Source organism: Microplitis demolitor, chromosome 1 (genome assembly GCF_026212275.2).
Source record: "Microplitis demolitor isolate Queensland-Clemson2020A chromosome 1, iyMicDemo2.1a, whole genome shotgun sequence".
Classification (NCBI taxonomy): domain Eukaryota; kingdom Metazoa; phylum Arthropoda; class Insecta; order Hymenoptera; family Braconidae; genus Microplitis; species Microplitis demolitor.
Genome location: NC_068545.1, coordinates 10,249,230 through 10,393,408, shown reverse-complemented (window position 1 = coordinate 10,393,408; position 144,179 = coordinate 10,249,230). Strand labels below are relative to the sequence as shown.

At 31.6% G+C, this 144,179-nt stretch overlaps 2 protein-coding genes and 3 long non-coding RNA genes across 15 annotated transcripts; 1 reads left to right on the top strand and 4 right to left on the bottom strand.

Annotated features, from left to right (window-relative positions):
• Positions 1–91: 91 nt before the first annotated feature.
• On the top strand, positions 92–2,795 carry LOC128667744 (uncharacterized). Its single transcript, XR_008403674.1, has 3 exons — positions 92–1,931; positions 2,431–2,606; positions 2,713–2,795. It is a non-coding gene; the product is annotated as an uncharacterized LOC128667744 (long non-coding RNA).
• Positions 2,796–30,345: 27,550 nt separating this feature from the next.
• Positions 30,346–32,570, bottom strand: LOC128668200 (uncharacterized; the record flags this gene model as incomplete). The annotated part of the gene is made up of 1 exon (XM_053740552.1): positions 30,346–32,570. A coding segment is annotated over one exon (807 nt), but the record flags the coding sequence as incomplete, so codon positions are not given.
• LOC103575415 (S-adenosylmethionine decarboxylase proenzyme) lies at positions 32,482–120,001 on the bottom strand. Of its 11 annotated transcripts, none has more exons than XM_053743189.1 (7): positions 112,751–113,186; positions 111,466–112,167; positions 110,633–110,719; positions 61,718–61,844; positions 56,296–56,398; positions 55,942–56,225; positions 32,482–32,891 (listed from the first exon to the last, which is right to left on the bottom strand). In XM_053743189.1, the coding sequence occupies exons 2-7, from the start codon at positions 111,591–111,593 to the stop codon at positions 32,589–32,591; spliced, it is 1,032 nt and encodes a 343-aa protein (XP_053599164.1). In that variant the 5' UTR covers positions 111,594–112,167; positions 112,751–113,186; the 3' UTR covers positions 32,482–32,588. The 11 variants fall into 11 exon arrangements, with proteins under 11 accessions (XP_053599164.1, XP_053599176.1, XP_053599178.1 ...); XM_053743201.1 differs by having other exon boundaries at positions 111,466–111,916; XM_053743203.1 differs by having other exon boundaries at positions 111,466–111,848.
• LOC128669045 (uncharacterized) lies at positions 63,473–64,540 on the bottom strand. Its single transcript, XR_008404597.1, has 3 exons — positions 64,366–64,540; positions 63,660–63,833; positions 63,473–63,554 (listed from the first exon to the last, which is right to left on the bottom strand). It is a non-coding gene; the product is annotated as an uncharacterized LOC128669045 (long non-coding RNA).
• Positions 120,002–121,061: 1,060 nt separating the features above from the next.
• LOC106693632 (uncharacterized) lies at positions 121,062–122,573 on the bottom strand. The gene is made up of 2 exons (XR_008403574.1): positions 122,404–122,573; positions 121,062–122,336 (listed from the first exon to the last, which is right to left on the bottom strand). It is a non-coding gene; the product is annotated as an uncharacterized LOC106693632 (long non-coding RNA).
• Between the last annotated feature and the right edge of the window lie 21,606 nt (positions 122,574–144,179).

Genomic DNA, 144,179 nt, shown 5'->3' with positions numbered 1-144,179 from the left:
CAATAGGAAAATTCGTTATATGCAGCAAAGCTGCCACGTCGACACCAAGCTTCTCGACGATTCAACGACGCTACCATTATTCATTCTACAACTATCTGTCTAACCGCTTCGCTCAGAGTTTCTACAACGTGTCTTTGCTACGTGCAACCTCGTGCTTGAACCGCTTCGCTTATTAACTTGTGTGAAACTAAATCAAATCGCTACGCTAAATTATCCTCAATTCTTAGTCAGTAAATCAAGGCTGCTATTTATTGAGAATAAATAAATTATTCTTGTGATAATAAGTTAATTGTTAATTAATTATTATTGAAGTAACCGCTACTGACCACGTGTCAATTTTTATACGTGAATAAAATATCTGAGTTGCATTCGCTATCGCGTATAAATTTATCTAGTTGCATTCGCTATTGTATATATTTCTCATAATTTTAAGGTGTAAATCAGTGTAAATAAATCTATAATTTAATTTATAATAAAATCTGTGTAATTTTTAATTGTTTAACAAAACTCGCCTAAACCAGATCCATTAGTTTTATTCGCTCATTTTACATTTTGGTCCTTCGAGCCGGATCTGGCGAAATTTAAACAATTAAAAAATTATTTTAAATTAAAAATAAAAAAAAATTGTGAGAAAAAAAAAAGTGTAGTGTCAGTTCTGTGTCGTGAAAATCGCTAAGTGCCGTGGGCATTGCTGAGCACTGCTAGAGTGCTGCCCAGGGTGATCTATTTTACACACCGGTGTAAAAAGACTTTTAAAATAGAAAAGATCGAAAACTTAGCGTCGGTTTCACGTCATCGCGTCCATTTTGTGTGCCACGTATTAACAAGATGGCCGCCGAAGCTCAAATCGCTTTTCAAATGCAACGCATCGACACGATGCGCAATATGTCCAACCGCTTGACTGACGCTGTACTCGCTACCCAAGGTGCCGCCGCCATTGATGCTGAACTCGCCATCCTGACGGAGTTGTGGAACCGCTTCAATTCGACTCACAAGAGGCTAACCGAAGGACGATTGTTCAGCATTACCGCTTATGCTTTAACTGTTTGGGACGCCATCGCTACGCTGACTGCAGGACTAAGCAGAAGTGCCGCCATTGTGATCAGCCACATCACACGTCGACTCATCTTGACGATGGTGCTGCCGCTAAACCAGCACAGGACGCTCCTGTAGCTGACCCAGGTAACAAATAGTTCCAATTTTTAAAATTTAGTTCCTGATTATGTTCAGTAAAATAAGTGTATTGAGGCAGAAATCAATGTCAGGGATCAAAATCAAGATTTAAATAAGTTTTGACTCATGTAAGAAACAATAAAATATGAAATATTCGATAAAAATATTAAAAACTACGTTTTATCGATTTTTTTGTTGATAATATGATTTAAACTAAAAACCAAGTTCGATGACATTATATGATCAAAAGAAACCATAAAAAAGATGAGTTGGTATGATATCAGGCACATTTTAGTACGTTATATTATGATTTATCCGGAAAAAATAACATAAAATGTTATTTTTTAAGCTATTGCATAGCTTCTATCGCGGGCCTTGAGCGCGGGGACCGAATCCAGAAATTCCGTAACGAAAAAACCTCACGCTCCACACTCCGACGGGCACGGAGGTGTGGCTTGAAGGCCGTGCATCGTCTAACGTCATTTCAGTTCGGCAGTCTTCGACACGGCGTTGTGTGCGTGCGATTAGACGTATTGTACGACTCTACGAAACTCGCACGAATCGAGACGAGCTGCTCCGAAATCGGACGAATACATAAGCAGCTGTTTATGAGAAAGTATATAGGTGTATAGGTATTTATGTACAACAGTGAATAGCTGTACTTGAAAAATTTGTGTATAAAGTGTTTTGAATATTAATGAACAAAGTGCATTTATTATTAATGAAGAAAGTCACGAAAAAATAGTAAAAGATAATGAGTGAGTACTCTATATACATACATTTTATTATTATCACAAATGCAGTATTAATTTTGAATTGAAAATATAATACTGCTATAAAGATAACCTAAGTTTTTAATATTAAAATGGGCGATACTAAAAGTAGCCCTCTTTTATACACACAAACACACACACGCGTATAGTTTAAATTCTCAATTTAGATTCTCAATATGTATATATATATATATATATATATAAATTCATTCTTCATTATGTATATAACAGAAACCATCAAACTAAGCACGTGTACTATTCCGTACCTTTGTTTTTGGTGTATAGATAATGCACATGAATGCCGCGCAGAAAAAGTATATATGATATTATATCTATATAAATGTACATCGCGCGAAATTCGATAATCACTTCTTAATATTGTTATTTTTTTATAAATGAATAATTTTGTTTTGGTGTGTCATTACACTATTTATACCTAATTATTTATACCTATCATTTATACCTAGATATTTTCGTTTTATAGAGAAGAAAAGCGTAAAGAGCTACAAAGAAAAAAACTAATGCACGTCAAAGGGCATATTATCAGCGTCAGAAAGATTTGAAGAAAAATGAAGAAATAATAAAAACAGTAACAAAATCAAATGCTGAACGTCAAAGGAAATTTCGTCAACATAATGCAGAAAAATCTTACATGGATATGTAATTTGATTTAATAATAATATTTTTTATTTATTTATTTAAAAACAAATTGTAATATATGCTTCAATATTATTTAATTTAACGATTTCATCTTTTTTTTTTACAGAAAAAGACGAAAATTGTGCAGTGATGAAGTTTCAATGATAAATATTCTTGAATAACCAACAGCTACTGTAAGATAATAAAACCCACATGTATTGTAAAATAATAAAAATATTTTAAACAATATTAACTTTTTATTTATTTAGTAAAAGAAAAATTTGTTTTCTTATCGGTCACCACGCTTAAAAAGTGTAACTTGAATTAATATCAAAGAAAAAGAAATACTGCATAAATAAAATAAATAAATAATTATAATTGCATAAGTTGATACAAAATGCTATGCAATAGCATTACCGCGGCAGTCCCCGAGTGCCACACGTCTTTTTTTTAACATTTCAACCCTGATATCTTTTGAACTAATCAATCGATTTTGATAGTTGACATGGCAATCGGCGCGTTTTATTGAATTCTAGAGCTGATTAAAATTGGAAATCGATCGCGTCAGTCGTTTCGAAAATATTTAGAAAAAACCGTTTTTCACCATTTCTTTCTCCCGCGATAACTCTCGAACGAATTATCCAATTTTGATGTTTGAGGTGACAATCGACGCGTTTTATTGAATACTAGAGCTGATTAGATTTTGAAGTCAATCGTATAAGTCGTTTTTGAGAAATCAATAAAAAACTAAAAAAAAAATTTTTTTTTTCGTAATTCGCAAATATTTTTGAGTCTATTCGATCAAATAATCTGAAATTTTCAGGAAAGTTGATGGCCAACAAGCTCTTTCGATTGCCACCTCAACCGTCCAAATCGATTGATTAGTTCAAAAGTTACAAAGAATTTACATACACACACACACACACACACACACATACATACACACACTCGGACATCATTCTGAAAATAGTCAGAATAGCTTCCTAGGACCTCAAAACGTCAACATCTGATGAAAATTCGATTTTCGAAAATCGGGGCGAAAACAACAACTTCCCGAAATTTTTGAAAATCGTCGATTTTTTTAGCGGGAAGTTAAAAAAAAAATTATGTTGGGAGCTTATTACACTAGAAGCAATAATTGAAAGAAAAAGAACACAGATCCATTAAATATAGGGTAAACTTCAATTAATAATTAACAATACACTAAAAGAGTACAACCAGTATGTACGAAGGATGCACTAGAAGTATATAGCAAGAAGAAAAAAGGAAGTAAGTAAATGCAAAGAATATGAGTAATCGTGCATGCGCAGTATTAACTATATTAAGTGTGTCTTGTTACGGTCCCACTAGCAAATTATAATTATCCGAATAAATGCAAAGAAAACTTTTGGTATTTGGGCAGCCCTATACAACAATGGCATATAAACGCCGTATAAATACGGAGTAAACATTGTATGACTACCGTGTAACTATTGTTTGAATGAGATATAGCAACCGTATAAATATGGTAGAACCAATGTGTAAGTACAGCATAAAAACCATATAAATGGAGTATAATCATCGTACAAATACAGTATAGAGAGAGCGGAAATACGGTATAACCACATCTTGATTAAAAATACTCATTGAAAAGTATTGAAAAAGGAAAGAATTGAATCCTTTTGGATACTTTTTATTTCCCAAGATTTTCATCTGGACATAAATTTAATACCTTTCAATCATATTGAATCCAAAAATAATATAAGAATTTCTAAACTTTCAAGGAATTGAAAAAGATTCAAAAGAATTGATATTTTCAATCTTTCTCAATACCAAAATAGTTCCATATTTCGGGTTAAGACTTGGATTGAAAAAGATTCAAATGAATTGACAGTTTTCAATCTTCCTCAATCTTTGTCAATACCAAAATAGTTCCATATTTCGTGTTAAGAGTGGGATTGAAAAAGATTCAAATGAATTGAAATTTTCAATCTTTCTGAATACTTTTCAATAACAAAATAATTTCACAATTCTGGTCACGTGTGGGATTGAAAAAGATTCAAATGAATTAACATTTTTGAACCTTTTTGAATCCTTCTCAATACCAAAATAGTTCGATATTCCGGATTGAGTGTAGAATTGAAAATAATTAATATGAATGGAAATTTTTGAATCTTTCTGAATCCTTCTCAATACCTAAATAGTTCGATATTTCAGATCAAGTGTAGAATTGAAAAGAATGAAAATGAATTGATATTTTTGAATTTTTCTGAATCTTTTTCAATACCAAAATAATTCCGTATTGGAAGGTATTAAAATGATGAAATATTGAATTCCTTTTAATATTTTTGAATTCCATTTTTAGAATTACAAAGTATTCAAATAATCAAAATTTCAATTCCCTTCAATACTTTCCAAAACCTCCGTGTGGATTGAAAAGAATTGAAATAATTTTCAATCCTGTTTCAATGAATATTTTCCATCAGGGCAGTATAAATAAGGTATAGTCCTTATGTAAATTTGGTATCAACACAATATATTTACGATATTAATACGGTAATAAAATTTCACAAACATACCGCATTTATACCATGGGTATACCGTAATAATAGTTATACCCAAAAAATACTCGGAAAATACCGTAGAAATGTCGTTATGGCAATTCCGCGAGGGTGAATAATGTATTATCGAGTTCATCGATTACTTTCCCTCGCGGTTTTGAGAATGCCGTAAAAATGCCGTATATTTTCGGCATTTATGCACATGCCGTAAATTTACCGTAATAATTTGGTATTAATATGGTTATATTGGCCAGTTTTTTTCCTGTAGTAATGCCATATACTTTCTGTACTTATGCTGTAGAGTTACCAGATTACTACAGTAATATTACCATAAAAATGCTGAACTTTTACTGAAAAAATGCTGCGAAAAAACTATAACAATACCGAACATTTACCAAAAAAATGCTGTAAAAAAACTGTAAAAATACCGAACTTTTACCAATAAAATGCTGTATAAATACTATTATACGATAATGTTACAATAATGAAATCGTTGTTTTTGTGATAATAATACTGTCAGTATCCTGCAATTTTGCCAGATTTACGCTGATGAAATAGAAAATTGTAAAAAATATGGTTTTATTTTTTGTTTGCTTCTGCATTTAACATCATCGAAAATGTGCAAAATGTAATATTTTTTATTTTATTTTATTGGTTCACACAATTCTTACTCGAACAAAAAAATGTAAGTGAAAATAACTATCTGTGAAAATTGATGTTTTCAATTTTCTAAAGTTTGTTTGTATTCATCTAAATACAATTACTAACATCTTTCAAGTAAGTGATTTGGCACAATGGCTACCAGATCAGACTTTGAATAATTAGGTCTCGGGATCGAGTCCACGAATAGACGGGAGTTTTTTTTTTTTTTTTTTTTTTTTTTTTTTTTTTTTTTTTTTTTCATGACAGTTATTGCATATAACTTTATAAGGTTATATAATTATATAAAATTAGATATAACTACATAAAATTTTATACAATTATATATAAATTTTTTTCTGGGTAGAACGGTTAGATGCTGCAAAAATGCCGAAAATATACTATAAATATGCTGTATAATTATGGTTTTAATGCTGTGAAAATACCGTATTTTTTCTAATTTATTGCCGTAAATATTCTGAATTTATTTCGTAAATTTTTGGTAATAATACGGCAAAAAAACTGGCCAAAATAACTCGAGTAATACCATATTTATGCGATATTTATACCGTACAATTCCGGTATTATTTCGGTATTTTCAAAACCGCGAGGGATGTGAACCTATAAAAAGTTAGTATTATTTAACGAAATATTTAAAAACCTGTAATGAAATAATTTAGTTACAAGTGCATATGAAAGGGGTTAAAACTGAAGAGATATAAGTAACAAAAGAAAATTCTGTCAAGAGAAGTGGATTTGATCTGATAAAATTGTTTTCTCAAAAACATATATTCCAAAAGAAATTATTGGGTCACTTACATCCCTTCAGTTCTAACTCAATGTAAATAACTATACAAAAGAATCCTTACCTTGTTTTCATGAGTATCTTTGTAACCAACTCGAGGTAATGCCAGCTCCTCAGCATTTCTTTCTTTGCTAGTTTTGATAAAATTTTTAACTACATCTTTGCATGGAATAAAACAAAGTATTATTTTGAGAAATACTAAAAAAAAATCTGGTAACTAGCTGACCTTGCGGGCCAACACCAAAACTTCCCGCTGTTTACGAGTTCAAAGTACTCGAAAACATTATTATTGACGTTGTTAAGACATGCCGGAACTCCTTCAACTTGAAAACATTATCGTTGAGATTTTCAAGTGAATCTAACACGACATTATCGTTAAATACATTGGTATTTTCAAGCTCTTCAATTTCGAAAAAAGTTATACTTCTCATTAAGATTTAAAAATTCGATAAATCAAAAATATTTAATAAACAAACGTTTTTTCAAGTTTGATTCATAATTATGCTTGATTAAATTATATATTTGAAAGAAAATTATTTTAAGCAATTAAGATAGAGTGAGAAATGCATTTTATATCAGATTTGAGTGTTAATAAATAAATTAGATGAGAAAAATGCAAACAACGGCAATTTTTCAATTTTATTGTTGATAATATGCAAACTAATATATAAACTGCAATAATCTATCTGGCGATCGAAAGAGACTATAAAGTAAAGAGTTGGTGTAATTTTTGAAATAACTAGTAATTTTCATTATGACTTGTCTGCAAAAAATGAGCTAAATTGTTATTTTTTCAATTTTCCGTCATAGATATCTGTTGAACAAATCATTCGATTTTGATGGCTAAGAGGCATTCAACGTTGCTTAGAGTTTTAGAGTTGATTATAATTCGAATTGATCCTACTGAATCAACGATCAAAATCGGTTAATCCGTTTTGAAGTAATATATAATATTTACATATGTACGCACGTACATAAATACATATATACATACATACACTCGGGCATTATTTTGAAATTAGTCAGAACAGCTTATATGGGACCTTAAATCGTCGAGGTCGGTTAAAAGCTAGGTTTTTTGAAATCAGACCGAAACTGATAACTTCTCTATTTTTTAACTTCCCGCTAAGAAAATGATTAATTTTTAAAAATTCGGGAAGTTATTGTTTCATCCCGATTTTTGAAAATCGAGTTTCCATCAAATGTCGACGTTTTGAGGTTCGTAGGAAGCTATTCTGACCGTTTTCAGAAGGATGTCCGAGTGTCTGTAGGTACGCGCGCGCGCGTACGTGTGTGTGTGTGTGTGTGTGTATATATAGATGTAAACTCTTAATATCTTTTTAATGAAGTGACCGATTAAAATGTTTGAGGTGGCAATCAAAAGAGTTTATTGGGCGTCAACTTTTCTGCAAATTTCAAATCGATCGATCAAATAGACTTTAAGATATGGAAGAAAAACAAAGAAAAAAATTTTTTTTTTCAGTTTTTTCAAATTTTTCAGAAATGACTTGATCGATCAATTCCAAAATCTAATCAACACAGGAATTCAATAAAACGCGTCGATTGCCGCCTAATCCATCTTAAGACGCATTACATAAGACGCATTTTCATTTGTTTCTCTATTCGCACTCAACTGGATAAACGGTACTATCTCTGTTGCACTTGTACATTAAATAGGAACTTTGTCCAAGTATTTCTCGTAAACAAATGGAAGTTATCAAAAAATTCAAGTGCACATCGCTAGTTCATAGAGTAAAGCATCGGGTCTGTGTCTTTATTTTTCGTTTAGAGCTTTTATTTCAGAGAAAAGCTGGGACAAAATTATCTGAAAACCGTTCTTAATCGGTTTATTCGTTCGAGAGAAATCGATCGAGAAAGAAATGGTGAAAAACGGTTTTCTTCGATTATCTTCGAAGCGACTCATCCAATCGATTCTAAAATTTGATCAGCTCTAGAACTCAGTAAAACGCGTTGATTGTCGCCTTAACCACCTCAATCAGTTAATTTGTTCGTAAGATATCGTTGGAGAAAGAAATGCTAAAAGACGGTTTTTTCCGAAAATAATGGCATACAATAGTATTTTCGAGCTCGAAGAGCTCGAAAATGCATTCACAACAATGTTTTTGAGCTCAAGGAGCTCGAAAACAGTGAGAAGTTTTGGGGCTGGCCCGCAGAGTCAACCGATAGACAGATTTTTTTTTCAATTGTCTTAGCAAGAAGTTAAAAATTAGCGACTTTCCCACCTTGTTTACAGCGCTGTAAATCACAAAATTTTACTCAAGTATGTGACTCTCACCATAAGCACCCGAGGAAAAAAAATATATGAGTCATTATTAGGGTGCGTCATTTTGGAGCAACATTTTTTTTTTAAGTGCATGTGGAAAAAATCATAGTTCAACACAAAAAAAAATTTTTCGCGCAAAAAAATATTCTATATCGATTACAGACCTAGCTCATTGAAAAATTCGATATCCCGTGTTATTTAAATAACACAGGAAATTTTTTTTTAGGTTTAAGTATTTTTTACTCGTCAACGAATTAATAGATCGAATAGAGTAATATATCTTTTTGTAGAAAATTGAACGCTCTACAAAAAAGATTTCTTATTATTTCTTGATAAGTCCATTTGTTCAAAAGATATTAGAGCTCGAAATAAAGTTGGAGATGTTTTTACTTTTCCGGCGAAACTATCAGACTTATCACAAAATATTATGGGGTTCTTTTTGTTGACGATTTTATTCTCTACAAATTATTAACAGTAAAGTTTTTTAAAACTCCGCATTGTTTTTCAGTTATTTTCATTTTAATGTCGAGCTCTTGAAATCGATCAGAACCACTTATTCAAGAGCTGGACATTGAAATGAAAATAACTCAAAAACAATGCGGAGTTTGGAAAAACTTTACTGATAATAATTTGTAGAGAATAAAATCATCAACAAAAAGAACCCCATAACATTTTGTGATAAGTCTGATAGTTTCGCCGGAAAAGTAAAAACATCTTCAACTTTACTTCGAGCTCTAATAACTTTTGAACAGATTATAACGTTCTCTTCTATTTCGCGCGTCCCACGGCGGAGTGTAGTTGGCGCTCAATAGCCGTTATGGCTCTCCGTTGATCGAAAACAGAAAATAAAATAAACCCAGAACCAAATATCCCACCTGGAGATGTCCTGAATCTCCCTGGACTGGCTGCTCCGCTCAGGCTGGGTTAGAAATCCTAATTGGGCGCCAGTTCGTGTGCCCCACGAACAAAATCAACTCAAAATAACACAACGGAGAAAATGAAAATGAAAATAAAATAAAATGACAGGATAGCGATTTCAGATTTTAGGAATTAGGATAGCAAGAAAGATAGCAGTAATTAAAATAATAAAATTAAATAAATACCGGGTCGATGACCATTTGCTTTAATTATCCATCAATTAATTAAAATAATCAGTCAATATATAGCGCATACTCACATAAATAATGTTCAAAAATAATAATAAATCACTTACAAAAGAAAATAATAGTAATAGTATGCGCATATAAACTTAATTCAAATAATAATACTATTGCATAAACAATAAACGTATTGTAAAACATATAGCTATTAATAATCAACAGTCTCATTCACACGTGAACATAAACAAATGTAAATTAAGAAACAATAGATAAATAATCTTGGATAAGAATTTGAAGTATTTCCCAATACCACTTCCCAGTAAATTCCAATGGTGAATTTACGGTATTTCAAAATAATTTTGTTTTGAACGCAAATAATAAAATAATTATTTGATGAATCAACTCAAAAATAAATATAATAATAATTCAAATTAACCATACTTAATAACTCAAATTAATAATACTTAATACGCAAATTGATAATAATTCATAATCAATATTCAAATAAATAATAATTAATAATTCAAGTTAGGAATAATCAATACGCTAACTAATACTAACTCGTAAGCAACATTCCGTTGAATAATAATTAACAAATCAAATCAATGATAATTCATAAATAATACTCAAATACTGAATAATTTCACTGACTGTACTCGTATTTACTGAGTATAACATTCACGCATTCCATCATATGCTTATGACAAGTTAACAATACTCAGAATTTACTATCTCTCTCTCTAGCGCTTAGGCTATATACAAATGATCACCAACTCGGGAACCAAAGTTACACGCCAATGTATTAGCCAAAAAGTACTTACAGTTACGTATTATTCAACTCCCTTGGTTGCACGCTAATACGGTAAATGTATTTTCCTTTATGTGAGTTATCTAAATGCTAAACTAATGCCAATGGGTTTATATTATCTACACAAAATACCAAATGGCGACAAATTTATAATGAGTTTAATGTAACAGAGCACACACGCTACTCTTACAGAGACTATCCCACGTCTGACCATGGCAGCACGTGAATCTCACGCCGGCACCTAGGCCGACGCCATTTTGTCGTATATCTCACTTTGACCAATAGAGATACATAACCGTCGCATGTTATTTCTTTACAGTACCACCAACGTACCTCATAACGGTGGTCGTGTAATTTATCAAGTTCCCGACGCTAAATGACCAATTGTACTTTCCCTAATTAATTCTTAATATTATTTACTGCTAAACCAACCAATGATTTATTCATAAAACTAGTAGATTTATTTATAATAAATAAATCTACGGATGCCAACTGTTGCGTTGACGCGCATGCGCCAACCAATTCAAAATAATCGTAAACACACAAATGAAATGCGCAACTATTCTCCCCAGCGCTACAAAATCCAAATATATGCTTAACTTACTCAGTAAAATCTCCTGATTTAAACACAATTCACACCTAAGAAATCAATGAAGTATTATTAATACAATAATTAAATAAAATCTTATAAATGAACAAATAATAATCATAATACAATGTTGGATGAGACGTGTGAGCAGCGTGTGCTGCCCTCTGTTGCTCACCGACCTGATGCGAGACTGCCGCGATATTAAAATATCGTGACAAGATGGATTTATCAAAAAATGATAAGAGATCTTTTTTGTAGAGCGTTCAATTTTCTACAAAAAGATATATTACTCTATTCGATCTATTAATTCATTGACGAGTAAAAAATACTTAAACCTAAAAAAAAATTTCCTGTGTTATTTAAATAACACGGGATATCGAATTTTTCACTGAGCTAGGTCTGTAATCGACATATAATATTTTTTTGCGCGAAAAATTTTTTAAGTATCACCAAAATAACATCACCAAATTCAGATACTACATCAGATGGCTATATTTGCGTTCAACCCAACATTGTTGAAATCCAGTGAAATTAATATCTATTGAAGAATACGAATATTTTTGTACCTAGTTATAATAATGTAAAATAAATATCTGTTTTAATACTTATAAAAAAATTATATTATTCTGAGCTTACTTTTTGTCAATAAAACATTTTCAATGCATTATTAACTTTTGATAATTAGTAACGAAAATAAATGAAATTATGTTAGGTGTTCTTATATAAGCCCACATGAGTGATGAAAAGTTCGTGTCACTGATTATCATACACAGAGAAAAATATCAAGTAAATATGCCTATGCAGCACAGTAATAATTATATTACTCTACAGTTTGTGTATGAGAGCGACAGAACATAAACTATAGAGTAATGTAAATATTACTGTGTTGCATAGGCATATTCACTTGACATTTTTTTCCGTGTAGAAAGTTTTTGTAAAATCAAAAATTATTATCTCATATAATCCGATAAATTACCAACAACACCTCATCAAACTCATTTTTGCAGTAATTAGGTTCGGTGAGAATGGAAATTATTTTCTAATAAAATCCAATTATTACCGATTAAATTATTTTCTCATGCATTCTCATACAAACGGGAAAATGATAAATTTTATTATTTTCTCATAGGATCCAATTATTAGCGACAGGATCATTTTCTCATATGTTCTTATTAAAACAGAAATTTCGTAAATTTTATTATTTTCTCATAGATTCCAGTTGTTAATGACGAAATCATTTCCTGATACATTCCCATCCAAACAATAATTTTGTAAATTTTATTATTTTCTTATAGAATCCCATCATTACTGATGAAATTGTTTTCTCATATGTTCTTATTGAGACGGAATTCTTATAGATTCCTATAAATCTCGTGAATATTTTATCTCATCCAACCTTATAAAAACTCATTTTTCATAAACATTTTTATTTTCCGATAAATTCTTATAAAGAATTACCCGGGTAAAAACTAAGCAATCTATCGCAAATCTACCAAAGATCTACCACAAATCTTTCACTCACAGATCTGCAGTAGATCTGCGGTAAGTCTGCTTGGGGAGACAATATTTTGCAATGTTAAAAAATACATCACAGACTCCTGAAAGATCTTTTAAAGATCTGTAAATGATAGATGCGTAGTAGATCTTTCGTAAATAAATTGTAGACCATTTATATTTACTACGCGGTATGAACGAAATAGTAGTGGCTAATTTATTGGATAGTACTCAGTACCATCTGAAGAAAAAACACTTTTAAATGGCAGTGAGTACAGTAGTACTGACTACACTCTAGATTACTCTCAGTGCTATACTGATTACTCAGCGTTTAATAATGAATATAAATGTAAATTTCGAAAAGAAAGGCTCAAATGACCGCAGAAAAAAAGTGGCTGACTTTTTTTATTCGATCGAAAGTTACTTTTGTACACGTAAAAAAATGATGGAGTTAAATTTACCACACTTAACTAGTAATAATTAAACTACAATTTCTGGTCATCAGACTGACAAACGTAAACGACAGCGCCACCTTAATCTTTTTTACCCTCCTGTGTGGTTTTACTAGCTCCACAATTGTAGTTAAAATTACTACATCTTTAAATATGTGAATTATAATCTTTAAAATTACGTGCTTGTATTTTAAGTCAACAATCATTAAATACTCAATGAAATTATTTTAGTAATATAATAATCTATTTGTCATAAAGATGAGCTCGAAAAAATTGTTGTGGATACATTTTCGAGCTCTTCGAGCTCGAAAATACTTTAGTGTGCCGTTGTGTTAAAAAAAAAAAACGTTTTTTACCACTTTTTCTCCAACGATATCTCTCCAACGAATTGACCAATTGAGACGGTTGAGGTGGCAATCGACGCATTTTATTAGGTTCTAGAGCTGATCAGATTTTGAAATTGATTTATATAGTCGTTTTTGAGAAATTTCAAAAAAACTAAAAAAAAAATTTTATTGTAATTCTTTTGTTAACGGTTTTTCTCGAACCAATGAACCAATTGTCATAGTTGAGGTTGCATTCGACGTGGCTTATAAAGTTTTAGAGCTAATTAGATTTTAGAATCGATCCATCGAGCACATTAAAAGTTATTAAAAAAAAAAACTTTTTTGAAAAAATTTTATTTTTGGAATATCTTCGAACGCACTTGACCGGTCAAGCTCAATTTTTCACGGCTTTTAGATCTTAATAAGCCACATCGAATGACACCTTAATGATCGAAATCGGTTCACCCGTTCAAGAGTTATACCCGGGAAAAAATTTTTTTATAAAATTTTATACAATTTTCAAAAATTTTGTAAGATTTTATAAAATTTTACAGTAAAATTTTATAAAAATTCATACAATTTTATAGAATTTAATAAAATTTTATAAAGTCAGATCTGAGTAAAGAACATAATAAATAAATGTTATTTTATAAAATTGTATAAGATTTTATAAAATTGTATAGAATATTATAAAATTTTATAAGGTTTTACACAATTTTATAAGACTGTACAGCGAAATTTTATAAAATTTTATAACATTTCATAAAATTTTAGAGAATTTGATGTCACTATTGCATCTAGTGTGAGGTAGCATTTTGTAAAATTTGATAAAATTTCACACAATTTTATAAAGTTTATAATAAATTTTTATAAAAATTGTTAGAAATTAAAAGTAAATAGACAAAATTTTCAATGGCCTTAAAAAAAAAAATTTCATTTTTGCGGGCAACATGTAGGGTACCCCCTGAAAAATGTAAAAAAAACAATAAATTCTGAATATTGAATAAGTTTGATTTTATTAAAACTTTCTGTAAGTTTTACATTAAGAAAAATTATATTTTACACAATTATTGGATGCAAAGAAAGATAAAAAAATTTTTAATAGTTTTTATCATAATACAAAAGTCATTAACATTTTTCGACCGATACTAGATTTTTGGGAAAGTTTAACGAAAAAAATTCAAAAAAATAATTAATTCTATTTACAAAAATGATTTTGGAATGGTTTAAATACATTTAAAAAATAAATTTTTTTTTTTATAAAATTTTGGGAGTACCTCGTTTTGCTAACCCCCACCTCCCTTTTCCCTACACATTTATATTTATATATATATATATATATATATATATATATATATATATATATATATATATATATATATATATATATATATATATATATATATATATTACATAATGTGACAATTTCAATTTCAATGTTAAAAAACTTTTATTTTATCAACCATCAATTAAAATTAAATCCTCATTACTCACAAGAAAGTTCAAAAGTTTCGCCATTAATTCAAAAACATAAATCATTAAAAATCAATAAATTTAATTAATTTTAAAATTTTATGTCCATTAAACAATAGATCGTTGAATTATTCAAATCTTTTTTTTATATATAATTATAAATGAAGTTATATATAGTTTAACTTGATCGTGTTTGAAAAACAAGTTATATCTGCAATAATGTGCCAATTATTATATTATTATAAATTAATACTATGAAATATGGTGGATAAGAATTCATGTGTAATCATAAATACAGCCACGAATTGCTCATAACTACAAGTGGTCAATGGACGAGCGGAGCAGACTACAATCCATTCATCACAAAAGTTGAGTAGGATCGAGGAGGGTTTTCTACTGGTCTCAGGAGAATAATTGGCGCTATATTAAATTCACCATTCGGTCACGGTAGCTGGGCATGCGAACCGAACCTTGATCGTTGTAAGTCGTGAATTAACATCAATCGGAAGCACCGGTAGCGTTGTTTATCTTCATTTTATATTAATCCATTTAATTTCATTTTTATTCTAATATTGAATTGAACCACGAGAAACGTGAAGAGTCAAAGAATATTTTACCGCGAAAAGCGAAGAATTTGAATACGTTAGAATTATTTTACCGCGAGAAGCGCGAAGACTTCATATTATTAATCTACGAAGATTTCGAAACGAATAAACATTAAATTAATACAACAAAGCATACTGAATAAATAAATAAATAGATAAACTAAAATCATATTAATTAACCGCGAGAGCGCGTTGTGAATTAAGTGTTCTGTGTTACTGTTGCCAGTCCTGACAACCCACCTTCCTTTATCCCTTATTTTCCCTACCTGTCTAGCCGGTAGGGAAAATAAGAAAATAGTACACAGTAGGAGGTACACAATCTTACGTTTAACGCTCGACGTTTGATTGTGAAATTAGATCAGTCACATCATAAATTGGAAATCGCTTTGGGTTTTATCAATATTGTCTTCAACAATATTGTGTGGGTGCGATTTAAATATAAAATAGAATAAATTGAGCATTCGGTTAACGGTAGCCAGACGTACGAACCGGACCTTGATCAATATAAGTACCATTTTATTCACTACATTTTATACGAATATCGTACCTACGCCCATCACGATCTCCAATCGTGACACATTTATTATTTGTAAAGTGATTTCGTTTTTTAATAAATGCCATAGTTATCAGTTTAACTAAAATATATTAATTAATTATTTTACCGGGTCAACCTTCCTGATAAGTTTAGTATAAGATCTCTTTCTCTCTCTAATTCTTCTACTGAGTCGTCCAGTGAGGGGTTATCCTCGTTCTGAGGTTCCACTGAGCATAGCTAGACAAGGTAGGTAGAACACCTCAAGTTCTACACATGTGTGGGCTCTTGTTTTATCAAGACCACATCCAATTGATAAAATAAAGGCAACACACAAGGCATTACACATTACAGCATCAAAGTTGATAGAATTCAAGAGATTGTGCTACGATCATCTTGTGAATCTTGAGAAGAATGATATTGCTAGATGGTAGTCATCATCTAAGTCTTATGACTGGAGCTATTATAAATGATAAATAGAAGAGAGATCTTATTTCTTATTTTTTACTTTTGATATTCGATAACAATTATTGTAACGGGAAACCAGATAATCAGTTGATTTATATTAACTAATGTATTGTATTGTATTGTACGCTTTAGACTTTATATGTCGTATGATCATTAGAGGCCATTGTCCTATGATCAAATCAATAAATAAATTTCATTATCGAACCCGCCCTTTTGAAGAAATTCTAACGAATATCTATTCCTTTAGATCAATAACCTACTTACGTCTTTCAAATAAGTTACTCTCTTTACTTTGAGTAACTTATGTAGTTATCCTCTTTATTAAGGGAATGCGTCAATATCATTCAATTTCAATATACGTAGTTATTGTAGAGCTTGTTGGCCCTCAACTTTCCTGAAAATTTCAGATCATTTGATCAAGTAGACTTGAAAATATTGGCGAGTTACAAAAAAAAAAAATTTTTTTTTTTAGTTTTTTATTGATTTCTTAGAAACGGATTAAACGATCGATGCCAAAATCTAATCAGCTCTAGAATTCAATAAAGCGCGTCGAATGCCGCCTTAACCATCTCAATCGGTAAATTTATTCGAAAGATATCGTTGGAGAAAGAAATGGTAAGAAACGGGGGGGGGGGGGGGGGGGGGGGTAAGGTATTAAAATTGTTTTTTTTCGGTTTTTTTACATTTTTTAAACTGAACGCATGATATCTCAAGAATATTGAGTCAAAATTTCAAGTCGATTGGAGCAAAATTGACGAAGTCAGTATTTTTATACCTGTCGGTTTTTATACCTACCCGATCCAACCGCTTGTTAATTGGCAGATGTTTCGCTCTCTATACAATACTTAATGTAACGTCCCAGTTTTACCTATAGAAATTTCCAAAAATTTACTTATAGAAATTTCAACGTAAATGCAAACGTGTTCATACCTGTACTGCAAATTTCTTCAGTGTGAGGTAGGCCGATCAAATTCGCTTATGAACGATTTATACCAGATTTTTTAGTGTTCAAAACTTTAAAGCGTTCTCCTGAAAACTAACGTTTTCAAAGTCCGGTGGCCATCATAACTTAAAAACAACTGCACTGATCCTTTCGAAATTTTGAACACTATTTCTGTACATAATTTACGAGGTAACGCTGGAGAGCTTTTTTAAAATTTATTAATAATTCGTATTTTTTGATAACAAAATATGTCAATTTTTCGCTAAAAAATCGTGTTTTCCCTTAAGTGTTCTAAAAAAGTGAAAAATTCAAATTTTGAAAAACCCTCCCAGCAGTACCTGGGAAAAACTATTATCTACTGAAAAAACTTTGAACCCTTGATTTCAGATGATCCAGCACCAAGTTATGATGGCCACCGTAACTCTACTTTTTTCTGAGACACGTCGGAATAATTGCTGCCATTGCCGTATTTTTCAATATTTCTTCTTGAAAATTCCACAAAATATTCTTCGAACACCATACTTTAATGTTCCATTAGTTCAAATAGAGCGATTTTGACCGTGTCGTTACGAAAAATTCTCAAAAAGGTCTTTTTTGTACAAATTAACCTTCCCTTATCCCCCCCCCCCCTTAATTTGCTGTAAAAAATTTAAATAAAAAAACAAAAAAAAAACTTTTTTTTTTGTAATTAAAGAACAAAAAATGATTTATTTCTTATTTGATTTGATTTACTGCAGAAAAAATTCAATAAAATTAACATTTCCGGTTTTTTCATGATTCTAGTGCTTTTTTTCACACTTTTTTGTGTGTGGGTATATTTTTGTAATTGTACCCACACAAAATTCGTGAAAAAAAGGCGCCACGTTTCACGCCTGTTCTGTATCTGGGTATATTTTATTAAAATATTCGATTAATTGAGTTTCTCAGATGTGTTTTGTTGAGTTAATTGTAGTTTATTGAAATATATAATTATGAATAAATCATTTTTTGTGACTCAATGTTGATATTAAATATTTCTTGCTTCTATTTATTTGTTTTGGCAATTAATTTCAAATTTTTGTATAATGTTTTAAAATCATGATATAATTTTTCTACCCGATGAAAAAAGTTTTTGTCGAATTATATATAATTATATATGTTCATGTATATAATCATATATGAAGTTATATATAATCATGCATGATTATATATAATTATAAATGACCCCATACATAATTAGATCTGATCATTCCTGGCTGTTATTAGCCCATATATAAGTCTATATATGATCAGATCTAATTATATATGACTCTATATATAATTAGACATGATAATACTTGGCTGTCAACTCCATTTACTACCATATGTAAGTCTATATATGATCAGATCTAAGTATATATAAGTCTATACATAATTAGATCTGTTTAGACATGACTGATACAAATCCATATACAATTAGATCTGATCAGACACGGCTACTATAAATTCATGTATGCTCGTGCACAAGTTTATTGTAAGGGTCTGCCCTTACTTCCCCGTACCAGGAGGTTCGAACAGCCCTTCGGGAAAACGCTCGTGTGGAGGTCGAGCACCGGGTTCGTAAATGCCTGATGTAGCCGAGTACGCGGCTCGATTTAGGATAGTGAAAAATAGGTTGAAATAATTAAAGAATAAATAAATATAAATAGAGTAAATTTATTGCACTTGATTGTTCCTTAATTAATAATCACTAGTTGGAATTTTAGTTTTAGAAAATAAATTTATGAATTTAATTACTGCAGGGACCAACCAGAGTCCCACTGCGCATGTGCCACACTCTTTCGTTGGGCCTGTTGATTTGCTTGGATGTTAAAATCTTACTTTATTTAATTTTATTATTTTAAATTTATATTTGTAAATTAATATTAGCATAACTTAATTTATATTTATTCGTATAATGACGAGAAATATACGAACGATAAATAAGAGTTGGCATGCACAGCAATTGGATAAATTAATTAAAATATATAAATCAATTTAATAAATATAATAAATAAATGAAATTAAATAAGCAAATTAAATTTATAAAAGACGATAATTAACTTAGGAAAATTCCCTCACGTGTTTGACAAATTTTGTTGAAGTAAAAATTTAACCTCTACTCTGAGGAACTTACGTCGACTTGTCCCAGGTGTTGAGCCATTTCTCGAATCCTCCCTTGGAACAAATTGGAAGGAAAAACAAGACCAAAAACTTTGGTAAAACCAACTTAACAAAGGCGTCTGCCTGACAATAATAAACTTTTGCACCAATAGGTTTACAAAGGAAAACGCTTAGTCCAGTAGGTTGAACGACCGCTCAGCTCAGCTTCTAAGTTATAATTATTTTTCTGGCGTCTGGCGACGAGGTGTGCCTGATCGACCCCTCTGTCATCACTCTGCGGGACTACACCTCCCGCGCGAGGGCGGATGCGCAAAATAAAAATGGCGCGAAATTTAATTTTTGCTGACCTGGCAGTCGAACACCAGGTTACCCCGTCACATTATATATAATTGGATCTGATCAGACATGACCGATATAAAGTTATATGTAGTTATATATGTATATATTACATAATATGACAATTTTTTAATATAAATGTTATTAAATTTTTATTTTGTCAACTATCAAATAAACTTAAATTCCCAATACTTAAAAAATGTTCAAAGGTTTCGGCAGCAATTTAAAAGTATCAATCGATATCGATTTATATACGAATATTTATAAGTTTATAGATAAATAGATTTGATTATATGTATCTATTGAATTCTATTGTAATTTATGTACAAAATCAAATTCATTATTAGGTGCATTATTTACGTATGATGTATCGACTTGATTATTTGAGTTAAGTAATGCCATAAACTTTTCTTTATTGTAAGTTCATAACAGACTAGAGGATCAGAGTACAATCCAGCGATCACTAAAGTTAAGCAGCATCGGCGTAGGTCATTGATTGGATGGGTGACCTCGTAGTAAAGTGGTGGTCAACGAATAGTATTTTTTTTTTTTATTTAAATTTAATCGATATTGATATTGATGAAATCAATAAATCCTAATTAAATTACTTAATTAATAATTTAAAGGTATTCTAAATGAGATTCTAAAAATGACTATATTCATTTATGCATGATCATGTATAAACAGATCTGATTATATATAATTAGACCTGGCCAATTTTTGGATCCAATCATATATAGACGATTATGCATAATTATATATGATTAGACAAAAACTTTTTTCATCGGGTATTTGAACTATTTTGTCTTCTGAGGATATAATATTCTACTTTTTTCATGTAGATATTTTGTTTTGAGGATATTTTGTCGGGAGATCAAGAATCATGGAACCTTGACAGCGGCTCCTTCAAGCATAGAAGTTTACTTTGAGTAAGACCTTGAATTAATGGGACCATTGCACCCTTATTGTATTAACTTTTATAGCTTAATCAATGAGTGTTAAATGAGAAATCTACTTCCAGTTTTTGAATAAATTTTTATGATCTGGGACGAATACAAATATAAAAAGTTGTTTATCAGCAGGTTTTGTGATAAAGACGATAGCAGTCAGTTATGATCTACAACCGTTAACCGTATAATAAAATTCTGTAAATACAAAAACAAACATTTATGATTGCTAGAAAAATGTAAGTGTAGTTCCACATTTGGAAGGGGCTTATAAATATTACGTATTGTGTAGAAAAAAAATAATTTTAAAAAATTTTAATAAATATAAAATTTACTTTATTACAAATAGAATAAGATTAGCTGACAAAAGTAATAATAATAGCCACTCGAGCAGTTGAGCTAGAATAATGATAATTTTTTTAATTTTTGTATATTTTATTTATTAAATATTTTTTATTTTTTAATTCTTAATAATCTTATAGATGTAAGATAAAATATTTTAAATTGTAAAAATGTCGTTCAATAATTTGATTTACCACTTGTTTAATAACATTTTATTCACTTAATCAAAACGTGAAAATAATTTAACGCTTATTTTGTTTACAGAGTAGTTTGCAGAGAATTCAGTTGTCCTTACCATGTACTCTGCACCCTTGCAAAGAAAAGAAAATGTGAGCTAAGTCGTCAAGACACGCCGTTATAAGCGGAAAAAAACTGACTTCGTATTATAGTCATTCCAACTCATCTTTGAGACAAATCTTATTTGAAATTATTAATCGACTATTGACCATTTCAAATATATTACTGAAAGTCGATAAATTTTCAGAGATTAGTCTTCAAATTAATTTGTCTTACATCTTCCTGTCATTTTTGCATGCGTATTATTATTTTTTTCTCTGTGTACTCCACTGTTTTATTCGCTATGAGTGTGACTGCAGCGCCAGACAAAATATGAACTACGGGAGGCTGTCAGAGTATGTTTTTATACGTATGTCAATAGCAAGAAACATAAAAATAAATAAATATTATAAATAATAGTAAAAAAAAAAGTTGTAAAAAATATGTGACAGTTTTATAGTAATTGCAGTTTTGTTTTTTAGCTAAACGGACCATCAATAAGTAAGTATAATGATAAAAAATAAAAAAGATTGCAGTAAGCATTTAGGTTAAGTTGTTTGAAATTCATTTCAAAGTCAATATATGATACTAAGGAAAAAATCAAAATGAAAAATAAATAATTAAATGATAACAAAATAAATACTTTCACGTGTGCTTGCTTACAATTTCAGTAATCATAGCCTCCCGTAACTCCGAAAGTAACCACTGCAAACGCTTCAGTCAATTTGATTTCCCCTACCATGGCTTCGCTCAGAGCGAATACACTACTAGCATTCTTCACGTTTTTCTTTTATTGTTTTAATTATAAAATGACCATTTTAAGATTCCCTGGCAGATCTAAATTACGGTAATTTACCAAATTTTGCCGTCACTTACCGCAACATACGACAGTTTTAAGACAAATTTACCGTGATTTACGGAATTGTACAGTAATATCCGGTAATTTATGGTATTGTACAGGGAATGTCGATAAAATAATTTGCGGCATTTTTTACTAAGAGTACCGTATGTTATCATTTTTACAGTTTTTACAGTGCAATACTTCACTTTATGGTAAAATACCGCAGACTTGCCGCAATTTTACTATAAATTTACGGTAGGACATCGTACTTTTGCTGTAAAATACTGTACGTTCACCGTAAAATACGGCATTTTACCGCAAATTAGTGGCATTTTATTATAAAATATATTATTTCACTGTAAAATACCGCATTTCTTCCGAATTCCGAAAATTACGGTAGTTTCTGTAATTCAGCGTAATTCGGATCCACCAATATAAATATAATGTTCATCGGTTTCAAGTTATGATAGCGAAAAATCGCAAACTATATGTAAATACATTGCATATGTTAAGCTTGGAATGAGTCTTCTGTATAAGTGCTTCGATGACGATGAATCAAGTTGACATTGATTATAACTGTATGGTACGCTTTCGCAAAACAGCTTGTGCAATTATCTTAACCAATAGAAGATATATTTCTTTACATTTGATGTAAAAAGTTGTTGCATGACTAAGTAGCAATTTAACACTCATGTATTGTTTACACTCACCTGTCGATTTTGGATCAATTCACTTTCGTTACCCAAAATCTATTTTTAATTGTAAACTTAGCAGAAACGTATCCTAAGTGTCACTCTCCGATTTCGATAAGACTGAGATATTTTGTTCTGCGTCGAACTCTAAGGGACAGGTATTTTTTTTAGCTGCGGAGAAACATATCTAGGAGGTAAAACCACCTCTCAGAGCTTAGGCTTCAAAGGAGTGTTTTGAAGTTTCGCATACTTGCAGTTTGAATATTCGAATGGGACCAACAACATTATTTTCGGGGTAAAAAATAATCAAAAGTGCCATGAATGTTATAATAAAAAAATAAATACAACAAAAAGTTAAAAGGATTGAAATTCATAAAACTTTTATTTTAAAAAAACTATCTAATGGATTTTAACGAAACAAACGGCAATCAAAAGAGGAAAAAAAGTAGAAGATATATCTTTTTGGGTTTTTCCGAAAACTCAATTTTGAGGAATGAGCAAACCCTAAGTTCATCTACATTGACCAACAAGAAAACATCGATATTTTTATCAGCGTTGGTTTTAATTCGTCGATAATTATTTTTTCATATATTTTTAGCAGCGAGGACATAAAAATAATAATAATAATATTAATTTTTTTATTTTACTTACCTTTTCCCGAGTGGATCTATCGCTGCTATTGTTATGTCTTAAAAAACCAATCGCGTTCTCAAAAAGCTCGGAGATAAGCGAACACTAGGTGACAAATGAGGGCAAATGTAATAATAGCTTGTCTCAAATCCTTAGTGATTATAAGTGGAGGTAACCCGCATAGGTTGGGAAGAACTTGCATCTCACCACTAATCATAAGCAAGCGGTTGACCAGAGCTGAAGTCTGGTACCAAAGGAGATCTATTCCAAGCCCCACTTCGACCAGAGTCTCTCTATTTCCTGAGATGGGAGGATTGTTTAGATTCATGTGAGGTCGGACTCGTGGTGGCTGTTGGTGAGGCACCCACATGCATTTCATGCCTAATGGGTAAGCTAATGTAAGCTTGTGCTCAAATTTCGATTTTATAATATATGGTGGGGTCATAATATACAAATAGGGTTACTGAACGCGAGTGTGCCCGAAAAGGTGAGGTATCGGTCTCCCGTCAAACGGAGGCGGACTTAACAGTCCCGTTACATTAATTTTTTTTTACTTACCTTTTTATTTTTTATTCTACATGGAAGATATGCCAGGGGGTCACCCTCGATTTTGCTGCAGCCAAAATATCTTATTCAGGATAAAACTCTAAAAGACTAGAACGTCAAAAGAGTAGGAAGAAGCAGTAGAGGCTTTGGTGCTAAATATATATATATATATATATATATATATATATATATATATATATATATATATATATATATATATATATATATATATATATATATATATATATATTAGGGTGACCCAAAAAAACCGACGATTTTTTTTCGATCACGTATGAAAATATGTTAGCTTACAATATTTAAAGAAGTCTCTCCAAAAATCAGCTCGATAAAAAATTTTTAAAAGGTCGCTCATGAATTTTGAAAATATCAAAAATGATTATAATTCGGATTTTTTATTTCTAAATTTTTTCTTTCTTGTGGCAGCAATAGTTGGTATTTGTGAAATCATGACTACGCTAAAAATTTAAGCCAAAGTTTATATATTTAACCCTCGCTCAAGAATTTTGAATGTATCCGAGTGCTGTCTTTTGGACGTTGACGAGCGACCCTTGAATATTAATAATAAAGCTTCTCGATTTTTTCACGATCAATTTGCATGAAAACGAATGAAAATATATCCCAAGAAATAGAAAAAATAAGTTATTTACATACTTTTTTATTTTTTAATTCAATTTGTAGGTTTTATCGCTTATTCAAAACTTACGAAATTTTATTGTTTAAGACTGTCCTGTATATTCTTGGTTATGCAAAAGTTATATTTTAGTGAAATGACAATAATTGAATTATAAAAAAACACAATAACTAATTGAAACTATTAGTTACATATTATCAGTTAATATTCAAAATTCTTGAGCGCCGCTTAGATATTTAAATTTTTGGGTAAAATTTCCAGCATGGTCATGATTTCACAAATATAAACTATTGCTGCCACGAGAAAAAAAAATTTAGGCCGTGTTCGCTGGCACATTTTTGTGGCGCAGGCGCCCTTAATTTTAATCTGCGCATGCCCAAAAAAAAGATGGCTATTATTTATTTATTTATTTATTTATTTACTCACAAGGTGTCATATCTGACTTCAAAATTAATCTATAGTATTATTAACTTAAAAATATTAATAAAAATATATTTGCTGAATCGCATTCCGCAAAGAGTATCGGTACAGAAAAATCTGGTATGCAATTTACCCGATTGTATTTTTTCTTGTGTTTATATTGACATTCAAATAAGATATTATTCACTAGACTCGGGATCCAAATAAATTCTCTTTGTTATGATGATGATTATCATGATGATCTATAAATTCTCTTTACGAAATGCAATTCAGCAAACATGTTTTTATTAATATTTTGAAACTAATATTATTATAGGTTAATTTTGTAGTCAGATATGACACATTATGAGTAAACAGACAAACGAGTGGATGTCTATCACACAGATCCCAATGAGGCAAATGTATTGATGATCTAGATCTCGAATGTCCAGATTTCCGATAATACAGATTTACTTTCTTACTTACTTACTGACCTTAAATCTTCTAAAAGAAAATGTTGATTTCAAGAATTTCTAAGAATTCCTATAGAAAGTCTACAGGGAATCAGGGCTTGTTGCTGTCTAAGAAAATCCGTAGAAAATCAAGTCTTGTCACCCTTATAAAAGAAACGATTTAAAACAATGAGAAAAAAAAAATTTTTTTATATTTTTTAATGCTTTTCAGAACTTTGAATACTTTTGAATCACCCTTCTTACAGGCATTTAACATTGCAAATCGTTTCGAATAGTTTCTTTCAATCAGGGCAGTGTGTGAGAAAATCCATAGGAAATTTATAGATCATCATGGTAATCATCATCATAACAAAGAGAATTTATTTGGATCCCGAGTCTATTGAATAATATCCTATTTGGGTTTCAATAGGAACACAAGAAAAAATACAATCGGGTAAATTGCATACCAGATTTTTCTGTACCGATACTCTTTACGGAATGCGATTCAGCAAATATATTTTTATTAATATTTTTAAGCTAATAATACTATAGGTTAATTTTGAAGTCAGATGTGGCACATTGTGAGTAAAAAAATAAATAAATAAATAATAGCCATCTTTTTTTTTGAGCATGCGCAGATTAAAATTAAACGCGCCTGCGCCAAAAAAAAGTGCCAGCGAACACGGCCTTAGAAATAAAAATTCGAATTTCAATCATTTTTGATATTTTCGAAATTCGTGAACGACTTCTTGAAAATTTTTTATCAAGCTGATTTTTGAAGAGACTTCTTAAAACATCGTGAGCCAACAAATTTTCATGCCAGATCAAAAAAAAAAATAGTCGTTTTTTTTTGGACTACCCTAATATACGTACACACACATATATATATATATATATATATATATATATAAACATATTTAACACCAAAACACTTATCTACTGTTTCTTCCAACTTTTTTAGAATTTTATGCAGAATAACATATTTCAGCTGCAGCAAAATCGAGGGTGATCCCTTGGCATATCTTCCATGTAGAATAAAAATTAAAAAGGTAAGTAAAATAAAAAAATTAGTATTATTATTATTTCCTCACTGTTAAAAATGTATAGAAAAATAATTCTTGATGAATTAAAGCCAACACTAATGAAAATATTGATGTTTTCATGTTGGTCAATGTAGATGAATTTAAGTTTTGTTTATCCCCTAAAATTAATTTTTCAGAAAAATTCAAAAAGACGTATCTTCTACTCTCTTAACTCCCTGCTAAGAAAATCGATGATTTTCAAAACATTCGGAGTTATTGTTTTCATCCCGATTTTCGGAAATTGATTTTTCATCAGATGTCGTCGTTTTGAGGTTCTAGGAAGTTATTCTGACTATTTACAGAATGATGTCCGAGTGTCTGTATGTATGTGTGTGCGCGCGCGCGTGTGTATGTGTGTGTATGTATGAACGGTCTATATAACTTTTTAACTAATGAACCGATTTGGATAGTTAAGGTGGCAATCGACAGAGTTTGTTAGCCATCAACTTTTCTGAAAATTTAAAATCGTGTAATCAAGTAGACTCAAAAATATTTACGAATTACGAAAAAAAAAAAAAATTTTTTTGTTTTTTAGTTTTTATAGATTTTTCAGAAATGAGTTAAACGATCGACTTCAAAATCTAATAAGCTCTGGAATTTAATAAATCGCGTCAATTGCTACTTTAACCATCTCAATCTGTTAATATGTTCGAGAGATATCGTTGGAGAAAGAGATGGTAAAAAACGTTTTTTTTTTATTGTCTTTAAAATAACTTAACCTACTCTCTTTAAATGAATCAGTGAAATTTAATTGGTACTCCAGTGAAATCCACTGGTTGAATCAGTGAATTTCACTGATCCAACCACTGATCGTTTGATTCACTGGTTCAACCAGTGGTCTTAGATGATCGCTTAGCTCACTCGTTGAATAAGTGAATTCCACTTAATTTTATTTATTATAAACGTTTATTTAAAAACAAAGTGAACTAAACGAGTCTTAATAACAATTACTTATGATTATTCAGTTAACATTTAATTTTAAAATGTTATTCTGAATTGAGGTTCGCTCTTTAGCTATTTAAGTAACCTCAAATTTATTTATTTTCATACTCTGTAAAAATTTTGTCATATAATTATTGTTATATAAAACTTAGTTGATATATTACATAAAGATAATAAATAAATATTAATAACTTATTGACACGATAAAACACTTAAATACACTCATGTACAGGATGCTGCTGTACCTGCACGCTTACATATTTTTAGTTCACTAGTTGAAATCAGTGAAATTCACTGGTTCAACCAGTGACTAAAAGTTCACTGGTTGAATCAGTGGAATTTCACTGATTCATTTTAAGAGAGAAGCAATTACAAAATCTAATCAGCTCTCGAGATTAATAAAACACGTCGATTGCCGCCTCAACCATTAAAATCGTTTTATTCGTTCGCGAGATATCACACTGATAGAAGGATTTGTTTAGGAGTAATAAATTGATTTATTAAATTTTTCTCAACTGACTTTTTTGGATTTAACAAATATTTAGTAATTATTAACAATATTTATTATAATGAAATAAGTAACTTCTTTATTATTAAGAAATATTTTTAATGCTAACAAAGTCTTATTAACATAAAAGAAATATTTGTTAGCACCAAACAAGGCTTGTTAATATTTAATAAATATTTCTTAGACGAATTTGTCGGTAGAGGGCTACACACGAGCCTGTAGTGGTGTACAAGTATTAAAAAAGCTATATGTGTGTGTCGTTGCGACGTCATATTGTTTACTCCGTTCTAGCTTGCATTGTTGGTTAAACGTAACCTACAACTGAAGCTCTCATATACTTAAATAATATTTATATCAGAAGTGTCTTGTAAATTGTCATCCATATTATAAATATGAAAATATGGAAGCCTTGTTAATTTTATTCAGTTCAATTTTAATCAAATACAAAACCATTAAAAACACATGTACTATCAAACGGATTTTATGTTATTTCTCAGCGTAGTTTAAGAAATTTTAATTTGTTTATTCTAGTTATAGTGTTAATTACTATGAAATTGTATTTTGAAATTAAAAGAACAGAAAATTTTATACGATGGTTGTTTTAGTTATTTTTGTTTATAAATATAAATATTAATGAATGTGTGTAGCTGCATGCAAAAACATATATAGATATATATTCTTGAACTGTGTGATTTTATGAATTAAATTTTAATAAATAAGTTAATAGATAATTTCTTAAATATAAAAAAAAAAATTTGTTCAAATAATAAAAAATATATTAAATATAAAATATTCATTTATTAATTATTAAAAAGTGATTCATTAAATGTTAAAAAGTGATTTATTAAATACTAATAAATCATTTTTTAAATGGAAAGAAATCGCTTATTAAATATTAACAAATCGTTTATTAGATGCTAAGAAATATTTATTAAATACAAAAAAATGATGTTTAAGAAATGATTTGTTAAATATTAATAAATATTTCTTAACTAAAGCTCCGTTAAGAAATAATTTGTTAAATATTAACAAATCTTTTTTAATACTAAGAAATCCTTCTATCAGTGCATGGGAGAAAGAAATGCTAAAAAACGGTTTTTTTTTCGAAAACAATGGCACACAGAAGTATTTTCGAACTCGGAAATGTATTCACAACAATGTTTTTGAGCTCCTTGAGCGGAAGGTTTAGGGCTGGCCCGCAGGGTCAACCGATAGACAGATTTTTTTTCCTTTTTTGATCACCGTTTGTTTTGTTAAAATTCATTGGATAGTTTTTTTAAATAAAAGTTTTGTGAATTTCAATCCTTTTAACTATTGTTCTATTGATTTTTTTATTATACCACCAATGGCACTTTTCGTTATTTTTCACCCCGAAAATAATACCGTTGACCCCATTCGAACTGCAAGTATGAGAAACTTGAAAAACACTCCTTTGAAGCCTAAATTTTGAGGGGTAGTTTTGGCCCCTAGATATGTTTTTCCGCAGCTAAAAAAAATACATGTCTCTTAGATTTTGACGGAGAACAACATACCTCAGTCTTATCGAAGTCAGAGAGGGACACCTGAGATACCTTCTTTGTTAGTATACTACTCTGATTAAGAAAGATGTTTCAAAATTATTTAAAGTAATTAGAGTTCAAATCATTTTACCTTATTTCAAGTATTCAGCTAATTTTTTATCATACTTCTTATAGAAATTTAGTGGTGTAAACCACTTGTAATCAACTTTCTTAACTAGGGCATTGAAACATTTTTGCATGGTTTTTTTTTTTTTTTCATTTTGTTTTTTTGTCATCTTTATTTTGGGAATGAGATTTTTTCAAAATTAGTAGAGGAATGATTTATTAACGTATATCGAAACAAAGAATAATTGAATAAACATACTTTTAAATTTATTCGTAAAGAATTATTTCCATAAATTTTTGAATGAGCACATCTTGACAAGCAAAATTTAAAAAATTAGCATTTTATATTCTTTTGTAACTATGTTATTAAATTTATAGTTATTACGTAAGTTTTTTGGAACTTCCGAATTATATTATTTTACTTACTAGAGCTTCCCTTAAAAACCCTTTTATAATCGCACACTCATGAATGTACAATAAGAGTAAATTGTTTGAAAAATAGATATTTTTCAAGTCTGATATAGTCTATTTACATCAAAAATCATTTTTTGTTAATTTCTTGAGAAGAATTAGCATACTTTTATAAGAATATGATTATTGCAGACAATATAACCATCAGATCAATACAAGATATTTTTTTTTTTAATGTTCGGTTCTTTAAGTTAAAGTTGATTAAAATCTATAACTACAATCATTATTGCAACTTTTACTATAGTAGACATTTTGGAAGTATCTTATAGCCACCCCTGGCGAATACGAACTACGGTAAATTACGGTAACATACGTTAATTTACTGTAAAATGCGGTAATTTATCGTGGGATACGGTACTCTACGGTAAACGTACGACAATACACGGCACAAGTACAGTACTTTTAACGTAAATTTGCTGTAAAAGAACGGTAATTTACCGTTAAATTGTGGCCTGTGATGTATACAGCAAGGTATTACACTGTAATAACTGCAAAAATAAAAAAGTATACGGAACCTACGGTAAAAATCCCGCAAATTACTGTAAATTGCCGTAAGTTACAGTAAAATTCGGCAAATTTGCCGTAGAATTGCTGTATTTTACAGTAATTTACAGCTAAATGCGGTAAATTATGGTAATTTACCGTAATTCGAATCTGCAAGAGACTTTTTCGAACAGATGAAGAATGTTATATAAAAAAATTTTCCTGAGTTTATATTATAGTTATCACTTCCATTTGTTTTTTTGATATGAAATGATTACTGTTTTAAATTTTAAACTTTTTACAACTAGTTATAATCAGACAAGCTATTGAATCATTCTGTTGTTTCATTGAAAGCTCTAAATAAGTAAATAAATCGTAATATAACAACAATAAACTTAAAATAAAGCAAAAATATTGTAAACATAATTCCTCTGTCTTCAAAATTTATTTCGTCTTTTTGAGGCTTAGTAGAAAATATTCTAAGACGATCGTGAAACTCGTAAATAACTCAAAGAAACTTCCTTTGCCGTTTGACACTATGACAGGTTTATCCGTAACGGAAATTAATTTTATTAACTATCCGCAATCATGAGTAGATAGTAATCGCTCGGCTTAAATCAGGAACACAAAGCTAATGATGAATAAAAATTAACTTAGTGCTACGGATCAATAGTAATGAATTAGAAATCACTACTTATAAACAAATTTAAGTAGCACCATTTGTTTCGAATAATTATTGATATTCATAATCATTTTTTTCTTATAGCTCATGCCTTCACGAAATTTTATTTCGCCACCATAAAAATCGTATTTTTGGGTTGGGACAATGAAAACTAATAACCGTAAGAGTTGTATACACTGGGATAGGAAAATAACTACAAGTTCCCGAGTTACATTTTGGTTTTTTTTTTGAATTTTTGGATAAATTGTAAACTGATAGTTTATAATAAGGAGTATAGTGAGGAAACGATTTAGATAAGGAATTACAAATATTACCTACATGCTTGATATTCAATTGATTTTTAAATTCGTAAGAATTAATTTTTGATTTCGAAACATCATTTGTTAAATTATTTACAATTAACAGTTGTAATACTTTCCTATGATAAACACAAATGTCACTAGATACTAATGATTTTTGTAAGGGAGAATTACCAGTGTGCTCATTTACTAGAGACTTTAAAGATGTTTTTTGATGAATTTTATTTATAGTCATAATTTTTATAAATAGTTGAATTACTCGGGCCGAGCGCTTTGGATGTAATATAATAGAGTTCGATGTTGATTCTAAAGCAATATTTTCTTTGACTTCTGAAATAGTAAAATTTTTAATTGACTCATAAGAAAAACTTTTTATGGTATGTTTGATATTTTTATTAAATTTACGAAGTCTTTGATTTTTATCTGCATCAAATAATTTCGATTCAGTCTTCAAAGTATCTCTGTGTTGGAGTAGAGATACTGAAAAATGTTTCGGAATTTTTTTGTGATAGACAGAAATTTTATTAGTTGGCTTCGAAACTAAAAAATAATTAGGATTAGTATGTGTCCTATCTATGTTCTGTATAATATGAACTAGAGATAGGCTATCTCTAAACCATCAGCTTGGAAATTTAGAATAAAATGCACAGATGAGATCATAATCTTTGAAACGACAATATTGAATATCATCACGTAACCACTCGCCATCGAAGTTGAGATAACTCGCTTGTTTAAATTCTCGTGGAGTGTTGGCTGCAATAGATGCTTTATTGGCGAACATTATCACGACGAAATTTTCAGGTTTAAATGCTTTGAGAACCCGCTCAATTACATCTGCATAGTTTTCTTCAGGAATGTTAGTTTCAAATGAAACATATGAAAATTCTGGTTCTGGCGTGATGTGGATAGTCATATAGCTTCCCTGAAATCAAATAAATTTATAAAGTAAACAAAAAAAAAAAAAAAGAATACAGTTAAATTTGCATCTAACTCTAAGAGTCAGTCTCGGAGCATCACACAATAGTCACAAAAATTAGGGGATATCAAAAAATTTCCCAATTATTAAGTGATTTTCAACATGCTATAATTCAAAGAGAAATGGGCGTACAGTAAAAACAAATTGTAGCTTCAAGTATTTAGTTTTCCGACCTAATCTTGAACGGTATTGGAGTAATCCTAAGAAGACCGATGCAACAAAAAATTTCCAAATGTTTGCTCGTTAATGATCATACCTTAAAAATCTTAAAGGTAGGATCATCGAAAAAAAAATTATTGAAGACCATGGACTGTTTTCAAGACAAGTAAAAATTTGAAAATTATTTTTTGCGTCGGTCATCTTAGGATTACTCTGATACCATGCATGATAAAAATTTTTCAAGTCTAGATGTGAAAACTAGACACTCGAAGCTACAAATTGTTTCATTTTGTTTTTACTAAACGACCCCATATAACAATCTTGTCCAAGGCCTGAGCAAGTCTGGTCTCAACTTCGATAGACGTTAGTGTCTTTTTCTACCTATGTGTCTTGCTGCAGATATTTGAGGCCAGATTTCGATAGCAAGTCTAGTGCAAGCCCTATACAAGAAATTCATGTCAGATTATAACTCAATTCTGGAGGAAAACTAAAGTTGAAAATAGTTGATGACTTGTTCAAGATCTGCTCAAGGCTCAAAATTGGCATTGAACCTTGAGCAGATCTTGAGCAAGCCATGCGTAGAAAAAGACACTGGTGACCGGGGATTTTGCTTTAGGCATTAGCACCAGAATCTTGCTCAAGCATGTGATACTTGGGACCACTTCCCTCTGCGTTATAGCATGTTAAAAATCACTTGAAAATTTTGAATTTTTTCAATATCCCTTAATTTTTGTGACTAGTGTACTTATTCATTGAGTATGAAGAAATTTTTTTAAATTTATGTCTTTAAACTCTAAAAAAACAACACAAATATAAGTTTTGTAAAGTAAAGGAGTTTTTTCAATAAATCATTATTCAACAGCCATAAGAATAAAAAAATGTTAAGACAATACTTTCTAATGTTTAGCGAATTTTTTCAAAAACTATTTCTTTTTTGTAGAGCGTTTAATTGTCAAAATAAGCTTGTAATGATCTGTGCGGTATACTAATTCGCTAGTGGGTTATAAGATTCAAAAGTAAAAAAGTAAAATTATTAAAATGAGGTCAGTGTTTGAGTCTTGATGTCATTGAAACCAGTCATTTTACGGTTATTTCGAATAAGACCTCTTTTGTAGAGCATGAAATTTTTATTGGGAAAATCGTAGTCTTTCATCCTTAAATTGAATTGATTACGAGTTATTAAAATTTAAAATTTTTATAAAAATAAGAATCGATAACTGCAATAATGCACCTATAAATGTTAGTAAAGTTCATCAATAATATACAGCTACATGTAATACTGTATATGCATATTTATACATATTGTAACGGGTTTTTCATCACCAGGGATCTACCAGAGTGAAGTCCGAATACACTTACGATTTGGCAGCATTGTTCAAAATATTTAATGTTGGGTACCAGGTGATTTTAGAATCATAATCACTAATAAACAATTATCAAAAATTGGCTCTGGATGGCGGATCGGGGAAAGGTCAGGCACTTAAGATTACGATTAAATAATTGATCAAAATTAACACAAAAATATATTCGTCTATTAAACAAAAGAAAATAAATTGATCAGGATCACTAAAATTAATCGATTACAAAAAAAATATCATTTGCCGTTATCGTTTTGACCGATATAAACAAAAAACCACAAATTGCTCGCAAAAGTCATACTTGATCAAAACACAAAGTCAGTTCATTGCTCATAGAAAAACAGTCAGTTGTCGAAATAAAATAAACTTATTTTATTTTTCACACACACATACAACGTGAGTTTTAACGGAATACTTGACAAGTGACGTCAGAGTATTGAACACGACAAGACTCTACTGCCGTACGAATAATCCGTAATTCTCAGAATTGCTTGATGAAATAAAATAAAATAAAAATAATATTTTATTTCGGTGATTCGTTAAATTGCACTATCATACAGTTATTAGACGTAACTAATTATTAAATTAATTATTATTTACACAAAACGCGTTTCACTTGTTCGTTAAGCAAAATCCATCGGTCGTACACTTAACTCAGTTCTCGTGCCGGGGCTTCGGCTTGTTCACTTGTTCACGAAAGCGGTTATTGACGATTTCCAAATCATTTCTATGTGGATTAATTGTTCGTAATTTAAATTCGGATTGTTCTTAACGGCGTAAATCAAATTGTTATATAGTCGGGATGAAAATTGATCGTTTGGTCGGAGTCGAATTGTTCAAAGATACCGAAATGTGGCTGTTTAGTTCGGCTTCTCAGCCGAATCTCCCTTTCAATCCATGCATTGGATCAATTGCTCGGTCAAAATCAAAATTTTTGATTCTAGATGTTACTAGAATTTGCTTATCGGGTAACTATTTATTATATTCAAATAATTTTAAACCACGAGTCGATGTCGAATTTTTATCATGTTACAATAAATAGAGGCTGGAAGTTCTTTTTTATAAAAATCACAGGAGAATAGAATGTGGTCCACTATCTCGATGTAATTTTGGGTACAGAGTCGGCAGATACTCTTAGGATCTATTTTGCGGGTTCCTTGGTTGGTGGAAATAAAGGGCATGTATCGAATAGTCAATCTCACGTGGGTGAGCATGCGCTTTTGTAGCATTGGAGAGCGTGAAGCGGTGAAAAGCAGGACTCCCGTGCATGAAAGCTAGGTCAAGTTTGCTTTCCATACTGAAGCGTCCTTTTTTCTCCAAAGGCATGAAATGTTTATTTTTCTAGAATAATTTTCATTTGTGCTGCCCAGTTGAACTTAACATTACCTATCATCCCTCGTCGGTCATTACACAATTCTACTTGATGAAAGAAGCAGCTTTTAGTAAGTCCGTTGTGGATAGACTCCAGTATATATATCAAAAACTTTATAAAGTTTATATACCATAAAACATAGTTTATAAAGCCCAAGTTCGACTTTCAATGCGTAGGTAGGTGTACTACTAGGTTGACATAGAACTTTTCTGTAGTGATCTGCTTAGGATGTCTCTATTTTCTCAACATAAGCGAGCCCCCACATCGGAAAAGCATAGAAGTGAATTGATGTTACCATTAAATTAAGTAGTTTGACATTTGAAGACCAAGATATATTTTTTGCTAAACTTTCGATCGTTAGAGTCGCTCCAATTGCCATTTTGGCTTTTTTGATTGCAAAGTTCACAGACTTTTGACTAAGCATTAACATAGAGATCAAGGTACCTAGATATATAAATGTACTCAGTACTCCAAGATTGCTTTCTTTGCAGTAGAAGCGGTTGAGTTCTACTGCTTTAAGTTTTCCGGCTTTCCTGAAGATCATGATTTTTGTTATTTTCACGCTAATGTGTAGACCATTGAGATCACAGTACAGCTCGGGTAGTATTAAGAGTTCATTTAGGTCTTTCACGCTGCTGCCTAAGAGTATAGTATCGTCAGCATACATATGAATGAGTAAATCAAGGATACTACTTATTTTAATGTCAGTACAGTCGTAGTTACAAAGAATTTCAAAGTTGGTAATAAATGAGATGAAGAGTAGAGGAGTTAAGCTTTCACCTTGTAAAACATCTTCTATGATCTGAAACTTGATTGAAAAATTAATAGACTATAACTTAATAGACTAATTAGAATGTTGATAATTTTTGTACATACTCCTAGGTGAAACAGTTTTTGCCTCAGTTTCAGATGAGGTATAGAATCAAAAGCTCGCTTATAGTCAGCGAAAAAAGTATTGGCGATTGAAGTATGTAAATTGTCTCAGCACAGCTTTTTTTGGCTCTGAATCCTATTTAAGATTTAGAAATTTTATTACATTTTTCTACTCAAGGTTCCAGCCTTTTAGTTAAGAGCACAGTAAAAATTTTGGTTTGCGGCTTCTGACGGCCTGTCAGTATTCCTTTGAATTCTTTGTATTTGCGAAACGGTCTCGTAGCTACGTATTATAAGTTTTTTTGTTATGATTAAATTTTTGTAACTTAATTAAGAAGACAGATAGTCTTGTCTGTACTCTTTGAAATTGGATCTGAAACAAACTTTATGACCAGCTTTGGATTTTTCTTTGCGTTTACACAGTCTCTATCAAACCAAGTTTGTTCGAAAAGGGTACCAAGCTGAAGTTTCCGTGATAAACATACCTGTATAGTCAGCCACTTCTGTGATGACCTTCTTTAAACTTGTATCTTTAGCATTGATATCCTTTGTTAAAATAAAAAATGTATCGTTTGTAACTGATAAATAGAGAGAATACACTAGTCACAACAATTAAAGGATATGAAAAATACTTCAAATTTTTAAGTGATTTTCAACATGCTGTAACTCGGAGGGAAACGGTCGTACAGTAAAAACAAGAAATCAAATTGTAAATTCAAGTGTCTAGTTTTCAGATCTAGACATAAAAAAATTTTATCATGCACGATTTCGGAGTAATTCTGCGAAAACCACCGTAAAAAAAAATTTCCAAATTTTTGCTCGTCTTAAAAACAGTCTATGGGCTTCAATAAATTTATTTTGATAATCTTACTTTAAAGTTCTTTTAGGTACTTTAACGTCCTTCAATTGCTGCCTTTGAAAAGTCTCTACGACGATTGTGCGCCGAGTTATCACCGATCAAAACAAACAAGTCCATTTTGACTTTGACAATTAATAACTCGGGATATATTAATCGTACAGAGAGCTGGATCTGTGTATATGCTCAAACATGCTTTTAAACTAGGAGGTTCAAATATTCGAATTGTACGAATTATTCGATACGAATTATCCGAATAGTTCGAATTATAAGAATAGTTTGAACTATTTGAATAATCCGAACTCAAATCTAATAATAAACTAATTAGTAAAAAACAGAAGAATTTGTTCAAAGAATAAATAGTAATAAATAAATACTTCGAACTACACTTATCCAAAAAACTTAAAGGAACAAGAAAATTTTATAAAATTTTTAACGATTTGTGGAAGTCTGTATTTTCGTGAAAAATGATCGTATTGATAAAATAAAAAACCAAATTGAAGCTAGAAATCTCTAGTTTGACAATCTTTCAGCCAAATAATTTTCTGAGCCACAGTTTTTGCGGAATCATAAGAAATAGGTCGAGACAAAATTTTTCTAAATTTTTTGGTTTTGTTTTTTAGGTCTACGGGGCCGGAAAAATTTTTTTCGAAAAAACCAATTGATGACACTTTTAGGAAATTATTTCGGCTACAATTTGTTTTTTTTTTTAGTTTCTCTGTACGACAATTTGCTGCTGAGATATCAGCCTTCAAATGAAAAAGGATCCTTTTGTCTTTCATTATTGATATCTCAGCAACTAATGATCGCACAGTAATTAAAGGGGTAGCTTAAGAAACTTGATTAAATAAATACCCTACAGGCTTTGATTGGCCCTACAGGCCAATATCAATTTGAAAACCCCACAAAAAATGGCCATTTTCTGGTTTTTTAGTCAACTCATCGCTACTTTGTAAATATCGATAAAAAAACAATGTTGCCAGGTGATTTTACAGCTTAATGTACCGCCAAAAACCCTGGAAATTTTCAGATTGACCCATTGAACCGTTTGTCCGGGCCGATTGCTCAAAGTTTTATAAAACAATTAAAGGAACAAGTTTTGTTCCTTAATTTGTATAATCATTACCAAAATGAAAAAATTAATTTTTTTCGGATTTTCTTCCATTTTCACGTTAGTTATTTAGTAAATGTAAGGTAAAGAGAAAAAAAAATTTTTTTCCGAAAAACGAAAAAAAAAAAATAATAAAAAATTCTTGTTTTATCTCGTTTTTTGAAAAATTTTTTTTTTTCAAAAAAATCGAAAATAGAGCCTGTAGGGTATTTAGTCAAGTTTCTCAAACTGCCGGTTAATTACTGTGCGACCATTAGTTGCTGAGATATCAATAATCAAAGACAAAAGGATCCTTTTTCATTTGAAGGCTGATATCTCAGCAGCTAATTGTCTTACAGAGAAACAAAAAAAAAAAAAAAGCAAATTTTAGCCGAATAAATTTCCTAAACGAGTCATGAATTGTTTTTTTCGAAAAAAATTTTCCCGGCCCCGTAGACCTAAAAAACAAAACCAAAAAATTTAGAACAATTTTGTCTCGGCTTAGTTTTTATGATTCCGCAAAAACTGTGGCTCAGAAAATTATTTGGCTGAAAGATTGTCAAACTAGAGATTTCAAGCTTCAATTTGCTTTTTTTTTTTTTTTTTTAATACGATCATTTTTCACGAAAATTCAGACTTCCACAAATCGTTAAAAATCTTATAAAATTTTCTTGTTCCTTTAAGTTTTTTGGATAAGTGTATTTTAATAGTTCGAGTTATTTGAATATTCGATTCGAGTTTTATATCGAATGTCACTATTCGATTGAAATACTACTCGCATATTTCGAACTTTAAAATTCTGCGCTCAAATATCCCAGCTTTTCCATTGCAACTGCACTGGTGTTTTACCATATTAGTGCTGCATATGTGAGTATTGGCTTTATTAATATTTAGTAACAAATCATTTTAGCTCTTCTATTTAAATGCTTACAGTAGAACAATCGTCGATTCGCCAAGAATGCTGCTTTAGCTTTATCAATTTGTACATCGACATGCTTGTTAGGTTTTGCAACTCATCAAGATACATCCCTAAATATTTTACTATTGCCTTATGCGGAACGTTAATCACTTCATCTGTGCCAGGAATCATCGCCTTAAGCGAGAAGATGTTCAATCCTGGTTTACTGGCACTGGAGAGGTAATGTACCGGTCACCGGAATATTATAGTTTCTTATTTTGCTGGGTTTTATCCGCAGATTCCAGGTCTGGTAGTACTTATGTATGGGTCCAGTAGCTCTTGCAGTAGTTGTCTTATATTCTCAGGTGATTTATCAATAAAGTAGACTATCAGGTCGTCAGCAAGTGATATTGCTAGGTCCAGTTCAGCTTTTAAATTGAATAGCTTAAGTATTGCTGCTGTAAATATGTTGAACAGATTGGTGAATATACTGTCCCCTGTTGGTGTCCCTCTTTAATCACCGAGACTATGCTTGAAGTGTTAATATCATCCCTTACAATGAAGTTTTCGCCGTGTATCGTATCTTACATCAGTAGGATCATTCACTCTGGGAACCCTAGTCTTATTAGTTTAAAAATCCGTTTAACCACGGAATCAAACGCTTTTTCGAGGTCGATCAGCATCGCTCCGACTAATTAGTTATAGTGAAGTTGTTGTATATCCGAGATTAGTATATTAATTGCGTGGACTGTTGAGTGATTGTATTTGAAACCGAATTGTTGTTTAAGTATTATCTTATTATCGGTGCAGAACTTGCTGATCTGGATATTCATGATTTTTTTTAACTAGTTCACTGAGGGTGGGAGTGTGGCTGATCAGCCTATAGCTAGTTACTTTTGAGGGATCCTTGTCCTTTCTTCATGATCGGTAATACTTTGGCTCTTTTCCACTTCTTGGGAAAATAGTACAGGTTGAGCGCGTTATTGAATATGATTGTTAGGATATGAATAGCGTTGTCAGGCAGACGTTTTAATACCATTGTTGGGATACCGTCAACTCCACTTGACGTTTTATTTGGAAGCTTGATGAGAATTTTGTTTAATGTGAAACTATTTATGAAGCAATGCTCCATTTTTGCTTCTTGCTTGAGCAGTGACGCCGGGTTCGTTTCAGTGAACTCCGTGAATGACTTGTTGTTCTTGTGACTGTTTTTTAGGGTTGCTTTTATGTTATTAGTTTCTCGATCAATAATTCCCTTAAGTCTATATCCATTGTTCAAATATCTTGCCGAGTTTACGGACTGTAGGAATTCACCAATAACATCTATTATATTAATTGGTCTCGATGTGATGATTTTACTGTTTCAGGTGACCTTTAATTCATTCCATTGGATCTTGTATAGAGTTGGGTTACTACGCTCCAATATCTGATCTCCAATTTTGATGAGGTTTCTCTTTCTGAGTAATCTGTGAACCTTTGGGAAAAAACATGTCAGGTTCTTATGATTTATTTCTTTTAATTGATTTGCATAGTAACTAGCTGATGCGTTGGCGAACTCGGTTCTCAGTTCCTCTTTCAGCAGTTTAACGATCTTTTTTGCTTCTTCTACTTCAAAGTGGTATGATACTGAGTCTTTTCTTTGCATCTTGTGCATGTTAAATATTATTTCGGTTTTGTTCTTGTGGAGTTTTTTGATCCTTGTATTTATGTATTTGTGGATACTGTTGTGTGGTTTAAATTTTGGCATGACTTCCTCGATTGTGTTTAATATTATTTGGCTGGTCACTGACATGCTCGTCTATGTCGTCTTGAGTTAGATTACGGTTTTCTGAGATAACTGTTGTATAGCTTGTTTGTAGTTTGTTGGTGAACTTTCTTCATTTCGTAGCTTTGTAGTTGTATCGGTGTTGTTCTTGGTGCTTATTAGTGTATTCCAATTTATTTGGTAGTTTTTTGTGAATTCTAGGGACTGGTGGTCGCCATCATATAAGCAAATGGTTATTCTATTCTGGATCAGGTCTGTGATTTGCAAGTGATGCAAATATCTTGGAATGATTGGCTATCCAGTCATGATGTTGTCAGCGTCTTGTGGATTGTGACATTGTATCTACGGGCTTCAGTAGCTTCTGATTTTCTCAGGTAACGTTTCCGCTCATTATCTGCATAATCTCCCCACTCCATGCTTCTGCCGTTGAACTCACACATTGTCACAAATATGTTATCATCCAGATTTAATTTTAATTAATTAAAGAGGTTATTAAGTTTATCTACGAAAATTTTTATGTTGGAGTTTGTGGCATATGAACTTATAATGTTAATGTTTTAAGCATCATTATTGAGTACCTTGAGCTTGATAGTGGGGAATTCAATTATCTCGTTGCTTGCAGATATTGGCGCGTTGACTTTATAACGTAAACCGTTTTTATTTTCGCGACGGAAACGCAAACAAAACCCGGAATCTGTATGTGGTCACCCACGTGTAATAGAAATTATAAAACATAATAATAAATATAACTCAAAATAATAAATAAAATAAAAGTGTGCCTGAACCAGCTCCTCAGGCTGGGTTAGTGCACGAGGGCACCAGCCCGTTTTTACAAAACGGACAAAAATTATAAAATATCAGGAGAGAGATCACAAGACAAAATTTTGAACTAGAATGTATGCACCAAACGGAAAGACAACCAAATAAATATTATAAATAGAAATAATTGTTACATCCGATTAATTTTTATAATTTTCAAAATAATTTTTTTTTAATTCATAAAAGAATTTTATAACACACAATGAGTCAAGCGAACATCAAAACATCTATGAACAAGAAAAATCTTAGAAATGGGGAGAAAAATGGATGCGCCGACCAAAGTGAAAATTATGGAGGGGCAGATAAGAAAATTTTGGGTCTGAGTAACGAGTGAAGTCTCGCTCTCTTCTCGCTGCAATCGTCAAAGTGTAATCACTTTTTTCTACAATGAAGAAGAAAAAAAGAAAATTAAGTGGTAGTGATTTTAATAACAAAAGCTATGAGACAAAAATAACAATTAATAGCCATAAGATATTTTGGAAACAATTTATTTATATTAAATAAAACTTTAAAAATGTTCAGTTTAGTTATATCAGAATTACAAAATTAAAATTCGAACACATGTATTTTAAAATCAAAATAGTAAATATAATTTTTGAATTTTATGATTAGAGTCGGCTGCTAGATACCTAATGCTTTTATTATTAATTGTGAAAAACTGATTTAAATAACGTACCGAAAAATTGTATAACTGACAACGATCTTGAAATCTCAAACAGTGTTATTAGAGAATAATCTTTTAATCTCAATAATTTTTTAATTGAGTTGACAATATAGTTAGAATTTAAAATTTAAATATCGTATTATCAATTTAAATCGCATTAATTTAAAAATAAACCTATCTTCCTGAATAAAAGATCTCTGAGGTTCCCGGTCTATAGGCTTCGGCTTGAACCAAATACCCACAAAACATTCATTTACGTCAATCTTTGACATAACACAATAAGAAATAAATATTACTAAGATATATCCCGGAAATAAACAAACAAATGTTAGCTATCAGTGGAATTCTTCAACTATATTAATTAATTCAAATATATTTGTAAATATAAATCCAATAAACTATTACAATTCCGAATATCATTTACTATACATTAATCCTTTATCATAATTTTCATGAAATAATAATATGCTCATATTAGCTAAATAATAATAATAATAATCAATTAAATTATCTACTGGGGGAGTAAAATTACAAATTTACTCTTCAAACTCAATATAAAATTTATACAAATAAAAAATTCTAATGTTTTCATTATTTTATATTATTTACTCTGAGGAGTCAATACGTACCATGAAATTACAAAAAGAATTTTACCCAGAGAAATAATATACTAAATACTCAAATATAATTATACAATATGACGTTAAATACTAGTGTGACAAGGATCCAAACACGCTATCCTTGTTTAATCCACTAATGAATTTATTTGATGCGTCAACGTACGTATGCACCAAACTCTGGGACATACGCCGAATGTATTCAACTTAATGTTACAATAATAAATCAGGTTATTATTGTATTGGCTGTTGGTTTGACACCCACACGCGAAGGATCTCTGATCCTAAGGATTATAACATCCGCCAACCTTGAGCTTGCTCAATGTTTTGCGTTATGGTAGAAGAGAAGGGATTTTGCAGCGCGAGTATGCCCAAAAGGGTGAAGCATCGGCTTCCGGTCGATGGAGGTGGACTTAGGTCCCGTTACCTTAATTAATTATATCTATATATATATTCTTCAAACTCCCTTTTAGTGTGATTTGGCTTCGATAATTAGAGTGTGACTTGCTCGGGAAAGTCGAAAATTTATCAAGGGATGAACAAGCGGATAATGGCTTGTTAGGAACCCGAAAGAAACAAGTGGAGGAAGCCTTCTACATAGGGTATGGAAAGCAGTTGCACCCTACCACTTAAGCAACCAGTTGACCAGAGCTGGAGTCTGGTACCACTTTCCAAGCCCACTGTGGCCAGAGTCTTTTTTATTTCCTGATAGCAGCAGTGTTGGCCCAAAAGAGGTTGGACTAGTGGTGGCTAGAGGTAAGGCACCCACACGCATTGCATGCCTAAGGGGTAGCTTATGCTCAGATTTCGCTTTTATAATATTACGGTAGAAAACAGTGAATACGCAACGCGAGTATGCCCAAAAGGGTGTGGTATTGGCTTTCCGTTAAATGAAGGTGGACTTCGGTTCCGTTACATTAATCAAGTAATTAATTATCTACATGTATATGGATATATATTAGGGTACTTCGTTTGAAACAACTATTTTATTTTCTGGTCAATCGAGGGAATAATGTTCTAAACATGTAAAAAAAAAATTCTCATCAAAGATGAGCTCTTAATTTTAATTTTAAGTACTCACTAAATGAATTTGAAATTTTTCCATTTAATTAACATGTAAATTTTGATATTCTTTTTCAATTCTCTATAGCTCCACAGCATTGCAAGAAATTAAGTCGCTATTAGGTGAAAATAATAGAGGAATCCTACGTCTTTAAAAGTGTTTGTAGCTAATTTACATTTTGTAACTGACTTCACTAGTAAAAAATCTTAAAGCTAATTTTTTCTCAAATTTCATGTTTTTTTTTTTTTTTTACTCGCAAACAACTAACTTTAGAACAAAATTTTACAGGATTTTTTTTTATAGAAAATTTGATTTCCTACAGAAAAAGGTATTTAAGCTATTACCTTAGAGCTAGTAGTTTCCGAGATAAATCTAATTAAACATCTCAAAACTTAAAAAATTGCTGTTTAATCCAAGATTTCAGTATTTTTTAAAAAAATTATGGCCGTAGAAACATATCATGCATAAGAATAAGATATGTGAATACATATTACACATTTATATGTAATTATAAAAAGTATGAAACAGTTATCTTTGCACTGAGAGAGGTAGTATTTGAAAAAGCTTCCGATGGTTAAACAAAGACATTTGAGTTAAGATGAAAAAAGATGGAGGTAAGTATAATAGGCGGCAGTTTCGTATTACTGGGCATATTTTTGATGATATATTTACCAGTGAATACCCTAGCATACCTGATTTACGGTAAAATTCGGGCGGATTTACCGTAATTTACGGGAAATGGGTAAATTACGGTGGGTTTACCGTTCTCTACGGCATTTTACCGTAGAGTGCGGCAAATTTATCGTAAAATTCGGGTGCATTACCTAATTACCGTAATGTACGGTAAATCGGAATTTTACGGTGGATTACCGTAATTTACGGTGGGTTTACCGTAATCCACCGTAATTTGGGTCTGTTAGGGATAATATTTATTTCTTCGGCCATAATTTTATGAAGAAGTACTGAAATTTCGGATGAAACAGCAATTTTTGAAATTTTGAGATGTTTAATTAGGTTTATCTCGGAAACTACTAGCTCTACAGTTTTTGTAGAAAATAAAATTTTCTATAAACAAAAGTCCTGTATAATTTTGTTCTAAAGTTAGTGGTTTGCGGGTAAAATAAAAAACACTATAAAATTTGAGAAAAAATTGGCTTTAATATTTTTTATCAGTGAGGCCAGTTACAAAACTTAAATTATCAACAAAAACTTTAAAAAAAAAAAAAAAAGAAATTTTTTTTTTCGTATTTCTTAAATATTTCAGAGTCTATTTGCCTAAATGATCTAAGATTCATTCATTAAAAAGATATGAGAGATTTGCACACACACACACACACACACACACACACACACACACACACACACACACACACACATATACATCCATACAGACTTCGCTCTGAAAATGTCTGAATAGCATCCTCGCACCTTCAAACGTCAACATATGATGAAAACCCGATTTTTGAAAATCAGGGTGAAACCAATAACTTCCTGCATTTTTTTAAAATCGCCAATTTTTCAGCAGGAAGTTAAAAAAATCAAAATTTACATGTTGATGAAATGGGAAAATTACGAATTCTTTAAGCGAGTACTTAAAATTAAAATTAAAAGAGCTCATCTTTAGTGAGGATTTTTTTTACATGTTTAGAACATTATTCCGTCGATGGACCATAAAAAAAAAATAGTCGTTCCAAACGAAGCACTCTAATATATATATATATATATATATATATTTAGCGGTTAAGGGTACAATTAAATATAATAAATAAATTATTTAAACCAACTAATTATGTTAAATGAATGTTTTTATTTAACGAACGAATTTAACACAGTGAAATTGAGAATACAATCGAAAAATGCTTAGATACGTGTAAGCAGTCCAGCAGTATAACTTATCGTATCTCTACGAATGAGGTAAAGGCGGAGAACAGAAAAATCGATGTTCAACGTAGATTGCCGAAATTAATCGACCACTTATTACTGTAGCAACACTACAGAACTCCCCTTGTTTTTTAAATTTTTTTTCATTTAATACACGACAATTAAAGTAATGGAATATTTACAAATGATATGAATAAATTAATAAGTAAATGAATGAATATAATACAATGGTGAATTATTACTTTGTGAAAAAAACTTTTATATAAAAGAAATTGAATCGCGTAAATTTTTTTGTATGTTAAACCAGACTCAGCGTTTTTAGGTCTCGGTTGCTGTGTTATTCGGCTGGGAGTTTGTTTTTATCGTCACTGTGTCAACTGAATTCGCATCGTAAACCGGCTTCAATCTATCCACTGAAATAGCGATTTGTCGTCCACGAAAATCAACGATGAAGTATTTATCGTGTCGAGTTATTACACGGTATGGACCTTTGTACGGCGCTGAGAAAGATGGTCCAACCTGATCGTTTCGCACCAGTACGTGACTGCAAGTACTAAGGTTTTGCGAAACAGAAAATAAAATGCTTGCCGTGACGCAACATTTCGGCCGGTGCCAATGAATTAAAATGACGTTTTAATGTATTGACAGTGTGATGAGGTGTAGTTTTATTACTGGGAGTAAATGATTCACCAGGCAAACGAATTGGCTCACCTTACGCTAATTCAGCCGGGATCAACTAGATGTCGTCTTTCCAAGCAGCGCGTAAGCCAAGCAAAGCGGCTGGTAATACGTCATACCATGACTCTTGATGACACAAAAGTGCTGTTTTTAGCTGACGATGTAAACGTTCGACACGGCTGTTGGCATGCGGGTGATACGGTGTAGTATGCAGGTATTTTATTCCATACATTTTTAGTAACGTTTGAAATAACGACGATTCGAATTGCGGACCTTGGTCCGAAGTTATACGTTTCGGTATTCCGTGGCATGAAATCCAGTGCAGCTATTGTTCATGTGCTATCGTCTCTGCAGTTCCATTGGATAACGGAACAGTCTCAGGAAACCTCGTGAATCGGTCGATGATCGTTAAACACTGGTTAAAGCCTCTTGACGATTGTAGAGAGACTAGACGTATCGTTTAGAGACCAACTTAAGTGATCCTTTGATTCCAGGATAAGCTAGCGAGTGCAGTGAATCAAATACTTTCTTTCTCAGCGACTCTGGAATGTATGGTCGCACTACACCTGACGCGGTATCACAATACAGTACAAGTCCATTATCGAGTCGTATCGTCTTTAAATTTAAAGCAGTTGTTTGACGTAACAACTGCTGAAGTTCGTCGTCAGTTTGTTGAGCATCAGCAAGTTCTTGCGACGTTATAGCGATAGATACTGTTTCGACACGTGACAATGTGTTAGCGACAATATTGTCGGTACCCGACACATGGCGAATACCGGTGGTGAATTGATCGATAATATCAAGTCGATGAAATTGCCAAGGCGATACTCTTTCGGTGCGCTGTCTGTAAGCGTGCTGAAGCGGCTTGTGATCAGTGTAGATCGTAAAATGCCGGCCTTTGAAAATATGCCGAAAGTATTTAACAGCTTTGTAGATGGTGTTCAACTCGCGGTCGTACGTCGACAATTTTTGACGAGGGGAGACTTTTTGACTGAAAAATGCTAGTGGTATTCAGCTGTTATCCACTTTTTGTTGCAATACGGCCCCAATTCCTATTTCGGATGCATCGGCGAATATTGCCCAGTCAGCATCGATTTTGGGATGAATCAACGAAGAAGCATCTGCGAGAGTTCGTTTAGCTGACTTAAAAGACTCGTGAAGTTCAGTTAACTGGATGATAGCCTTCAACTTTTGTTCCTTCCAAAATTTTATTAAGTTTTTTATTAAATTTTGCCGAGAAATCGACGCAGAGTTTTTACTGTAGTAGGAGGCTCGAAATTGACAATAGCCTCGACTTTTTCGGGTAACGGCTTGATTCCGTCTTAAGTGATGAGATGGCTGAGAAGTTTTACTTCCGTTGGACCAAATTGGCATTTTGGAACATTAATTACCATTCCGTATTCACGGAGACGCTCGAATAAAATTTTCAGGTGCTCCATGTGTTGTTTTTCGTCGTTAGATGTGATTAGGATATCGTCAATGTACGAAAAGACGAAGTCAAGGTCACGAGTAATCTCATCGATGAATCTTTGAAATGTTTGAGCCGCGTTTTAAAGCCCAAACGTCATAAACCTGAACTTGAATAGTCCAAACGGTGTAATGATCGCCGTTTTCGGCACATCCTCCGGTGCAACGGGTATTTGCAAAAATGCCTTTGCAAAATCGACGACTGAAAATATATTTTTACCGTGTAAAAATGCGGCAAAGTCATCAAGATAATACCATGAGTATTTATCGATTAAGGTTCGATCGTTAAGTGGTCGGTAATCAGCGCACGGCATCCATTCTCCGGACTTCTTCTGCGCTAAATGAAGTGGTGAAGCCCAGGCGTTGTTGGAAAGTCTGCAAATATCTTCTTCGATCATTTTACGGAACTCGGCTTGTGCAATTTTCAGCTTATCTGGAGCTAGGCGTCTTGCTCTGCACGAAACTAGCGGTCTAGGTGACGTTCGAATATGATGCACCGTTGAATGTTTTTTGTTTGACGCTGAATAGCATCAGGTCGTGTAATATCGGCAAATGTGTCGTGTGAGAATTTCCGGGTGTCAGTAAACCAGTGATGCCATTATGAAGCCATATTCGTTTTAGGTCGACTAGAAAGTCATAATAACTTAAGAAGTCTGCATCTACAATCGGTTTAGCGACCCTGATTAAACAAAACGGTTTGTGACGATTCAAAACGATTAAAAATTTAATCATCATTAATCGTCTTTAATCGTCAAAAGACGATTTATTATTTTACGATTAAAAATGATTAATGACGATTAAAATTTCAAATTGTCATAAATCGTTTTTAATCTTCATGCGTAACCAGAAATTGCAATATTATTTTACAATTAAAGACGATTCATGACGATTTGAAATTTGTAATCGTCACGAATCGTCGTTAATCTTCATGCAGGACAAGACATTGTAATATTATTTTACGATTAAAAACGATTCATGACGATTAAAAATTTCAAATCATCATGGATCGTCTATCATCGTAAAATAATATTGCAATTTCTGGTTCCGCATAAAGATTAAAGACGATTCATAACGATTTGAAATTTTTAATCGTGATGAATCATCTTTAATCGTAAAATAATAAATAGCAATTTCTGGTCCTGCATGAAGATATAAAGCGATTAAAAATTTAACCGTTTTTAATCCTTTTGAATCATCAATTGACGATTCATGATGATTCAAAACGATTAAAACAGTTTTAATGGTCAAAATCGTTTTGTTTAATCAGGGGACGTAAGCAATGATAAAATTCCATGAGAATTCACAGCGAAATCCAAGGTTCAATGTAATTGATTTTAAACCATAGGTTTGAATTATCGAGCCGTTTGCGGCATACAATTGGTAACCTATGGATGTACTAATTGATTTCAGCCAGTCACGTGGAAAAACGGATATATCGGAGCTGGAATCAACAAGATATTTCGTTCCTGTAGTTCGGTCTCTAATAAATAGGCGGCGAGAAATTGATTAAAAATCATTGGCCCCCTCTATTGATTCTCGTTTGCGTTTCTCTGCCATTTGCAGCAGGGAATGCATGATCGGGCATTTTTACCGTGCTTGTAATGGTACCAACAGAAGTTAAATTCCTTCGGTACACGTTACCGTAATCGACTTCTGGATCTACCTTGTTTAAGTTCCAAGTTTTTGACTTAATTCGTGAGTTGCGCAATTTCTCTGCGCAGTGCGGCAATCTCGCCGTGCTCGACAGTTGATGATGATGAATTTGCAGTGGCGGCGACAACTTGAGGTTTGAGCGATATACGCTCAACCATACTATGACGAGCACGGGACAAATACATAAAATAAATATAGGTTTTAAAAATAAGTATACGGTAAGTGCGAGAGAGAAAGCAAGCGAATGACAAGCGTGACCGAGCGTCCGACAGGAAGAGCGAGCACCGAGCGGAGGGGATAAACGCAGAGTGGGAAATATGTTTGCGGTGGCATCCGCTAGAGCGCGCATGACTTAAAAATATTTTCCTAGGGGGATAGTAGGCTCAGAAGTCTTATAAGCCGATCAAAGTGAGGGATTGGGCAGACGAGTTCAGTACGAGCGGTGCGCTCGAGCTGGACTATTCTCAACAGAGGACGTTATCGAGGTAACTCTTCTGTATATTATTTTTGCGCCGAAACGGTTAAATTATATTTATTGTAATGAGTATAACTCGTTAAATAAATATAATTGAAATTTGATCGGGGATAGTCGGATATTAATTCAAAGGTTCTCTGAATTAATATTGCCGAGATAGATTGATTTTTGGCAAAAACCACTAGGCAGATTACATGTGGAATAAGGTTTTACCTGTTTCGTGTACTCTAGGGGAAGGCACGACGGGTTCCTGAGGCGTAGCTTCTGGGCCGGTGTCTTTATATTTTGCAGTAGGGCTTCTCCTTACTGATAGAGGGTCCGGGGTACTAGCTAGATAGAACGTGGGGCGAAAAGAAGTCGAGTCTCCGCAGTCGCGACGCGAATCTCGGTTAGGAGTAAAATTAAGAATTCGCGGCTTGTCACACTTGAATAAGAATATTGTAACGGTGTATCTTGGTTTATATTATATTTCTCTTATAATTAGTATGGTTATTATTTTTACATATTATTAAATGAAAGGTATTTCAAGTCAAACAAACAAATTTTAGTAATTATCTGAGTTACGAGATCCCCATCCTGACCCTAGGTTTCCGACGAGCTAAAGAGTAGGGGAAACGATAGCTAATCAACATCGTGAGGACTTTAAAACCTTCCGTAACGTCACAATACAATCAGCAGACTCGGCGAGTTTATCAAGCGTTGTCGCTGATAGCTTCAAGACATACTTGAATCTCATTTGGCATATGCGAAAACCAACGTGCTTGAATGATAGCGTCATCAATTCCGGGGACAAGTGTACGCAGATGACGTAAATGTTGCGAAGGAGTCCAATCGCCAAGTCTCTCTCTGTCAAGGAGCTGAGTAATTCGTGCTTTTTCGGATCTCGTGAAGCATTTTATCAGAGCGACCTTGAGGTCGTTGTACGAAGCAGGGTTGCCAGATTGGGCTACTTATCGCGAATTGGACGATTTTCTCTATGCATTCGCTACTGAATTAATGTTTGGGCTACAAGTCGCAATTTGGGCGATTTTTAATGTTTCAAGGTTGGGAATAACCTTACTCATTATTTTCAAATATTATTTTTAATTTCCATTTGTGAATGACTTGAATCAAACATCATTTCAATTCAGTATGTACATATAAAAAAATTGTGTGTATGATGTCACTTATATTCAAGCATTTAATTTCTTTCGTCTCAGTTCGTTTTATTGGGATCTTGGTTTTAAATAGTAATTTTATTTTTTATACAAAATTATAAATTTAAACGCGAGTGATACACAGTGAAAAACGAATCGTCAAAGTGCAAAAAAAGCGTATGTTAAAGTTCTGAGTGTTGAATATTTGACGCTTTTGTTTGTCAATTTAACACACAGTATTTGTCTTGTTTGAACTGTCGCAATCGATTAATTTTTCAACACACAAAAATGTCATTTTATACGAAAGTAACACTTTTTATATGTTACTGTCAAATCAACAGACAAAATATGTTAAGAATAATCTCGACCATCACAAAAAAATTCTAAGAAAAATTTGTTACTTTTAACACATCCGCGTGTAACTTTTTTTAACACTCACAACATGTTAAAATAACATATAAATAAGTGTAGAACGTTCGTTTTATAGATGATATCTGTTGATTTTGACGAATCCTTTTTTACTGAGTAATTTCATCCTAACTGTTAAAAGTAAATTGTTATTCTGTTTTAAACAATCAGATAAAGAAATATGTACACATTTAATGTAAATTAAAACTTGTATCCACGATATGCTGCTTTTTGCACTAAAAAATAATTCATAATTTGCAAAAAATTAATAAAAATTTTGATTAAGATTATTTTTTCATCCAATTTATCCTAAAAATATCCTATAATTTTCACTACATAAAAGATAATTGCAATAATACTTTTTGAAACGTTAATTCCAATTTATGTGGTATAGTGTGCTCTTATTGGTTAACAGAGAATAAATTATAAGCCGACAGTATTGTTTTAAATTTGAAAATGATGGGGCGACTTGTTAAAGTATTTCGCTACTTTTGATCATAGATGGGGCGACTCGAACAAAAATTTTCTGGCAGCCCTGGTACGAAATTGTCGCAGGAGACTGAAGAATTAACAGCTCGACTTCTGTGGCGACGCGAGTAGCGAGCAATGGAATCACCAGGTCAAATTTGGCACGCTCTGTTGTTACCTGGTGCGTGGAAAATTGCGCTTTGTCCTACGCAAACTATAACTTCGGGTTTTCCGTACTAAACTGAGGTGTTTTAATATTCCCGGCCATATTTTTTTTTATTGACTTAACCGACGACGATGCCGATAATTGAGATTTGAAGGTGTCTTCATCTGATGACTCAGATTTTATTTTCTTGTCACTGTCGATTTCAGAGCCCGACATCACCCGTCAAGAATGTCTGTAATTCGGTACAGTGGTACCGAAAAATTATCCATGACGCACGGCTCAGGAATGTGTAGCCGGTAGATCGGCTTAAATCTCGATGGTATTTCCGGCGACAGAAAGAAAATTACAAGATTGTCTACAAAAAAGGTTCCATAATAATTTGTGATAAGTCCGATAGTTTCGCCGGGAAAGTAAAAAGATCTGAAGATTTACTATAAATTTAACTTCAAGCTCAAGTAACTTTTGAACGAATAAATTTATCGAAAAATGATAAAATACTTTTGTAGATAAATCAATTAGCTATAGAATATGTCAACAGATTTTTTCTACCTTAAGATGGACGGTGGCATTGTTAGCTAGTAATAAAAATCAGAAGACGCAAAAAAAAATTTTTTAAGTCATTCTGATGGAAAATAGAAAAGTGTGATGCGGAACCTCTTAATGTTGATATAAAGAGCTCTAATTTTCACAGGCATATTTTTGTACCTAAATGAAGCTTTTGAACATGGTTCCGAGAAGAAAAAACAATTAGTTATTTTTAGAAATACCCTAATATATAAATATATATTAGGATGGGCCAAAAAAACCAACCTATCGAATTAATATCTAAAAAAAGGACCTATATACCGAGAAAAAAATTCTCTCATTGGGCAAAATTCTTAGCTCAATTTCAAAAGGTGCCGCTAGCTATTTGAAATTTCTCGTTTATATAACATGCAAAAAAATGTTTTTTGATTAAAAATATTATAACGTCTGAACCATGTGAGATAAAAATTTAGTTCTAGAATATTCTTGTAGGGAATAAGATTTCCTAAAAAAAAGTCCTGAAAGTCGAATTTGTAAATTTGATATTTTGTATACTAACAGGCCATCTAAGTCTAGAGTAAACAGAATCATACAAATTTAAGGCTTTACTATTAAAGATATCAATATCACGAAAATTCTTGAACTAAAATTTAATGAAGTTATCAATAAATTTATCTACATGTAGTGTAATTGAATTAGCAATATCCATGTTGTAACAAATAATAATTTATTATCGATTAAAATAAAAAAATATTTAAACAAAAAATTGAAATACAATGTAAATAAAGAAGTTGGATCTTTATTTGTTTTATGAGCCGAGTATGTAAATTGTATTTTTTACTTGCTTCATCAAATTTTAGTCCAAGAATTTTCTCGTAGTATTGATATTTTTAATACACTGTAAAAAATTACCGGGGTAAGTCCAAGCGGTGTAGGTGTTAAAATCGGCGGTGTTAAATTTCAACACCGAAAGCGGTGTGAAAATAACGCCGCTGCCGGTGCAAATATTCTCACCTGTGTTAAAAAAACTTACCTGGTGTTAAAATGACCCAGAGTGGAACTATCGCCGCCATTTTTATGACTTAAAACACTAATGGCGTCTCCAAAAAGCTCGGAGATAAGTGAACTCTAGGTGACAAATGATGGCGAATGTATATATTGGCTTGTCTCAAATCCTTAGTGATTATAAGTGGAGGTAACCCGTATGGGTTGGGGAGAACTTGCGTCCCACCACTTATCTTACGCAAGCAGTTGACCAGAGCTGAAGTCTAGTACCATGGGGGACCCATTCCAAGCCCCACTTCGACCAGAGTCTCTTTATTTCCTGAGATGGGAGGAGTGTTTGGGTCCATGTGCGGTCGGACTCGTGGTGGCTGTGCGTGAGGCACCCACATGCACTGCATGCCTAATGGGTAAGCTAAGAAATGTGAGCATATGCTCATATTTCGCTTTTATAATATATGGTGGAGTCATAATATATAAATAGGGTTACGCAGCGCGAGTATGCCCAAAAGGGTGAGGTATCGGCCTCCCGTGAAACGGAGGTGGACCTAACGGTCCCGTTACATTAATTTTTTTTTGGTGTTAAACTGATGCCGCAGTCGGTGTCAATATTCTAGACCAGTGTTAAAATATTTTACTTTGTGAATACTTTTACTTACTCGATCATTACAATTAATCAGTGTTTTAATTAATTAATTAAATTATTGGTGATTGAAATGGTGGAAGTAAAATTGTGTAATTTTTAAATAAATTACGTATAACCTAAATAAATACATAACAAAGGTGAAATTCTCTCCTGATGATATTCATTAAATTTTTATATTTAATAAAATTTTTTTTCTAATTTCTATACGTGGACTTTTTACGAATAATAACATATATAATTGGTATTCAACAATAATATGATAATATATATTACTGTATCTAATTGTTCAATCGATTTAATACTTCGTTTTCTTATTTTATACTTGTTAATAATTAATGTTTTTTTATTAATTTTCCTAAAGACCTGACATTATTTATATTTTATAAGCTTTTCAAAGTTAATACTCTAAGCAGACGCAGTTTACTCCGCTTTTACACCGGCATCACTCCACCTTTACAGCAGTTTAACACCGCTGAATTACGCCTCCTACACCGGTGTAATTTCATTTTAACACCAGGCGGAGTTAAAATGAGTCCATTTTTGAAACCGCTCTTTTTACAGTGTAATAAAGCCTTGAATTTGCATGATTCTGTTTACTCTACACTTTAATTGCTTGTTAGTATTAGAATTATCAAGTTTACAAATTCGACTCACAGGACTTTTTTCTAGGAAATTTAATGCGCTACAAGAATATTCCAGAGCCAAATTTTTATCTCACACGGTTCAAAAGTTATAATATTTTTAATCAAAAAACATTTTTTTGCATGTTATTCAAATGGCTTACTAATTCGATATGGAATGCCTCGTTTACATAATTAATAAATTATCTTCGCATAGAAATAAGAAGTTTTTTTTTTCAATTTATAAGAATATGATATATATATATATATATATATATATATATATATATATATATATATATATATATATATATATATATATATATATGAAACTTACATTTTTCGCGACTCCGTTCATAGAATAACCACAGGGTTCAAAAAGGAAATCATCGATGTTCATATTTGGAATAATTTTATCTATTCCAGATTTTTGGGTCGCTTCAGCAGCAGATGAACATCTTTCACGAGTAAAAATAGACATTATGTCAGTGTTGAGATTAGTCATTAATATTTCCAAAGTCTGATCGGGTTCTTTTGGTGATTGAGAAGATTTTCCACGGTTCAAAGTATATAAATACCAACAATTTTTATCAGCATTGCCTAAGCAATATGCCTCTCCATCTATAAAAATTGAATATTTATAATTCATAGAATTTCGTACTTTTTAAAACATATTATCTTGAAATATTACCAGAAAAAATTGTGTCCAATAATGCAACTTCTTCTTCAAAAGCACAATGAGGAGACATTTGCAATTCTGGTCTTTTGTAGTTTTTTCGAGAGTAAAACAAATCCTAAAATCAGTGTTAAACAAGTTTATACTTAGTTATCATGCTACACGTTAGGCTTTGTATGCAATTTTAAGTTGTTGTAATAGTATTGATGATTTCACGAATGCTACTATAAAAATTTCAGAAATATAAATCACTTTTTAACAAGCGATCAGTTTGTCAATTAGAAACACTGATAATCAAGAGCACTGTAGCAGATAATTTGAAGACTTAATTAAAAAACTTCTAACACAGATATATTTTAATTTCATAGAAAAAATAAAATTATTGAGCCTATCATTTTTTTTTCGATATTCTAATTATTTATCGAGTTATTTAAAAAAATTTATTCGAAATATTTTTCTTCTAACTGTTGATTTAATCCATTTTTCATTTTAATTTTATTGATTTTAAATTAGTCTTCTGTGGTTGATAATCGTCCTTGCTCTCACCCAATCGAGTGATGCTAAATGGTATGACGTCTCACCGGGTATCAGGTTAATTGCAAAGATCTGAACATATAACCACCTATTTTTCGTCGGAAACCCACATTTAATGGTGTCGTAAATTGTTTGATGATTAAGTATCAAGTGCTATAGTTACTATTTTTTTTTTAACAATAATTATAAAGAGTAAAATATTTCTCTTGAACACTGAAAAAAAAAAGTTTGTTATCTTAACAAAAGTCAAGATTACGCAGTTATTTGTTAAGATAACAAATCCATCTTGGTCAACAGAACGAAGTAACATTTGTTATGGTAAGTAAAGTGAAGTTGCCATTATAACAAATGACATGCGTTGAGCTAAATATTTAATTAGTTTTTATAAAGATTTCTTGACTCGAGAAAATTTTACTTCATCTAAGATATTATTGCGTCACGATATATTCTCTTGAGTCAAGAAAATCACTTGTTCAAGGCGCCTGCTTTCAACTATACTTAGACAAATTGGTATACTTTTCAAAATAAATAATGTTTAATATTTTAGCCATAACTTACAAACACAATTTATGTCCAAAATCCAAAACTCGTGATGAATTTTAAATGATATTGTTTACCTAATTAAAACTCAAAATTCTATACGCACTCAAAAAATTTTTCCTCAACACATATCATTTGTTACAACAGCAACTTTACTTTACTTACCACAACAAATATCACTTCGTTGCATTAACCAAGATTGTTTTGATATCATAACAAATAGCTGCGTAATCTTGATTTTTGTTATTATAGTAAATTTTTTGTTTCAGTGAATACTTTCATAATACTGAAGGAAATATATTGAAAGTACAAACGAGAAGTAAAAGTAATTGAATTATAAGTAAAAAATCAAAAGTTTACTAAGAATTAAAGTTAAGTATTAAAAACAAACCATATGTAAATGGATTTGTATAGAATCGTTCATAATTTATTTATATAATTGTATAAAAATTAAGTTTTTTTTCAAGGGCACTTATGCATATGCCGACATAAATAATATATATATTACATGTTATACTGTAACCTGAAAAAACACAAATGCTTCCAATATTGCACATGCGTGGCGCTCTGATCATATAGCGCGTAAAATTCGTATTTACCGTAAAGTATGGTTTATCAATTTTTCGTGAAATACGGAGAAAACACCGTAATATACCGTATTTTACAGCAATAATGAGAAACTTAAAACGCTAACATGTGATATTTCACAGCAAAATACCGTGATTTACCTCAATGTACCGTAATTAACAATGGGTACCGTGATTTATGGTAGTTACTATAATTTACAGTACGTTCAGTAATTTGTGATAAATTACCGTAATTCGAATTCTCCGGGGATATCTATAGATGGAATGTTTCGAACATTTACTTCAAAAAATTATTTTTTTTTTACCAGTGAATTGAAAAGTCAGCGATTAAAGGTTCGTATTATTTCTACTGACTAATAAATAATGATTTTTTGACCTATAGGTCATAAAAGATTTAATAAAGTGTGATAATATTCATTACTATATTCTTTAAAACTTTCTCTTTGCATATCTTAATATTTTCTCAATGGATACGAAAATATCCAAATATTAAACTGAGCGCAGCACTTTTTTCACTCACATTATCGAGTATATTGCGTGTATAATGAAAGCGTAATGGACAAATCATAGAGCGAGGTATGTGCAAGAACAAAGCCACAGTAAGGAGGCTGTTCTTTAATACACTGGTCACAAAAATTAAAGAATATAAAAAAAAAATCGAAATTTTTGGGTGGTTTTCAACATGCTGTAACTTGGTGAAAAATGGTCCTAGAGTAAAAATAAAAGAAGCAAATTGTAGCCTCAAGATTCCAGTTTTCAGAACTGGACTTTAAATTTTTCTTTATTTCCTCAATAAAAACAATAATTATTGAAGCTTCTATTCTCTGCATGACCAATATGTTCGGAGTTATTGGTTATCAAATCCGAAATGGACTTTTTTGCTTTGATCAATGATAACTTGGTGCCAAATCGTCGTAGATACTTTTTGAGGCCGGAAAATTAAAAGGCATAAAATTTCTTAAAAGACTCATCAGGTAAAATTATCAAAAACAAAATTATTGAACCCCATAGAACTTTTGGAAGACGAATAAAAATTTGGAAAATTTTTTTTTAGTCGATTTTTTTAGGATTGCTCCGGAATTGTGCATGAAAAAAAATGTAAAGTCCAAATCTGAAAACTAGAAATGAGGCTATAATCCGCTTCTTTTATTTTTCTTTGCGACCATTTTTCACCGAGTTACAGCATGTTGAAAATCACCCAAAAATTTCGAATTGTTTTAATATCCCTTAATTTTTGTGACCAGTGGATTTTATATCGAATAACTTGACAACTAATTAAAATATCGAAAATTTTTCATTCATTGTAACAAATATATCGACAATAAAATAATTTTGATAAAATTATCGGTTTACTTGCAGAAGCATTTTCATAAGTTTGATTAGTAGCAACAAAAACACAAAACATGTCATAAAAAGATAATTCTTATTAACGTAATAACATTCTGTCCACCTAAAATTGCAAACAAAGCATTACATGTAATCTGAGCACTCATTTTTCAATAAATAAATAAGTATATGAACAAATGATAACTAAATTCTGAAATTTAAGTTGAATTTCAATATTTTAAAAACAAAGATAAGAATTTTGAATTCAATATCAGGAGTATCTGATTTATATATTTTGGATTATTTCATGAGTTAATAAACTGAGAAAAATTCATTAAATGTTCTGTTTAAAAAGAATAGGTTAACTGCACACACCAATAATACTATCGTATTCAAACATACATGAGGCTGAATCTTATTAGAAATAAATTGAAAGCCACGAAGTTCTATGATATTAGGAACTGACAAATTGGGTTACGCAGTCTGGTAGTAAAAAATCAAACGAATAATACTTTACAACAGTCACGTAAATACACAGTAAATTCGTGCTAGTAACATCATCAATAATTTTATGCAACAAATTATTAAGAAATAAAAATTAAAATAGAAGTTTCAATATTTAGAGATTGCAAAAAGTAAAAAAATCAAGTATTTTGAGCACTAAAAGATTGTCAGACTAAAGCAAATGAAAAATTTAAGGTAGTTCACTCGCGAAACGACTTTTCTTAGGAATGCGATTAAATTAAACCATGAGATTAACAAAAATGTCTAATATTCAATAAAAAAAAAATTTTTTTTTCATCGATTGTAAGACGAGATATTATCAATCAAAAAGTGCATAATTAACATGCTGGAGATCCACCAAGAATAAAAAACAAAAAACGTGTAGTTTCCCTGCTTAAAAAATCCGATAGATTCTTATAGCTGTATGTATAAGGCCCTATACTTAACTATAGCATTTCTCATAGAACTCATTCATTCTTATAAAGTTTCTATAGGAATGTATGAGGATCTATTGGATTCTATGAGATTTTCTAAACAGGGTTCATGAATACCTTGAAAATGGTTCTTAACATTTTTTTTTAAAAACTTATCCACTGTTAAATGAAAAAATTAGAAATTTTTTGAAAAAAACTCTGAATTACTTGACTGATTTGTTTAAAAAATATTGATTTTTGAAATATAAATAATTTTAAAATACTTGACATGTGGTGGGGTACAGTAATCACAACTAGGCAACGTTGCATTCGTCATACGTAACCCGCGGAAATTTAAATGTCACTTAGTTAGGTTAATTTTTGATCATGAAAGTATTGGAGATTTAAAAAATTTTTGGAAAATTTTTCGAAATAATTTTTATGAATATTAAAAATTTATTCAATGATATTAAACAAACAAAAAAAATATTTTTTGATATTGACTTATATTAATGATAGCTTTTCTGATAGCTTTAGAATTTTTAAAAATTATGATATCGAAAGTAGCACACATCGGAAAATTTTATTCTTTTTAAATGCGATTTTCTTGTAAGTTTAAAAAAAATTATGAAAATATGCACAAAAATTCATTTTATCCAAAATTTGTGATTGTCAACAATAAGAAAATATAGGTATATTAAACTCACAATATATAAAGATTGCTACTTATACGTTTAATCTATAGACTATTCAATAATAATGTTTGCAGAGTTGCCATATTTATTTTACTCATCAGTGTGGTTATATTAGTGTGTATTTGTATATTTAGAACTAAAATGTATTGGATGCAGTCTCTCACAAAAATAAAATATTCTGGCATTGAGTATCTCTAACTTTTTGTAGTTACGATTACGCTATACTTTTGGCTACGAATGTCGCGAGTGAACTACCTTAAACGCAATTTTCTATAAATTTCCGGAGGCTGGTGATCGTTCAGTGTTACCAGAAAATTTTTTTGATAATTTAGAAAAAGTTGATTTTCATTTTCAGGCGAGTATAGAGCATAGCCTCAGCGCTTCTCGCTCAAGGCATGCAAAAATAACTCGTTTAATGAAAGTTTGCTCCTCACATTTTAAAAAAACCGATTATATACTGCCAGATACGTTTGTAAAGTTTAACCTAAAACTTAAAAACTGAAAATATTGTTTTTGTTTTTTTAAGTACACATTTCATTAAATAGCCGACAAATAAAGTGCGTTTGGCATCATGTATATTTTTTTGGTTTGGGTTTTTATCCGTCCAAAATAATATGTCTATGAAATTTAATTACATTCTATTTATTTACCCTACTATCATATAAGTTAGGCATTTAAAAGTAAGCTACTGTTCATATTTTTTAAGCCACGCCTCCGTGTCAGTTCCCAATAATATAAATATATCCTTTCAATTTATTAAATATTTCAATTGCAGAATAGTAATATCGAATTTTATAAAACATAAATAAATAACATGAGACAAAATAATGATAATTACTTCTACTTCGTCAAATCCAGTATATTCCTCAACAAGATCCAGTAACGCTACTATACACTGCAATGGAGTTGTTGTACCACAGGTCTTCAAAATCAACCGACGCTTTGCCACAAACATACTGCTTTCACTATAAATAAAAAAATTAAATGAAACTTACGAATGTGATATAAAATTTCTGACGATCTAAATAATTTGTATTATACAGAAAGGTTTTAAAATATAACTAAAAACAAGTACCATCCGACCATACTCGGAATGGAATGAGTCAGTACTGTTCAGATAGCTTCAATTGGATTTTCAATTATGATAATTATGACTCATCATAGGGTTTTGGAAAGCTTGAGGAATCAGCTTTAAAGACCTTTGCTTGCATTTAAAGAATATTCAGTAGTTTACAAGTAGTATTAATGAATTACAAATTAATTAAAAACAAAAAAAAAATAAAATTAATACTACTTGAAATAATATAATTCAATGGATTCATTACTCCTGGTGAAAATATATTATTTTATCTTCTGGACTCGAACCTGCTCACTTTTCCCTTGCTTCTATATTTCCACTGCAAAGATGGGGCATAGGGTATCACGTAATGATATAGTTCAGAAGGACAAGTCGGTCTACAGCCACACGGTAGGTAAGGTGGGGAAAAATAAAATGGGAGGATGATCTGCTTCCAGGCCAATAAGCTGAAGCAGAGAACATCAACAAAAAATCTGGAAATCGGTTGACACTGCGGGCCAGCCCCGAAGCTTCCCACTGTTTTCGAGCTCATAGAGCTCAAAAATGTTATTTTAATATTTTCAACTTGACAATACATTATATTATATTAGTTTTTTCAAGCTTGAAAACAAAAATGTTTTATATTGAACTTGAAAAATTCAAGACATCGAAAACAATTAATCGACAAGTTTTCTTAAAATTTTCATTCACGATTACGTTTAATAAAATCAACGTATTCAGATAGAAAATAATGTTAGTGATTGAAATAAGTTTTGACTCAGATCATAGCGTTAATATTTAAAATATCCGAGAAAAATGTTAAAAACGGTGTTTTTTCAATTTTTCTGTTGATAGTATTATTTGAACTATAAAACGAATTGCATTACGCTATGTAGTGATAAGGAGAGACCTTATAGATAAAGAATTTGTGTGACTTTAAGTACATTGTAGTACATTGTATTATAATTTATCCAGAAAAAATGACATTAAATGCTATTTTTTACACATTTCGTCGTCGACATCTTTTGAACTAATAAACCGATTTTGATGTTCGAGATGGCAATTGGCGCGTTTTATGAAGTTTTAGAGCTGATTAGGTTTAAGAAATGTTAAATTTAGTCGTTACAAAGATATTCATGAAAAACCGATTTTTAACATTTCTTTCTCCGACGATATCTTATTAACGAATTAGCCAATTTAGATGGTTAAGTCGGTAATTGACGCGTTTCATATAGTTATAGAGATAATTAGATTTTATCTATCGTTTGAATCGTTTCTGAGAAATTAAAAAAAAAAAAAAAGACGTGTGGCACTCGGGGACTGCCGCGGTAAAGCTATTGCATATCATTTTGTATCAACTTATGCAATTATAATTATTTATTTATTTTATTTATGCAGTATTTATTTTTCTTTGATATTAATTCAAGTTACACTTTTTGAGCGTGGTGACCGATAAGAAAACAAATTTTTCTTTTATTAAATAAATAAAAAGTTAATATTGTTTAAAATATTTTTATTATTTTACAATACATGTGGGTTTTATTATCTTACAATAGCTGTTGGTTATTCAAGAATATTTATCATTGAAACTTCATCACTGCACAATTTTCGTCTTTTTCTGTAAAAAAAATGATGAAATCGTTTAATTAAATAATATTGAAGCATATATTACAATTTGTTTTTAAATAAATAAATAAAAAATATTATTATTAAATCAAATTACATATCCATGTAAGATTTTTCTGCATTATGTTGACGAAATTTCCTTTGACGTTCAGCATTTGATTTTGGTACTGTTATTATAATTTCTTCATTTTTCTTCAAATCTTTCTGACGCTGATAATATGCCCTTTGACGTGCATTAGTTTTTCTTTTTAGCTCTTTACGCTTTTCTTCTCTATAAAACGAAAATATCTAGGTATAAATAATAGGTATAAATAATTAGGTATAAATAGTGTAATGACACACCAAAACAAAATTATTCATTTATAAAAAAATAACAATATTAAGAAGTGATTGTCGAATTTCGCGCGATGTACATTTATATAGATATAATATCATATATACTTTCTCTGCGCGGCATTCATGTGCATTATCTATATACCAAAAACAAAGGTACTGAATAGTACACGTGCTTGGTTTGATGGTTTCTGTTATATACATAATGAAGAATGAATTTATATATATATATATATATATATATATATATATATATATATATATATATAATATATACACATTGAGAATCTAAATTGAGAACTTAAACTATACGCGTCTGTGTGTTTGTGGGTATAAAAGAGGGCTACTTTTAATATCGCTCATTTTAATATCAAAAATTTAAGTTATCTTTATAGCAGTATTATATTTTCAATTCAAAATTAATACTGCATTTGTGATAATAATAAAATGTATGTATATAGAGTACTCACTCATTTTCTTTCACTATTTTTTCGTGACTTTCTTCATTAATAATAAATGCACTTTGTTCATTAATATTCAAAACACTTTATACACAAATTTTTCAAGTACAGCTATTCACTGTTGTACATAAATATCTATACACCTATATACTTTCTCATAAACAGCTGCTTATATATTCGTCCGATTTCGGAGCAGCTCGTCTCGATTCGTGGGAGTTTCGTAGAGTCGTACAATACGTCTAATCGCACGCACACAATGCCGTGTCGAAGACTGCCGAATTAAAACGACATTAGACGATGCACGGCCTTCAAGCCACACCTCCGTGCCCGTCGGAGTGGGGAGCGTGAGGTTTTTTCGTTACGGAATTTCTGGATTCGGTCCCCGCGCTCAAGGCCCGCGATAGAAGCTATGCAATAGCTTAAAAAAATAGAAAAAAAGCTTTTTTTTTCGTAATTCTCAAATATTTTCGAGTTTACTCGATCAAATGATCTGAAATTTTCAGAAAAGTTGACAGCAAACAAAATCTTTGAATTGCCAGGATTTAAATCGGTAGATTAGTTCAAAAGTTATAAAAAATTCACACACACGCACACACACACACACACACACTCAAACATCAATCTGAAATTAGTCAGAATAGCTTTCTAGGACCTCAAAACGTCGACATCTGATGAAAAGAGTTTCGAAAATCGGGATGAAAACAATAACTTCCTAAATTTTTCAAAAATCTGATTTTCATAGCGGGAAATTAATAAAAATATTCACGTTATCTGGTTTAGCGATTTATCAGATTCTAGCATCTTATTAACATCACACCAGTGACAGCAGCATTTTAACCAAAAGTACGAGTTTGTCATCTTTTAACCGTTCAAAGTAAGTCAATTGGCCACCAATCTCTTTGCATTTCTATTCATCTAAAGCACTTAAATAACATTTGAATTATTTATTGTTTTTATTTTGATTTTCTTTGATTCATTTGCAATAATTTATTGTTGCTAAGCAAAGAAAGGCTCTTAAGAGTAAACACGACGTTGTCAAGAAATCTCTAACCGCGTACGCGAATTTCCTTAGCAAATTCAATCCAGAAATGAATTCGCTCCGAGTGTAACTGCAGCGCCAGACTAAATATGAACTATGGGAGGCTGTCAGTGTATGTTTTTATATGTTATTCAAAGAAAAAGTTCATTAAAAAAATATTATAAACAATAATAAACAAGTTATAAAAAATGTGAGAATTAAATAGTTATTGACATTTTATAATTGACCTCAACGTACTAAAAACACGAGTAAGTATAATGACAAAATAAATAAAGAAATGCAGTAAACATTTATAAGGTTAAGTAGCTTAAAATTTATTTCAAAAGCTCGGAATAGTTCTTAAAAAAATAAAAAAAAAAAATAATGATTAAAATGTTTTCTGAATAGAATAAGTATATACTAATTTAATAGACTTATTTTTTTATTATTTTTAGTCGAACCAAAGACATGGATATTATTATAAAGACAGGATTTCAGTCCATCACCTATCAAATATAATTTCAGCCAGAGACAATGACCAAAGGCAAAAAACTTGTTGATGCTGGACATGTAAGAGAAGTCGAGGAACATCGACGAAACTTGGAAAGTTTTTTGATAAAATCTCGCGTTATTTGGCAAGCATCAGTCCATGCTACACCTTATGCTACTTCTTTAGAAGTAATGCACATCTAGATCATTTATTTCGTTTCTTTAAATAATATTTAAGCATTATATAATTAATAGATTTTTCTATTTAAATTTCAGATAAACTCTGCACGTTTCGTGATAAATGTACACTGTAATTGTGTATATAATAAGAGCGGCAAGTGTAAACATGTTGCTGCGTTAATTTATTTTATTAATAATGAAGAAAGTGCTTCAAAAACGAGTCACGAGCAGCAATGGGGTAAGCCGGGCGCACGTCAATTTGCTAAACACAAATATTCTAAAGGAGAGTATTTCAAAAAAATGATGCCGCATAAATACACTCAATTACATGAGCCTCAGAATGTTTTAATAAGGAATGTTGATTTAAAAGTCGATTCACCTTTAAAACGAATTATGGAAGCACAGTTAACAAAAAATAATAAACATACAGTAAGAAATGTGATTAACTCTCTATTGGCGCAAGTAGAATTGAATTTAGAGAAAGAAGAATGTGCTGCATGTTTACAAAATTTTTTAATTTTTTGCGGGGAACATTCTATTTATGAAAGTCAGTATAAGCTGGATCCGAATCTCCGAGAGTTTTTTTTTGAATAACGTGCAATTATCGGAAGATGAAATCATTCAACTGTCATGTGAAACTGTTCAACAGTCTTCTTGTAACAATTGGTTCCAAGCTAGACGCTTAAGAATTTCTGCAAGTTCAAATGTTCATCATATAAAATTTCTAAGCAGGAAACCAGTTGAAAATTTGGTTTCAGCCATGCTAAATCCATCAACAATTGATATCAGCTCTACTAAATATGGTTTAAAAATGGAATCTTCTGCTAAAGAAAAATATGAACAAATGTACAACTGTACTGTTAAACGGGTTGGTGTAATTGTCAGTAAATATCAGCCTTGGCTTTGTGCAAGTCTTGATGGAGTTGTCATCGATGACGGTTGTATTTCTAAAATTGTTGAATTCAATGTCCTAGTACCTGTGAAAATAAACCGGTTATCAATGATGCTGATCAAGTTAGTAACGTAAGGTATTTAGAATTTATTAATGATAAATTGGAGCTCAAAAAATCTGATGTTTATTACACTCAAATTCAAGTACAAATGTACGTCACCGGCATGAGTGTTTGTGATCTCTTCGTTTTTTCACCAGTTGAAGATGGCTGTTGTTTAATAGAAGTCCACAGACACGAAGAATTTTTAAAAAATGTAATTTTGAAGAGTGAGAAATTCTATTTCGAGCAATATTTGCCAGCTTTGTTTGCAACAGTAGCAACTACTGACATTAATAAAGAAAATACTGATAACAACGATGAAAATACTGACAATTTAGATAGTAGTAATAAAGATGAAAGTGCAAACCAAAAACGAAGCTTTACTGGAAGTGATCTTACAAATATTTTAATATAGTAATTTATTTTCAATAATTTATAACGGCATAAAAGCACCAATTGCTGTAATATTAACAAATAAGTAAAGAGTAATCAGTTCAAAGTATTAACTAATTATAAATAATTAGTTTGATAAGTAGTTACAGAAAAATTTATATTTATTTAGTTAGTAAAGAGTGTTATTGTCTGTTACATTACTATTAATTAAAAAGTATTTTATTATTTGTTACATGTTTTACAAAAATCTTAATTATTAATCTAATTAATAGCTGAAAATGAATGTACAATTTCTTACAAATATAAATTTGTATTTCTACAAGTACTCACTGACCAACTGTTATGAGTAATAAAATATTTTTATCCCCCATTTTCAGGATCTTTTTTATCAGAAATAATTGGAGGCTGTAAATTAACCAAAACACAACAAATGTTCAAAATATCATCAATGCAATGGAACAAATGTTGTGGAATTTTATGCAATATTTGATAAGTCCTTAACCGCTGCATAATTCTTTCAACGTGAATCCTGACCCTTGCAACATTGTATGCCTGTTGAGTTTCTATACTTGAAAATTCATTTTTTTTCTCTAGAAAAGGCGGCATGACCATTTGTACTTTCTTGCTACTTGCGTCAATCACTGTTTTGATTTCTGGAAAACCTTAATCAGCCAAAACTATGTCACCATCCTCCAATAAATCCAACAACCCTGACTCTATTGTAAGCTGAGAATCTGATTTCCGTCCTCCAGCTACATCAGATCTCAAGGATATAAAACCTCCATGAGTTATACCAATAAGAACTTTGGCTGTGAAATTCTTTTTGTATTGTGAGTAAGTAAGAACACGGTTATCGACACTTGTAGGAATATCTATTCGAAATTCAGTGCAATCAATAATGACTCTGGTGTTATTATAATCAGATAGAAAACAATCAGGCATTGTTTCTTGTACTGCGTCGATATCTGGCCAAAATACTAAATTTCTTGTCGCACTAGCAAGATGTTGTAGGATTTCATAAAAAATTGTTGAAATTGTTGTTCTGTGAACACTAAATAATACACCGAGTGCCGAAAATGTTAATTCAGTTTTAATTTTCATTAAAAAAATTAATAGTCTGTCTGTTTTTGACACAATGTATTTTCGTGGCGTAGGTGTACATAGTCTACTCAATAAGAAATCAAAATTTGGGAATGATACACCGGCCAGATCAATGATTTCTTGATCTTTTGTCACCGATGCAAATCCTCTGAAGATTTTATTATCCGCTTGACTTTCCTTATCAGCAAACGTTTTTTGATCAGTACCACATTTTTTATTAACAAATTTTTTATTACTAGCATGAATTTTTATCGGCCTAGTATCTTCAACCATTTGAATTTCTGTCTGAGTTTCAGCATGACACAAATCATTTGTGACATAACGATTGCAAATAAACGTTTGAGAATTGACATCAGAGTTTGAATAAAAATCAACTTGACACTCTTGGTCAACTTTTAAAGACACAATCGGAGGATTATTATATTCATTTATCACTTCCATCGGTTCTAATACAGTGAGTTCAGAACTGGATTTTGGAGGTGATTTTTTTACTCGCCGGTTTATTAAACGCTTGTATCTGAAAATATAAAATTATCATAATTATGTTATTAACATGGGTCTAGTTTTTCTAAATAATTTTTACCTGTTTATGACCGAAGATTCATCAACTTTTGGAGACTTGTAAATTGAAGGAAATATTGTTGGAATGTAGTTAGGACTCAACTCCTCTTCTGATTTTTTACCCCCAATAAAATGGTCACTACAAATACAATCATATGGCTTGGGAACCCACGGTGATCCATCAACGCTATAAATATATATTTTTCATTATTTCGGCACAGTATTAATAAAACTGTTTACAAAATCAAAATTTTTTCACTTTGTGATAGCTTTTATTTTTCTTTAAATTATTAAATTTCTGTAATATAACAAATTATTTACTTATAAATTTTTTTTTACTTTTTCATTACAGAATTGCAAAAAAATTATTTACGCTTGCTAAACTTAACATTTTTACAAAAATTTATAACACTCCGAATTATTTTTTTGATAACAATTAGGTTATGGTACTACTTACTTTAGCCTTTTAACCGCAGCTATCCACTGATTCCATTGATTTATTTTCCATTTAGCAGTAGGAAATTCATAAAATTTGCACTCACTTTTTCTGCTCGTATTTTTACAATTCACTACACAATAACTTTGGTGTCTCATTTTTATTTAATTTATTTAAATTAAAACGAAAAAAAAAATTTTTACGTTTTTTTGTTTACAATTTCGGTTATAGTAGCCTCCCGTAATGTTCAAAGTGACCACTGCGAACGCTTCAGTCGATTTAAATTCCCCTACTATGCCTTCCCTCACAGCGAATACGTCTATTCTTCCGAAAAGGTATTCTGAAATAGAAAAAGTGCGTGAGTTGCTTAAATATATCAAAATAAGCTTGAAGTATTGCTAGATAAATCTGATGAGCTCATAGATTACTGCACCAAATTCGAAGGACAACATTTTGGAGCTTACGGTATCACGATGAGATTTTTATCGCAGCATTTAAAAGATAATACGCAAACCTACTTCTTCGATAACATCGTCACTAGGTGATAGCTTGGAGCAAAAAAAAAACTCGTTGTTTGTTGAGAATCGAAAAAATAGCGATGATTAGCCCGTACTCATTTTCGTAACGCCCTCTGGGAGATATAAATGTTGCTCAAGAGCAATCTATACTATAACTAATCAACGGGCTGATCATTGTAGAAACCAGCCATACTCACTTACTGGCTTTTCTATCGCATCTCATAATTGATGCAATAATAACAATACATTCTTGTCTACCTTGCTCAGCCATCATTTGATGGTTCCTTTGTTGGGTGACTAGGGTTTTATGATTTGTCTCTTCCTCTCGTAGATTAAAATCAGAATATATTTCCCATTCGTAAGTTTCATTACTTCAAAGGTTATTAGAAAAGTGAAACAGCGAGGAATTTTCTTGTCAAGATTTTGTAGACCATTTGCGAAAACACCACTCGCTCATCAAGCATTAGAAGTACCTGTCGAGTTTTGAGATTTGATATTAATTGTTTCGCTTTGTGAAAAATAACTCTTTCTCGCGACAAATGGGAAGAATTCAATAGCTGTACAACGCAACTTACTGTACAAAACTTCATTACCTTCTTAAAAGACAGAGCTTTGGTTAAGTAATCAGCTCAGATAGCAACGATTTTTCGATTTAGCCAGTTCGAGAAGACTGCTGACTTTTTATATGTGTCACAGATTAGCTAAACAATGCCTTCAATTACTTTTTATTGTGGATCACTTAAATACCCAAGAACATTTAATTGGCTGATCCTGAATTTTTTAACTCTTTGAAAATTGACAATCTTATTAGTATTAAACTATTTCTCAAATTACGTGGCGTTATCAGGTAACACTTGAAAATAATCCTGAAAAAGTGTTTTAAAAATCTCAGTCAGGATGGACTGTTGTTGACAAGCTTAATCAATCATCTCATCCGGGTAGCGTATCATATCATATAGCATCAAATTTGGACCCTGTAGACGCTAATTTTACCCACTTCCGGAAAATCAAAGAGCTTCAGACTGCCAAGCTCTTATAGTCAGAGGAAAAAACTTGCGAAGAGCATCACGCTCAACATACAGAAAGAACCTCCAACGGGAGATACGAGATTCTATTGCCATTCAAAAGAAAAAACACTTGCGTTAGACAATTCACACTCTTCGGAATTAAAACACTTTTTACATGACAAAGCGCAAATTTCAGAAGTATCACCGTTATAAGCGAGATTAAGTTGAATTTTTAAATAAATGTTAGAAGTTAGGGCATATGTATCCGTTTCGACTAATCAGGAGGATACAATCGGTAGCTTCTTTCTTTCTCATTATGCAGTCGTTAAAGAAGACATTATTACCTCTAAAATTCGCGTCGTATTCGAAGGCACTTCAAAGACTTCTATCAGCGTCGCCATAAATAACGTACTAATGGTCGGTCCGAAATTGCAGTATGATCTTTTTATTATTATAAGTCGTTTTCGATTAAATTTATTTACAATGGTTCTTGTATAAAGATGATCTTTACTTAACAAAGAATTGGCATTTTCATCGTGGGATTACAATACCGAACTCTGTTGATGTTCAGCTGCATGGTTTTTGCGATGCTAGTGAAAAAGCCTATGGGGTCTGCTTTTATTTGCGTCCATCTGACTCTCATGGGCGTTTATATAAAAATTTGACTTGCTCCAAATAGTACGAGGCTACTTAAAAGCCGCTAATTCTACTTTGACTGAACATATGCACTTTATTGCTTCTTGTGCAGCCATACAGCATAGTGAAGCGCATTTTGTAAATTGAGATTGATGAATCATGTCTGTGGTCTGATTCCACTATTGTGTTGCATTAGATAAACACTCCAGCTTATCGGTTGAAAATTTTCATATCTTTGCTAAAATAGAAAAGCTCATTAGGTCTTGCCATTGGCACCACGTCGCTTCGGGTGACAATCCCACCGCTTTGATATCGCGTCGAAAGCTTTCATCAAAATTTATAGAAAGTAATATTTGACATCATCACTCTTCTTGGCTGAAACAAGAAGGCAATTCATGGTCTCAGAGAGTTCTGGCTCCTATAGAAACTTAAGTTCATGCCCTTCAGCTCTAAATTCAGATGCATGAAATTTGAGATGAGAAATTACAGTCATATAGACAAATACAGTTCGATAAACAAGCTGCAGCGACTCATTGTATACTTTCTGTGATTCATACTCAAATCGAAAAACAGGACTCAACAAAAGGTTATAATTGTTATTAAAGTTGCTCAGCTGTCTTCATTCGCAAGAAAAATTAAACTTCTCAGATGCGAGCAACCAGAACCAACGACCACAAAATTTAGATCGATCATAAAGCACCCTCAGCGCTTTCGCGCTTGAGGTATGCAATAAAAATGATACTGAAGCGACAAAATCTGGTCTGTTGAACATTGCACCTCATGCTTATGACAATCATTCAGCATGTGGTGATTGGTGTAGGTACAAGCTTGATCGACAAAATTATAAGTGTAACATTCTGCCCGGAGGTAAAGGCTTAACCAAAAACATACTGCGAGATAAACTTCAAACTATTTTTCATTCGTTTGCTAACGTTGCTGATAAACTGAGTCCTTGTGAATCAAATCAAGCTAATAAGTCCCTTAATAAAACAATCACTAGCACTGCTCCAGAACATCTTCATTATGAAGGGTCATCGTCAAATGACATTCGAGTTAGTGCTGGGATTATCTATAAAAATCTTGGAAACGTTACAATTGATACTATTAACAAAAAATCTGGGCGTCGGTTGACCCTGCGGGCCAGCCCCAAAACTTCCCGCTGTTTTCGACCTCAAAGAGCTCGAAAACATTAGTGTAGATATATTTTCGAGCTCCTCGAGCTCGAAAATGCTATCACATGCAATTGTTTTTTTACGATCTTTTCAAGCTCTAAAAAGTTACCTGTTATGCTGAAGTTTGAAAATTTAAGAATCGAAAATCATCAATGAAGCGGTTTTTAAAATTTAGTTCCTGATTATGTTCAGTAAAATAAGTGTATTGAGGCAGAAATCAATGTCAGGGATCAAAATCAAGATTTAAATAAGTTTTGACTCATGTAAGAAACAATAAAATATGAAATATCCGATAAAAATATTAAGAACTACGTTTTATCGATTTTTTTGTTGATAATATGATTTAAACTAAAAACCAAGTTCGATGACATTATATGATCAAAAGAAACCATAAAATAAATGAGGTGGCATGATATCAGGCACATTTTAGTACGTTATATTATGATTTATCCAGAAAAAATAACATAAAATGTTATTTTTTTAACTTTTCAACACCGATATCTTTTGAACTAATCAATCGATTTTGATAGTTGACGTGGCAATCGGCGCGTTTTATTGAATTCTAGAGCTGATTAAAAGTTGAAATCGATCGCGTCAGTCGTTTGGATAATATTTAGAAAAAAACCGTTTTTCACCATTTCTTTCTCCCGCGATAACTCTCGAACGAATTATCCGATTTTGATGTTTGAGGTGGCAATCGACGCGTTTTATTGAGTACTAGAGCTGATTAGATTTTGAAGTCGATCGTATAAGTCGTTTCTGAGAAATCAATAAAAAACTAAAAAAAAAATTTTTTTTTTTTTCGTAATTCGCAAATATTTTCGAGTCTATTCGATCAAATGATCTGAAATTTTCAGGAAAGTTGACGGCCAACAAGCTCTTTTGATTGCCACCTCAACCATCGAAATCGATTAATTAGTTCAAAAGTTACAAAGAGTTTACATACACACACACACACACACACACACACACACACACACATACACACACTCGGACATCATTCTGAAAATAGTCAGAATAGCTTCCTAGGACCTCAAAACGTCGGCATTTGATGAAAACTCGATTTTCGAAAATCGGGGTGAAAACAATAACTTCCCGAAATTTTTGAAAATCGTCGATTTTCTTAGCGGGAAGTTAAAAAATAAAGAGCTCACCGACAACTAAGTTCTTAATAAAATACAGAATGAAAAAAGATGAAATAGCATGCCGAGGAAAATCTAAAGTACAGACAGTTGAGTTTAAAAAACTTCGGAGAAAACTTTTCAATAGTAAAAACAATAAATGTAATAAAGATGTTCGAAAAGAAGAAATTTGTTATGAGTCAGGTTGTGGTCTGGATGTTGGAATAGATTTTGTAGACACCTTTACTACACGGAAAAAAAAATCAGGAATAATTGCTGTTCGAATGAGCATTTATTACATTTCCAAATAATATCACAGTGCTTCATAAACGAAACTGTAAAAGTTACACTTTGGCGCCGCGCAGTAAATTTTATATTTTAAGTGTAAAATATTACAGTTTGAAAATGTATCAAGTTTACTTTCTCACACTGTAATATTTGATGAAAATTATCAAAGTATAATTCGATAAGCTTTAAAATTGACAGTTTTTTTCAGCAAGTTTCACGTAAAAATTATTAAAACTTGTTTCTTAAAATAACAATATTGCCACTATAAACTGTAAATTTTACATTGTCACGGCTGCTACATTCAAAAATTTTTAATTTTTTTTTTCTTCCCTTCCAAAATAAGTACACATTAAAACCTCCTGTGCGTAAACCTTTTTATGTATAACGCCGACTTACTGACGCCAGAAGTTGTACCGGACAAATATATCTACTTGAGCGTTGTCAACGCTTTACAATTAAATCGTATTGTACTAATGGACCACGCGTATTATATATTTCTCTTTCTGGAAATTTCATTATTTTTACTTAACGTACTTTTAAAATTTATGTATCCGTTCCCATTTAATAATCTAATCATAGAATGGCAATCTTTTCAATTCATGCGCACCAGCATGTGATTCTTGGAAATTAGAGAAAGCTAATGGAAATCTCCAAATTTATGGTTTCCTATACGAGCATGCTCGGCGACAGAGTGGCGCCAGGTCATCAGCCTACTTAATAGTCAAAATTTGTTTCCCAGCGATCACACGTGTGCATTGGCCTAGAACTTTCGGGCGAGTCTGAGTCCTCTCGTATGGGAAACTAGTTACCACCACTTTTCATATGTGAGGATCATATAAAAAGACCATGGACTTTAGCTCATCAGTTCTTTTGGAAATCAAACTCTGAACCTTACCGAACTCCGGACACTTGACGGTGTTCGTGGCTAGAGGATTGATATCCCGATTGAGCATTCGGTCACGTGAGCCCAGATCATTGGATCGGTCCTTGATCGTCGTAAGCACTCGTATAATCGGTATTATTTTCTACTAGCTTCAGAAGCATAATCAACGCGATATTAGCGTTGTGACGGGGTGACCTGGTGTTCGACTGCCAGGTCAGCAAAAATTAAATTTCGCGCCATTTTATTTTGCGCATCCGCCCTCGCGCGGGAGGTATGCAGTTCCGCAGTATGACGACAGGGGGGTCGATCAGGCACACCTCGTCGCCAGACGCCAGAAAAAATATTTTCAACCTAGAAGCCGAGCTAAGCAGTCGCTCAACCTGCACTACTTACTAGTTTTCTAAATTTACTGGTGCTAAAGTTTTTGTCAGGCAGACGCCTTTTTTGAAGTCTGTTTTCTCGTGAAGTTGTGGTCTAGGTTTTTCCCGTCCAGCTTTGTCCAAGGAGAATCCGAGAATGGCTCAACACCTGGGACAAGTCGACGTAAGTTCCTTGGAATAGAGGTTAAATTTATATTTTCAACAAAATTTGTCAAACACGTGAGGGAATTTTCCTAAGTCATTTATCGTCTTTTATTAATTTAATTTATTTATATATTTATTTAATTGATTTCTATATTTTAATTGATTTATCCAATCGCTATGCCTGCAAAACTTTTATTTGTTGTCCGTACTTTCTCGTCACTGTACGAATAAATCTAAATAAGTTTAGTAAATATTAATTTATAAATATTAATTCAAGAAAATAAAATAATATAAAATTTGAATATCCGAGTGAGAATCATCAGGCCCGACGAAAGAGAGTGGCGCATGCGCAGTGGAACTTTGCTTGGTTTCCGTAGTGATAAAATTTCATGAATATTTTCAAAGTTTTTTTAACTTCAAGTATTTATCATTAAATAAAGAAACAATTAATTGTGAAAATTATCTCTACTTATATTTATTTATTCTTTAATTATTTCAACCTATTTTCACTATCCTAAATCGAGCCGCGTACTCGGCTATATCAGGCATTTACGAACCCGGTGCTCAACATCCACACGAGCATTTTCAGAAGGGCTGTCCGAACCTCCTGGTACGGGGAAGCAAGGGCAGACCCTTACAGCGTATAGCATCCGATCACGTGAGCCCAGATCGTACGATTGGTCCTTGATTGTTGTAAGTCGTGAACTAATATCAACCGTTTAGCACCGGTACAGCATTGATTATCTTCATCTTATTTTAATCCATTTAATTGCATTTCTTTTATTATTTTATATTGAAATATATCACGAGAAACGTGAAAAATCAAAGAATATTGTACCGCGATAAATGCGAAGATTTTGAATAATATTTTGCCGCGAAAAAGCGAAGAATTGAATAATATTTTGAAATACTTTTACCGCGAAAATACGCGAAGATCTTATAAATTTATATTTTATATTACCGCGAAGACGCGAAGAATTTGAATACATTGAAATTATTTTACCGCGAGAAGCGCGAAGACCTTCATTTTACTTTAACCTACGGAGGTTTAAAAACGCATAAACATTGAAATTGATACAACAAAGTATACTAAATAAATAAATAATTCGATAAATTAGAATCACATTAATTAACCGCGAGAACCCGTTGTGAATAAGTGTCCTGTGTTACTGCTGACAGTCCTGACACCTCACCAAAACCTGTTTAGGGTAAGGTTTTAAACATTGTAACCATTGTTTGGTATTCTTCTTTTAATATACTCTGAAATATTTGTAAACTATATGCATGAAACATTTACTTTTATATTTACTATTCTAAATATTGCCATTTGTAACCCTTTTGTATTTTGAGAATATTAAGTCCTTAATAAATAAATACTCATTAACATAAAACATTTAAAAAACATTATTTATCAGACAATTTTACTTTGACAATGAGATACTAGCTTCACGAGGCTTTTTGGCAACCCACCTTCCTTTATCCCTTATTTTTCTACCGGTCTAGCCGCTCAGACTGATAGTTCCGGTAGGGGGTACACAATCTTACGTTTACCGCTCGACGCTTGATTGTGAAATTAGACCAGTCACATAATAAATTGGAAATCGTTTTGGGTTTTATCAATATTGTCTTCAACAATATTGTGTGGGCGCGAATTAAATATAAAATAGAATAAACTGAGCATTTGGTCACGTGAGCCCAGGTCATAAGATCGGTCCTTGATCAATGTAAGTACCCTTTTATTCACTACATTTTATACGAATATCGTACCTACGCCGATCACGATCTGCAATCGTGACAACATTTTCAATTAGTAATATTTGTGTTTATTCTTTTCACTACCTAGTTTAAATAGTAATAGAACCCACTGCCAAATGTAAATTTTTTTTTCTTTTTCATCTAAACGTAATTTTTCGTTTTTTTATTTCGAGAAAATTATTTAAGCAAACATTAATATTATATATTAAAGTCATGATGTATTATAGGATATACTATAGTACATTCCAAAAAGGTACTAGTTACTCTGTCAGGTGACAAAAAAATACTTAAACAAGATTGCATTTAAATTTGGAATATAACAATTCTAGAATGTCTTTCTTACCAGAGAAAATAGAAGTGGCTGAGCGCGATCTCGTGGTGAGCACCGAACTACTCCTGCTGCTGCTGCCAAGCACTCGTCACTTTCCCCTTCTCTATATCTATCTTTTCTCCCAAGAAATTTTTTTTCTTGGCTTAAGCAACTTTTGTTTTTTTGGTCGGAGCATATAAAAATACTTGCATAAAGAGTATAGTACTTGTTCCGAAACTGTAATTTTTACAGTTTTAAAGAGGAATAATTTGTTGCAACAAAATGTAAAATAATTATTACCTATTGCTTACAAAAAGTACTTTTCTTTAAAAATCATTTATTCCTCTTCAAAACTGTAAAAATTACAGTTTAACTGTTGTGTAAAAATTAAACTATCAAATAAGAAAATTTTTTGAGTAATTCGAGAAGATTTACAGTGCGGGCATTTAATTATTAATCTTTACGTAGAAAATAGAACTATTACATCTCACACTCTAATTTTTAAAATTTCTATATCAAGTATCACCAATGCCTTAGCAATCACGAACTTTTACTATTTAAAATGTAAAAATAGTAAAACTATATTTTAAAATATCGTTAATAAGTTTCAGAAAATTAAAAATTAACTTTTTAAACTTTTGCAGTTTGACAATCATTCATTAAAGCTTTAAAATTGAAAATTTGTGTTTCAATTCCATGAAATCACTTGCATTCGAATTCGTTTTACATTTTAGATACTGAAATTTAGGACCGTATCACGGTAATTAGCTGGATGTACGAAAATACTAATTCTATTCAATTGTCAGTAAATATTTTTGAAATAGTATATGTGAGTGCACGTTGCACTAAGCCAAGACCCATGCTCCAATATTAGAGATTATCGGCAGAAAAAACAGTTTACTAGAATCAAGGAAAATATTCTTGATTCAAGAATTTTTTTTTATCGATTCGGAAAATAAAAATATACTTGCACCAAGTAAACAATTATCTTCAAATTTTCATCTTGAATCAAAATTTTTTTTCTCATGTCAACATATTTTTACACTTAAATCAAAAGATTTTTACTTGTTTCAAGAGCTTATATTACTTAAAGCAAGAGATATTTTTTTTTAAGCAAGATACATAATTTTTTTGCGGCAATATTGCATTCTCTTGTCTGAAGAAAACAAACTTTCTCGGAACAAGTGCTATACTTTGCATGCAAATATTTTTATATGCTCCGACGAAGAAAACAAAAGTTGCTTAAGCCAAGAAAAAAAATTTCTTGGGAGAAAAGATAGATTTGGAGAAGAAAAAAGTCACGAGTGCTTGGCAGCAGCAGGAGTAGTTCGGTGCTCACTACGAGTTCGTGCCCAGCCACTTCTATTTTCCCTGGTAAGAAAGATATTCTAGAATTGTTATATTCCAAATTTAAATACAATTTTGTTCAATCAGCGATCGCGATCAGCTATACATAAAAGTATATATAAAAATCTAATAAATGAAGTTCGTACATCTATTAAAAATCATCGAAATGAATCAACAGCAAAAAAATTAAAATCTTTAAATATAGAAGACCACACACTTTAGAATGCAGTAAAAATGCGTAAAAATACTTCCAACATCATACGTACCCTGCATTCCAGAGCTGGTCTAGTATATGACAATCAATCTAAAGCGGATGCGATCGCTGATGTTTTGAAGATACCATTTAATGCCGTAAGATAGACGGTGGAGTTGGATTCGAAAATCGTGACAAAATCAAGATATACCTGCAAATAACATCAAAAAGGATATCGCACTCAACCCATGAGATATAATGTGTTTTCCACGTATATTTTGATGCAAAAAACAAAAATTTCATATTCACAATTGTTTAAAATATTTTTTTTTTTTTTTTTTTTTTTTTCAAACCTATACGTTAACGCAAAACCTAAGTGACAACATTACTGACAAAGAAGTAAATAACCTATACAACCAAGTTAAAATCGCCGATATAGATACGGTACCACTCGTTACATCTTGTGAATTAAAAAAAGTAATAAAAAAAACTAAGTCTAAAAAAGCACCAGGCAATGATCAGATACAAAATATAATATTACAAAATTTACAAAAGAAAACAATCGTTCAGCTTATATACATATTCAATGCGTGTCTCATGCTGTCATACTTTTCCAAGCCATGGAAGGAAGCAAAAATACTGCCATTCCGAAAGCCTGGAAATGATAAACTATTTCTTCAAAATTATCGGCCAATAAGCCTCCTATCCACACTGGGAAAACTACTGGAGAGCATTGTAAACATGCGGGTCAGAGGCTTTCTCGATGAAAATAATATCCTATTGGCAGAGCAATTTGGTTTTCGAAATAAATATAGCACAGTCCAGCAATTAGCTCGTGTTACAGACTTCATTGCAGATAATTTCAATAGAAACAGAAGCTCGGGTTTATTACTTCTAGACATCGAGAAGGTCTTTGACACCGTGCGGCACAAGGAACTAATATATAAACTCTCACACTATAATATACCGATATATATAACTAAGTTTATCTTGAACTATTTAAAAGGAAGAACATTTAAGGTCGCAGTTGGTGATAAGCTAAGTACACTTAGATATATGGTCGCCGGTGTGCCGCAAGGCTCTATATTAGGCCCTGTACTGTTTCTTTTGTTCATTAATGATATCCCCAAAATCCCTAAAACCTCAATAGCCTTGTTCGCCGATGACACTGGTATCCTTACAAATTCTTTTAACAAAGATATAATAATTCGTGAATTACAAACTCATATTAAAATACTATTAGACTACTATAATAAATGGAAAATTAAAATAAATGTAACAAAAAACTGAAATAATAATTTTTACACATAAACTTGAAAGTCCAACTGTGACGGCACAAATGAACGGTGAAACTCTAAAACTAACAAATACTGCAAAGTATTTAAGCCTTACCTTAGATAAAAAATTACTATTTAACGAGCAAGTAAAAACAGTTATTCGAAAAGCAAACGCAGCATTATCTATGTTATATCCATTGATAAATCGCAGTAGCAAAGTCTCTATTAAAAATAAATTGACGATTTATAATATGTGCATTAGGCCCATTCTACTGTACGCGTGCCCAATTTGGAGTAACACAAATAACACCAATTATAAAGGACTACAAGTTGTCCAAAATAAATGCCTACGAATGATCGCCAATGCAAGTCCGCGAATCGCAAATCATGAGCTGCACGAATCTCTAAATATACCTTTACTAAAAACAGTAATACACAATCAAGCAATAGATTTCTATACAAACAAACTTAACACACATGATATTCTAAAAGATGTATGTAAACTAAGCAACAAAAATCCTTGGATAAAATAAAAATTACCCCAACAAGTCATAATTGATAGATCATAATGTCATTGTAATTATAAATAGTAGATGTAAGTGTTAACTAGTTACAAGAGATAATGTATAATGTAACATAAATCTTACTAGGTTTTTTGTAAATTTATCCCTAATAATATCAAAACAAATCCTTTTAATAATTTTTTCGAAAAACTTGCTGAGAAAAACGGTCAATTTTAAAGCTTATCGAATTATACTTTGATAATTTTCATCAAATATTACAGTGTGAGAAAGTAAACTTGATACATTTTCAAACTGTAATATTTCATACTTAAAATGTAAAATTTACTGCGCGGCGCCAAAGTGTAACTTTTACAGTTTCGTTTATGAAGCGCTGTGTTACTATTTGAAAATGTAATAAATGCTCGTTCGATCAGCAATTATTCCTGTTTTCTTTTTTCCGTGTAATGAGTGAATTGAATATTATTTGTAAAAGTCGTATTAATTGCTTGCTTTATAATTTATGGATTTAACAATTCGATGTTTTAATAAATGATGTGATTATTAAGCACGTGTTTTTGAATTAGTTGAATTTAATCTGACAAATCATAATAATTTTTTTTGAGGATTATAAAATTCATTAGAAAAAAGAAATCTGTCTGAAAATAATCAAACTTCAACTTTTAATAACTTTTGAACGGTAAGGTTTACAAAAAAATTGTAAGAGACCTTTTTTGTAGAAATTCAATTTCCTATAGATACAAAAGACGAAATATTTTTCCAAATAGTAAATACCGAGATATGAATTTTTCCTTTTAATAGTAAGGAAAAAATAAAAAACTGAGAAGCGGAGGACTTTCCTATTAAAATTGAGAGCTCATACTTGGGGAGAATTTTTTCTACCAACTTATTTTTCAACAAGGTGTCTACCAACTTATTTTTCAGGGTATAGAATGAAAAAAAAACTATTCGATTTTTTCGGACCACCCTAATATATGGGGCATTTCACGCCAAATCAGACGGTTTTAAGGATTATAATTTTTAATTTCTCTTATTTTTTTATATTTTTTAGTACTCATCAAAAAACTTATCCTCCTAAATTTTGGGATTTTTTTTATCGTTGGTTCAAAAGGTATAAAATTTTCAAAAAAACCGCTCTGTTCATAGTTTTTTGGTCATAACTTTTTGAAGAATATTTTAAATAAAAAAACTCAAAGGATAAAAAAGTTTCGTTGTTCCATGTACTGTTAGAAAAAAATATAATTGATTTTTCAGAAAAATTTTTCCGCGTTATTTTTAAGTTTTAAAACTTTAAAGTCGTTTTCTAAAAATCGTGCATATTTCGATTTTTCCGAAAATTTTCGTCAACAAACTACTATCTATTCCACAACGTTTCCGGTGGCTCCGGCTGTGGGACCTCCGTGGCTACTATTTTTTTTCAATTATTGAAAATTGAAAAAATTTTTTTTTCACTATAAATTATTGTCCGTACCGATTTTTGACACTGTACACTTGTTTTTCTTACATATTAAAAATTGATTCCGAGATTTTGTTGTTCTGAGTAGAGACTTAAAAACAGTAAGCAAAAGTTAATGCTATTTGTGAGAAGTTATAATAAATGTTTTTATTTATTGAGAAACAACCATTTTGAAGCAAAAGAAACATTAGATACGCTATACAATTCAGCTAAAACCATTACAGGAGTTCTAAAATATCACATTATTATTCGAAAAAGCGACGAAACTGTATTACAAACGTTTTTAGTTGTTTCCGTGCCCATACAAAGTCGCCGTTAATGGAAAAAATGCCGTAGGTTGGCCAATGTCTGACTGCAGTCGCTCGGCCAAGTATTGGCAATTAGTAATGGCTCAAACCTGGTTAATTACCAGCAGCCGTTTAATTTTTCATAAAAATAGCGTAGTCAATGCGAATTGAGTTTTTATTAAAATTTTTGAATGCATATGTTATGGTATTACTGGTTTCATATCGGAATATGACTTTCTATACCGGAATCAATAGTCATACGACGTTGCCGATGACTGGCCAATGAATGGTTACTTATAATACTTATTCATCAATTATTAATTATTCAAATAACTTATTAAAGTTTTCTTTAATTAATAATTAGTTATTTTTGAATTAAACTATGTCTTAATTAATAAATATTCAAGTTTTCCGATTAAAATTATTTACAACTAACAATTAAAATATTTTTTAGTTCGTTATTATTTGCAATCAACAACCGCAATTTTATAACTTTACTTATAAAAATTAATTTAATTAAAAAATAAGACATATTTTAAGAATAAATGTTATTTTCAATAATGGTGGTAGAGCAAGATAATTCAACTGGGTTTTTAATAAATAATCAATTAAATTTAATTTTATTTTTTAAAATTATGTATTTATTATAAAAATAGTACGAAATTATTAATTTTTTTCTAAATAATCAATAATATTCACTATAGTGCTCTTTACATTTCATAAAACCGAGTGGTCGTAGTAAAATGAATAAGTAAATCATTTATAAATATCAGCTCAACATTAGTAGGTTCGTCCAGTAGCCAGCGTTCAGACCTGACAATCGGAAGAACGGCAGTTCACGCCCGGAGCCCAGCAGAATTTTCACCGAGTTTTTTTCACATCATTTACCCTATTTAAATAGTTCAAACGATAATAATCATGAATTCTAATAGGATAATAAAATTGAAATTTTTTTTTAATTTAATTTATTTGCTTGCTTGGCTGATTGCTGGTTGCCATTAGTCGGCCAATTGTCGAGCGCCGTGAATGGGCCGAGGTTATCATTCTGACTATAATCCGTTTATCGGCAGATAAAAATTGCCATTGCTGATCCATTAATCGACATTCTTGGCCCAGTAATGACCCGATATAGAGCCGATTTCCAAACTCTGTATGTGTGTTCTTTTAAAAATTTTACATTAACGATTGTTTTATGAACTAGAGTACTCCTTAGTTAATATTCGCTCCGAGGGCAACCGTTCGTAGCGCCATCCGTGACTAAAAAAATAATTTCACTCCCTATACTAGGCTATGAATACAATGGACATTTAATGAAAAAAATTATTTATTCAAATAAAAATTTGAGTAAGCTAAAATATCTGTGGGTAAATGTTGTAAATAAATTATTAATTAATGCAAAAAAGAATAATTGGAAAAATTAATTTTTTTAAAAAGAAAAAAAAGAGATGTAAATATACTTATTCCGGATAACCTTTGTAAAATGTCATAATGAATAAAATAATCAAAATTGGCTTTGAAAAAATTACTCATTCAATTGAGTTTAACAAACAAAAAATTGTGAATAGTATAAAATTAAGTGAGGTAAATGTTGTTGATGTTGAAGAGTTAAGAATTCGAAATTTACCGACCAAAATAAAATGTAAGGTCTTCAGGCAGACTAGTGTCACTGAAACTCCGTACAAAGTAGAGTTGCAAGTAAGTTGACTTTATATATTTGATAATAAATATGCTAAAATGTAAAGAAATTTTAATAAAAAACCGATTCTTTCAGTTGAACGATGCAAGACACGTAATTCAAAGATCTTGCACTTGTATTTCTGAAGCATGTGGAAAATGTATACATAATTACGCACTCATTGATTTTATTAATAGAGACACTAGTGAATCAAAGACTTCTGCTGAACAAAGTTGGGGAAAACCATATAGTAGCCAGCTTGCAAAAGAAATTTTCGCAAAGCCATTGTTAATTACCGATGAGTTTAATGTAAAAAAAAGTTATGGACCAATTTATGATGTCTAGTACTTAGAATTGGAAAACATTAACTGTTCATTTCGACTGGTCTTGAAGTATGAGAAAGAGTATGCTATGAAGACTTCTGTTAGGATATTCGTAGAAGATTTATGTAATGATGCAATAACTAATGTACAGAATGAAATAAGTCAGGGAGTGATTAATCTTTTAATTCAGAAGTCGAAGCAGACTGGATTTTATTCATGTGATATAGTTTTTACAGACGTTAAACTTTATAATTATTATAATTTTAATGTTAAGTTGTATGATTATCAAATACTGAAGTTGTGTTTAAGTACTGTAGAGTAGAGTGAATCTCAAAGGTGGTTTTCTACTAGAAAGAATCAAATCAGTGCTTTTCAAAAAGCACATTCAATTAAAACTAACAAAAAAAAATCTGGGCGTCGGTTGACCCTGCGGGCCAGCTCCAAAACTTCCCGCTGTTTTCAGCCTCAAAGAGCTCGAAAACATTAGTGTAGATATATTTTCGAGCTCGAAAATGCTATCACATGCCATTGTTTTTTTACGATCTTTTCAATCTCTAACAAGTTACCTGTTATGCTGAAGTTTGAAAATTTAAGAATCGAAAATCATTAATGAAGCGGTTTTTAAAATTTAATTCTTGATTATGTTCAATAAAATAAGTTATTGAGACAGGAATCAATGTCAGGGAGCAAAATCAAGATTTAAATGAGTTTTGACTCATGTAAGAAACAACAAAATATGAAATATCCGAGAAAAATATTAAAAACTACGTTTTATCGATTTTATTGTTGATAATATGATTTAAACTAATAACCAAGTTCGATGACACTATATGATCGAAAGAAACCATAAGAAGGATGAGTTGGTATAATTTCAGACACATTTTTGTAGGTTATATTATGATTTATCCGGAAGAAATAACATAAAATGTTATTTTTTTAACTTTTCCACGCCGATATCTTTCGAACTAATTAATCGATTTTGACGTTTGAGATGGCAATCAGCGCGTTTTATTGAATTCTTGAGCTGATAAAAATTTGAAATCGATCGCGTCAGTCGTTTCGAAAAAATTGAGAAAGAACCGTTTTTCACCATTTCTTTCTTTAACGATATCTTGCGAACGAATGAATGGAATTTGATGGTTGAGGCGGTGATCGACGTATTTTATTGAGTTCTAGAACTGATCCGATTTTGGAATTGTTTGGTTAAGTTATTTCAACGATATTTGCAAATAACTGTTTTTTACCATTTCTTTCTCCCCCGATATCTCTCGAAGAAACCAACCGATTGAGATGGCTAAGGTGGCAATCGACGCGTTTCATTAAATTCTAGAGCTGATTAGATTTTGAAGTCGATCGTTCGAGTCGTTTCTGAGAAATCACTAAAAAACTAAAAAAATTTTTTTTTTTTTTTTTTTTCGTAATTCGCAAATATTTTCGAGTCTATTCGATCAAATGATCTGAAATTTTCAGAAAAGTTGATGGCCAACAAGCTCTTTCAATTGCCACCTTAACCTTCCAAATCGATTCATTAGTTCAAAAGTTACAAAGAGTTTACATACACACACACACACACACACATACACACACTCGGACATCATTCTGAAAATAGTCAGAATAGCTTCCTAGGACCTCAAAACGTCGACATCTGATGAAAACTCGATTTTCGAAAATCGGGGTGAAAACAATAACTTCCCGAAATTTTTGAAAATCGTCGATTTTCTTAGCGGGAAGTTAAAAAAAAACAACGAAACCTTGGCTGAAAATCTTATAAATAGTAAAATAACATCAACAAAACCAATGGAGTATGGGCTCAAAAATGAAAAAAAAGCTGTTGAAGCCTATATGCTGCAATATGATGTTTATATCGTGTCTATTGGCTTATTTGTTAAGCCATTCCAATCATGGCTGTGTGCCAGTGTTGATGGTATTGTCATAAAAAATGGTGAAGCAATTAAGGTCTTAGAAATTATGTGTCCTGCTACGTGCTCGTCAAAACCTATTTTTGACGAAAAAAATAAAAAATTTAATGTTACTTATGTACAACTAGAAAAAAATAGAGCTATTTTAAAAAAAAGTCATATTTATTACACTCAATGTCAAGTGCAAATGTATGTTGTTGGTTTAGATCTATGTGATTTATTTATTTGGTCTCCAAAAGGTAGTTATGTAGTAACTATCAAAAGAGATGATCATTTTTTGGTAAGTCTTATTCCAAAGCTGAAATATTTTTATTTCCATTATTATTTAAGAGTTTTAGTAGAAAGTGAGAAAGAAAATATTCCATAGTTAATACCAAAAATTAATATACATTAATACTTTTATTTAAATTCATAACGTGTCTTATTTGCTGAGATCTTTGTAATTTAAGGACTATCAATTAGTAAATACTTCGAAAGTTGTTACAAATTGTATTAAAAATTATAAACGTGATATTAAAATTAAATAAATTTTATAAATTTTTCATAACTGTTGTTTTTTAAAAATTATCTTCTCCTTCTTTTTCTTGATTAACTTTAATTATTGGTGGTTGTAAGTTTACTAAAACGCAGCTCATAAATACTATCGCATCACAATAAGGCAGCAAGTCGATTGTAAATTTATCGACTATTTTGTATGTGCGAATTCTCTGCATGACTCTTTCAATGTGAATTCGAACACTCGCAACTTGATATGTTTCTTCTACTTGATCTGCTGTGAACGTTTTATTATAAAGAAAGGGTGGCATAACCATTAATATTCCTTTCCCACCTTCATCGAGAAGAGTTTTTATTTGGGGAAACCCTTTATCTGCAAGTACCAAATCACCAGGTTCAAGTAGGTCTAAAAAACCATAAGTACTAGTTATTTGGGCATCTGTGGCTTTACCACCATAGCACCGTGAAACAAAAGATATGTATCCAGACGGAGTACAACCTACTAAAATTTTTAATCGGAATCCTTTTTTGTATCGGGAATAAAACTGAACTCGATGTTTAATTTTTGATGGCTATTATACCTGGAATTCAGTACAATTAATAATTACTCGACAATTTTTATATGAATCCTTAAAATTCTCGGGCATCATTACACGGATTGTTTCTTTAGTTGGCCATGAAACAAAATTTTTACACGCACCAGTTAAATAAACTAAAATTTCGGTAAAAATGTTGGATACTGTAGTTCGATGCAATTTGAATAAAGCACAACGCCGTAAATGTTAAGCCAGTCCTCATTTTTATTAAAAAAATAAAAAGCCGATCTTCCATAGATACTTTCATACGGTTATCGAATTTTTGTCTCAATAACATTTTTAATAGAAGTTGAAATGTTTCTAGGCTAACACCAGAAAATCACGTATTTCATCAGCTGCATCTTTTACTGATGAGTAGCCATGAAATCCTTTTGTACATGTTTCAGATTTTTTTGAAAAGTCCATAGCCTCACTGGTACTTGAATTGGATTTTACTTTATTATCTTTTCGTGGAATATAAATTTGTGTTTCCGCATCACAGAATTTTGAATTACGGTGGTTAATACAAATATTAGCATTATTTTTAATACAAACATAGCATTATTTTTCCGAAAATTATCTGTGTTATCGTCATCATCAGATAAAAAATTAACGTTGGTTTCAGCGTCACAGGTTGCCTGGTCACGAGTTAAAGAATGTTCATTTTGCAAACTTAAATTTGCTAATAAATTCCTAGCGTCGAAAACTTTTGATTTTTTAATATTTAGACCAGAAACAACTAAATTTTGCATTCTTCTCTTTAAAAGTCTTTGAAATCTGAAAAAAAAAATAATAATGGAAATAACAACAGTACGTACGAGCTATTTTTTGTACTTAAATTGATCAAATTAATCACCGATTACATGAAGATGTTGCTCTCTTCAATGTTTTAGTAGAATTGTCAAAAATAGTCGGGATGTAACTTAGACTTTCCGGATGTTCAGACATTTTATTTCCAACAAAGTGGAAACTACATATTCTACTCCGTTTTTTTGGAGTCCAAGCTGACCTGTCTGGCCTGCAATTTTTTATTACAATAATACACAAAAAAATATTTATGAGTATTAAATATATCATGTCAAATCTCGAAAACTATATTTTATGAATATAGTATTTAGTTTTTGTACTTACTCCAATTTTGCCAATGCTTTTAACCACAGTTCGCGCTTTTGAACTTTATGTGGATAATTAGGGTTAGCTGATGGAAAATAGTAAAATTCATACTTAGAATTCCTTGGAGTATTATTACAATTCTTTACACAACACTTGTAACTTTCTTTTAAACTTGAATCCATTATTTATTTATGCACTTTATAAATTTAAAAAAAATTATAAAACACTTGTTCTCTCATTAGAATATATATAAATATATACTGGTACATGCTAAATAATAACATAAACTGGGTATGAAGTTCGTAAAAACGTCACCTATGGCACTGGTACTGTTGCCCTCTGAGCGAATAGCTCCGTCGCTTTTTCGAATAATAATGTGATATTTTAGAACTCCTGTAATGGTTTTAGCTGAATTGTATAGCGTATCTAATGTTTCTTTTGCTTCAAAATGGTTGTTTCTCAATAAATAAAAACATTTATTATAACTTCTCACAAATAGCATTAACTTTTGCTTACTGTTTTTAAGTCTCTACTCAGAACAACAAAATCTCGGAATCAATTTTTAATATGTAAGAAAAACAAGTGTACAGTGTCAAAAATCGGTACGGACAATAATTTATAGTGAAAAAAAAATTTTTTCAATTTTCAATAATTGAAAAAAAATAGTAGCCACGGAGGTCCCACAGCCGGAGCCACCGGAAACGTTGTGGAATAGATAGTAGTTTGTTGACGAAAATTTTCGGAAAAATCGAAATATGCACGATTTTTAGAAAACGACTTTAAAGTTTTAAAACTTAAAAATAACGCGGAAAAATTTTTCTGAAAAATCAATTATATTTTTTTCTAACAGTACATGGAACAACGAAACTTTTTTATCCTTTGAGTTTTTTTATTTAAAATATTCTTCAAAAAGTTATGACCAAAAAACTATGAACAGAGCGGTTTTTTTGAAAATTTTATACCTTTTGAACCAACGATAAAAAAAATCCCAAAATTTAGGAGGATAAGTTTTTTGATGAGTACTAAAAAATATAAAAAAATAAGAGAAATTAAAAATTATAATCCTTAAAACCGTCTGATTTGGCGTGAAATGCCCCATATATTAGGGTGGTCCGAAAAAATCGAATAGTTTTTTTTGTGACTCTCACACGAAAAATTTGTTGGTCAGCCCTAAAAAAAATTTAGTCAAAATTTCAGCCCTTAATTTTAGTTTTAAGAGGTCCATCATCGATTTCAAAGTTTTCCCATTTAAATAACATGGGAAAACTATTTTTTTACATTATTTATGGCTGCAAACTGTGAAGAATTTTTTTTTTGACATTATTGATCAGTGAACCTTCTTAAGCAATAAATTGTCTATAAGTAAGTTTAATGAATCAAATCTGTGCCCTCTATATTGTCTATTAATGGCGTTAGAATGTGCGAATTTTACGAAAATTCGTTATTTTGACATCTGGAGACTTATTTGTTGGTTGTACATAAAAAAGTTAAATGGCAATTTTGTACAACATTTGGTTCTCTACAAAGTTGTCGCTATGAACTTTTTTGTATGATGAACGGTTCAATAGTTATAAGCTCTTGAAGTTTCATTATTTTAATTATTTACTGATAACAATTAAAATATTGACTATAGAAAAAAAAAGTTTAATCGTAATTTTGTAGTCAACATAATTCTCTACAAGACTGCCATTAAGAACTTTTTTGTATGAGAACAGTTGATTAGTTATGAGCTCTGGAAGTCTTATTATTTAAATTATTTACTTATAACAATTGAAATATTGGCCATTAAAAAAAACTGAATGGAGATTTTGTAGTACATTTGATTTTCTATACATATAAGGTCACGAAGTGATTTTTAGAATCAGAACTCTTGCTTAGGGAAATAATAATTACTTCAATAATTTACTGTAACCTATTCACATATTATTTCAGATAATCTGAGTTTATACATTATGAAAAACATATATTTATTCAGAAGTATATAAAAATTTTTTAGCCGCGATATAACTATTCATCTACTATTCTAAGACATTACACGCGATGTAAGTTTATCACAATACTTCGTATAAAAATAAATTCAGATTATCGTAGGTTATCAAGTGGATAACCATAGGCGTATTCTTAGTATCCGTCTAAAGATCATGTCAAATCAACAAATGTATAAATCCATAAAAACACAAACGAAGAAGAATTAACAATTTTTTAAATAGTTTTTGGTTGAAAAACAAGCAAAATACCACTTCATTTCGAATTTTTAAAGTCAAGAAAATATTTAAATAAATTAATTTTTTTGAATTTGTTCGTTCATTAGAAGGTTTTTTTTACTTAATGTCTATTCTATCAAACGCACAATTGATGAAACTAATAATCTATAGTTATGACACAATTCGTACCCGGGAAAAACGAATCATATATGGCTCATATATGACCATATATGGTTCATATAAGACCATATAGGTCATATATAGTTTCCAAATGATTTCATATATATAGCTATATATAGTCATATATGATTATGCATGGCCATGTATAATAGACTGTGACAGAAAAAAAAAATTTTTTTCTATTTTAATTAAATACATCTCATGTTACTTTGTGTACATCTCAAAAGTTACTTTAATAAAAAAAAATATTCTCCTGAAATTAGAGCTCTATATCTCAAAAATTGAGCTGGCTCACGGGGGGGGGGGGTCCTTTTCCTGTTAAAAATATATTTAAAAAAATCTGTTTCCTCTATTTTGTAAATAACAATGTCAAAAAAATTTTTTTCGAATTTGAATTCAGCAATCTTGTAGGTAATTAAATTCTCTACAAAACAGGTCTCTTGTGTCATACGCTTAAAGTTCGTAGAAAAAAAATTATGAGAGTTGAAACTTAAGGGAAAAAAGACAAATTTTAGAATGAAAAAATTTCTGTTTCTTATTCGGTAACTAGCAGGATTTTTTTTTTTAATTTTGAGATTGAAGTTCTTAAAAAAAAAAAAAAAAAGTTTTATTAAATTTCATCGCGTACGAGTTAAAATGTAATATAATGATTATCAAATCGTTTTGGTATTGGGTCTTGTTCTGGTATTGGGACATTTACCTTACTTCGTTTAATTCATTTATACTCATGCCAAAATTTAACGGAACAGAAAAATTTTTGAAATTTCTTGGTGATTTTTGGAAGGCTGTGACTTTGTGAAAAATAATTGTATCAAGATTAAAAAAAAATCGGTCTATCGGTTGACCCTGCGAGCCAGCCCCAAAACTTCCCGCAGTTTTCGACCTCAAAGAGCTCGAAAACATTAGTGTAGATATATTTTCGAGCTCTTCGAGCTCGAAAATGCTATCACATGCAATTGTTTTTTTACGATCTTTTCAAGCTCTAACAAGTTACCTGTTATGCTGAAGTTTGAAAATTTAAGAATCGAAAATCATCAATGAAGCGGTTTTTAAAATTTAGTTCCTGATTATGTCCAGTAAAATAAATGTATTGAGGCAGAAATCAATGTCAGGGATCAAAATCAAGATTTAAATAAGTTTTGACTCATGTAAGAAACAATAAAATATAAAATATCTGATAAAAATATTAAAAACTACGTTTCATCGATTTTTTTTTTTTGATAATATGATTTAAACTAAAAACCAAGTTCGATGACATTATATGATCAAAAGAAACCATAAAAAAGATGAGTTGGTATGATATCAGGCACATTTTAGTACGTTATATTATGATTTATCCGGAAAAAATAACATAAAATGTTATTTTTTTAACTTTTCAACGCCGATATCTTTTGAACTAATCAATCGATTTTGATAGTTGACGTGGCAATCGGCGCGTTTTATTGAATTCTAGAGCTGATTAAAATTTAAAATCGATCGCGTCAGTCGTTTCGAAAATATTTAGAAAAAACCGTTTATCACCATTTCTTTCTCCCGCGATAACTCTCGAACGAATTATCCGATTTTGATGTTTGAGGTGGCAATCGACGCGTTTTATTGAGTACTAGAGCTGATTAGATTTTGAAGTCGATCGTATAAGTCGTTTCTGAGAAATCAATAAAAAACTAAAAAAAAAATTTTTTTTTTTTTCGTAATTCGCAAATATTTTCGAGTCTATTTGATCAAATGATCTGAAATTTTTAGGAAAGTTGACGGCCAACAAGCTCTTTTGATTGCCACCTCAACCATCGAAATCGATTAATTAGTTAAAAAGTTACAAAGAGTTTACATACATACATACACACACACACACACACACACACACACACACACACACACACACACACACACACACACACACACACACATACATACATACACACACTCGGACATCATTCTGAAAATAGTCAGAATAGCTTCCTAGGACCTCAAAACGTCGACATCTGATGAAAACTCGATTTTCGAAAATCGGGGTGAAAACAATAACTTCCCGAAATTTTTGAAAATCGTCGATTTTCTTAGCGGGAAGTTAAAAACGCTTAAACGAAGAAAAAAATAACTTGAGAGTAAAGATACACTCATGCTATAAATTAAAGGAACAGAAAATTTTTAGAAATTTTTTAGTGATTTTCAGAAGGCTGTAACTTTGTGAAAATAATCCTATCGAGATTAAAAAAAAAAACATTTTATAGCTTGGAATCTCTAGTTTCAGTGGATTTTTATCAAAATTTTTTAAGAGCTCCGGTTATTGCGCTAACATGAGAAGTATCGCGGGACAACACATTTTTATATTTTTTTTTTTTTTCGAAGAAGCCACGGACCGTGGAAAAATTTTTTCAACTAAACTAATTCATAGGTCGTTTAGCAAATTTATTCAGCTTTAATTTGGCTTTTTTTTCAATCTCGTAGGATGATTTGTCGCAGAGATGTCAGCCTTCAAACAAAAAATGATCATTTGGCTTTGATCATCGATATTTCAAGTACCAATGCTCGCACAGTGAATTTGAGGGCAGCGTTAAGAATTCGTATGAAATTCCTATAAGATACTCTCATCATTTTAGAAAAAAAACTTGTTTTTATTTTTAACATCCATTAGAAGTAAGTACAAAAAATTACTTTTTTTGGTTTTTTAGTAAATCAACCGCTTCCTGTAAATATCGATGAAAAGACTAATGTTGCCGGGGACTCTTTTTAGCTTAATGTACCCCCAATAACCCTGTAACTTTCCAAATTGATCTATCAAACCGTTTTTTGGGGGTGATCGATCAAAGTTTCGCTAAACAATTAAAGGAACAAGTTTTGTTCCTTTCATTGGGAAATCATAGTTAACTTTAGACTGGTCAACGTATGAGCGTGACGCCGCACTTAATTCTATTATTTTTATTACAATTACATCTTTTACTAAAACTTTTGAAAAAATTTGAAGTTGTTCCTCAAACATTTAAGAAAATCTTAAAATTTTTTTTGAGCATGTTTAAAAACATAAAGTTACTGTAAAAAAAATTCTAAAAAAAAAAAGTGAAGTATTTGCTGGGCGATTTTCATCATTTGACCAGAGTCGTTAGTAAATTTTCACTTGCGATGTTGCCGTCTCTGGTGTATGTTCCCTCTTTCCGACTTTTCATGTTCATACGCAGACTGTTATTGTGTATGAAAGGTTATGTGGAGATAAATATTTATTTTTATTGATAAACATTTTTACCAACTCTGCGACGAAGAAAATAATTTTCTAATTTGTTTTGTGGTTCAATTTATAATAAATTTATTAAAATATTATTTTCTGTCCACTATTAAAATATTCCCATCGACTGTAGAAGACATTGACCTATTTCTACGTGACATTGTTATTTACAAAAAAAATAGCCGAGCTCTTTTTAAGTTAAATAAAATCAAACACTAGCAAAATTTAATTAAAAAATGAGTATGTACAATTCGTTTAAATAACTAATTGTTTGAAACAGAGTTTGAAATTATTTAAAATAAAATGGAAAATTTTTTTTTTATGTTCGAATGTTTTACAATATTTCTGCCGAAAATAATACACTAATAGCAAACAGCCAGAGCGATCAGGCAATGTTGCACTCTCAACAGCATTGCGGCGATTCCCTCATCACTTGACCAAAGACGTTAGGTCGCGTTTATTGAGCAGTCTAGGGTTAAGAGCAAAAAATAATTTTTTTTCGACTTTTCTTACATTCTTGCGTTGGTTACTCAGTAAATGTAAGGGAAAAAAAACGAAAGATTTCCGAAAATGTCAAAAAAAGTCAAAGAAAACAAAAAAATTGAAACTTTTTTTTTTATGGTCAAAAAATTTTGGTAAAAATTAATTTTAGTTCATAAAATGCTTAGACTAAAAATTATATTAAAGAATTTTTTTTATTAAATACTTCTATTCATAATTCATTGTATAGTTAAGTTAGAGCTTTGGTTGAAAGCTCGATTTGTTTATTAATTAATAAAGAATAAATAAGGCTTGAAGTCTTCTAGTCGTATCTTCAATAGTTTATAAGTTATTTTAATAACAATGAAGAAAAACCAAAAGGTAGCGACAAGTCCACACTGAAAAAAGAAATTTGCTACAATAACAAAAATCAAGATTACGCAGTTACATGTTATGGTAGCAAAACTATCTTGGTTAACGCAACGAAGTGACATTTGTTGTGGTAAGTAAAGTGAAGTTGCTGTTGTAACAAATGGTATGTGTTGAGCTAAATATTAAGTTAGGTTTTATAAAGATTTTTTGACTCGAGAAAATTTTACTTCACCTAAGATATTATCGCATCGCAATATATTCTCTTGAGTCAAAAAAATCACTTCCTCAAGGCGCCCACTTTTAACTATACCTAAACATATCGGTATACTTTTTTAAAAAAATAGCGTCAACTTATAGTTGTTATTTTTACAGATTTACACATTTTTAAAAATTCATTGTATGATTATTTTATTTCAAGAAATAGATGATAAAGAACTATGACTCGGAAATTACATCAGTATTGCGTAAAATACTGACTTACCACTGATGTACTCTCTTAAAATGAATCAGTGAAAAGTGCTGCAAATCAGTGAATATTCACTGTATAAACAGTTCTAAGTATACCACTTATTCAAACAGTGGTATACTTGAGACTATTTATGCAGTGAATATTCACTGATTGCAGTACTTTTCACTGTCTCATTTTAAGAGAATAGAGATATAATCTAAGAGTGACATCCATATTACGTATAATCAGGACTTTGCTACTGACATAAATGTATGATTTTAAAATTACGTCACTATGATATACGATGATGACTTCTTTGCTACGTAAAAATGTAATGTAGATTTTATGTCAAGCGTACGTAATACATAAGTCATAACTGTGATGTCATAAAAGAGTCATGTTTACATCAATATGATGTCAAAAGTTTTTACATCATACTAAAGTAAAACGTCAGATTGACATCAAATTTACATAAGATGCCGTAACACTTCTATGACCTACGTATGACGTCAAAATAAGATAATGTGTTCACTGGGGTACCCCGGGAAAAAAAAAATTTTATATTATAATATATAACTATGTCTAAATGGCAGTATATAATTTAATATTTTTATATATCGATTCCGGCAGGATATAATTTTATCTAATTATACACATAAATATATATAATTTTATTAAGTTGTTAAGTCGTTAATAAATATATATAGTTGTATAAAACTATATATAAATTTATATAATTATATATATATATATATATATATAAAATTATATATATATATATATATATATATATATATATATATATATATATATATATATATATTTATATATAATTGAAGATAAAAAGTTTAAAATAAATGGATATTAGAGTGTTTCAAAAAATCGACTTTTTTTTTTTCTAGAAGAACATTGAAAAATCGACAGAGTATCTTTAGACAAAGACCCCGTTAAAATATGCGACCTTAATATTAATATTTAAAGGTGGCGATTCACGATTTTCTATTTTTCATGTAAATAACATGGGAAAAAAAATTTAAGTTTGGAATTCTATACCTCGACGATGGCTTATTGAACAAACAAGTCCCCGAGCGGGATTTTCGCCGCCATTTATATGACTTAAAACACTAATGGTTATCCCAAAAAGCTCGGAGATAAGTAGACACTATGTAACATATGATGGCGAATGTATATATTGGCTTGTCTTAAATCCTTAGTGACTATAAGTGGAGGTAACCCATATGGGTTGGGAAGAACTTGTGTCCCACCACTTACCCTACGCAAGCAGTTGACCAGAGCTGAAGTCTAGTACCATGGGGGACCCATTCTAAGCTCCACTTCGACCAGAGTCTCTTTATTTCCTGAGATGGGAGGAGTGTTTGAGTTCATGTGAGGTCGGACTCGTGGTGGCTGTGCGTGAGGCACCCACATGCACTGCATGCCTAATGGGTAAGCTAATGTGAGCATATGCTCATATTTCGCTTTTACAATATATGGTGGTGTCATAATATACAAATAGGGTTACGCAGCGCGAGTATGCCCAGAAGGGCGTGGTATCGGCCTCCCGTCAAACGGAGGTGGATCTAACAGTCCCGTTACATTAATTAATTAATTGAACAAACAAGTCCCAGAAGTGGTTTTGGCACCCTCTAGGAGACGTCAAAACTAGCAAGTACCACCCTCCCATGCGGCAACTACGTGGTTGCAGGAAGCCAATAGGTACCTCTGCGCGGGCGAAGCCAACCCCTTTTGAACGTCTTAAAATTTTAAAGGTAATAGCCTGTACACAATACTATCACTAGCATATAGTGATAATCACTCGGTAATAATAATTGAGGGCAGGCTTATTTAACTGCTGTCTTAAATCCGAGTGAGTATAATGTGGAAGAAACCCTTTTTGGGGTAATGAGCGAAGGCTCTAACTAACCACTAATCTGCAGCATGTCCACCAATACATGGAATTGGTACCATGGGGGACCCATTCCAAGCCCCACTTTAACCAGAGTCTCTCTATTTCCTGAGATGGGAGGAGTGTTTGGGTCCAAGTAAGGACGGTCTCGTGGTGGCTGTTGGTAAGGCACCCACATGCATTGCATGCCTAATGGGTAAGCTAATGTGAGCTTATGCTCATATTTCGCTTTTATAATATTACGGTAGTGGATAGGCGATTACGCAGCGCGAGTGTGCCCAAAAGGGTGAGAAATCGGCCTCCCGTTAAACGGAGGTGGACTTAACCGTCCCATTACATTAATCAATTGAACAAACAAGTTCAGGATATATTTTTGTCGGGAATTAAACACTCTACAAAAAAAGTCTTTTATCATTTTTTGACAAATCCATCTGTTCAAAAGTTCCAAGCTTGAAGTCAAGTTAGAGTAAATTTCGAGATCATTGTACTTTTCCGGCGAAACTATCGGAATTATCATAAAATGTCATAAGATCTTTTTTGTAGGCAATTTTATTTCCTACAAATTAGTGTTAATTTTTTTTTTCGAATTCTGCATTGTTTTCTAGTTATTTCCATTTTAATGCCAAGCTCCTAAAAAAATAATGTTCTGATCGATTTTAAGAACTGTGAACGTGCGTTTTGATTTTATACTTGAAATCGAGCGCAAAAATCTAATTGATTCTAAGGCCATTAGTCTACTTCCCCTAGTACTAAACTTAGTGGCCAAAAATTGCCGTAGTAAAAAAAAAAGTTGAATAAAATAGAGAAAAATCTGGTGAATTTTTCGAAACAAAAACCTAGCAAAAAAAATTCTAATTTTTTTTGTTATTAACAAAAACGTTTTGCAAGTAAGGTCTCCGTCGACTTTAACGGAATACTGGATATATATTTTTTTCCATGCAGTTAATGAAATGTACAAATTAAAATAATTCAATCTTTTCTGAATCATTTGGTCACTAAGTTTATACGAAAATGTTAATTATTAATAATGAAAAAAATTATTTAATTTAATCAACACAAAAAATTCTAGCCTAACAGCTGCCGTTTGTACCGACCTGGTCTGCGCATCTCCATAGTGAGGAGAAGTTGCGCGCGTCATCACGATTTATTTAAAATGCCAAGCGCGTGAACTATTTTATTTCAGGCAATTATTTATTTTAATTTTATAAATTCAATGAATTAATTATAAATATTTATTACTATTGATAAAATTATTAAAATTAATAAAACATACGGTACTAATATTTAAAAAAAAGTTTTAATTTTACAAAAATTATAAATTTCCAAATTATCTAAAAATTGTTTCAATGTTTTCGCGACAAGTGAATAATTTTATTCTATTTTGAATTACAAATAAATCATACTCAAAAGTCATTCAAGCTGAAATTATTTAATATCAATTAATCAAATTTTAAATAAAGACAATAATAAAAAAAAAATTGGTAAGATCTTCGTTCTATGATTATTTTATAAAAGTTACTACAAGCATATAATATTAATAATAATAATAATAAGAAAAGTATTAGAAACAAAAATAATTGGCGAAAAATGTTTCAGAGTGCAACAGATACAATAAATAAAAGAAAAAATGCTAAGTTTTAAATATTGTAAATAATCTTGCGATTAAGCTTATGAGAATTTAATGAGATTCCAAATTACAATTTTAATATTCTTAAAAATATCTGAAAATTATTTTTCTAATTTTCTTGCTACTTATTTTATATTTCATATTTAATATCAGGATCCATAAAATTTTTTTAATAATTTCATCAACTGTAACAAATACAGTAGACTCTGGTTATAAGTTATATTTCTGTCTATACTCTTACTTACAGGAAAAAATGAAATTGACGTGAGAGTGAGTAGAGCGTCCGATGTAACTTATAACCAGAGTTTACTGTACTTATAATTAATTAATTGAATTTATAAAATTAAAATAAATAATTGCCTGAAATAAAATAGTTCACGCGCTTGGCATTTTAAATAAATCGTGATGACGCGCGCAACTTCTCCTCACTATGGAGATGCGCAGACCAGGTCGGTACAAACGGCAGCTGTTAGGCTAGAATTTTTTGTGTTGATTAAATTAAATAATTTTTTTCATTATTAATAATTAACATTTTCGTATAAACTTAGTGACCAAATGATTCAGAAAAGATTGAATTATTTTAATTTGTACATTTCATTAACTGCATGGAAAAAAATATATATCCAGTATTCCGTTAAAGTCGACGGAGACCTTACTTGCAAAACGTTTTTGTTAATAACAAAAAAAATTAGAATTTTTTTTGCTAGGTTTTTGTTTCGAAAAATTCACCAGATTTTTCTCTATTTTATTCAACTTTTTTTTTTACTACGGCAATTTTTGGCCACTAAGTTTAGTACTAAGAGAAGTAGACTACATCTATTAGAATAATCCGTATATTAATTAACACTTCCCAGTCACTTGGGGCCATTTCAGAAGCCACCTAGATCAAATTCTAATTAAATTTAGACGATAGTGGGGTAGTTCTACCCCTCCAAAATTAAGATATAAAAGGGCCAGCAAACACTTGCCGAGGACTTAGGCCCTGGCCATCACCTAGAGTGGACTTAGGACGCTTAGCGAGGTCCTACTCTAGCACCAGGACTCATAACAATTCATTTGAGTCGGCCTAACGATAAGTTCGTTATATCTAGTCAGTTAGTCCAACACTCAGTTCTATTTCGGTCAGTCTGTTACCTGAATAATATTATTGAGACTTTTCTTTTTATATTAAACTAAATTATTAATTTTATTATAAGTGATATTTGTTTTATTTGAATTAATTAAATAAGGAGATTTGAAACTCCTTCGCCTGGTTAAAGAAAAAAAACAAATTCGATTATTAAGTGAGTGTGGTGGTTTGGTGTACAACATCTCCCCGAAGAGGATCGACATAGAATCCAAGGAGCCCGTAAGGATTCACTGAAGAGGATCGACACCGAGTCCCAGGAACCTGTAATAAACCAGAGAACAGTATCACCAGTAATAAGCCCACGTACAACCAGATAAGTTTCGACAAATTATTCACAAAACCTTTTCTCTCTCTTCAACGTAGAATAATTTTAATTATTTATAAATCTTATTCCCCTCGTCCAATAATTCCTTGTGCATTCTTATAATAAATAAATTTAATGGTGGACGCTAAATCTTAATGAATAAAGTATAAAATAAAATTAATAAAAGGGGAAACTATTATGTAAATAATATCTGGGATTTGGTTAAAGAAAATTAATAATATATAATTGAGTCTCTTTGAACAATTTTTCTTATCACCAGCGTCACTTAGAATAAGTTATATTGCAGCCGCGTGTCCGGTCAGAACGAGTCTACCTACATCCTGAAATCTATTCTCCCGTTTTCCAAACCGGAAATGAAATAATCTTTAATTTATAATTATATTTAATAATTTATTATTAATTATATTAATTTATTCGGGAAAATTCTTTAACTGTGGTTCGTAGTTATTGGATACGCAATAGCCAGGGCTCACCGTTATAGAACTTGGCATTAAAATGGAAATAACTAGAAAACAATGCAGAGTTTAAAAAAAATTAATCAATACTAATTTGTAGGAACTAAAATTGTCTGTAAAAAAGATTCTATGACATTTTATGAAAAGTCCGATAGTTTCGCCGGAAAAATAAAATGATCTTGAAATTTACTCTAACTTGACTTCGAGCTTGACTTTTGAACGGATGGATTTATTAAAAAATGATAAAAGATTTTTTAACTTCCCGCTTAGAAAATCGATGATTTTCAAAAATTTCAAGAAGTTATTATTTTCACCCCGATTTTCGAAAATCGAGTTTTCATCAGATGTCGACGATTTGAGGTCCTAGAAAGCTATTCTAACTATTTTCAAAATGATGTCCGAGTGTCTATATGTATGTATGTGTGTAAATGGTCTATAACTTTTTAAATAATGAATCGATTCGGATGTTTAAGGCGGCAATTGAAAGAGCTTGTTGGCTGTCAACTTTCCTGAAAATTTCAGATCATCTGATCAAGTAGACTCGAAAATATTGGCGAGTTACGAAAAAAAAAATATTTTTTTTAGTTTTTTATTGATTTCTTAGAAACGGATTAAACGATCGACGTCAAAATCTAATCAGCTCTAGAACTCAATAAAGCGCGTCGAATGCCGCCTTAACCATCTCAATCAGTAAATTTATTCGAGAGATATCGTTGGAGAAAGAAATGGTAAAAAAACGGTTTTTTTCAAATATCTTCAAGACGGCTAAATGGATCGATTCCAAGTTCTAATCAGCTCTAGAATTCGATAAAACGCGCCTATTGCCACCTCAAACGTCAAAATCGATTAATTAGTTTAAAAGATATCAGCGTTGAAATGTTAAAAAAATAACATTCTATGTTATTTTTTCCAGATAAATCAAAATTTAGTGTACTAAAATGAGTCTAAAATCTTACAAACTTTTTTTTTTCATGGTCTCTTTTGATCATCATATAATGCCATCAAACTTGTCCTTTAGTTTAAACCAAATTATCAACGAAAAAATCCAAATAACACAGTTTTTAATCATTTTCTCGGATATTTTATATATTTTTGCTCTGACCTAAGCCAAAACTCATTCAAATCTTGCTTTCGATCACTGACATTGATTTCTACATCAATATATTTAGTTTATTGATCATAATCGGGAATTAAAATTTAAAAACTGCTTGTTCATTAATGATTTTCGATTCTTAAACTTTTAAGCTTTAGCATAAAGCGTGACTTATTGGAGTTTGAAAAGCTCATAAAAAACAATCTCGACAAAAATACGTCCTGCTTATTTGTTCAATAAGCCATCGCCGAGGTTTAAAATTCCGAACTTGAAATTTTTTTTTCCCATGTTATTTAAATGGAAAATAGAAAATCATGAATCGCCACCTTCAAATATTAATATTAAAGTCTCATATTTTAACAGGGTCTTTGTCTAGAGATACTCTGTCGATTTTTCAATGTTCTTCAAGAAAAAAAAAAGTCGATTTTTTGAAACACTCTAATGGATATAATCATATATAATTATACAAAATTGTACATAATTTTATATAATTATGTAGAATTATATCAAATTATATATAATTTTTTTTTCGCGGAGTTTTATTTTATTTTTAATTGATTAATAAAATTTGAATACAATTATGACAGTTAAAAGCCCTGGTTAAAAATACTGATTGAAAAAAATTGAGAAGTGGTCACTCCATGCAAATTGTATATTTACATATAAAAACAAAAGAATTGAAATTATTAAAAAGAATTCGACTTTCATCATTTTTAATTATTTTCAATCAATACTTTTAAACAGGGAGTCATTGAGGTGGAAGGTTAGTTGTTTAACTATTACTTTAAGTGAGATATTTAAAAATAAAAATAAGGTATAAATTTGTTAAATGATATGAGTTCATTTTGGTATATTATGTTTTGTGCTAGGATTTGAAAAGTTAAGAATCGAAAATCAATAATGAAGAAACGGCTTTTAAATTTTTATTTCCGATTATCTTCTATGAAATAAATGTATTGAAGCAGAAATCAATGTCGGTGATCAAGATCAAGATTTGAATAAGTTTTGATTTAGCTCAGAGCAATAAAGTATGAAATAATCCGAGAAAAATATTAAAAACTGAGTTTTTTCAATTTCTTGCTGACAATATGATTAAATCTAAAGAACAAGTTAGATGATATTATATGATGATCGAAAGACACTATAGAGAGAAATAGTTGGTATGGTTTCAGATACATTTTAGCACATTATATTTTGCACATTGATTTATCCGGAAAAAATAACATTTTTGTTATTTTCTTAAGTTTCAAGCTCCGATATCTTTTGAAATAATTGACCGATTCTGACGTTTGAGGTGACAATCGACGCGCCTCAGTATGTTCTAGAGCTGAATGAAATTTTAAATCAATTGGTACAGCCGTATCGAAGATGTTGGGAAAAACCCGTTTTTTACCATTTCTTTCTCCAAAGATATCTCTCGAAAGCATTAATCGATTGAGATGGTTGAGGTGGCACTCGACGCGTTTTTTAAAGTTTTAGAGCTGCCTAGATTTTGAAATCGATCGGATGTCATTTTAAAGATAATCGAAAAAAAACCGCTTTTTACCATTTCTTTCTCCAACGATATCTCTCGAACGAATTAACTAATTAGGATGGTTGAGGTCGCGTTCGACGCAGCTTATAAATTTCTAGAGCTGATTAGAATTTGAAGTCGATCGTTTGACTCGTTTCTGAGAAATCAATAAAAACTAAACAAATTTTTTTTTTTTTTTTTTTTTTTTCGAAATTCGCAAATATTTTCGAGTCTACTGAATCAAATGTTCTAAATTTTCAGGAAAGTTGATGGCCAAAAAGCTCTTTCGATTGCCACCTTAACCGTCCAAATCGGTTGATTAGTTAAAAAGTTATAGATCATTCACACACACACACACACGCACACACACACACACACACACGCACGCGCACACGCACACGCACACAATCAATCAAACAGACACTCGGGCATCATTCTGAAAATAGTCACAATAGCTTCCTAGGACCTCAAAACGTCGACATCTAATGAAAACTCGATTTTCAAAAATCGGGGTGAAAACAATAACTTCCTGAAATTTTTAAAAATCATCGATTTTCTGAGCGGGAAGGTAAAAAATCGGTCTATCAGTTGACCCTGTGGGCCAGACTCAAAACTTCTCTCTCGAGCTCCTTGAGCTCGAAAACATTCTTGAAAATACATTTTCGAGCTTTTCGAGCTCGAAAATACTTTTGCGTGCCTTTGTTTTCGAAAAATAACGTTTTTTACCATTTTTTCTCCAACGATATTAACAAGTCACGTCGAATGACACCTTAACGATCAAAATCGGTACATCCGTTTAAGAGTTATAAATATTTACATACATACACTCGGACATCATCGTGAAATTAGTCAAGATAGCTTCCTGGAACCTTAAAACGTTACAATTTGAAAGAAATTCGGTTTTCGTAAATCGGACTGAAACCAATAACTTCCCGAATTTTGGAAAATTTTCAATTTTCTTAGCGGGAAGTTAAAAATATTAAAAAATTAAACATTTTAATATTAGATAAGAACCTGCATTTTTTAAATTGTCGGTTAGGGGGTTTTAGAGGTTTTTGAATTTACTTTTAGGGAGATAAAATTTCAAGTGTTGGCGAAACTGCGTCTAGTTGGTCACCCGGTCTTACCAGCTCTGTCTCGTCGTTACTGCTGTCTTGTGTTTTTATCAATTTTACTCGATTGTCTTCGGCAACGATCGGAAAATTAATCCTTACTCAACTATGATTAGGACTCTCGTGCGAGCTTTTTCAATTAGTGTGCCTAATAACAAGTCGAAAAAACTCATTTGAATGCTCGTTTGGGGTTTCAAGTAGGGTAAGTGACTATCAGTGAAAAATAACGGTGTTAATCGATAAAATAACTCATTTTACCCCTTCACACCCTTATATAGCCTAAATTCTAAGGAAGGGTTATACACGTGACTTCGTCTGAGGTGCTGCCTGTGATGTCTGGAACACTGATCAATGGTCCTATTTCTCGATGTACCATGAGAAAGATTACATGAATTGATAAGGGTAGTGAGTAAACTTATCGGCTTTCTACAATGGCGCAACCGATTTGAGCAGTCTAACTTCTAGTTGCCCCGTAACACGTCCTTTGCGTGATCTATAGCTCGGGCGTAACAACGGTGAACGATTTATTCAAGAAATATATATGCTAGGTATCCAAATATTTATAGTCGTGGTACACTCAGAAAAATCTGAACGGTTGGCCCTGCGAGGCAGCCCCAAAATTTCTCACTGTTTTCAAACTCAAGGAGCTGGTATAGCTTTGAATACATTCAAGTACATTATTCTATTGATTTACACAGGAAAAATGACATTAAATGTTATTTTTTAAACTTCCGTCGTTGAAATCTTTCAAACTAATCAACCGATTTCGATGTTCAAGGTGGCAATCAGCGTGTTTTATTGAGTTTTAGAGCTGATTGAATTTTCAAAATGTTTAATTCAGTCATTTACACAATATTCGCAAAAAAAACGATTTTTATCATTTCTTTTTCCGACGATATCTCTCGAAAGAATAATCCGACTGAGATGGTTGCGGTGACAATCGACGCGTTTCATCGAGTTTTAGAGATCGTTAGATTTTAAAGTCATTCGAGTCATTTTTATTCGGGAAGTTATTGTTTTCACCCCTATTTTTGAAAATCGAATTCTGATCAGATGTCGACGATTTGAGGTTCTTGGAAGCTATTCTGACCATTTTTAGAATGACGCCTGAGTGTCTGTATGAGCACGCGCGCGCGCGCGTGTGTGTGTGTGTGTGTTTGACCTTGCTATAAATTTTTCGAACACTCAGAGAAAAATCCAGTAAATATAACTATAAAATGACAGTTAAATAGCGCTTCAACTATTTTTTTGGAGTTGCTACAACACCAATACTTAGTTATTATAAATATCTCTAAATAGTTATGTTAAATATTTTTTACTTCACTTAACTATATAAATAGTTGATGTAACTAATTTTTAAATTTGTACTCAGTTAGGAATTTTTAATTTGTTGAACTGAACTTAGGTAGTTAATTCATCTATAACTTTTTCATTAGAGCCAACAAAAATATTAAGTATCATTACAATTTTTTTTTCAGTTAATTTAATGTATATTTTTTAGTTAAATCAATTATATTGAATTAAATACTCACTTATATTGTCTTACAAATATATCACTCAAATGGTTCCAATTATTAAGTAAAGACGCTATAGTTTTAATTAGAATTAATTTTTCTTGAAAGTTCAAGTTTAATTTCACAGATAAATTATTTATTGAACTATTAATAATAAATATTAATGTCTCGATGTAATATAGAATATACTATATTACAATCCAAAAATGTACTCGTCACTTTGTCAAATGACAGAGGTGTGATGATACCGAAATTGTTTTCAACTTTGGAATATAACTTTTCTGAGATATATATCTTGCCAGAAACACTACAGCGGCTGGGCGCGATCTCGTGGCGAACGTCGAACTACTCCCACTGATGTTGCCTAGCACCGGTGACTTTCCTCTCCTACATGTATATCCTTTCTCCCAAGAAATTTTTTTCTCGGTTTAAGGAACTTTATTTTTTTGGTTGGAGCATTAAATAACTCTTATGTTAAACGAACAGTGCTTATTCCGGGACTTTTTATTGTCTTCAAACAAAAAAATGCAATATTGCTATAAAAAACTAACACATCCCTCTTCAAAAAAATATCTCTCATATAAAGAAATAAACTTCTCGAAATAAGTAAAAGTTGTTTGATTTAAGCATAAAAATATCTTGAGTTTTGTAAAAAAAATTTTTATTTAGAATAAAAATCTCAAGATAATGAATTACTTGGTGTACGAACATTTTGATTCTCTGAATCGTTAAAAAATTTTCTTACCGTATAGTGTGAAATAACGGTGTAAAAAATACTCGGTGTAAATTACTCATCCATGTAATTTTAACACGGTGTAATCTTCTTTTGTTCACACCATTCCATGTTACTCGTTATAATTTTGATTATTGTGCGAACAACAATTATTGAACATTTGTAATTACGAAATTAATAACTGTACTCATTTTATTTAGATATTAACTCGTATTCTGAACATTTTAAAACTTTTATGATTATTTGTCTTTAACGCAAAATTATCATAACTTACCTATACACACGCTTAACGGTATAAAAACTTCTAATTCGCACCGCCTAAATTTAACACGATGTTTGGTGTAATTTTCATACCAAAATTTTCACACTGTCATTTACTCTATACCGAATCCAATAATTTTTTACAGTGTAGAGAAACTAAAATTTGAAAGACGCATTTAGGTTTACATAAAATACAATTAAAAAACCTTATTAGCTAAAGGAAAAAGTTTTGTAGCCAAATACCAAAACTGCATGCATGCTGTTTATATTGAAGCAGATTTATAATTTTTATATTATAAAATAATTTCAGCTCTTAATATTCATTCTAAATGTATTTTCAAATTCTCGGATGTTTTCGTGAATTTTAACTACAGAAAAAAGTTAACCCAAATCAAGTAAAATATTCTTGATACAAGAAATTTTTTTTAACTACTCGAAAAATCAAAAATTTCTTACACCAAATTAGTAATTATCTTAAAATTTTTATATCTTGAATCAAAGTTTATTTTCTCAAGTCAATATATTTTTATGCTTCAATCGAAAATTTTTGTACGATAGTACAGTTTAAGTATTCCAATTTACCTAAAAGAATTCGTATATATATTTATTTCTATTTTCAAAATCTTTTTAACAACTGAAATTTACTTGAAAAATTAAAAAAAAAAAATTTGGAATTAAAAATTCTTTGAAAAATAATAATTAAAAAAAAAAATTTGTATAGTAAGATTTTGATAAAAACTTCTTGGCAATTTAAAAACATTTATTGACTCAAACGTTAAGTTAGGAGAAAAAATTAAAAATCAATTTCCTGCCTGCATTTAACTCAATTACAGTAACTACAATATTTGAGTTTCATTAACTAAATTTATATTTATAACAACTATTTTATATTAACTTTAAATCAGCAGTTATAATAACAACAACTATTATTTACATACACTGTGAAAAATTTATAACAAATTTTACTATGGGTGCATTATAACACCGGACCATAAGAAAACTGATACAAAATTTATAAGTGTCCCATAGTAAACGGTATGCGCAGACGACACGATTGGGACCTATGCGCATACGTTTACTATGGTACACTTGTAAATTTTGTACCAGTTGTCTTATGGTCCGAGGTTACAATGCACCCATAATAAAATTTAATGGGAATTTTTCACAGCGTACACTAAAAAAATTAAGTTATCGTTAATTTTAAAATTCATATACTGTCAACAAAATTTTTTTAGTTAAAACAACAATTTTCGGAAACTGAGAAGCGTTAGTTGCTTCAATCAAATTTTTTTAGTTTAAGCAACTACTGAATAGTTAGCCAAACTAACGCATTAGTTCCAACAATTAATTTTTAATATTTGAAATCTTCTAGTTAAAATGACGATCGACTTTTCTCTGAGTGAATAATTAACCTATCGGAACGGTTCTTGTGGCAATCAAAAGAGCTTGTTCACCGTCAACTTTTCTAAAAATTACAGATCGATCGATCAATTAGACTCTTATGAGATCGATCGATCATAGTTATCAATACCATGTACTTTTCTTTTAGCGTGAAAATGACTAAGATTCGATCGACTTCTTGCATCTATACCCAAATATTAATTTATTTTATAACTAATTCACCCTTTCCCGATGTGAGGCCTAACGAGCCTCAAAATTATATTACCCTTGACCCTTTTCGATCGACCCAAACTTAGAAAAAATCACATTGAAGTCTACTGTACTTAACTTTCTTGAACAACATTAAAAGTCATAAATATTTTAACAGGAGTTATCAGATATTTTCTGCTGAGTCTTTTTCGGAAACAAAATTTTCAAGTGCAAATTAGAGACTGCACATTGATGCACTAGTGTCTAATCTAGCAAAGTGCGCTTTAATTGTTTGATAATATTAGTTTGTTTAAGAGATAAACGGCCAAAGTTATCATTTACTGCGCAAGTGCAACAAAGATAGTACCGTTCGTGGACTTGAGTGTAATAGAGAAAAAAGTGCAAACCCCTCGTAAGATAATTTTCGTAGCTTTCATTAAATTTGTTAAGTGAGGCTGATCTTATCCGAAATTAAAAATTTTTATCTTTCTGTGGCTAAGTAATAATGAAATTAAATATTTATTCGGAGACTAAAAAAAAGTAGAACTTCAGAAAAGAACTTACACTACTGGAATTTCTGTCTTTGCAGGCCCATCCGTCCTCTTTTATTCTAGAGACAATTTTAGTCAAGATCTATAATAACATAGTGTACATATAGTATGGTGCACTGATAGAAGGATTTCTTAGCATTTAAAAAGATTTCTTAGTATTTAAGAAATGATTTCTTAAATACGAAGAAATCTTTTTCAATGCTAAGAAATCCTTCTATCAGTGTGCTACTTTTTCCTTGACTTGACCAAGATTGCTACTACGATATAATTAAAATATAATCAAAATTCATACGCAAAAAAAAATTCTCATATATTTTCTTCATGTATTAATTTTTATACGGAATATCTATATAATTATATTTTTTATGTTACTGTAATATGTAATTTTCAGAATACTAACATAAGATAAATTAGATTATGCAATAAATTTTTTCGATGAGTACAAATCTTTATAATAAATCAAAATATTATTCAGGAAATGAGGACAAAGTTTCATAAAATCGAAACTAATTAGAATTTAAAGACTGACGTGCGCGATGTTTTTAGAGTAAAAACATTGATCGATTCGAATGTTGCTTTCCACTATTAAGCTACTTGCTGCGCAGATCCACTATCAACAAATGAATGTATGCTATCAAGATTCTTGAAATTTATATTTGACAATATAACAACGCAATACTATTCTTCGTATCCTAATCATATCATTTAGAAATTCACTAGCCACTCCATCGTTGATCATGAAACTGATGACGACTATTTATATAATAAGATAATAGAATGTACGAATTATGTTACAGTTCTGATTGATGGAAGTGTTAAGAAACATACTAGCAAAAATTGATTACTCGATATCATTGTTATGATTATTAAATTATAGAGCTTATGGCAAAATGAAAAGCACTCATTCAAGTATAAATAATTATTTCAAACATTTGAATAAAAATAAAACAAAAATATTATTTTTTTCTCGTCGATAATAAAAAAATAATTTTTGTTACCTGAGAACGTAGGCTTCAATGTCGTCGTTTCGGCAGAAGCTAATTATCTCACATCGGACAATTTTCAAAAGTGATTCCCAGCGATGTCTTCAAAAAAAAAAAAAAAAAAAAAAAAAATTTTTTTAATTTGCCAATGTAATACGATCAGTTTTTGTAAAATAAATTTTAATTTCAAATTAATAAGAGACGTACAAAAATAAATAATTTTAATAACACTAAAAATTAAACGTAACAGGTAATTATTATTCAAAATAAATTTAGTTGTAATACAAAACGAAAGAAGCTATGATATTTTATATGTATGTTTATCATTATAACATTTTGAAAAAAGTTTAATATCACCATAGTAATGAAAAATCATATTCCAAATTTACAAAAAATAAGATTCTGTTTGAAATTGAATAGCATTATTCAGTCAAGGCATCAATAACTAAAAGCCGGTAACACGTCAGAATAATTGCCGAATTTGATACTAATCAAATTAAAAAAAAAAGAAGGTCATACATTAACATCTATGTATACATAACTTCAATGAAAAATTTCTCTTCCACATGCAAGTAATAATTTTATTTATTGGGTTATATTTTATTCATATCAATTGTTCTAATACTGATTTTATGATACATCGAAATTAATAAAATTTGATCATGATAAAAGAATTTGATCATGACAAAAGAATTTACAGACGACTTAGTAAATGCGTCATAGTGAATTAAAGGGGTGGAATTAAAATAATCACTGGTTTTAGGATAAAGTATAAAATAACAATAACAAAACAAGAACTCAGAAATACGAATAATTTCTGAAAAGGGTAATTTTTTATGAAAACTTACCTGGGAATGTCTCGAAGATCACCTTTATGATCTTCACCATGAGAACTAGTAAACCAAACTTCAAGTAATTTTTCAACACCTTCAAAAAATTGTACGTTTTCTGTATTAATATCTTTATTTGATGCCATTCTGACTGATAATGATTTCTATTAATTATATTTGTTGAATATTGGCTCAATTATTATTTGAACACTCGGTCGTTTTCGTACACTATATACACTAACTTATTCCATAAAATACAGGGAAAAAGTCAAACAAGTGGCGTTAGATTGTTGTAGTATTAGTGAATTTCCAACACATTTTATATCCTTCTTTCATACTTGCTCTTAAAGGTAAAACTCCCACTTCTTTTCATTTATTTTTTTTATCCCTACCCCTATACACTATAATCAACCAATCACTTTAAAAATTCAAACACGCACGCGTATAAACGAACGAAATTCAAACAACACTAAAAAAATATGTCATATTTATTATGTAAAATACTACCTATTAACATTAATTTTCAATCCAATCTGATTCTTAATCATGAAAAAGTACAACTTAATATTTATAAGTCATCATCAACTCTTCTTTCAGATAATTGCTAAAGACTTATTTTCAACGAGAAATATTTCTATTTAAATTTCGTATACTTCTTCATAAATAAGTGAACCTTTCATTTGAAGTTTTTAATTTTATTTTACATTTCTTAAGAACTTACTGAAATAATACAAAATACAAATTTATGTGATACTTTTTAGGTTATCCTATTCCGCACATTTTTATTTTTTCCTGGCTGATGGCTCGTAGATTCATGCCGGGCAAGTGTGCGCAAGCCCATCCATTTCGAACTGAAATGCATGTGTTTGCGCACACACTTGCCCCACATGACTAATGAAAATAAATCATATAATAAAATATGCACAGACTTAAAATTCATTGCTTTGTAATTTTAAAACTTTTTTCTAACAATACTAATTATTGTTGAAGTTACGTCAAAACATTGTAATTTTTAAAAATTAAAATATTTACAAGCTCAGAAAATTTTTTAGCAATTTGCTTTACTGTTGACTAGTATTAGTAATTTATTTATTTTGTTAACTTTGGAATTTAAATAATGACAAAAAAAAATATGTACAATTGTAGAATAATAGCTATTATTAATAGATATTATTAAGCTAGCTTATGTTTTATTCTTAAAAAATTTGTAAGAGATGAACATTTTAATTCATTTAAGACTTTCATGATAGTAATTTAAAAATATTTTATACGTGCTTAACTAAATTATAACCTTACTACGTACATTGACAAATAATCACATGTTAGTAATAAGTAATGATAACCCGATACTACCACTATTAGCTAAATGAAGTTTTATGATGTTTATATCATAATTATACATTAATTAACTGATCGACATGAAATTTTTTGGTCGATTTTAGTAATATTTCATTTAACAATGTCAATTCCAGATCTATATATCCAAAGTGCGGCAGAATGATTAAATGAATCTCAAGAATCCCTGATAGCCAAGTTGGCGAGAAACGCAGCCGCAACTGGACACTAAATTGACCACCAACAGTTGGTACCTCCAATAGTTGATAGACATTTTCTGAGAAAGTTGGTGGCAAAAGTTGGAAATTCAATAAGTTGACGAACACTTTCTGAGAAAGTTGGTGGCAAAAGTTGCTTGCAAAAGTTGGTGATCATAAGTTGACGGTAAGTTTACTTTCAATTTCCTCAAAATCATGCATTCCAGTTGCGGCTCCATACTGGCGCCAACTTTCTGAGAAAGTTGGCGGTAACTTGTAGCCAAAAGTTGCAAAATCTAAAGTTGTTGACAACTTGTCGTCAAGTTGGTCGGAAACTAATGAATGACCAACTTTTTCACGATCAACTCGTGCTATCAGGGAACATGGTTTCTATGTTTGTAGGCACTAAGTTGTATATGAAATCCCCCAGTAAATCAGTGCAGCCAGATCGCGGACAAAAGGTTCCCCTTCCTAAACACCGTTTAAGCTATGAGTGATGCTAAAATGGTGTGTTATGTCCTGGGGGGTTACTAGGATCGGAGCTGACGCCACCGCCTGGACAGTAGGTAGTTCGTTGTCACGCGGGACCAATTTTGAATTTGAAAACAGTGGATAAATTTATTGTTGACTACGATGATGATGATTATGATTATTATTTAATGTAATAATTAAGTTATAGATAAGGATAGATGTGATTGATAAAATAACTTTTATCTGAAGACTGAGTTTTATTATAAAGTATGGATGAAACTTGATCAGTAACAACAGTTGTATTCGTCAAAAGTTCTCGAAGAGAAGTGAAGTCACATCAGACGGCAGAGAGATCTCTGACCTCCACTCTTTAACTTCTCCCCACTACTCTCATGTTCACACTCATGCTCATACAATATATATATATATATATATATATATATATATATATATATATATATATATATATATATATATATATATATATATATATATATATATATATATATATATTAGTTCTTCACCAAATAGACTTATACATTTATACTTTCTACTAATACAAATTTGAGATATAAGCTTATACATCTACGTTCTTTACTTTATCCATTCTACGTCTTCTTATTACTTATAATATTTATATTCTATTTTCCTGTACTTGGATACAATCTTCCAGTTAGATATTCTAGACTATCAGAGGTGTGTTCTTCTATAATGATTCTATATTTAGTTATTCGTTACAATTGACATTATCATTTATCGTGAAACATCATTATAATCATTCTAATGCTATATTTCAATATTTTTATTAATTCATTTATTATACGAATCACTCTTTGTTTAATATATAGAACTATATATTAACAATAATAGTTAAGTTCTTGTGATATGGATTTCATTTATAAATAACATTTATTTATTATATATTTCCTTTTCTTATTTGTTTATAGAGTATGCATTTGTTTATCACCATATTTACTGTTAACTATAGAACAAGGGCTTATTCATGATTTTTATGCGTGTGTTTTGTTTAGGTTTTAAGCATCGGGTGACAGGAAACGTTCCAAGACCACTCAAACTGTATTTATATTTCTCTGAATATAAAATAAAGATTTGCTTATCTATTCGTTCAATTTTTATAATCTAAATATATAATTTAATAAGTATGTGCCACGACGATTTATTATCTAAATTATTGACCAAATGTTGATGAAACGCAATAAGTATTAATATATAAATTTCAAAGGGAGTTTAAATGCGCGCCTATTTATGTATCTCAAGTTCACTAATCAATTAACAGGTGGAGGCACCTGAGGACATGATAGGTGCGAAGGAAGGGGAACTTTTCGTCCGCGATCTGGCTGCACTGCAGTAAATTAATACTAACAAAAAGCTATACAAATATTGTAAAACAATAACAATATTACTTCGTAACAGTCTGATAAAGTTGGCTCCATTACTTTGTTAATTCATTACGTGAATAAAGATGTACAATTACCGGTATTTTGAAATTATGTAACGTGATCGTCACAAATACCCCCAGATAACTAGAGTTTCAGCGCAATGTTTGAGCTCAAACTTTTGTCGTCTCAGTGACGTACGATACACATAAAAAATTTCAATGTCAACTTTTGAGTTCTCTTTGACGTCAAATTTCACATAAATTTGACGTAAGTTTAAAACTGCTATTTGACGTCTGTGAGACATAGTGAAGTGAGGCTGACCGTCAGGTCATGGTTACAAGACCATCAGCGGACCGTTCATAAAATGACGGACCGTCACAATTGTGGTGACATCTTACAAACGCCTCTCTATCTTTTAGACAAATTCATATTTTGAAACCACCATTTTCTAAAAAATACCACGAGATAAGAATACGAAGGGCAACTAAATTTCTTAATCATTTGCAAAAAAGATTGCGTCTAATCATCTAGCTGGTTGTGACTGACCAAATTCATGACCTAGCCCAAGCTTGTGAGCGAAAAATTTAATGAAGGTCACAAATCATCTAGCTAGATCCGACTGACCAAATTTGTGATAAAAAAATTTTTGACGGTCCGAAATGACGGACTCTGACCGGATAATTTGTGACGATCATTTCGCAATAGAACAGACTCGTCATTTAGGTCCGTCAGTCACAAGACCGTCAGCGGACCGTCTTGTGACCAAAACTCAAAATGACGGTCAATCCGCATCACTAGTGAGACATCAAAATTTAAGACGCAACAAATGACGTCAACAAACCCTGATAGTCAGCTGAGCTCAACCAACAGTCAAATTGTGCGTAAATTTGATGTCAAATTAAAGCCGCTATTTGACGTACTTGAACATCAAGAATTGAGTAGCAAAATTTGACTGCAGTAGTAGCTCAAATTGACCTAAATTATTGAGATTTGATTTTACCGTTTGATACATATTGAAGAAAAGTCAGCTGGCGACATCTAGCAACTATACAACAAAGTAAATTCAAAATCAAAAAGTAAAAAAAATCTCTCTAGTTCAGGTTTTGTTGATGTCATTTGTTGCGTCTTAAATTTTGATGTCTCACAGACGTCAAATAGCAGTTTTAAACTAACGTCAAATTTATGTGAAATTTGACGTCAAAGAGAGCTCAAAAGTTGACAGTGGAATTTTTTATGTGTATCGTACGTCACTGAGACGACAAAAGTTTCAATAATTGCGCTGAAACTCTAGTTATCTGGGTCTCTGTCTTTTAACTACGAAATTCTGTAAACACCGCAACTGTTTCCATCGACGTTAAAAGTAGCCGAAGTTTTATTTATGGTAAAATAATATGCGCGGAGGGGTCAAAGGGTGCGTTCCACTAAGCGTTCACAACGCTCAAAACGCCTCAAAATCCTATCTAAATACACGTGAGCGTAGCGTTGTGAACGTTAAGTGGAGGGCACCCAAAGTGGGCTCCTGGGGGCAAAATGGACCCCTCAAAATTTTCTATACGTCAATAAATTCGGACGGATAATAACCCTGATTAAAAAAAATGATTTGGAATAATTCAAAACAATTTGAAATAATTTGAAACAATTTGAATCGACTAATATATAGATATACAACTAACATGGATCAAAACATTTTTCGTGAATAGAGAAGCTTATCGAGATTTCTTATATAATGAAGGCTAAAATAGACCACCGAAACTGTTCATTTAATATAATTTAGGGGAGAGGGAAGGCAAAGTGGGCCCCTTAAGAAAAATAATTATATCACTAACTTTTTTTACGCGTTTACTTCTTTTTAGACACTTGATACTTATTTTCACTTCATTATGCTGCAAAATTGAAAAATCGAAAATTAAAGGCAAAGTGGGCCCTCCAAAAAATTTCGAATCGGATATTTTTTATTCTTTACACGTTTCTTATTTGCAAATAACTGTAAAACAATTGTATTATAGTAATTAAAAAAATCGTTTTAATATTCTGCTGCGATATAACTTTAAAACGTAACTTTATTATCTTTTTTTTATAATTTCCTGATTAAAAGTTTATTAATAAACTATTCAAAGTATTTATAAAACTGTGAAAATTAGCTTTGGAAACAATTTATATTATTTTGTAATTTGTAATTACCTATATATTAGGGTGGCCTAAAAGAACCGATTATTTTTTTTCCGGTCTTGCACACAGAAAAAAAAAATCTTGACTCGAGAAAATTTTTCTTCAACCAAGAAATTTTTCAGCGTGTGGAATGAAAATCGAAAATTTCTTGAACGAAGTGAAATAATTTCTTGAATTTTAAATCTTGAATTAAGAAAACAATTCTTAAGCCAATACATATTTCGTACTTGGTCCAATAATAGAATTACTTGTTTTAAAAACTTGCTTTTCTTATTATAATAAACATTTTTCTTAACCTAAGTATGTTACTTACTTAAACCAAGAAATAAAGATATTTAGTTCAAGAAAGTTATACACTTAATTAAAGAAGTATGATGTTTTGAAACAATAAACGGTATGAACTCGAACTAAAAATAAAGGGAGTTGGTTTAAAAAATTTAAACTCTTGGTGTGAGTATAGTGTACTTTCTCTGACCAATCACACGAAAAATCTCAAACCAAGATTACTAGAGTCTCAAGCCAAGAAAGTTTTTTCTCGGATTCACTCGTAGGTGCTCCCTCCTTCGCACCCAAAGGACCCTCGCGGTTTTGGAAATACCGAAATAATACCGGAATTGTACGGTATAAATATTGCATAAGTATGGTATTACTCGAGTTATTTTGGCCAGTTTTTTTGCCGCATTATTACCAAAAATTTACGAAATAAATTCAGAATGTTTACGGCAATAAATCAGAAAAAATACGGTATTTTCACAGCATTAAAACCGTAATTATACAGCATATTTATCAAAAATTTACGAAATAAATTCAGAATGTTTACGGCAATAAATCAGAAAAAATACGGTATTTTCACAGCATTAAAACCGTAATTATACAGCATATTTATAGTATATTTTCGGCATTTTTGCAGCATCTAACCGTTCTACCCAGAAAAAAATTTATATATAATTGTATAAAATTTTATGTAGTTATATCTAATTTTATATAATTATATATAACCTTATAAAGTTATATGCAATAACTGTCATGAAAAAAAAAAACCGTCTCCTCGTAGACTCGATCCCGAAACCTAATTATTCAAAGCCTGATCTGGTAGCCATTATGCCAAAACACTTACTTGAAAGATGTTACTAATTGTATTCAGATGAATACAAACAAACTTAAGAAAATTGAAAACATCAATTTTCACAGATAGTTATTTTCATTTACATTTTTTTGTTCGAGTGAGAATTGTGTGAGCCAATAAAATAAAATAAAAAATATTACATTTTGCACATTTTCGATGATGTTAAATGCAGAAGCAAACAAAAAATAAAACCATATTTTTTACAATTTTCTATTTCATCAGTGTAAATCTGGCAAAATTGCAGGATACTGACAGTATTATTATCACAAAAACAACGATTTCATTATTGTAACATTATCGTATAATAGTTTTTATACAGCATTTTATTGGTAAAAATTCGGCATTTTTACAGTTTTTTTACAGCATTTTTTTGGTAAAAGTTCGGTATTGTTATAGTTTTTTCGCAGCATTTTTTCAGTAAAAGTTCAGCATTTTTATAGTAATATTACTGTAGTAATCTGGTAACTCTACAGCATAAGTACAGAAAGTATATGGCATAACTACAGGAAAAAAACTGGCCAATATAACCATATTAAAACCAAATTATTACGGTAAATTTACGGCATGTGCATAAATGCCGAAAATATACGGCATTTTTACGGCATTCTCAAAACCGCGAGGGAATTAATACTCCCTACTCTCTCTCTTTCTTACACCAGCACAGCAAATGGATTCTGAGTCCACATTTTCATTTTAAATAAATTAAATATTAAATAGCTAAATTATATTATTAAAATAAATAAATTAATTAATGTAATTAAACAATATCGAATAATTCCTCAATTTTTTTTGTAATTAAATTTTTTTTTTTTAACTTTTTTATTTTAATATTGAAATTCATTTATAAGCGATTCATACGATCCGTTCAGTTTTTCAGTAAAATGTAGGAACTAACATTTCTCTAAATTATTGGCGATAATATTTGTAATATTTGTAAGAATCAGAAAATCAATCTTACTTGTTGTGTAATTTCTAGTCTGCCGATTATAAGTCAAGTAACACAATTAAAAGCTGCTGAAAATCTAGACAGAATGAAATTCAAATCAAAGGAATATTGTGACTGTCGGGTAAACCCTAATAAGTTTTCTTAAGGAAATTGGGTATTTTTGATAAATGACGCGAAAACCAACGAACTTGATCGTAACTATATAGGCCCTTATAAAATTACTGAAACCTGGAATAATGAAATGTAGCTACCTAATTCACCCCACCACGTACTAAGTCGTACATACAAACAAGTTGAAATTAACATATCTGGAATAATATAACATTAGTAATAAGAATTTCCGAGTATAACTTTAATCAAATTTTCATTAAATTCGTCAAAAGAGTCTATAAAATTAAATTACCTTGTTGATCTGTATAATACTTCATAGTCTGGATTAAACTTTTGCTAACATGTAAACACCGTGACCACAATGATAAGGCTGGGCCGTACTGGACGAATTTTTAAATTTTACTTTTCTTTGAATTTATTAATCAATTGTTATTACAAAAATTTTATAGCTTCCGAAAAATGTTTAAGATAAACTTTTTCGGAAGGTTTTCATCATTCGAGTGACGTAATTATTCCAAACGTAATTAAAAAAATAAATTCGAACATTCGGTTAGTGCTGCCCACCCTTAAGAAATACGTATTTTTGTGTAACATAAATATTGTGCGTAACCTGAGTTAATATTTACTGTTAGTTTTAAATCATAAAAATGATTATTTTTGTAACTTGCAATGTAAATGTGCGACCGCGATTTAACAACCAGTAATGGTATTACTTATATAGGTAATTGTCTTGCAGAATTTATATTTCATTCAGAATTAGCTTTAGCTATTATCATACATCGTTATATACATGTGTATACACGAGACAAAAATTTGACGAAAGATATGTCGAATTTTCATTAACGGGGGAGGTTAAAAGTCCTCAGGTGGCTCAGGTGCCTCCACCTGTTAATTAATTAGTGAACTTGAGATACATAAATAGGCGCGCATTTAAACTCCCTTTGAAATTTAAATATTAATACGTATTGCATTTTATCAAAATTTGGTCAATAATTTAGATAATAAATCGTCGTGGCACATACTTATTAAATTAAATATTTAGATTATAAAAATTGAACAAATAGATAAGCAAACCTTTATTTTATATTCAGAGAAATATAAATATGGTTTGAGTGGTCTTGGAACGTTTCCTGTCACCCGATACATAAAACCTAAACAAAACACACGCATAAAAATCATGAATAAGCCCTTGTTCTATAGTTAACAGTAAATATTGTTATAAACAAATGCATACTCTATAAACAAATAAGAAAAGGAAATATATAATAAATAAATGTTATTTATAAATGAAATCCATATCACAAGAACTTAACTATTATTGTTAATATATAGTTCTATATATTAAACAAAGAGTGATTCGTATAATAAATGAATTAATAGAAATATTGAAATATAGCATTAGAATAATTATAATGATGTTTCACGATAAATGATAATGTCAATTGTAACGAATAACTCAATATAGAATCATTATAGAAGAACACACCTCTGATAGTCTAGAATATCTAACTGGAAGATTGTATCCAAGTACAGGAAAATAGAATATAAATATTATAAGTAATAAGAAGACGTAGAATGGATAAAGTAAAGAACGTAAATGTATAAGCTTATATCTCAAATTTGTATTAGTAGAAAGTATAAATGTATAAGTCTATTTGGTGAAGAACTAATATATATATATATATATATATATATATATATATATATATATATATATATATATATATATATATATATTGTATGAGCATGAGTGTGAACATGAGAGTAGTGGGGAGAAGTTGAAGAGTGGAGGTCAGAGATCTCTCTGCCGCCTGATGTGACTTCACTTCTCTCTGAGAACTTTATAATAAAACTCAGTCTTCAGATAAAAGTTATTTTATTAATTACATTTATTTTTATCTATAACTTAATTATTACATTAAATAATAATCATAATCATCATCATCGTAGTCAACAATAAATTTATCCACTGGTTTCAAATTCAATATTGGTCCCGCGTGACAACGAACTGCCCACTGTCCAGGAGAAAGCGTTAGCTCCGATCCTAGTAACCTCCCAGGACATAACAACTGGTGACAGCGGTGGGATTGTCACACCAATTGGGTCCAACGCAAATCTGTAGATTCAACAGCGTTTTGCAAAAATCTGATTGGTTTATCAAAATACTTATAAAACACATGAGATCATTGACAGCCCGGATGATAGAAGCTAAATCTAAATTTGATAAAAAAAATCTTTATTACAACCAGAATTTAATATGGAGAACAGTACTCAAGCAAATAAAATAAATAATGATGTATTGAATGCTCGTGAAAATTGGAAAAGCAAACTGGACATTGACGAAAATAATCTCATGTGTTTCATAAATATTTAATTATACTACTAGGCCGATGATTATTTAAAAACTCTTCTTTAACTGTCTTAAAATAATTTTCTGATCTTGCAGTTGTTGGAACACTAATATCCGAGTCAAAATTTGTTAGCATTACATTGGTCCAAGCAAGAAATTTTTTAAAAAACGTTTTAATTCTTCCAGAATTACAGGAAAATGGTATGAATTAATATCATCTAATAACTAATTCGATTTTAGAACCGAATTTACTAAACACAGATGTACTCTCACTGAATTGCATCGCCAGATTTCAGAATCGCCGTTATAATCAGGTCTGGTTCTGATAGCAACTCTTATAAACGAGTATATTTCTCCCAAGACTTTAGCTTTCGACAAATATATTTGGTCTTCTGCATACTCGCGTCCAAGACAGATAAGTGATTCTTTTTTGCCAATACGAAGTATTGATTCCGATACCTTGCCGTCAATGTTCCGGTGCTGTTGATCGTTAACGTTAAGTTCATCTCGATTAACAGTATTTTCAGATGCTGGAGTTACTGTCACGTCTTCCATATGATTTAATTAACCGATTGATAACAATTCTATTATTTTTATAAGTACTTGGAGCAAATCTACAATTATTATTGATTTTTTAAATTCACAATAACTATGTGTAGAGTTAAGTTAGAATACAATTGCTTTGGTAATTTAATTACATCTATTTATTAATACTCTGATATAAAGAAAAAAGTGATCATACAATTATTGGCTCAGTTAGCATCCCTTTTATATACAAGTAATCCTAAAAAATGAATAATGTCATTAATAATTTATAAAATTAGTCACTAATATTTAATTAAAGTGCATACCTTTTTTCAGTGAATGTTGAATACGACAAAAAAAACAGCTTTTCTCTATTACTAATAGATAACTTTACGAGATAAAACACTGTTTGATTTCAGGATCATAAAAATTATTATTTTTTTATAATTATACACCAAGCCTAAATAGAATATAACATTAAAATGTTTGTTTACAAAGTCACATACGCATGTAACCTAATATCCCACTATGGCTTGTCCTCATAAAAACGACAATCAAATTGTCGCGACGATGACGTCACAATAATCATTCACAGGCTTAAAGGTGCAAAATAATTATTTATATGATTAATTAATTAAAAACGGTTTTATGAACAAAATAATTATCAATTCTTATAGATAAAAGGATGAGCAATTTTTTGGCAGCAATTACGGTCCAAATAAGTCTTTACAATTAGAGATAATTGGAAACTTTATTTTGATTTTTTAATTACGATTTATTAATTAATTATCAATTATAGCAGTAGAGCAATTGTTTATATCGAAAGAGCAATTCATGAGTAATTTTTTGGCATTTAGTTTTTCAAAAAAAATTAATTTTTGGCGTCAACTTGTTTATGGTTAGGGATTTTAAACGGTAGAGCTTATTCATAAATGCTTGTTATGTCCTGGGAGGTCACTAGTGTCGGAGCTGACGCTACCTCCTGGACAGTGGGCAGTTCGTTGTCACGCGGGACCAATATTGAATTTAAAAAAGTGAATAAATTTATTGTTGACTACGATGATGATGATTATGATTATTATTTAATGTAATAATTAAGTTATAGATAAGGATAGATGTAATTGATAAAATAACTTTTATCTGAAGACTGAGTTTTATTATAAAGTATGGGTAAAACTCGATCAGTAATAACAGTTGTATTCGTCAAAAGTTCTCGGAGAGAAGTGAAGTCACATCAGGCGGCAGAGAGATCTCTGACCTCCACTCTTTAACTTCTCCCCACTACTCTCATGTTCACACTCATGCTCATACAATATATATATATATATATATATATACATATATATATATATATATATATATATGAGTTCTTTACCAAATAGACTTATACATTTATACTTTCTACTAATACAAATTTGAGATATAAGCTTATACACTTACGTTCTTTACTTTATCCATTCTACGTCTTCTTATTACTTATAATATTTATATTCTATTTTCCTGTACTTGGATACAATCTTCCAGTTAGATATTCTAGACTATCAGAGGTGTGTTCTTCTATAATGATTCTATATTGAGTTATTCGTTACAATTGACATTATCATTTATCGTGAAACATCATTATAATTATTCTAATGCTAGATATTTATAGAGTATGCATTTGTTTATAACCATATTTAATGTTAACTATAGAACAAGGGCCTATTCATGATTTTTATGCGTGTATTTTGTTTAGGTTTTAAATATCGGGTGACAGGAAACGTTCCGAGACCACTCAAACCGTATTTATGTTTCTCTAAATATAAAATAAAGATTTGCTTATCTATTTGTTCAATTTTTATAATCTAAATATATAATTTAATAAGTATGTGCCACGACGATTTATTATCTAAATTATTGACCAAATTTTGATAAAATGCAATACGTATCAATATATAAATTTCAAATGGAGTTTAAATGCGCGTGTATTTATGTATCTCAAGTTCACTAATCAATTAACAAGTGGAGGCACCTGAGCCACCTGAGGATATAACATCCTATTTGGTAGTGTTTTTTGTCTGATAGTGATTATATGATGGTAGATATTTTCATTGATATAGATTTTAAGGTGGTAGGATATTTTATTGGAGTGGGAATTTTCTAGGTAGATATGATCCGGCTGACTTCAATTGGGTAGAGTTTTATTTTTGGTAGGGTCGCTTATGGCTGAATCGCATACCTGCCCCTTCTACTCAATGCGTCAATATCCTATTTGACATGGACATATCATATTATTGGCAGGTATACGACTCAGTCATAAGCGACCCTATCAAAAATAAAACTTTACCCAATCGAAGTCAGCCGCATCATACCGACCTAGAAATTTCCCGCTCCAATAAAATATCCTACCATCTCAAAATCTTTACCAATGGAAAAATCTACCATGATATAATCACTACCGGAGAAAAACACCACCAAAGTTGCATTTATGAGTAAACTCTACCGTTGGGAATCCCTACCATCAAAATTAGAATGTATATTTTACAGACAATAAATTTATTCGTGATTAATTGGGAATTATTCGGGAAAATTTAGGAATATGACTGTATTAAATAGGACCAATTAATTAATGAGTAATTAGAATTTGGGATTTTAAAACTAAAACAATCCATAACTTTCATCCCAAATAGTTTACTATTAGCTAACGAAAAAGTCGTGTTAATTAGATTTCCTGAAATACGGATTAAACGCTCAAACATCAATCAATAATTACCCATCAATTAATTAGTGATGAATAATAAAATTATATTCCTAAATCTTCCCAAATGATTCTCAATTAATTAAAAATAAATTTATTGTCTGTAAAATATGCATTCTAAAGTTGATGGTAGAGATTTCAAATGGCTAAAGTTTATTCATAAATGCAGCTTGGCAGTGTTTTTTTTCTGGTAGTATAATTATATTATGGTAGATATTTTCATTGGTAGAGATTTTGAGATGATAGATTTTTTTATTGGAGCGAGAATTTTCTAGGTAGGTATAGTGCGGCTGTTTTTAATTGGGTAGAGTTTTATTTTTGGTAGGGTAGAAGCTTATGGTTGAGTCGTATACGTATACCTGTCCATATTATTTAAAACAATATTGACAATATATCCTGGAAATATTTTCAAAATAGTTTGGTGTTAATAAAGTATACAATTTATTTTGTACACGATAATTTTTTTTTAATAACTTTTAGAAATGGCAATAGTCCGATGTAAATGATTAATGGTGGGCAGTACTAACCGAATTTTCAAATTTTGCTTTTCTAATTACGTTTTGAATAATTACGTCACTCGAATGGTGAAAACCTTCCAAAAAAGTTTGTCTCACAGATTTTTTCGGAAGCTATAAAAATTTATATAATAACAATTGATCAATAAATTCAAAGAAAAATAAAATTCAAAAATTCGTTTAGTACGGCCAGGCCTTAAGTTGGATACGACATACCCGTGAAAAATGGATCATACATGGCCATATATAGAAACGTATGACTATTAGGGTGTGTCAAAAAAAAGTCATTTTTTTTTTCGAGTCTCATAGTCTCAAAAGTTTCTTTGAAACTTAAAAAAATCCTCCTAAATAATCAGCTTGATATCTCACAAATTGAGCTGGCGGTTTACAAGTTCATTTTCCCATTTAAAATACGTGTAATAAATTTTTTTTTAGTTTTTCGAGGAAAAATCAAAGAAAAAATTTTTTTTCTGGACAGTAGTGGATATAATCTAGATAGCACACAGTATTGTCTGAAATTTTCCTTTTACAGAAAGAACTCAGCACTATCCCACAGTGTTGGCATTATACTATATTGTTTTTTCCGTGTATGATATACATTTCTTAAAATGGAAATCTGTTAAACTATATTGAAAATAATTTCAACCATATATTTACCCGTAAAAATGAAACATATATGGCCATGCATGGCCATATATAGTTCATACATGGGCATATCTGGCCATATATAGACATACAGATTTTTTATATAAAAAATTTGAGCTGACTATTACAATTACTTATTAACAGGATGTTGTAGTGTAAAAAATCGGTCTATCGGTTGACCCTGCGGGCCAGCCCCAAAACTTCCCGCATATTTCGAGCTCCTTGAGCTCGAAAAATTGTTGTAGGTACATTTTCAAGCTCTTCGAGCTCGAAAATACTTTTGTATCCTTTTGTTTTCGAGAAAAAAACGGTTTTTACGATTTTTTCTCAAACGATATCTCCCGAACAAATAAACCGATAAAGACGGTTAAGGTGGCAATCGACGCGTTTTATTGAGTTCTACAACTGAATAGATTTTGAAATTGATTTATTGAGTCGTTTTTGAAAAATTTCGAGAATACTAAAAATTTTTTTTTCTAATTCTTTCGACAACGGCTTCTCCTGAACAAATTAACCGATTTTGATGTTTGAGGTGGCATTCGACGCGGCTTATGAAGCGTCAGAGCCCAGTTGAGTTTGAAATCAATCTATTGAGCACATAAAAAGTCATTCGAAAAAAACATTTTTGAAAAAAGTTTATTTTTGGAATATCTCTGAACGAGCCCTACCGATCAAACTCAATTTTTTTCAGCTTTCAGATATTGACAAGCCGCGTCGAATGACACCTTAAAATCAAAATCGGTTCATTTGTTCAAAAGTTATAGATATTTACATACATACATACGTACGTACATACATACATACATACATACATACATACACTCGGACATCATTGTGAAATTAGTCAGGATAGCTTCCTAGAATCTCAAAACGTCAAGATCTCTTAGAAATTCGATTTTCGAAAATCGGACTGAAACCAATAACTTCCTGAATTTTTGAAATTTGCAATTTTCTTGGCGGGAAGGTAAAAGAATAGAAAATTTTTTTCGATATCAATAAAAACATATTGATGATTATATTTTGCTTTTTCGAAAGTGATTACATTCTTTCAATCTTACGTAACATAACTAAACTTCGTTGTAACTGTCGGTTGCATAGCCTAGTGTAGTTTCAGCGTAAGCATCCCCGGCGACGGATGCTTTTTTCAAAACACTAAGAAATATTCAATCTTTAATCATAGTAAATGCAGACATAAATTATTAAAAGTATTATAAAAGTGAACTCCAAGTGCTCACAACTAGTTTGTGTATCTTATTTTCTCACAATAAGTATATAGCAAACGTAAATCAAAGTGAATCCACCAAATATAGGTGAGTTTTCGCCTCTCACCGCAAAAAAATGGCGTCACATCAACTTAAAAGACGACTGAGCCCCACTAATGATACCATCAATAAGCGCTACGAAAGTAACATTCCCAAAGATAACACCAACATCAAAAACTCCCAGCAGTGGAATAAAATATTTGAAGAATTATTTGCTAAGAGTGAATTGAAACAGCTCGGAATCCAAATCAATTAATCATCAGCTAAACCTAACATCACCAACAGCAAACGCATTGGTTCAAACCCAGGACTTCCTCCAAAGGATGACGATAACTGGCATGAACCAAGAAAAACGGTCAAAATCCGCAACAGTAATGGCAATAAGGTAAATTTGACATTATCTATTTCTTACAACTCACTAAGCGACAGCATCAGCTCCCAAAATATGGATATGTGGCGGCATTGGCACCTCGGTCACGCCTCTTCTGGACTCGTCTCTCAACCAAGCGCTCGAAGCGCCGACCACAGGTCGGAACATAAAACACTTTTACGCACACACTCATACACACAAACACAAACAGAAACAGTTACACAAATACATACACTTGGACCCCACTGCTATGGCGGCCAAGCTAATTTGATTATTATTATTATATTGCCAGCGACAAGACTGACTAATTGTAGTGCGCAAATTATTGTTAATTATTCATACCGTTGATTTAATAAATACAGTTTATTTAAATATAAAAACCACGTGATCATTATTTATAATTTTAAGGTAGATTAGTTCTACAATTGGTGACCCCGACGTGATCACAAGTGGCGAATATTTTTTATAAAAATACTAAATATTGACGGTGAAAAACGACGCCATACCGGCAGCCATTTTTTTTTTTCAAAAGATTTTTGGCGCGCTTCTTTCTCCAGTAACATCTCCATGGTGTTCACCAGATCTCCTACCAAAACACATCCAGGGGCTGGCATGAACAACGAAGATTCAAATAAAAGTTTGATTGACATGGATGATTTTCCACGTAAGGATGATGCTTCAGAGAATGAAACGAACGTTCACGGCAGGACTTCGAACAACGACAACAACAACAATAATCACGGAAGACTCCAGGGCAACAACGGTCTGCCAGCACTCCAAGGATACTTAGGTGACAATATCCATGCTAATCTTAATATTCCTCCTGGACATGTATACGCTGTTAATCTAAATTTGCCGCAGTTCACCACTGCAGAGCCTGAGATGTGGTTTGTAGTTGCGGAAGCGGATTTTTTGGCAAACCGTATTACTAGTGATAAACGAAAATACAGTCAGATCCTGAAATCATTACCAACCAAGGTTACCAAGCAACTCTGGTACATCATCGGTCATCCACCAGCACAAAACAAATATGATTCTTTGAAGGCTGCGATTCTGAAGTGTTTCTCTGACACTCGACAAGTGAAACTCCGCAAACTTCTCAAAGATCTGTGACTGGATGATAAAAAACCTTCACAACTCCTGAGAGAGATGCGTGAGCTGGCTCAGGACACAATTGCCGATGAAGTTCTACATGAGCTCTGGATTGCTCAACTTCCAGCCCAGGTACGTCCTTACTTACTAATGTCACCTGACTTGAACAACTTAACTGCTTTAGCCGAGCTTGCAGATCAATTCGTGCAAAACGCCCCCAACAACTCGATTTTCGCAGTCAACAACTGCCTTGTTCCTCAAACGCACTCTGGAAGCAAAATTGAACGTGCATTATTTGAAGTGCAACTCACACTCAAGACTCTACAGCAAGAAGTCGGCAATATACAAACCTAGCTTCAACAACTGCAACAACTACAGCAGAGCTCATACCTGTCTCAACAGCAATTTTCCCAGATGTCCCAGCAGGCAATTCATACTCAGCATGTCCCTCGACAACAGCAAAATTCTCAAAGCCAGCACACCAGAAACAGATCAGCAACTCCTAACCGCAACGGTTATTGTTATTACTACAACAAGTGGGGCAATGATGGTCGTCGCTGCACGAAACCTTGCTAATTTTCTCCACTTCCCACTGATAGTCAGGGAAACTAACTCCGCTGTCACTGCTAGGGGAAGTCCATGACAGCACGAGCAAAATTCTTGCTCAAGAACTCCGACTGCATATTTATGACTTTTCAACTCATCAAAACTTCCTAATTGACTCAGGATCCGTAGTGTCAATCATACCAGCTCAAATTTTCAACAAGAAACTCGAACCTGATCCTCTCAAACTCTACGCCGCTAATGCCTCAGCCATCAGTACTTATGGCAGCAAAATTGTCCATGTAGATCTGAACCTACGAAGAGATTTTGCTTGGTCCTTTATCATCGCAGATGTGCAAGTCCTCATAATCGGTGCTGATTTCCTCACTCACTTCAATCTCCTCATCGATCTCAAGAATCAACGTCTCATTGATCCGCTCATTTCGCTATCTACCAAGGGAGAAACTTTACGAACTCGAACCTACAATATTTCGACTATTGATTCAACTCTGCCACCACCATACGCAGACTTGCTCAATGTTTTCATCGAAATAACTAAACCTATTACCAAGCCAAGCTTCTCCAACATGGAACATGCTCATCGGATCATCACCAAAGGCTCACCAGTCTCATCACGTCCATACAAACTCGCCGGTGAAAAAGCTGTGTCTGCGAAGAGACAAATCTCCGAAATGCTTAACAACGGAATTATCCGACCTCCAAGTAGCTCCTATGCCAGCCCCATACACATGGTCCGGAAGAAGAATAACGACTGGAGACTCTGCGGCGATTATCGTCATCTCAACGCGAGAACCGAACCTGACATGTACTCGCCACCGTGGATACAAGAGCTTTTCTGGCGCTTACATGGTGCTCGCATTTTTTCCAAGCTCGACTTAAACAGAGCGTATCAACAACGACCTGTTCATGAAGATGACATCCACAAAACTGCAATCATCACACCCTGGGGATTGTATGAGTACTTATTCATGCCATTCGGGCTAAGAAATGCGACACAAACTTTCCAAAGATTCATGGACATGATATTCAGAGATCTTGACTTCGTCTTTGCGTACATTGATGACATCCTCATAATGTCCAAAGATGAAGAAAAACACCTAAAACACCTCAAAATTGTCTTCGAACGTCTCCAATGCTACTCAATTAGTCTCAACATCAGCAAATGTGTCTTCGGCCAAACGGAAATCAACTTTTTAGGTTATCACATAACCGCGGAGGGTTATTTTCCCATCACAGAACGAGTTGAGGCCATTATCAACTACACTAAACCTAACACCGTCGAAGAAATTAGACGTTTTCTGGGAGTAATTAATTATTACAGAACTTGTATACCGCAAGCAGCACATTCTCAACTTCCACTTTACAGTTTCATCAAACACTCCATCAAAAAAGACAAAACTCTAATCTCCTGGACTGCTGAGACTGAGAAAGCATTTGAAGAATGCAAAAGCAAGCTAGCCGACATCACTCTCCTTGCCTATCCATCTCCAGATGCACCAATGACACTCACCACTGCTGCTTCATCCACTGCAATTGGAGGCCAGCTTCAACAGCGTGTCAACGACGTCTGTCAACCACTAGGTTTCTTTAGCAGGAAACTCAGTCCCACGGAGTAGCACTACAGTACTTACGACCGTGAGTTATTAGCCATTTTCTCATCTATTAAATTCTTTCAGCACCTCCTGGACTGCAGAAACTTCGTCATTCACACTGACCACAAGCCACTAGTTTACGCGTTCAATCAAAAGCTAAACAAGGCTTCTGATCGTCAACTTCGGCAGCTGGACTTCATCTCCACCTTCTTCACAGACATTAGGTACGTTAAAGGAAATGACAACTGTTACGTCCCGATGGTAATTGGGACAATGGGGAAAAGAGATTTTATATTTTAGGAATCTACAGATTCCTAGGAATGATCCCTGATCTCGAAAAATAATTTAAAAATTTTATTTCTACTTACGTTGGTGGGAAAAGGGGACCGATTTTTAAAAAGGGTACCTGTTCCTTTACAAATTATTCCAAGACTATGAGTTCTATGTGGTCGTCAGGAATCCCCCGTGTACGGCTCCAAATGGGAAGGTCCGGACAGGAATTTATCAGCATAAAAATGGAACCTTGGATCCGCGTCGCTGATGTAAATGAGAGGTATGGGCCTCTCGACCTCAGTGATCGGGATCAGTTTATATTTGAGTTTCTTAACCCTAAAGTTTTTTTGGAAGGATAGTGACTTTCCTTACGAAGGGCAAATTAGGTCTGATTACTGGTTGGTGGTAACGTTCACCAGAACACAATTTGTCATAATCCGTACAGGAGTCACAATCACAATATTTAGGTTTTGGATCAGAGCCCCTAGGCCGGCGTACTTTCGGCGCCATTGACTCTGTTCGAAAACATTTTTATAACGATATTTGTCTCGAAAGACGCTCTCAGAAATAATAATAGTAATTAGAAGAGAAAGATAAAGTAATCAGTTTGCTCCTGACTTAGGAATGCAGAATTCACTTGCTGACTCGCAATTAGATGTTTTACTTGATTTGAGTGATTGGGATTCTTCTTATTTATTGTATTATTTGACTAGCATTAAATTGATAGAAAGGAAATAATGAATTGATAGGAAATTTTAATACACTCAGTGAATCAACGAATGGATCATTGACCAACCTGGGTCGATCTCTCAGTTGCTATCACTCATCATTGTGTATTTTTTTTGGAAAGTTTGAGATAGCTATTTTCCTTGATAATAGGGAAGTATGGATGGCAAAAAAAAAGGTTTGGGTGTTAGGAACGGGTTCATTGAGTTGAGTAGATTTTACTAAAAATAATAAAACAAATTTTCGTGGAGGTAAATTGAATTTAAATTATACAAAAACCTAAGTGGAAAATCTTTGTTCTATTAAGATTCTAATTTACTGAGTCAGGCAGTGAATCGCTGATTTCCAGTAGGATTTGAGAACAATAATTTTCCAACCATAGACTGAATGATAAGTCTTCCAAAAAAGGGTAAAATCAACCTTTTATGAAATCTCACAAAGCATGTCAATGGTAATTGAAAAAGTTATTGTTAAACCTTGCAAACGAACTACGATTGAAACATCAAAATGATTTTAAAATTTATATAATGGATAAGAATTAAATTATGAATATATTCCTGTCTTATTTAAATCGAACCTTTGAAGAAAATTCAAAAGTAAAAACAAATTTTGTTTAATGTATCTTCGATTGATTCGAATAAATGAAAAATTTATTTATTAATAGGTTGTAAAAAATAAAATTGAATAGAATTAGGAAAACAATTTTTAGAATAAAAATTGCAGTAAAACAAAATTTTATATCATAAATTTTTCTTGTAAAATGAATTGAATTATAAAGAAAGACCAAATATTAGTTTATTGAAATATTTAGATAATCCAAAAATAATAATTATAAAACTCTTTCATATAAAACAAAGTTCTATATGGAAGGTTGATTATGTATGAAAAATAAATTCCTTTGATGTAAAGAGTAATCGTTAATTTCTGCTTTGATGATTCTAAGTTAAATGTGTATCATGATTTTTCTCTCCATCTAATAACCTTTGATTCTGTCCGTCAGATAACTCAACTAGGTTGAGTTAATTAACGAAACCTCAAATGTTATTAGATTCTATTATTTAAAATTAATGCTAGTTCTATTTGTTTGTGTAAATAGTTATTGTTTGTGTGGAAGGTTTGTTAAAAGAAATTGACATGCAATGTCTGTTTACTAAATTTATTTGTAAAATTATTTCATGTTTTTAGGAAAAACAATTGTTCACAAATTATTCACAAATTCTGTATTAGATAAAGGGAAAGAGAGCATACTTTCGTAAACCAAATAAAATCGTTACCTGTTATTGTGGGAAAAAACTGAAAAAGAAATTCTAAATTTTAAATTTCACACACTTGTTTTAAATTCACCAAATTTTATAGATCTTCCGCGAGTAATACTTTAATTTATTTGTTTTAATTGCCCATATAACACAAGTAAAGAAAAATCATTGCACTCTTTTTGTGTTTTAACGAAGGGAATAAAAATGAATTTTAGTTAACCGATTTTGTTGAATTTTATCGATTGCTATTAGATGTATCCTTGAGATGATCTGTTTAACTTTGTTACATTTAGAAATCCGTGAATAAAATTTAATGTATTAAAATCCGTGAAAAAAAATGAAATCCTTGAAATCCGTAGATGAGAATGAAAATCCTCAAAGTAAAATTAAAATCCTGGATGAGAATGAAAATCCTCGAAGTAAAAATTGAAATCCGTGACTGAGAATGAAAATCCTCGTATAAAAATTGAAATCCGTGAATGAGAATGGAAAATTCTCGTATAAAAGTGGAATCACACGAAACTGTACTTGTAAGAAAAAAAAAAACTCAAAACGGGGTCACACCCGGCAGTAACGAAGCGTAAAAACGAACTGATTAATCAGCGGCTTCAGTGACTTTTATTTACATTGTAACATTAGATGGACCCACATGGTAGGGGCTATGAGAAAAAACGCAGAAACACTCTCCCATAGTTATTGTTTTAATCATCAAAATTTTATCGATGATCCAGCTCTTCCGGCGTTATCGGAGATGAAATACCGGGAATCTTTATTTATTTAAATAAATACGATATGCTTTATAAGCAATCATATTTATTTAAACAAATCTGAGATGCTGTCGTCATCTGATAAATTTATTAACGAATAAATTATTTAAAATTATAGATACTTTTTAAATATTACAAAGCCAAAATATAATAGATACTAGGTAATAATCAAATTTACTATTTTGGTAATTTTGTTTTTGAATTTAAGGGTTTTACAGCCCTCTGGACTGTCTTTTCTCGATTTTTAGTATCAGGATAGCAGCAAGAGTAAGTTGGTCGCTTACTCTGGCTGCGGGCGTTTCTTTTCTTTATTCTTGGGCCCTGCTTTTATTGTTTTACTCCGCCCGGTACTCAGGTTACCGCGTGGTATTCCTGACGCCCACTCATGTTTTGTCTCACCTACTCATATGCTCTCTTTCGTACAAAGATGGTGTATTAAAAATTAATTAAATTATGTTTATGCATCCTGCATCTAAATGTTTTATGTATGTATGTCATACATGCACTATTTATGTATTAAATATATATATAAAAAAAATATATTTATAAATTTAATTGTATATAAAAAAGAATGTTTGTATGTTTTCAGTCATGCTAAGTTTAGTGTATGTTATACATGCACATATTATTTCTTAAATTTAGTATCTGTGTTTAAATTAATTTATTGTAAATAATTATTTTTGGGATCTAATATTTAAATCACATTTATACCTACACATATACTTCCATATGTGCATGTACACAATATTGTGATATGTATGTATACACACATGAATCATTTGTATACATGCAGCTACAAATATTTGCCTTATTCTTATTTATTTCTTGGTAGAAGATTCCTTTATTCCTATGTGTACTGCATTTTCTTAATAATAAAAGTTATATATGAATATATATATATATATATATATATATATATATATATATATATATATATATATATATATATATATATATATATATATATATATATGTATATATATATATATATATATATATATGTATCTCTTATGTACAAATATATATATATATATATATCTATATATATATATATATCTCTTATGTACAAATATATATATATATATATATATATATGTGTACACTCTTCGAATCATATAAATATACATAGTTATCAGGTTAAATTTACATTTTTCTTGAAAGTATAAATTCTATGAAAGTATCATACGGGAATAGTCCATATGAGTTGTTCATGCTGGGCATTTCCCAGAGTAATAATGATATTTTTGGATAGGTGCATTATGGTAAAGTGTTGAAGGGTGACGAGGACGTAACACAACATCGTGGCGGATGCTCTCTCTCGCATCTACACCATCAAGATGCCCACTGAAAACATTCGGGATGAACAGGTCAACGACGCTGTTTTACCACACCTCATACAGGGGATCACTTCTCTTCAACTCCAAGAATTGGAGGTTGAACCAGGCATTTACATTTTCTGCGACATCACCAGGGGTACGGTCAAGCCGTACATACCAGTCAACCTGAGAAAAACCGCTTTCAACATTATTCATAACCCCGCTCATCCGAGTGGCAGAAACACGTCGAAACTCCTCGGAGAAAAGTTTGTCCGGCCCGGAATTCGCAAGGACGCAGCCCAATGGTCCCGTAAATGTCTTGCCTGCCAGCAGTCCAAGGTTCACCGTCATACCAAACTCCAACCTAATCATATAACAGTTCTTGACTCCAGGTTCAATCACGTACATTTGGATATCATTCATCTACCTAATGTTCGTGGTTATCAGTACTGTTTAACCATGATCGACCGTTTCTCCAGGTGGCCTGAAGCAGCTCCTCTGCAAAACATGGCTGCAGATACTGTTGCAAACGAATTTTTTAATCACTGGATCTCTCGCTTTGGCTCACGGATCACCATCACCTCAGATCAAGGTACACAATTCGAGTCCTCTCTGTTCCAGGCTCTTACTCATCTTGTGGGCACGCAAAAAATTCGAACCACAGCATACCATCCGCAGTCCAACGGGATCGGTGAACGCATGCACAGGACGTTGAAGGCAGCGCTAATGTGTTCACCAAAACCCTAGCTCGACATATTACCTACGGTACTACTTGGCCTAAGAACATCGCTCAAAAAAGATCTCAAAGCCAGTCCTGCTGAAATATTATATGGTACGTGCTTACGAATTCCCGGAGAATTTTTTTTTTCAGCAGATCTTTCATCGGACCCTAAGATTTTCCTCGAAAAACATCGCGAATATATGCGCGGCATTCGTCCAACTCAGACGGCACATCACACTAAGGCCAGAGTTTTTATTCTCAAGGATTTAAGTACATGTTCACACGTCTGGTTACGTAGTGATCATGTCAAGGCTCCGCTCGAACCACCTTACCAAGGCCCTTATCCTGTCGTCAACCGAGTTTCTGATCGTCTCTTCAACATAAACATCGACGGCGAAGAAAAAATGGTTTCTGTCGACCGACTCAAGCCCTGCTACATCAGCAAAAACGACGAACTCGCCCAGGATGACACCTCGTCAGCCACACAACAGATGCAACCACATCATTGGGGTTCTTCCTTGGATCCACTTAAACGCACTTACGCCCGTACCGTGACTTTCAAACAACCCGCTAAAAGTCACTTAGAGGGGAGTAGTTGTGGCGGCATTGGCACCTCGGTCACGCCTCTTCTGGACTCGTCTCTCAACCAAGCGCTCGAAGCACCGACCACAGGTCGGAACATAAAACACTTTTACGCACACACTTATACACACAAACACAAACAGAAACAGTTACACAAATACATACACTTGGACTTCACTGCTATGGCGGCCAAGCTAATTTGATTATTATTATTATATTGCCAGCGACAAGACTGACTAATTGTAGTGCGCAAATTATTGTTAATTATTCATACCGTTGATTTAATAAATACAGTTTATTTAAATATAAAAACCACGTGATCATTATTTATAATTTTAAGGTAGATTAGTTCTACAGATACAGGCGCGGTAGTGACACCTACCGGCCCTAGCCAGACTCAACAAGTCAATCATACCCCAACAGCGGATAATACAGAAGATCCTCTAACTACTGAAGGTAAACCACAACCAATTTTTACTACCAACACCAACATATGGCAGACCTCATGAAACTTCTTACAGAGGGCGGGCTACAAAGCGGTGAATTCTACATCAAACAAGTGGACAACGAAGACCACAATATCTCTCCAACTTCAATCGACGCATATGATAAAATCAAAAAAATTCTAGAAGACAACAAAATACCACATTATACTTACACACCCAAACACAAAAAGCCATTCACAGTATTCCTCAAAGAGCTAAGAGGCAACATAGCAACCGGAGAGTCAGTAAGAAAGGAACTAACCTCCAAAAAGTTATAAAATCTAGTAATTGAAAAAGTCCAGAAGAACCACTTTAGCAAGACCAACCCCACGTGGTATAACTTTATCATACAACTCAAACCAGGAAGCAAAACTAATGAACTTTTCAGAATAAAAGGCCTCCAACACCAGCCAGTCTACTGGGCAGTGAAAAAAAGTTCACCAATAACACAATGCAAAAACTGTCAGAGGTTTGATCATTCAAGCTACAACTGCTGGCTTCCCTACAGATGCGTCAAGTGCAGCAACACTCACGATTATGGTAAGTGCACATTCACCGATCCAGACAATAAAGGAAAACTCAAGTGCGCAAATTGTGAATCAACGGAACATCCAGTGAACTATAAAGGATGTCCGTTCTTCAAATTTGTTGCTAGTGCAAAGAAAAATGCAAACGCCCAAAAAATAGCAGGGGAAAATGAAAAAATACAAAAAATAAGCAAAACCATAAACCGACATATCTCCTACGCTTCTGCCACGGATAATCAAAACAGTTACAATCCTGTTACAACAACATCAACCATACCACATCCACCAAACCATACCGCTTACGCGATTTTATTCAACAACGCTATTAACAACCACTATTTACCAGAGGCCTGAAACGTGCGAAAGTCCTCCCTTTATTAAAAAAAAACAAAGATCCTACCAACCCAGCAAGCTACAGGCCCATAAGTCTGATCCCGAGTATAAGTAAGGCATATGAAATAATTATCAACAAAAAAATCGTCAGGCATTGCGACACCAACAACATCATTCTCAACAATCAGTTCGGTTTCAGATTCCGCCACTCAACAACGCATGCGATTCACAAACTCTTGGCTGACATAAACGATATAACAGGGATAATCTAAAATAAATTGATTTTATTTGTAAATTAATATTTGAATTTGAGTTTGATTCGACTGCGCTCTCGGCCCACGCATCTCCGTTGTCCCCACGCCGTCGATGATCGATAACCTGGGACTCTACTAATTTATCGATGCATTTGGCCGTGCGACGAATGGGTGCTTTACGAGGGCCCCGAGTCCCGCCATTTCTAGAAATTTAAATTTGGAGGAATTTGGATGGTACGAGCCTGACATGGGACTGAGAGTGGGGAGCTGCTGGCTTCGCGGCGCACCGAGAAGCACTCGAGCGTCATTCACTGCCCAGAGCTACTGAAGCCCAGTCGCTGCTGAAATTAGCTACCCTAGATAGAAGTAATTTTTAATCATTAACAAAGTCTGGTGAGTCTCACGACCCCATAAAATTAAAAAAAAATCCAAACTTCAAGGGAGCTACTGAGAAATTTAGTAAAAAAAATTATATACGGTGAGTTGAATAAACCCCGTACTCGGGTACACCTAAAAAAAAGAAAAACCGGTGCGTCTAAGTTTGACCCCGGACGCCATTTTAAGGCTTTTGTTTAATTACGCTAATTTTTGGCAACCGCGTAATTACTAAAATTATTTTATTTTATAATCGGCAGCCAAAAAAATACCAGCGTCAAGAACCAGAGCGGCGGACTTTCCACCACATGGCGTCTCTACATCCTCAGGCAACAACCTCGGTAAATTTATGAAGAATATTTTAAAAGAATAATTTTCTTAAAAACTTATAATTATTAATATTAAATTTGGAAAGATTATTGGTAAATTGATGAGCTAAAGTTTATCGGTATCGTGGCGTGGGTTCGAAAGCGTTCGGTCGCCATTTTTTATCAAGTGTCTGGGTTTGTCGTTATTAGGTAGCGTCGTAATCAAATTTTTTTCAGTTGAGTCTAGCGACCACGGATTAAATATTTGATAATTAACATATAAATTTAGCAAACTCTAGTTGGCATTTTTCTGGAGGTACTGAGTCCCAAAGACCGTTCTCTAGAAGGTGCCAGAAATTTAGTTTGAAAGTGACCGTGGTGCTGAGTCTCACCGACCGCATCACTGGGAACTTTATTAAATAAAATTTAACTAAAATAAAATTTATGCTAAAAGACAACCCAGAACTTAAGGCGTCATTTGAGAACTTAAAGTTGCGGATAGACTGTGTGTGAATGTGAGTTAATTTATTTATTGCCTCGCCAGCAAAATTATTGTATATTAAGGAGAAAAATAATTATTATTATGAATTAAGGAAATTTTTATATTAAATTTAAAAACATTTTAAGATACGTAAATATTGTCGGGAAGTAAAAAATTTTATATTAACCAAAAGATATATCCGTTGCCAAAGAAATATTGTAAATAAATTTTGAATATTTTATTAAAATCATATCTATTAAAATAATTATTCTCAATCGATTAATGACGCTGAGTCTCACCGACCGCTCATTAAGGGGTTGATAAGAACCTAACTCTACAGCTGTGTGGTCCAGTCACGATAAGGAAATTTTCGAACTCGTCCTTGAGATTTTCGTTCCTCTCTGCTTTGTTTGTCTTGCACACGATACTGAGAGATCGTGCAACTTACTCTCAGTGGCGCCCTTAGAATTTTTAAATTCAAAAGGTGTCCAAATCGTGACCTCGTAAGTCTCGTCGTCAAGACCACGGAAGACGAGGGGTACCCGGTTATAACGATCTGATCGGTAAAAAATTTTTGGTAGCAGCAGCATTACTGGACTTAGAGAAGGCATTCAACTCTAGATGGATAAAAGGATTAATATTTGTCCTGCATAATAATAAATTCAAATGCTGGCTTATTTTCCTCATTCTGGACATGCTTACGGGCAAATCATTCGTCACTTGGGACGGAAATTAAATATCAACAATAATATTTTATATCATAGAAGGCTTCCAACAGGGTACGGTGAACCCACCGGTCCTCTTTAAAATATTAACATGTGAAATAATTAACCTCCATAAACTTAACCAAAATAATAAGACTATTTCAAATGCCTTTGCAGACGACACAATCTTTTACGTAGCTGGCAAAGACCCGGACAAAATAAAAACATCATCAACAATATCAATAATCACTATGCCAAATAGAACCTCCGATTAAACCCGACCAAGTGCGAAACTATTATTTTCAGAAAGCCAGTCCACTTCCTATCTAATATAACAAAAAAAAAAATAGAACATTTAAAATTACCACCAAGATCCCAGGAACTCAAATGGATGCCGATATCCGACATGTAAAGACAGTGAAATACCTAAGTTTTCACCTAGACGATCTCCTCAGAGGCCACGCACATCTGAATACCCAGCTTATCAAAGCCAAGAAAGCATTCAAGGCAAATAGTAGACTATTCTATAACAAACACTTATCCAGTAGATCAAAAATAATTTGATATTTACTTTTAATTAGACCAATCCTATCCTACGCTGCTCCAGTCTGCTGGAACACAGGGGCAGTTATGATGGAAAAGCTCAGGTGCTTCGAAAGGGAGTGTCTGAGAGCTTGCCTAGGTCAATACAGATCAGCGTCAACAGACTTCAGGCAATTCATTAGCAACATAAAACTATACAACATGGCAGTCATCCCACGTGTTACGTTCCCGTAATATTTTATTGATTAAATTAAATTAATTATTTTTAATTAAATAATTTTGTACAATGAAACGGAAATCGGTTATGATAAGAGAGTCGCCGTGGCTCGCGGGTAGGCAAAACAGATGACGATGCATGAGACCCGGGCTACGACGATTCTCTCACAGGGAACCTGAGATGCAGCGTCAACATTTTGTCAACTCTGTTGGCTTTATTATATTTTTATAATGACGAAATAGTCAGTCCTTCGAGAGAGCTCATGGAGCTCGAACCTCTGCTCTCTAGCCTTAATAAATTACAATTAATCCTAAATTAATCCAACCTTATTTTGGGCTGCCATTAGGCAGCCCAATACCCTACGACTCCATGGTTATTTTGGGCGCTGCTACCGGCAGCCCAATAATCCAAAAATCATCAATTAAATATTGGGCGCTGATACCGGCTGCCCAATAATTTATCCAGTCCTGGACACTGCCACCGGCTGTCCAGAATTCCTCAAATCCTGCATCCTCATAAATAATATGGAGACCAGATCGCGAACATATTTTAAAATCGCGAAAATCAAATTAAATTAATAATTAATAAAATAATCGACGACCACGGCCCACCAGGGGTCTATAGACACTCTAACGAGGCCAAACCTGGATAAAATTAAATAATTAAAAATTATTTTGATTTTTAATTAATTTTGGGTAATTTCCCAAAACGTAACAGTGGTGCTGTGACCAGGATGGTCTTAGATTATTTGTAATTATTAAATTGAAACTTTGTGACCTGCGATGATTTGTGATGATATGTGAAAGTTAATTTTTCAATTACAATTCACGAACGTACAGTTATGTTTATTTGTGATCTTCATAGTATTTAAATTTTGGTGAAGTAAGTTGAAACTAATATTTAAATTCATTTATAACTAAAATATTTGTGAAGTGACATTTGTTAGCGAAAAAAAATGAAAAGCTGACGTTTATAATGATTTTAGTAATCAGGTGACTATTCATAGGTGATTGATGAAACTAAACGTGTAAAAAGAAAAGTTTTATAAAATAAATTTTTAAGTGGATGTCAATTTTAGAATGTGTCTGAATTGTAAAAACTAAAATTTAAGCAGTTTAAATATTTAACTGCTGGACTATCATCAACATTAAGAGTTTGTTACCTTAGTGTAACATCACAGTCATCGACTAACTGTTTAAAGGTCTAACCTGCCGTGATGCTGTTAAATTTCCATTTTGATAAGCTAGACCAATGGACCAATCTACAAACTCACCAAAAGTAAGATTATTCTTATTAAAAATACGTTTTAATTTACACGTTGGTAACTGATTGCCGTTGGAAGATGTACGTGCAGTAACTACAAATTATATATATATATATATATATATATATATATATATATATATATATATATAAGTGAAAATATTTTAAAAGTGTTGCTACGGAATTTAAACTAATTTATCGCGAGTTTATAGTAATATCTACGTGATATTATTAAACTATAAATTTTATATGTGAAAAATATTTTTCATTTTTTTAGAACTATTTGACCGCTAGACAAATCAGTATTATAAATATTATAATTGAAAATAATTCAAAACTACGGATTTGTAAACTAAAAATGTTGCTACGGACTTTCAAGAATTTCTCGCGAGTAGTGTGCAGAAACAGTTGTTCATTATATTGAACTTATTAATTACTAAATGACCGCTGGACGAATTACAAAGAACATTATAATTTAAACTAACGATTATGCTTTGAGAATTGTTTTATTTTATTTAAATTAATCTCTATGAATTAATTATTTTTATATTTGAAAATATAGTTAAAATTGTTGCTACGGAACTGTAAAGGTGTTTTCGCGAGTATATTTGAATATATTAGGTGATAAAAATTATTTTATTATTATGCGGAAAATACTGCGTGGATATTTTGGGTAAATATTTTAATTATTGTTCCTTTAGCAATCACTTTAGTTTCTTTTGGGATCAGTCGAGATTCTCGTCGCTGATTTAACGAAGAGTATGTCCAGGTATATTGTGAAACCAAGACGTAGTCGTTATATCACGATCAGGTCTCAAAGCTGATCTCAAGTAATTTTTTTAGCATAATTGAAATATTTGCCGACCACCGGTTATTAATAGGAAATTATTAAATAGCGAAATGTTTCCGGTAATGACTCACGACAACACCTTGTTATAAAATATTTCAGAAATGTGCATAAATAAGTATGCTTATAATAATTTACATTGGAATATGTAGTAAATATTCGCAATGAACTATCAATTAAATGTTCCGATATCGGAGACGGAACTCCAAACAGTAATGGAGAAACAAAATCGTTTACGCGCTCGATTACTTGCGTTTCGGGAACAGGAATCGAGCCGATGTAGAACTTTACCGGTAGTAGAATCGGAATCTACAAAACTAAAAGCCCGTCTTTTAAACGAGGCTGCGATAAGGGAATTTCGGAAGAATTCAAATTCAAAAACTCATTCCGGAATTTTCAATAGATCAAAAGGATCTAACGGAGTTAAAACTGTCCATGAGAAGGCAGTATTAGATTCAAATAAAGCTGTGCCTGAAAACGCACCACTTACAAATATTTTTAACGAAAATTCATATAATTTGAAGCCAATGATTGATTTAAATTGTTTAAATAATAATTCGAGTCACGCGTATGTCAATAAAGAGCTGCCTGTACTTGAAATGTCAGGAGCTCATTTGGTTCGGTCTGCTCAAGGTTTATTGAGAGCCGAAAATTTAAACAACCGGGTTGACGAGCTTGTTGTTGCCGCAACCACGGAAAATGAAATTATGCCAGCCCGAGCCAATAGAGTTTTTGAGGCTGAGCATTCGTGTAAAAATGACCGCGTTGATTTTGTGAATTTAAGAACAATTAAAAATACAGAACTATTTTACTGCTCAATGGAGAGTAAATTAAAAAATAATTACGGTCAATCATTGGGCTCAAAAATTTATTTGCCAGCGTGGGTTGCTTCAAAAGGAAATAATCCACAAAATAAAAGGCAACAAAATCTTTATAAGCATTATTGTAATAAAGGAATGAATAAATTTAGTGGTTCTACGTTTTTAGGCTCAGACTTTATAAGAAATATATTTTACATTATGTTTTATATCAAAGGTATATTTGACCTATCAATAATGATTAGAAATTGTTTACGATTTTGTTTCAACATGACTGCATTTAAGAAAGATGTATTTAAGATAAAATTGAAAGAACCTCCGGATAAATATAAATTATTGGAGATTAAATCTGACAATAAGAATATTATATACTGAAAAATAAGCACTAATTTGGATCGAAAGAGATTGGACATTAACGATTTATTTTTGATCTTATTAAATATAAAGAAATCGAAAGATTATTTAACGTTAAGGTATTATATGAATTTTATTTTTATTAAATTATTAATCAAACTTTGTGTACGCCTTC

Coding starts and splice junctions, on each gene's coding strand:
- LOC103575415 (XM_053743182.1), bottom strand. CDS start 69,684: ATGAGACACCAAAGTTATTGTGTAGTGAATTGTAAAAATACGAGCAGA. Junction 69,278..69,547: donor GCTGCGGTTAAAAGGCTAAA/GTAAGTAGTACC, acceptor ATATATTTATAG/CGTTGATGGATCACCGTGGG. Junction 69,047..69,112: donor GAATCTTCGGTCATAAACAG/GTAAAAATTATT, acceptor TTATATTTTCAG/ATACAAGCGTTTAATAAACC.